The sequence below is a fragment of the Euleptes europaea genome, chromosome 1 (assembly GCF_029931775.1).
Source record: "Euleptes europaea isolate rEulEur1 chromosome 1, rEulEur1.hap1, whole genome shotgun sequence".
Taxonomy (NCBI): Eukaryota; Metazoa; Chordata; class Lepidosauria; order Squamata; family Sphaerodactylidae; genus Euleptes; species Euleptes europaea.
The window spans coordinates 160,385,745-160,495,120 of record NC_079312.1 but is presented as its reverse complement, the minus strand read 5'-3'; the positions used below and the strand labels follow the sequence as shown (position 1 = coordinate 160,495,120).

General features: G+C 45.6%; 2 protein-coding genes across 2 annotated transcripts; both read right to left on the bottom strand.

Moving 5' to 3' along the window:
- Positions 1–26,080: 26,080 nt before the first annotated feature.
- On the bottom strand, positions 26,081–49,260 carry LOC130477160 (keratin, type II cytoskeletal 1-like). The gene is made up of 10 exons (XM_056849230.1): positions 48,706–49,260; positions 44,835–45,046; positions 39,076–39,136; positions 37,071–37,166; positions 34,980–35,144; positions 34,149–34,274; positions 33,126–33,346; positions 30,263–30,291; positions 26,209–26,285; positions 26,081–26,092 (listed from the first exon to the last, which is right to left on the bottom strand). Exons 1-10 carry the CDS (start codon positions 49,180–49,182, stop codon positions 26,081–26,083), a joined length of 1,476 nt encoding a protein of 491 aa, XP_056705208.1. The 5' UTR covers positions 49,183–49,260.
- Positions 49,261–57,609: 8,349 nt separating this feature from the next.
- LOC130477155 (keratin, type II cytoskeletal 4-like) lies at positions 57,610–98,033 on the bottom strand. Its single transcript, XM_056849218.1, has 16 exons — positions 97,335–98,033; positions 94,163–94,374; positions 93,356–93,416; positions 92,107–92,202; positions 91,151–91,315; positions 90,882–91,007; positions 89,968–90,228; positions 75,874–76,194; positions 74,658–74,869; positions 70,666–70,726; positions 68,156–68,251; positions 65,008–65,175; positions 63,976–64,101; positions 62,504–62,724; positions 58,952–58,980; positions 57,610–57,668 (listed from the first exon to the last, which is right to left on the bottom strand). The coding sequence occupies exons 1-16, from the start codon at positions 97,983–97,985 to the stop codon at positions 57,610–57,612; spliced, it is 2,865 nt and encodes a 954-aa protein (XP_056705196.1). The 5' UTR covers positions 97,986–98,033.
- Between the last annotated feature and the right edge of the window lie 11,343 nt (positions 98,034–109,376).

Sequence of the window (109,376 nt, the reverse complement as noted above, 5' to 3'; positions counted from 1 at the left end):
TGCAGCCACGAAAATGGAAAAGGGGGAGAAGAAAAAGGGGTGGAGCCCATATCTCGGGGGGCCCTGACCCAATGTTTACAAAACTTGGGGGGTATCTTAAGAAGCCTTGTCTGATGCTCCGCTGAAAGTTTGGGGTCGGCACACCCAAAAATGCGCCCTCTGCAGCCATGGAAAGAAAAAGGGGGGGAGCCCATATCTCAGGACCCCCTGACCCAATGTTTACAAAACTTGGGTGGTCTCTTAAGAAAACCTGTCTGAATATCCCCTGAAAGTTTGGGGTCGGTACCCCAAAAAATGCGCCCCCTGCAGCCACGGAAAGGAGCGAATGTGCACAAGCACCCCCTCACACACACATGAGGATTTCCCTCTCTCTCTCTCTTTCCCCGGCCGGCCGCACATCAGCTGATTCCTCCAGTACTCAATCTTGACTGATTGGCCAGAAGAAGACCCAGCTTGGCCACCGATTGGCCGGGGGAGGAGAAGGCTGCTTACTGAAGGTTATGCTGCTTACTGACGGCCCCGAATTGGCCGAATTTATTCGCGAACTCCCGAACTCGCTGAATTCGGCCCCCCCGGTTGCCCGCCAGTTTTGAGTTCGGTTCCTCCCGAACTAAAAACCGCAGAATCAAGGGAAATTCGGCTGATTTTCAGTTCGGGCCGAACCAAATTGACAGCCCTACTCTTCACCACTGGCGAGAGGTTTTGTGGGCAGAGCTTGAGGAGGACAGGGTTTGGGGAGGGGAGAGTCTTCAATGCCATAGAGTCCAATTGCCAAAGTGGCTATTTTCTCCAGGTGATCTGATCTCTATTAGCTGGAGATCAGTTGTAATTGTAGGATATCTCCAGCTAGTACCTGGAGGTTGGCAACCCTAGTTGGGAAATACCTGGAGATTTTGGGGGTGGAGCCTGAGGAAGGCGGAGTTTGGAGATGGGAGGGACGTCAATGCCATAGAGTCCAATTGCCAAAGCGGCCATTTTCTCCAGGGGAACTGATCTCTATCTCCTGGGGATCAGTTGTAATAGCGAGAGATCTCCAGCCACCACCTGCAGGTTGGTAACCCTAAAAATAATGCAATACTAGAATCCTTTTTTAATGTGAATGGCTGGAAGCTACAGGGTGTCCCATGCGGTCATCTATATTGAAAAGACTAATTGGCTTCCTACTGCTTGGGCAAAGGGGATAGAGCACTTCAGGAACTTTTCAAATGCTAATTGAAAGAGCAGAAGAAATACTTGACATGTGTATTGTGATAATATATATTTTTTTTAAATCTCAGTTTTGTTGGTGTCAGCAACAACACCAAGGCAGTTCACTGAAAATGCAGGGAAAGGGGGCATTTACTTTCATTCAAACTTCCCTTCCCTTCTGGTCACATGAAAAAGATTGTCTGAACATCATCATGCATGGGTAGGGTTGCCAACCTCCAGGTACTAGCTGGAGATTCCCCGCTATTACAATTGATCTCCAGCCGATAGAGATCAGTTCACCTGGAGAAAATGGCCGCTTTGGCAATAGGACTCTATGGCATTGAAGTCCCTCCCCTCCCCAAACCCCGCCCTCCACAGGCTCCACCCCAAAAATTGTAGGGGGGAAAACCCAATCTCTTTTGTGGGGCAATATCCCAGCACTCACTTGGTGCAGGATATTCCACCTGCTTCAAGCAGCAGAGTTCAAAACAGCCAATATTATATATGTGGAAGAATATGAATAACACACGAATTAAAATGGGAGAACACTGTTTTTAATAAATGTCCATAAAGTATTTTAAAACAAACAACACTTTTAGAGGTTTCTGTAAGGTTGACCTCATGTTAACTGAAAAAGTGTGTCATCTTGAGAGTGTTACAGAGGCAGAGAGCTAACACAGGGCGAAAACGCACGGTCGCTTTAGCCTCCTTTCTTCCCTGTTCCAGGCAGGATTCAGCCAGGATCGAACGATCGATTTTGGCTGAATCCTGGCTGGAACAGGGAAGAAAGGAGGCTAAAGCAACCGTGCGGTTTCGCCCACAGAGTGACACTGAGAGATACTGGGCGAAAACGCATGGTCGCTTTAGCATGCGTTCGATCCTGGCTGGATCCTGATTGAAACAGAATAAAGGAGGGTAAAGCAATCATGCGTTTTCGTCCACTGACAGTTGGCAGCGTCAGTTGGTTACAAGTAACTGTAACCAGAAGGGAGGGGCTGATTTTAGAGGAGCACAGAGCCCACTGTCAATCAAATTAGGCTCCAGCGTTTAATCCAACAAAAATTTCCAGGTATTTCCCAACCTGGAGCTGGCAACCCTATGCAAGGGAAGATCAGTTTTTTCCCCCCCTAAGTTTAAAACAAGTGTTGTTTTTACTGGGGAAAACAGGCTATAAGATTCGTGCAGGAATAGAGGATGATGCCATATGGAAGCAAAATAATTAAAAAAAGGCATACAACTAGATTTGCTGAAATGGAGAAAAAGCTCTGTGCGGAATCATCCTGTTTGGCAGCAGCCCTCCAGAATCTACTACTGGCTCAGTAGTGGCCAATGGGGCTGCCGAGTCAGACCCTTAACCGTGCATGGCGATATGGTTTCTTTTGCCTGCGGTGGTTCTCCAAATGACCTTTTCCTGCTACTTGAGAATTTTAAAGTGGAGATGTGTGGGATTGGGACCTTTTGTAGGCAAGCATGTGTTCTGTCTAGGGTTGCCAGCTCCAGGATGGAAAATACTTGGAGATTTTGGGGGTGGAGCCTGGAGAGGGTGGGGTTTGGGGAGGGGAGGGGCTTCAATGGGGTATAATGTGATAGTCCACCTTCCAAAGCAGCCATTTTCTCCAGGTGAGCTGATCTCTATTGCCTGGAGATCAGATGTGCTAGCGGGAGATCTCCAGCCACTACCTGGAGGTTGGCAACCCTAGTTCTACCTGCAAATCACAGCAATTTCACATGGCTCAGGGACTCAATTGGCAGCTACTTTTGGGTTTGACTGACAAGATTAGATCAAAACCCTCTTCAAGCGAAGCACGTGACCATCAAGCAACGGGCCACCTCCAAAATATTCTTACAGTGTGAAGTTCAGAAAATAGCATTGGAAAGTTTGCTTTTAAAGAACCACATAATAACAGAGTTAGCAATTTTTTAGTGCCGGTCTCCTTGTGTTCAAAGCACTTTGCATACATTACCAATAAGCTTTATAACAGCCTTGTCAGATAGCCCAGAAATATTAGCACCATATTGCAGATGAGAAGCTGGGGGGAATGAGAACATAGTGGTTTGCCTGAAGCAGATCTATAGTGCCAAACTCAGCAGAGTTACACCCTTCTAAGCCCATTGAAGTCAACGGGCTTAAAAGGGCGTAACTCTGCTTAGGATGATAATATTAGTGAGTTTGTGGCTGAAATGAGAATGGAATCGGGGACAGAGTTTATATTCACTGTGAAGAAACAGGCTTCTGTTCCTGGGAGGTTTACAGGGAACCTTTTAACCATTTTTTTTCTGGGTTAGGAGGAAAATGGGAGGCAGGGCAAACAGTTCCTGCCCTACCTGAGCCACCTTCTTAGAAATGCAGATGGAGGTAGGGCTGTCAAAAAAAAAAAATTCGGTACAGTTCGGATTCGGCCGAATTTGGCCCTTGTGGGTTCGGTACGTGCCGAAGTCCGAACTCCCCCACTTCGGATCCGTTCAATTCGGCGGGAATTCAAAGTTCGGAAACAAATTCGGCCGAATAAAGCCATTAAAAACACAACCGCGCCTTTCCGCGGCTCTGGGGGGGGCATTTTTGGGCTTAGAGGTCCCAAACTTTTGGCAGAGCTTCAAAGGACGTTTATTGAAAGACTCCCCAAGTTTTGTAAAGATTGGGTCAGGGGGGGCTGAGATATGGGCCCTGAAAGGGGTCCCCCCACCCTTAATGTTGTGCATCTCTCAGCAGAGCTTGCCGCCCACGCACAAAGCTCCCAGCCCGACAACAGCGGAGAAATTAGCAAAACAACTGCAAACACAACCTTGTTAAACAACACCTTTGCAACACACAACTGAAACCTCCCCCCTCAAACCAGGGAGCGAGAGACTTGAGGGGGAACACACACCCCAGGCAGAACCGACGAAAGCCCCCTTTGGCTTCCCCCCCACCCACAGAAACTGCTCCCTCCCCACACACACACAGACTCTGCTTCCCCCCCCCACACACACACATACACAGGAGAAAAATTATAGATTAAAGCCCCCAAAGGGGTCTTACTGTGGCTGTCTTCTGTTCCATCAGGACGGGCTGTAATCCAAGATGATTCCAATTAGGCACGGAACGTTTTGCTCTGGAGAGATGCACACAGGATCGGATCGGCTGCCCCATTCATCCCAATAGGGGAAAGGGGAAAGCCCATATCTCGGGACCCCCTGACCCAATGTTCACAAAACTTGGGGGGTTCCTTAAGAAGCTTAATCTAAAGTTCCAGTGAAAGTTTTGTGTCTGCACCCCCAAAAATGCGCCCCCTGCAGCCATGGAAAGAGAAAAGGGGGGGAGGCGATATTTCTGCCCCCACTGAACCCATCTTTACAAAACTTGGGTAGTATCTTAAGAATAATTCACTGAAGCTATGATAAAAGTTTGGGGGCTATATCCCCAAAAAAGCGCCCCCTGCAGCCACATAAATGGAAAAGGGGGGGAGGGAAAAGGGGGAGAGCCCATATCTCGAGACCCCCTGACCCAATGTTTACAAAACTTGGGGGGTATCTTAAGAACACTTGTCTGAAACTCCGCTCAAAGTTTGGGATTTGTACCCCCAAAAATGCGCCCCCTGCAGCCATGGAAAGAAAAAGGGGGAGCCCATATCTCGGGACCCCCTGACCCAATGTTTACAAAACTTGGGGGGTACCTTAAGAAGCTTCATCTGAAGTTCCAGTGAAAGTTTTGTGTGTGCACCCCAAAAAATGCGCCCCCTGCAGCCACAGAAAGGAGCAAATGTGCACAAGCACCCCACACACACACACGAGGATTTCGCTCTCTCTCTCTCTCTCCCTGTCCGGGCCGCACATCAGCTGATTCCTCCAGTACTCAATCCTGACTGATTGGCCAGAAGAAGACCCAGCTTGCCCACCGATTGGCCAGGGGAGGAGAATGCTGCTTACTGACGGTTATGCTGCTTATTGACGGCCGAATTGGCCGAATTTATTCACGAACTCCCGAACTCGCTGAATTCGGCCCCCCCGGTTGCCCGCCAGTTTTGAGTTCGGATCTGTCCGAACAGAAAAGCAACGAATCAGGGGAAATTCGGTTGATTTTCAGTTCGGACCGAACCGAATTGACAGCCCTAGATGGAGGTATCAGGAGACAAAGAATTGGGTCAAGCCCCCCCCCCTTCTCCAAGCAGGGATCAGAGACCTGGAGGTTTTAAAATGCTAGAAGGGGCTTCAGGAAGAAAGTTTCTGGAGGCTCCAGGAAAAACTTCTTTGACCCAGGTTGTGGTTGCCAGGCCCCTCTTCTCCACTGGTGGGAGGTTTTTGGGGCGGAGCCTGAGAAGGGCGGGGTTTAGGGAGGGAAGGGACTTTAATGCCATAGACTCCAATTGCCAAAGTGGCCATTTTCTCCAGGTGAATTGATCTCTATCAGCTGGCGATCAGTTGTAATAGCAGGAGAGCTCCAGCTGGAGGTTGGCAACCCTCACCCAGGTTGACCTGGTCAGTGGGTGGAGAAAGGGAAGGATTAAAACTGCTGAGAGCCAGGAGAAAGCTCTCTTTTGGTTGGGACGCTCAAGGAAGACAGAACTCATCTGAGGCCCATGTGCTGGCCCCAGGTGCTGAAGAAGACTCCCAGGTAATGGAGACTCGGTAGAGACTTATAATAGCCTAAGCTGAAGAGCTTGCCCTATATTCCAACATCTAATAGGGCATGTATAGAGAGGGGTGAGGAATTGCATTTCTCCTCGTTCTTTTGAACCCCTTGCTGTGCTAAAATATGCTTGGAAACGTGTTACTTTTAATCAGTACTTTTTAACTTTGAATGCTGGCCATAATGCTCTGTACCACACGCTGTTGTAAAACAGGGGGTCCCTAGGAAGGGGGAAAGCTGGCAGTTGGCAAGCAGCTATTTCTCCAGCGGCAACCCCAGGCAGTATCTTGTCCCCGTGGTGCCCAAAAGTGGGGTCAGCGGGAGACGCTGAGGCAAAGCCTCAGGGTTTGAGAGGGATGCTGGGGGGGGGGATCCTGACCTCTGCCCCAGTGGGCAAGTGGCAGCAGTTACCTGAAAGGAGAGGCAACCCCTTCCAGGAGAGGTTGAGAATCTCTAGGAGAGGGCAGGAGTGGAATAAGGCCTGCGAGTCTGAGCAGGCCTGTTCCACCACAGTAATAATAATTCTTATATTTTGGTAGTCCTTCCATTAGGCCAGGGGTCGGCAAACTCATTAGCCCAAAGAGCCAAATATCAACAGTACAACGATTGAGATTTCTTTCGAGAGCCAAATTTCTTAAACTTAAATTAAAGTTTTAAGTCTCAATTAAACTATAGGTACACTGAATAAAACTTGATGTCATACTTAATAGTGTTGGTAGACCTGGCCTCCGGCTGAGTCCCATTGGGAGGCCAGGTCTACCCATTGGCTTTCTTGGCAGTAGACCTGGCCTCCAGAGGCCCATAGAAGCCAATGGGTAGACCTGGCCTCTGAAGGGGGACTTTTCCCCCAGGAGTCCAGGTCTACCGCCAAGAAAGCCAGTGGGTAGACATGGCCTCCCAATGGGACTCAGCCGGAGGCCAGGTCTACCAAAGGAAGCCCGCCCCGCCCAACAGCTGATAGGTGGGGGGGCCAGGAACCGCCGAGCCGCCTGTCCAGCAATCGCGCTGCTAGAGGGGAGGGGAGGCTTTAGCCTCCCAACCATTGAGGGCAAGGGAAAGGGGGACCCGGCCATTCTCCACAGCGGGGGGGGGGGGGGAGGAAGAGAGACAGCGCGCCTGCTCGCCCTCTCTCTCTCTCTCTCTCTCTCAGGCGCGCCGGCTCCACAGCCCGGCTGCCGGCGCGAGTGGGCACAAGAGCAGGGGCTCCGAACCAAGTTTGGAGAGCCGCACTCAACGGGCCAAAGAGCCACATGCGGCTCGGGAGCCGCAGTTTGCAGACCCCTGCATTAGGCATAGCCCTTCACATGTATTATCACAGAAATTCTTATAGCAGGTAGGGCGGCATCACTAAGAAGGCATTCCTGAGAGCAAGCTCCATTGAGTAGACTTGAGTAGGGCTGTGGCTTAGGATTGGTCTCTTGGTCTCAGTCCACAGGTCACATGAAACCACAGTTTGATTAAACTCTGTGTGGTTAGTGAGATCTTATGAACGCATTCCACTATCTATGGTTAGTTAGGGTACATCAAACCAGGTTCTGAAACCATGGTTTGAAATTGGTTTATTAACCACAGGGAGGGCTGGTCTAGATGATATGCCCTTGGAAAGGGCTGTGGCTCAGTGGTAGAGCATCTGCTTGGCATGCAGACGATCCCAGTTTGAGTCCCCAGAATCCCCAGTACAAAGGATCAGGTAGTACGTGATGCTCAAAGACCTCTGCCTCAGACCTGGGAAACTAGAAGACTATACTGATCTTGATGGACCAATGGCCTGATCCAACAGAAGGCAGTTTCATTTGTTTATTCATGATGTACTCGTCAAGGGAAGATTTTCATTTTCATGTGATGTATTTGCTTAGAAGAGCTACCATATGTATTTGACATGTTGAATAGATAGCGTGCCCACTCAAGAATCCACCTCAAAAACTCTGAGGAGTGCAAGTTCTATTTTTAGCATGCAGCATTCTGAACCTTTGAGTTATGCTCCTAGGAAATGATACATTCAGTATCTGCCAGCATGTTTCTGATGTAGACAGAATGGAGACTAGCTAGCTGTCTGTGTTCAATAGTTTTCCTTTGGAAGTACTGACTACTACAGCTTCCTGCAGGACATTTGCAATGACGTATGGGTCATGGAACCACTGAAACTCCAGGGAAAGTTTTTCAATAAATCCTTCTTCATCACAAAGCATAAAAAAGTGTCATTTCCCCCCATGTCTACAACGTACAGCACTGTTGGTATTCCCCCCCCCTCCAAACCATATTGGCACACTAATTAATTTCCTGGTATTCCAAACCACCTGTCTTTCTTTAATTAAACCAGATTGATCAAAGTATATATAATGTCCTATAATCTTATTCAATCTTTTTGCCATAACAGTCATTAAGATTTTATAAGCTGTATTTAACCAAGATATATGTCTATAGGAAGAAACCAGCTGTGGATCTGTATTAGATTTTGGGATAGTCACAGTTATCTTATCAGCCCAGCTTGGTAATATTAGGGTCTGAGATCTCATCTGTTCAAACAGTCTAACTAAAAAGGGTGTTAGTTCTATTTTATATGCCTAATTTTATAGGGAAACCAACTGGTCCTGGCATTTTCCCTTTTCTCATTTCTTTTAATGCTTCTTGGATTTCATTTGAATTTATTGGAGCCTCTAACGTCTGTTTATGTTCTACCATAAATTAGTGTAAAACTGTGTGTGTGTGTAAAGTGCCGACAAGTCGAAGCCGACTTATGGCGACCCCTTTTTGGGGTTCTCATGGCAAGAGACTAACAGAGGTGGTTTGCCAGTGCCTTCCTCTGCACAGCAACCCTGGTATTCCTTGGTGGTCTCCCATCCAAATACTAACCAGGACTGACCCTGCTTAGCTTCCAAGATCTGACGAGATCAGGCTAGCCTGGGCCATCCAGGTCAGGGCAGTGTAAAACTACCCTTAATAAAAGTTCATTTATTTTAGCCTCTTGCACTTGAGCCCCCTCTATAACTCAGTATAGTAGTTCTTAAATTCTCCCGCTACATCCTTATTTAAGTAACTTTATGGCCTGTATCTTTTTAAATGGCAGCAGAGAATAGGACTCGCAATAATGGGTTTAAATTACAGGCGGAAATTGTGGGGGGGGGATTTACAGTAAGAGTTGTTCAACAGTGGGATCGGCTGCCTAGGGAGGTAGTGAACTCTCCCTCACTGGCAATCTCCAAGCTGCGGTTGGATGAATACGGGTCAAGGATGCTTTAGGCTGATCCTGCATTGAGCAGGGAGTTGGACTAGATGGCCTGCATGGCCCCTTCCAGCTCTATGGTTTTATGATTCTATATTAGTGTTACATATTTTAAACCAGCTTTATCAGCCAGCAAATTAGCCAATGGCTTCCTGGCCTTGTTTCCTTTCTCAAAAAAGCTCTGTATGACATACATTAATAATCTTGCTGCTAAGTACGCATGAAATACTTTAAACTTTTCCTGGGCTGATGCATATTTCACTCTATCCAATTGATGATTTGTCCTTCTCGAATTTTTTCCCCTAGTACTTTAATCTCCTGCAACATGCCTGTTCTTATTTATTGCCTGTTTTGTAAAATATGCCTGTTTAGCAATGTCATAACCTCTCATATAGGCTTTGAAAGCTTAACAAACAAAAAGGAAATCCACTTCCATGTTACAGTTTGCCTCAAGAAACCTTAAATTTCCATTTTCAACTGTATCTATCTCCTCATTACTAAGGAAATAAGTATCCAGTTTCCATGATACTCTTAATACCCAGTATCAATCAGATTGATTTGTACAAATACTGGGACATGATCAGCATAAATCTTTGGGCAAATTTCAGCCACTTTTACTTCTTTCATCAATGACATAGATACTAATATGTAAGCTATCTGTTACCAGAATAGATTCTTATGCCTGGTGTGCTTTACTCCCAATTCTTACACCACCAGTTGGACTCTCAGAGATAGAGGAGGGGGGAAGATTTATAAAAATGATTGCTTTAAACAAATAAAGGTGAATTCAGGGCTTTAAGCACCAAAATTGCAGTGCACACACATCTTCTCTGGTCTTTTATACAACGTTCACACATGTTTATTAAATCCACCTACCTAGGGTTGCCAACCTCCAGGTACTAGCTGGCGATCTCCTGCTATTACAACTGATCTCCAGCCGACAGAGATCAGTTCACCTGGAGAAAATGGCCGCTTCGGCAATTGGACTCTATGGCATTGAAGTCCCTCCCCTTCCCAAACCCTGCCCTCCACAGGCTCCGCCCCCAAAACATCCCACCAGTGGCGAAGAGGGACCTGGCAACCCTCCACCTACCTTTTGCCCTTATTTGGCTATTATAAGCACACAGACACATCCTGATGATCATGGGCAGAGATCAGATGATTTTGGTCTAACAATAAGCAATTATGTGTGGTCCCCCCTCCTTTCAACCAGTTGCTTATACATTATGTATAAGGCAACAACATCATTTGGAGCTTGCTAGACTTTGATAAACCAGCACATTCTTTTTCTTGAAACAAAGAACAAAGTATTGAGGTTTCTCTAATTTAACCTTTAACCCCAAGATGCCTGTAGTTTGGCCTTTTCACCACTCTATCCTTGAATGCAGAAGAAGAATTGGTTTTTATACCCCAATTTTCTCTACCTTTAATTAGTCTCAAACCGGCTGGAAATTGCCTTCCCTACCTCTCCCCACAACAGGCACCTTGTGAGATAGGTGGGGCTGAGAGAGTTTGGAGAGAACTGTGACTAGCCCAAGGTCACCCAGCTGGCTTCATGTGTAGGAGTTGGGAAACCAACCCGGTTCACCAGATTAGAGTCTGCCGCTCATGTGGAGGGGCAGGGAATCAAACCCGGTTCTCCAGATTGGAGTCCACCACTCTTAACCACTAGACCATGCTGGTACTCCAAGAGGATATGAAAAAATGATATACTTCTTCTCTAAGTAAGTAAATAAAGGTCACTTGCGCAAGCACCGGGTCATTCCTGACCCATGGGGTAACGTCACATCCCGACGTTCACTAGGCAGACTTTGTTTACGGGGTGGTTTGCCAGTGCCTTCCCCAGTCATCTTCCCTTTACCCCCAGCAAGCTGGGTACTCATTTTACCGACCTCGGAAGGATGGACGGCTGAGTCAACCTTGAGCCGGCTACCTGAAACCAACTTCCGCCTAATGGGTGTTTATATCTGTAACTATCTACCATATTATATTCTTTGGGGCCAGAGAGTCCACCTTCCAAAGCAACCATTTTCTCTAAGTGAACTAATCTTTGTCACCTGGAGATCAGTTGTAATAGCAGATCTCCAGCCACCACCTAGAGGTTGGCAACCCTAGAAGACAGTCTTTCAGCTACCCCAAGCCATGTTGGTATTTAAATTTCACCACAGTGTCCCATGTGTGAGGCATATCCTCGGGCATGGCCCATCACAGACCCTCCACCCTGGCTCAAATGGGACCTTTATGAGTTTCAGCAGCCTCAGAATGGGCAGGAGTAACAAAAGCCACTTATCTCTGAGCCCTGGCTGGCAGGTTCTCTGTACCATAGACCCTCCGGAGCCCATCTCCTCCTTGGCTCTGGTCCTCATTTAAAGGGAAGTTGCTCCAACCCCTTTACCCCTATACCAATGGACCTACTCCTCCCATAATCCTCCTCTCTCCAGAGGAGGAGCTTCCACCTCCCTCGTCCAATCCCTTGCCATGCCTTAACTTTCTGTATTCCTTCCTCTGAGAAAAATGTTCCCCTGATGCCCCTTGGGGCTTGTCATGAGGAGTTCCTGCCCTCTTGCTCTGCTTTGGCTGGGGAAAATGTTCCCCTGATGCCCAATGGGGCTTCTTGTGTGGTACTCCAGTCCTCTTGCTCTGCTTTGGCCATGGGTTACTGGCAGTCTCCTGACATTTCCTCTCTGTCATCCTTGGAGGAAGTGCCTTGCCCGTTCCACCCATTGTCATTGCTGCTGAGAGAGACAGGCCCACAGAGTGTGGGGCCACCAAGGATTCGCCTGCCAGGGGCTTGGTGGAGGCACCCTAAGGTGAGCAAGGCACATTCAGCGCTGCTCCTGGAGAGGTCTGAGAGGCTTGTGCTTGGGGCTTCCCTGGACACCTTGGAAATTTATGTTCTTTAAAGAACTTCTTATTTTTCCCATTAATTCAGCATGCCTCCATAATTTTAACTTCACCGTCAAAATCCAAGCCTAACCAGCCAGTAAATAGTTCAATCAGAATGTATGGGCGTTGGTTCTAATTTTTGTAATTGGCTAATGTTCTCATGAGAGCCAGTGTGGTGTAGTGGTTAAGATGTTGACTAGGATCTGGAAAACCCAGGTTCAAATTCCCACTGCCATGGAAACTTGCTGGGTGACCTCGGGCCAGTCACACACTCTCAGCCTTAACCTTGGCAAGTATTTGGATGGGAGACCTCCAAGGAATACCAGGGGTGTGAGTGTGGGAATTGGGAAGGATTGAGGCGAGGCTTCAGTGTCAGTGTACAACAGAACTCCCTTGCAGAGAGCTGAGTTTATTTTATAGCAATTGTAATCAGCAGCAAAGCTGAGCAAGGCAGAAAGCAGCTAGATTCAGTGACTAGAACAGCTTGTACATTGCTAAGGCATATTGTTGCAATATAGGTTTCTGCAAGGAGCAGTTGCTAACCTAAAACAAAGGCAGCCTTTATGGGCGGTGGTGTGCCAGCCGGCCCCGGACTGCCTCCTCAAGGCCTGGGCGACGTAGTTTTCTACGTCACGTACTGGGTGGTGTGCCAGCAACCAGTTAGGCCAAAACCCTATACCCTATACCTTATAGGCCTAGACAGACCCTACATGTGAGGTGGAGGCAGGCAATGGCAAAACCACTTCTGACCGTCTCTTACCTTGAAAACCCTAAAGGAGGGTAACTCTATGTGTAAATTGGTTGAAATATTATTTAGATTTGGACAGGCCTCGGTATAAAATGAATACTCAAAAATCTATTTTGATTGGATTTAATTTAGGTTAACATCAAAGGAAAGAAATTTCTCAATTGACTGGCTCAGATTGGGCCATTAAACCTGTAATTAGTAGTTAAAGTAACAGGGAATTTGAAATAACTTCTGAAGATTAATTTGGAATTGCTTAATAAGCGAATGGAGATCTTAATTGATGGTCTAAGTTATGTATTTCAGACTTAGAAAATATTTTATTAATTAAAACAGATTTTCTCAAGGTATTTTTTCTTGTTTTCATTGCTATATAATGAGGAATTCCATCCAATATTAAGATGGGAGACGATAGTATATGGAGAAATATAAGTTTTGTGTGCAAAACCTATAGGTTTTTATTTTCAATAAAAATCATATACACATACTCATATGCATTCTATGATAAGGAAATGGAATAAAATTAGATTTTGAGGGGTATATTTTTAAGAAGTAGTGCTTTGGAATCCTGGGAAGAGATTAGTCAAAAAGTTGGGGTAAAAGAGTCCCCCCCCCCCCAAAAAAAAACACATGGTGGAGAAATATAATTTAAATAGGTCTTTAGTCAGATTTGGAAAGAATGTTGTATAACCAGTTGGGTTGGAAATGTACACCTGCAAAATTGTATTTGCTTTTACAGGAGAGTGAGATGATTACTGAAAAATATAATGAAAAATGAGAAAGCAATATAGGGTTGGAAATTACAGAGAGAGTTTGGAAATCAATTTCCCCCCCTATGGTACATTATTTTTGGTCCTGACCTGGATAGCACAGATTAGCCCGATCTCGTTGGATCTCAGAAGCTAGGCAGGGTCAACCCTGGTTAGTATTTGGATGAGAGACCACCAAGGAATACCAGGGTCGCCATGCAGAGGCAAGCAATGGCAAATCACTTCTGGACATCTCTTGCTTTGAAAGCCCTATGGATTTTAAAGATGTTTAAAAATGTGTCCAGCTGGCATCGAAAATGTGGGAAAGAAGATGGTACATTATACCATTTATTGTGGAATTGTCCACTAATCAGAAGATTCTGGGGAAATGTCAAAAAAGGAATTCATAAAATTACAGGGAAACATATATCTTTATCATTGCTACATTGCTTATTAGGATTTAATGTAGATATATCACCAAAATTGTATGGTATTTGGTACGGCAGTTACTAATAACAGCTAGAATGATGGTAGCAAAACACTGGACACTGACATGCTTACCAAATTTGGACTGTTGGTAGTGGTGAACATGGCTATAATGTTGATGGACAAAATATCTATGTGCTAGCAAGATGGAAAAGGTAAACAACAGGAGCAAAAAAATCTTCAGACAGCGATGGATGTTTTTTATTATTTTCTGGAACTTGAAATATTCCATAGAACCAATGAGGACTGAAATAATAAACTGCATATGAGCTGTAAGTATTTTATAATGTTGAGATGTGATAGAAATGTAGATATAGCTAAGTCAGATGTATACGATAGATAACGGTTAAGGCAATCGATAAATTGGAGTGTAAGTATTCTGTATTTTTGTAAAATGATAAATAAAAAGGAAAACAGAATGACAAAAGAAAAAAGAAAACAAAGAAAAAATAAATAAATCCTTTACACCAAACAATGGGGACTAACGTTAGCAGTGATCAATACTAGTGGTATCAAAGGTATGGTTGCCAGCTCTGGGTTGGGAAATACCTTGAGATCTTGGGGAGGGACCTCAGCAGAGTATAGTGCTATAGAGTCCATCCTCCAAAGCAGCCATTTTCTCCAGGGGAGCTGATCTTTGTCACCTGGAGAAAGTGTAATAGCAGAAGATATCCAGATGCCACCTGGAGGTTGGCAGTTTTAACTGAAGGAAAACATGATTTCCACAAACAGTGCTCATCTGGGAATGTTTCAAGTTGAGAAAATGGCACAGTGGGGAGGGGGAATCCCATTCTCCATGTGTACCATGGTCCTGATCCTAATTGGGCCCTGCACATGCAGGAATTGAAGAGACTGGATCCAAGCCAAACCTATATCTTGGATTGGTGTTGGATCCACTCAGCTGGCTCATCCAGCTCCACATGCTATGAGCTACAGGACAAGGGCCAAGAGCTCTTGGCCCTTTGACAGATGCCAAGAAGCTCATACCTCAGGCCATGCCCAGGCTTTTGTATCTGGAAAGGAAAAACAAATGCTCAGCTTGGATCAAATAGAGCAAGTAGACGTATTCCCAACCAGATTGGACTCCGCTCCCTTTGGAGCCAGAGTTATTTTGGATCCTGACATAGCCCTTGATAAAAGGAAGTTTGTCTATTTCCCTGTTCCCTCAACCAGTGTACATACCAGCCTGTGAGGCACCTGGGACTCTTGGGATGTAGCAAGAGACTCTGATGTGACATGAGGGAATACCAAGTGCCTGGAGAGAGAGGAGCAATAGCCAAACATGCTAAAGAATGATCCTTCTGGGGGGATTCCTAAAATGAGAGAATCAAGTGAACCAGAGCAATGCCGAGCTGGAGACCAGACGGCCTTCCTCCACCAGGCATATAGGAGACATGGTAGAGAGACGCAGGCAGGGAGGCAAAGGGTGCTCAAGGAAGGGGCCATAGCTCAAATGTAGAAGGTCCCAGGCTGACTAAAAGTGGAGAGCTAATGAGCACTCTAAATGGTATCTGTCAGCCCATTCCTGAGAATTGGGCCGAAACTCTATAGGAGACGGCGTGACCTCGCTGCCAGCGTAAGTATGTGCGATTGTGTGATGACACTTACGCTGGCAGCAAGGCCAGTCCCGGCAGCGGCCAAGCACTGCGGGACTGCGCCTCCCCCCTCCGCCGGTGCAGCCTCTCTGTGGCGCCGGCAACGGCGTGGAGAGGCCACGCCGACGCAGGGGAGCGTTCCTGGCCAGGCTGGGGGTCCTGATCCATAATAGTTGAGTAGGTTCATATAGAAGTAGGCGGTCCTTAAGGTATGCTCGTTCCAAGCTGTACATGGCTTTAAAGGTCAATCCAGCATCTTCAATTGGTCTGGAAGAAAACTGGAAACTACTGTAGATGGGAAAAGAATGGAATGATATGGTCCCTACAGCCAACTCTAGTCAGCACTGTGTCTGCAGCATTCTGTACTAATTGTAGCTTCTGGACACTCTTCAAGGGCAGTAGATGCAAAGCATGTTACAGTGATCTAATCTAGATGTTACCAGGGCATGGTCCAGGAAAGCTCATAGGTGACTCACCATCTAACCCTGGTGAGAAACACTCCTGGTTACTGCTGCCACCTACTTATTCAGCAAGAGGACCCAGTCCAGCAACACCCTCAAGTTGCAAACCTGCTCCCTAGGGGGAATGCAAACCCATCCAGAACAGGAGACACTTCAATACCTGGGTCAGTCCTTCTATAGCACCACTTCAGATTTTCTATAGCCTCCTTGAGACCTGCTGGAAGTGTGAGATAGAGCTAAGTGTCATCTGCATTTTGGCAACAACCCAGCCCTGAGTTCCAGATGACCTCATCCAGTGGTTTCATATACATGTTAAAAGGCATAGGTTTCCAGTGGTTTCATGTACATGTTAAAAGGCATGGGCGAACAAGGTGGAACCTTGTAGGACTCAGGCTAAGAAGCAGTCCCCTAGTACCATTTTCTGAGACCTACCTTTCAAGTAGGACCAAAACCACCACAAGACAGTTCCTCCCAGTCCCGGCCTTGGAAGTTGGACCAGAAGGAAACCATGATTTATGGTATGGTAAGCCACAAATAAATTCAGGAGAATTAGTGGGGTTATACTCCTTCTGTCTGTCTCCTAGTACAGTGGTCGGCAAACCGTGGCTCTCGAGCCGCAGGTGGCTCTTTGGCACCTTGAGTGCGGCTCCTCCGCATCCCCGCACCCAGCCAGGCAGAGGCGCCGCGCTCCCGCTGGGCTCCAGTGCGTCCTAGGCGGGAGGAGCCAGCAGGCGAGCGGGAGGTGGCTGTCTCATGCGCGACCACAGCGCCGCAACACACGCGCTGGGCTGGCAGCGAGCAGCGCCTGATCCTCCCGCAAGACTGGGCTGCTCTCCAGCCCCCACAGGGAATGGGCCAGGGGAGGTGGGGGCGCGGCCCTCGCGAAGCCCCCTCCCCGTACTCGGCTGCCGGAGGAGGAGGAGGAGGGGGGGCGGCGCCGTGCCTCTGCCAGGAGGGTCTGCCATGAGCAGCGCCCGCCCCTGGGCAAAGCCAGCCCGGCAGGAAGGGGCCGGACCGGCCGTTTGAACGCCGGGCGCGCAGGCGGGCTCCCAGAGCCGCGGAGAGGAAGGTGGGCGCGGTGGGGCGGCGGGCGAGCTCCCGGGCCAGTGCTTCCATGCGGCACAGTCGCCTCTACCCCACTGGGGCTGCGCCCCTGTGGGGGACTGAGGCTTGGGAGGGGTGGTTGGTCCAGCGGGCCCCTTGCCCCGTGGGGCGTGGGGGCTGGCGGGCAGGCAGGCCGGCGCAGGCCGGCCCCTTGCGGGGGGACCGACCCCCCGCTCCGAGCTGGCGCCGGTGCCTCGGGCCCCCCTGCACCATGATGGCCTCCCTCCTCATGTGGCCAGCCCTCCCCCGCGTCTGGCCCAGCCGCGAGGGTCCCGGTGCTTCCCGGCCTGGCCCTGAGCTCTGCCAACCCAGGCCCCGCGCTGGTGCTGCACGGGAGGGGGAGGGCGCCCTCCCGGTGAGGGTGGGCGGGGGGGAGGAAATAGGACGGTGGCTCTCAAAAGAAATCTTAGTCATTCTACTCTTGATATTTGGCTCTTTTGACTAATGAGTTTGCCGACCACTGTGACCTAGTACATCATTCACCAGGGTGACCAAAGCTATTACAGTCCCATTACAGATTGGAAACCATATAGGGAAGGATCCAAATAATCTGATTCATCCAGGAATCTCTGAAGTTGTCCAGCCACCAGTCTTTCAAATACCTTGCTCAAAAATGTCACATTTGAGACTGGACAATCCTAGGTGACCGTCAGGATGGCAAGCACATACTTTGTGTTCCTGAGGTTGCACATTCAAAGCCCGGCATCTCCAGTTAAAGAGTATCAGGTTCAGGTATTGGGTTACATTGAGTGTCTTGAGCACAGAAAGGGCTTTTTTGTTTTCTACCTGAAATCCTGTCAGTCAAAGCAAACAATATTGGGCAGGGTAACTGTTGATTGAACATGGTAGTTTTTGTGTTGGGGCCATGGTTCAGCTGTAGCATACATGCTTTGTATGCAGCAAGTTCTAAGTTCTATTCCTGGTATTTCCTGTATTGAAGAAAAGAATCAAATGTCTTTTATGCATGGGCACTTTGACTTACTTTCTCTGCTGGTCCGACTCGTTTTTTTGTTGGGGTTATGCATGAGTTTTCCATCCCTTAGAGATGACCTCGTGCCCAGCCCGTACAATGTCCAGGTCTTAACAATCCTGTTGTAACACCATTCTTCGATCTCCCATGCATAAGCCAAAACGTGGGAGAGGGGAGCTGGGGGTGGTGGTGATGTTTTTCTCACAGTAAGCACTACAGCCAATTACAGCGTTTTCAAGGGGCGGGGATTCAGACACTTCCAGATTTCTGCTGGTGATTCTGCAGTACTCCGGAAACCCCAGGACTTTCTCCAGGGCAAACAACTACATAGCATTTTTAGGATTCAGAACAGAAAAGTGTGGGTTAAGAGATTCCCGAACCCCAGGTTAAATACCCATGCATAAAAGACCATAGTCACAGGCAACAGAGCCTCTTTCTGTGTAAAACCTGAAGAACCTCTTCCAGACAAGACATGGCTAGTTGGACCTGTGGTCTAACTCAGTGTAAGGTAGATTCAGAAGCCCGAGGAGAGGGATTAGCTCAGATACAGAACATATGTGTAGTAAGTAGAAGGTCCCAGGCTCAATCTCTGGCATCTCCCATTAGGGCTGTTGAAAAAAAAATTCGGTACAGTTCGGCTTTGGCAAAATTCGGCCCTTTTAAATTCGGGCTGTGCCGAAGTCCGAACTGCCCCGCTTTGGATCCCTGAAATTTGGGTGAGATCCGGAATTCGGGGGGAAATTCGCCCCTCCCCGTGGGCCTTCAGAGGGCTTCCCTGAAGGTGCGCGGGGGGCCCTTTAAACAGATCTGCGCCTCCCAGCTGGGAGGCGCAGATCTGTTTAAAGCCCCCCCCCGCGCCTTCAGGGAAGCCCCCTGAAGGCTGCGGGGGGGGGGGGGAAATGTGCCTCCCGGCCGAGAGGCACAGATCTATTTAAAGGCCCCCCCGCGCGCCTTCAGGGGAGTCCCCTGAAGGCGCGCAGGGGGGCATGGAATAGATCTGTGCCTCTCGGCCGGGAGGCACAAATCTATTTAAAGGGCCACCACACACACCTTCAGGGAAGCCCGTAAAGGCGCGGGGGGGGGGACAGAGGGTGTAAAGATCTGCGCCCCTCTTTCCGGGACTCCCGGGAAGAGGGGGATGGGTTGTCAAGCCCCTCTGTGCTGTCTGCGCAGGCAGGGCAGAGGGGTTTAAAGACCCCCGCCCCTCTTCCCGGGACTTCAGGGAAGCTCCCTGAAGGCGCGCACGGGGGGGGGGGGACGGACAGATCTATTTAAAGGGCCCGAATTCGCTGAATTTATTCGGGAACACCCCAAACTCGCCGAATTCGGCTCCATGTTTTTCCCCCTTTTTTGAGTTCGGTTCAATCCAAACCGAAAAACTGCCAAATCTGGGGAAATGCGGCTGTTTTTTGGTTTGGGCCGAACCGAATCGACAGCCCTATCTCCGATTCAAAAGATCTCAGGTGGAATATAATGGGGAAAACCTGCTTACATGAGACTCCGGAGAACCTCTACCAGTCAGAGTAGACAATACTGAACTAGACCAAGAGTACAAGGCAGCTTCATATATTTATATGATTTTGCCCAAAGTAAAATTCAAAATGAACTTGGGGATTCTTCCTCAGGCAAAATATGTGAGAATTGCAAGTCAGCCAAGAGCTGATATCAGACTTTCACAATTTCTCATTATACATAACTAAGTATAATGTGTAGATTGGCCCTTATTTTGAATATACAACTAGATGGGTCATGCATTCTTCTTTAATTATGTTTTTGAATGTCTCATCTCTCACAATCAGAACAGTAATCATGGGTTGTCGTCCATCATCCCAAGTGCCTAAGTTTTTTAAAGATAAAAATCAATAACAAAAGGCCTCGAAGGAATTCCAAGTGCATTCCATTGGTGCTTCCTGACAACGTCATTACAAACAGGATTTAACATCAAGCAGCTACACAGAAGAAATAATTCACATTGTCCTTTATCTTAAGGCCAAAATTCCTACAACATTTCTGGTTTTGGAACTCTGGATGTGTAATTGGGCCCCCAAAACCAGCCATACGGTGGGGAGAACAAGGCTGGGAAGCTGGGCAGGTGGATTGAGCTTTCCTCTCTCCTTGCCACTTTTCCAGATTGAAAACATTCCCTTCTGCAAACCCTCTATGATAATCCTTTGTCAGTGAATGGAAATCCTCTTATCATTCTTAAGGATATCCCACGACACTTGATGATGAAGAGAAATATGTACAAAGAATTTACTGGGACATTGAAGAAGAATGGGATAAGATTCTCCTGGATCTTCCCACAGGGACTCACTTTTACCTACAAAGAGGTCAGATTTACTATCTCTTCACAGGAGGAGGTAAAAAACTTTTTTGAAGAATTATGAAAAAGATCTAGCTGGCCTTAACCAGGAGCCACAACATCAACAAGAAGAGGAGAAAAAGGAGTTGGCCTCGACATCTGGACAAAAAAGACAGGACATCAAAAATAACAGAAGTGTTGGAAAAACAAAAATTCACAGCAAGAACAAAACTAAAAGGAAACATGCAGTTTATGGTGATAGAGAGAAACAGAGGGCTAAACAGGGATTTAAATGATGACTAGGGAATTTTGAATTTACTGATCTAATCCTTTTACCTTAAGAACGGTTTTGAAATAAAATCTGTTACTATATATGAAATCAATAATAAACACGTACTAATTGTAAATGAATAATTTAGAATTAACTTAGTAATCAAGCTTGATGTATTTTTCTGGATTAGAACTTCTTTGCAAAAGAATAGATAAATTTATAGCAAGATGGAGGAAGGTGAGGAGGAAGTCTCTTATTTGAATATCTTTTCATTAATAGATGAATATGCTTTTCGATGACGCTGTTAAAGTTTTTTATTGTATGATTTATGAAATGAATGTGTTGTTGAAAAGTACCAGACAGTAAAATATTTTAAAAATAATAAAAATTTTATGAAAACATTCCCTTTTGTGTCTCCAACCAAAAATGGTTGTTATAATGCCCTCATAAAGAAAAAAAGACTGGTATTTGTAATAGGGCTGTTGAAATTTTTTTGGGTAAAGTTCAGTTTCGGCAAAATTTGGCCCTTTTTAATTAGGGACGTGCCGAAGTCCGAACTCCCCCGCTTCGGATCCGCAAAATTCGACGCGAGATCCAGAGTTTGGGGGGAAATTCGGCCCCGCGCGCCTTCACGGGGCTTCCATGAAGGCACGCAGGGGGCTCTTTAAACAGATCTGCGCCACGCAGATCTGTTTAAAGAGCCCCCCGCGCACCTTCATGGAAATTCGTGAAGGCGCGCGGGGGGGCGAACCCCGAATCTGCCGAATTTATTCACCGAACACCCTGAAGTCGGCAAATTCGGCTCCCCTGTTTCCCGCCTTTTTTTTGAGTTCGGTTCATCCCGAACTAAAAACCGCCGAATCGGGGGAAATTCGGCTGTTTTTCCGTTTGGGATGAACCAAATCGACAGCCCTAATTTGTAATGAGCCTGGCTTTACCCCTATTGGGGCTTAATTGAGAGACATGCAGCAGTAATAAGAAAAGGTTTTTATTAGACATATCTTCTTGTAACTCCAGAACTCACTCTCTCTCTCTCTCTCTCTCTCTCTCTCTCTCTCTCTCTCTCTCCCCCTCTCTCTCCCTCTCTCCCTCCCTCCCTCTCTCCCTCTCTCTCTCTCTGCTGAGTCTCTTCCTGTAGCTGTTTTCTCACATTCTTCCCCTGTGTCCCTGACTTATTTCCACAGATGCCAGGCCTCCTAGTTCATTGCCCAGGAAATGGGAGGGCCTGTGCTCTCATGTGTAGCATTTTTCAAAACTCTATGGCAAAACCATAGACATCTAAAGATATAATTTCTAATTTTTTACTGGGATTGACATCAGTGTGCTGGCATGACATGGGTGTGCCAGACCCTAACCCCAGTTTCTCCTAAGGGTTGCTGGCTGCGGCCTGGTAACCCTAGTTATTTCCCCTTCTACTTTCCTACCCCATTCACTTCCACATACATTGATACATCTTTTATAATGTTAACATAAATCTAATGTGACATGTAGCTCTATCACCAATTTTCTAACAGTGGCCTACATACACAGCTCCATCAATTGGATCATAGAATCATAGATATGGTTTCCAGGTACCTCTTCGCCATCAGCGGGAGGTTTTTAGGGCGGAGCCTGAGGAGGGTGGGGTTTGGGGAGGGGAGGGACTTCAATACCATAGAGTCTAATTGTCAAAGCAGCCATTTTATCCAGGTGAACTGATCTCTATCGCCTGGAGATCAGTTGTAATAGCTGGAGATCTTCTGCTATTACCTGGAAGTTGGCAACCCTAATCCTAGAGTTGGAAGGGGCCATACAGGCCATCTAGTCCAACCCCCTGCTCAATGCAAGATCAGCCTAGAGCATCCCTAACAAGTGTTCATCCAGCCGCTGCTTGAAGACTGCCAGAGAGGGGGAGCTCACCACCTCCCTAGTCAGCCAATTCCACTACTGAACTATTCTTACTGTAAAAAAAAAAAATTCCCTAATGTCCAGCCAATATCTTTCCTTAGATTCATCCACAGGATTTTTGTGGTTGCCAATTTCTACCTCCCACAGCAGACCTGATTCCCCTCTCATGCTGTTCTTGGTGGCTCTCTGCCCCTCCCCCAGAAGCAGAATATTGGTGTATAACATTCTGCTGATAGAAATCAGCAGTGGAAATTTCTGGGGAATTCTAATGGAAGCATTATATTGTATTGGTTGGTTGCAATAAAAGGTATGACCTGGATTTTGGTTTGGATCTTCCCTTGAACCAGCCTGCAAACCCTTGTTGCTTAGTGGAAGATATCCATTTCCCATACTCTCCAAATGACAGTTTTAAAATTTCAAAAGGATTTCAGCCTTTTTCTGAAGCCAACATTTGACTTGGGCTGGGGGGAGGTGTCTTCCAAAGTGAGATCTTCAAGCTTGGTTTTTCTTGTAAAGAAATCCAATTTATTTTTCATGGATGCTATCAGTTTTTGAGATGTTGGGGGGTGGGAACAAGTGATAACACTACTCAAATTTGGCAACTTGGCGTTTAACATTATTAAAATGAATCAGTTTTTAAAAGTCTACCCACAAAATTGAATATTCAAAAAGCAAAAAAAATCTGATTTTAAAAATCAGAACGTCAAATGCAAATTGTGATAGCTCAGCAAAGTTCAAAATTTGTGCAAAATGCCCTTTTGGATATAGCCTGGTTGTATGAAGACTTTGATTGGCCGCTTGTGGTTCCACAAGGCATTCTTTCTAAAATATCACTGACAAGAGTTTGATTCTTTATGCATTTTATTGTAGAGAAGAGCAGAAACGTGGATATTTTTGACAGCTGGCAAAGTGTAACGGAACGCTGTGACAGTTTTATGCACTGAGATGAGAAATACCCGTCAACCACAAACATGCCAGGTGGAGGTATACTACCTGGGACCATCAGCTGCATGGAAAAGTACAGAGCTTGCAATCGGATACAGAACCCACAGTGCCCCAAAACAAGCGAGATGAGGGTCATATGAAAACGCCACTTTGGTTACACAGTGAGCGCTGCTTATATGAAAAATGCTTATTGCTTGGGACACCACCTGCCGTAAATGACAGGCACTACTGCTGCAACATCTAAACAACTGCATGGTCAATCTAAACAAGTGCATGGTCGCCTGCCTGCCTGCCTGCTAGGTGGTGTAAAATCCAATAACACAAGCAAAATCACAGGAATATCAGTTCTAAGTTTCTATTCCCTTTAAAGAAGTAGGTCTCTAGCATTCATGGCAATGGGAAATATGTTTTTGTCTACCAATCAGCATCCAGAATTCTTTATTATGTGGTCAGTGCCCTTTTTTGACAGAATGGACATCTGAATCACACATCTTTCTCCCCAGACAAAAAGTCATCTTCCCCTCTGCCTTTGCATACCAATTAATCCCCAGTGTCTTTATGCTCATCGTTCCCTTCTTTCCCTACCAATAAATCCTCTATTCTTTACCCCACTCCGTTTGCATAATAAATGGATCAGGATTATGATGTAACGTTTGTTGGTTTTGCATGTTGTGGCTTCTGAAGATGCATTCTACTGGTAACATTTTGCTTTGTTGTACTAATACAGCTCGCCTATCAAGTTGTCTAAAACAAGTTTACTCCGAGCTCTGCCATTGTACAGTATAATTAATGCATAATATGGAAGAGGTTTTTTTTTAATGCTACAAGTATATTTGTAACAGCCACACAGGAATATCTCAATGAAAATGGTCACTTGAGTTTCTTGCAGTGTGATCCTAAACAGAGTTATACACTTCTAAGCCCAATGACCTCCGAGGCATAACTCTACTTAGGACCATGCTGTTAATGAATGTTGCAAAGGGAAACTTAAAAAAAAAACACTTCAGTGCATTCTCTGCTACAGAAGATTACAAATTTCTTCTATGCTTTGGAGATAATTAGTGGGAAAAATTAATAATCATCCAAAGGTTACGTTTTATGAAGGTACTACTGCCTCAGGGGACATCTGTGTGTGCATATATGTAGCACACAGGACTCAGTAGCACACACCTTGCTTGAAGGAAGTAATAAATGCACTGGAATGCAAATACAGAACAGCATTAATATTGTGAAAAAAACTATTTCATGATCCACGTCTGCATTCTTGTAGCCTTGGTGGGGGCTCTAATCGCTGCTGCTGTCATCAAGTCCTAATTGCTTCCAAGATGTTGGGTTGGTATAAAGATTTTACATTTCTGTATTCACGATGGGGCCTCCAACTCCAGGGTAGCATATACCTGCTGGGGATCCTAATATTCCAGGGTAACACACACCAAATGGAGATATTACTTCTACATAAGGTTCTCTCCCGATACCCCCCATGCCTACAGCTGGGATTCCAACTGGTGGCATTCCTACAGCTGGCACACATCCCATGTCTACACCTCCAACCACTCCAGGACCTCCCCCCACAATTACAGGGCCACCAACCATCCTGGGAACAAATCCTCCGCCTCCAAATGGGATGCCACATCCTGGTGGATAACCACCAGAAGTCCAGCCTCCATCTTGGCTACCATCTATTAAACCTCCAGAGATACGTTGCCTGCCTATGTTACTGGATGATCCTTGTGCACTTCCGGAGCTATATCTCCTTCCTGAGTACTCTGCATCTCCAGAGGCTTGACCCCCACTCATGCTGCTTTCTACAGTCCTTGGACGGAATTCACCACTTCTGGAGCTCCAGTTCCTACGCCCTCCACTATATTGTCCCCCCCACACCCCTCCACCGTACCCTCCACCAGAGCTTCCACCGTATCCTCTGCCAGAGCTTCCACCGTATCCTCTGCCAGAGCTTCCACCATTTCCTCCGCCAGAGCTTCCACCGTATCCTCCACCAGAGCTTCCACCATTTCCTCCGCCAGAGCTTCCACCGTATCCTCCACCAGAGCTTCCACCATTTCCTCCGCCAGAGCTTCCACCGTATCTTCTACCTCCACCCATTGCTCCTCCAGATCCTCCTCCGCATCCGCCACTCCAGCTCCGACGTCTTCCACCTCCTCCTTCATTTCCTCCTCCACGTCCTCCACTGTACCCTTCACTGTCATCCCCACCATATCCTCCTCCACCTCCACCACTGTATCCTCCGCCAGAGCTTCCACCAAATCTTCTACATCCACCCATTGCTCCTCCAGATCCTCCTCCACCTCCAGCACTGTATCCTCCACCAGAGCTTCCACCGTATCCTCTACCTCCACCCATTGCTCCTCCAGATCCTCCTCCACCTCCACCACTGTATCCTCCACCAGAGCTTCCACCATATCCTCTACCTCCACCCATTGCTCCTCCAGATCCTCCTCCACCTCCACCACTGTATCCTCCACCAGAGCTTCCACTGTATCCTCTACCTCCACCCATTGCTCCTCCAGATCCTCCTCCACCTCCACCACTGTAACCTCCGCCACAGCTTCCACCGTATCCTCTACTGTAGCCTCCACCCATTGTTCCTCCATATCCTCCTCCACAGATGCCACTCCAACTCCTACGTCTTCCATATTGTCCATCACTTCTTCCTCTACATCCTCCAATGTAGTCTCCACCATATCCTCCACTACCTCCACCACAGTAGCTTCGACGTCTTCTTCGTCCAAATCCTCTACAGAAGTCTGCACCATAGCCTATTCCACAGACTCCACCATATTCTCCACCAATAGCCCCATATCCAAATGGCGCTTGGTAGCCAATGGAGTTTTCAGGCTTGAGAACATCTACAAAGGAAAATACATATACATTTCAGTTTAAAAGTAGAGCTTTGCATTAAGAAACTCATGTAAAAAACGTAAGCATGAGGCTGCTGGATCAGACCAATGATCATCTAACCCAGCATTCTATTTTACCCAGTAGCCAACTTGATGTCGATGAAAGGTTTATAGTAGGAGTCCAAATTGAGCCCAGGAGCACCTTAGAGACCAACAAAAATTTCCAGGGTATAAATTTTCATGAGTCAAAGTTAATTTCATCAGAGACAGAGGTACTGGTGTACAGAGACCAAAGCCTTCCCTTGTAGTTGCTCCTTCCACCTGGGAATTGGCATTCTGCAGTATACTGCATCTGAACTTTGAGATTCCAATTAGCCATCATGGCTAACAGCCACTGATGGACCTGAATTTGTCCAATCCCCTCTTAATGCCATTACTCATCCCACAGCAATGAATTCCACTAGTTTACTTATACATTGCATTTCTTATATGCATCCTGAATCTGTGTGTGTAAAGTGTCTTCAAGTCACAGCCGACTTATGGCGACCCCTTTTGGGGTTTTCATGGCAAGAGACTAACAAAGGTGGTTTGCCAGTGCCTTCCTCTGCACAGCAACCCTGGTATTCCTTGGTGGTCTCCCATCCAAATACTAACCAGGGCTGACCCTGCTTAGCTTCTGAGATCTGACGAGATCAGGCTAGCCTGGGCCATCCTGGTCAGGGCATCCTGAATCTACAGCCCATCAACTTCACTGGGTGCCCCCTAGTGCTAGCATTATGGGACAGGGAGCAAAAGTTCTTTCTCGCCATTCCTCCATCTACACATAATTGCATAAACCTCTATCATGACCTATCCTAGCCACCTATTCCCTAAACTTGTTGCATTTTTATCCCACCCTTCCTTTCAGACGCTCAGTGGGACACACATCAACCCCCCTCCATTTTATCTTCACAACAAACCCTAGAAGAGTAAGGCGCCTTTCAGATTACCATTGTAAACCGGATGTCATCCATTGTTGACTTGTTTCCAAGTAAAGCAATACAGGGATGGACGTTTCATACTACTCATTTCAATCCATCTATGAGCACTCTCTAAAGTGCTCTGAAGAACTCTAGCCATTTAAAGCTGCACCACTTGAACCATGTTCAAGTATTTGAGGGGCTGTCATATAGAGGATGGTGCTGAGTTGTTTTCTGTTGCCCAAAAAGGCCAGACCAGAATCGACGGGTTGAAATTAAATCAAAAGAGTTTCTGTCTAGACACTAGGAAGAATTTTCTAACAGAGCGGTTCCTCAGTGGAACAGGCTTCCTTGGGAGGTGGTAAGCTCCCAAGATCTGTGCTGGCAGTGACAGACCAAGAAAGGGATCTTGGGGTGGTAGTGGATAGCTCAATGAAGATGTCAACCCGGTGTACGGCTGCTGTAAAAAAGGCAAATTCTATGCTGGCCATAATTAGGCGAGGAATAGAAAATAAAACTGCTGATATCATACTGCCCTTGTACAAATCTATGGTGAGACCACACCCACCACACCTAAAAAAGGATATTACAGAGCTTGAGAAGGTGCAGAAAAGAGCAACCAAAATGATTAGGGGACTAGAGCAACTGTCCTATGGGGAGCGGTTAGGACGCTTAGGGCTGTTTAGCTTGGAAAGAAGGCGGCTAAGGGGAGAGATTCAAAACAGATAAAAGGAAATATTTTTTCACACAGTGCATAGTTAAATTGTGGAACTCCCTGCCCCAGGATGTGGTGATGGCTGCCAGCTTGGAGGGCTTTAAGAGGGGAGTGGACATATTCATGGAGGAGAGGGGTATTCATGGCTATTAGTTAGAATGGATACTAGTCATGCTGCATACCTATTCTCTCTAGTATCAGAGGAATGCCTATTATCGTAGGTGCTGTGGAACACAGGCAGGATGCTGCTGCTGCACTTGTCTTGTTTGTGGCTTCCTAGAAGCACCTGGTTGGCCACTGTGTGAACAGACTGCTGGACTTGATGGGCCTTGGTCTGATCCAGCAGGGCCTTTCTTATGTTCTTATGTAAGCTCTCCTTCCATGGAGGTTTTTAAGAAGAGGTTAGATAGCCATCTGTCAGTAATGCTGATTCTGTGACCTTAGGCAGATGATGAGAGGGAGAGCATCTTGGCTATCTTCTGGTCACTAGGGGTGTGTGTGGGGGGAGGTAGTTGTGAATTTCCTGCATTGTGCAGGGGGTTAGACTTGATAATCTTGGTGTTCCCTTCCAACTCTATGATTCTATGATTCGCTTTTTCCCTTGCCTTTTTCCGTGGTGTGTTCTTTTTTGGCTTTTTTTTAACATTTTGAAATTTGCACTATAGCAATGCAATGCATCCCAATGCTGGTGATATATGTTTGTGGTTAGCACCATAGCAATGCAATAAATCCTAACGGTGGTGATATAGCACTTAATTGCTGCTATATCACTGCCATTGGGATGTATTGCATTGCTATGGTGCTATATTGCTAAAGCACAAATCTCAGAATGTTTTTTAAAAAGCCAAAAAAGAACGTGCTGCAGAATAAGTGGGGGGCGGGGGGGATGCAGTCCTTTCAGAAGCACTCCAGACGTTTTAAACAGCACACTGCAGTGATTCAGATGCACAAGGAAAAACTGAAAACAGGAAAAAGCATTTTTCATAAAAAATGGCTGAGCCCCAGGATATCCATGGGACACATGCAGGTTTGTCTGAAAAGTTAAAAAAAATCCATTAGCAGCTGGGAGCCAAAATGGTTGTGTCTGAAATGACACAAAAAATCTGTTAGCAACCGGCTGTTATAACGGATTATAAGGACAGTTTGAAAGGGTCCGAAGTTAGGCTGAGAGAAAGTGACCGGCCCAAGGGTACCATTGGCAGGTTCATTGGATTTGAACCTGGCTCTCCCAGATCCTAGTCTGACAATCTAACCACTGCACTACACTGACAATAGTGGGAAGAGATTTCCTCAGAGCCAGACTAAAGTGAACTACCAGCAAGAAGTTACCATTCACATAACCGGCAGTCAGTAGGGTTGCCAACCTCCAGGTAGTAGCTGGAGATCTCCAGCTATTACACCTGATCTCCAGCCAATAGAGATCAGTTCACCTAGAGAAAATGGCTGCTTTGGCAATTGGACTCTATGGCACTGAAGTCCCCCCCTTCCCAAACCCCTGCCCTCCTCAGGCTCCGCCCCAAAAACCTCCCGCCAGAGGCAAAGAGGGAACCCTACTTTTATCCCTCTGCTTCTATCATGGCTTCCCCCCATGTTGGAATAGGATCTGGGAGATGCAGGTTTGAATCCCCACTCTCCCATGGAAGTTTGCTGGGTGACCTTAGGCCAGTTACACTCTCTCAGCCGGACCTACCTCATAGGGTTGTCGTGAGGATAAGAAGAGTTGGTTTTTATATGCCGGCTTTCTCTGCCACTTAAGGGAGACTCAAACCGGCTTACAATCGCCTTCCCTTCCCCTCCCCACAACAGACACCCTGTGAGGTAGATGAGGCTGAGCAAGTGCGACTTGCCCAAGGTCACCCAGCTGGCTTTGTGTGAGGGAGTGGGGAAAGAAATCCAGTTCACCAGATTAGCCTCCGCCGCTCATGTGGAGGAGTGGGGAATCAAACCCGGTTCTCCAGATCAGACTCCACCGCTCCAAACCACAGCTCTTAACCACTACACCATGCTGGATAAAACAGAAGAGAGGAGAATACTATAACCTGATTTGGTTCTCCACTGTAGAGAAAGGCAGCTTATTAAATGAAGTAAATAGTAATAAATAATACAGTGAAAGTCTAAGGTAAAATCTCACATTCAGCACTTTGAATGTTAAGTATTTATTTTTAGTTTTAAAAATGATGATATTCATAATCTTGGTGAATTTTAATTTTATTTTTAAATACTTGTTTTTGCTCTGCTTCAGCTGAAAAGGAGGCAACAACAGCATTGCAAAATGGGTGAATCTAATACAACACAGCCTCATTTGTACTTACCGATGCTGACAAAATTGCCTGTGCAGATCCTATTCAGGAAAAAGAAAAGAGAATAATCATTGTTGCTGTCAGATTATGCTGACTGTATTTTGGGGAAGAATTTGTTAACTTCTGTGCAAGTCTCATTGCATTGCACTGGAAATGTAGAAAACGCATTCATAAAACTAGGAGGCTTATCGCACCCAGTCCAGGAAACGTGTGGAAAACACCTTAAAAGCGTTTGTCCTGGATGCGAGTTCCAATTCCCCCCCCCGCACTCCTGCCCGTTCTAACGTCTCTGAAACGTCTGCTTTCAGAGCGCACCTCCAATAAAATAGTGCGCACGCAAGAGAGAGGTGGGCGTGGAGGGAGCAACACATAACCGTGACGTTGCTTGGGTTCCCCTCTACCTCCCCCCCTTGGCATTTTGGATCGTCGTTGCAACAGGACGATAGGACAATGGCCTCACGTTTTCCCCTGACGCCTCTACTTCTCGCACGCACACAAACCACACACAGAACTCTCTAATCAGATTGCATTGTAACCAACTAGTGAAACTAATGGGGAGGGGGGGAAGGTACCCTAGAAGCTGGGTGGTTGGGAAAACAGAGGGGTCTTGCAAGCAATCGGGATCCAGAAGCAGAATAGGGAAAGACCTTCTGCCTAGAGATTTGGGGGGGGTGCACTAGAAGTTATCATGGTTTAAATAAAAGGGGGGGGGCTTGCAAGCGTACACTTTTATTTCTCCAATTACCAGAGGCGGCCTGGAATGCTTGCTGTGGTGCTTTGGAGGTTAAGAAAGGGTTTTTTTCCTCCAAAAACATGAAATTCCCGTTGAGGCTAGGTAGAGAGTGGACAATTCCCCAATGTGATGGGGGCAGGGGGGGGGGGAGAATGCTTGGCAATACAATCCAACTGCTCATGTTTAAGTGATGGTACAGTCCAAGCGCAAACCCATCAAAAGGAGCTCGTCCCATCTGGGATCCCGTAGCCTGCTCTCTTCCACCCCCTCCCCTTCGTCTCAACGAACAAGCCTCCCTTTGACCAATGATAGCAGAAGCAGACGGCGATTTAAAAAAATGGAGGACGCAAGCAAATAAAAGAGGGAAATGTTTGATTGGGACCCTGCGCAAATATAAATGGTTGATCTAATGTTCCAACGGTCCTGTGTTCCTTTGTAAGACCACAAGCACTTATGTGGGGGGCGGAATTAAGTAACAATAATGATTGGTGGATGCAAACGGGAGGGGAGGGGGAAGGTGGGATGGGAGGAGAAAGGCTTTTCATTGGGTGTTGCAAAAAGAGGGGAGGAGAACTGAATAGCGTATGTAACTGAACGCACCCCTTGGATTGCCGGTTTTGAAACAACATAACGAAATGCATCATGGTATAGGCGTTTTGGGGAAAAACAGATGTCTGGCGCTTCCAAAGCATTTCCAAGCCGAAATGGGAGGTCTGAGGTGCGATCTAACCTGGATGACACGTTTTTTTAAGCGTAGTATATACTGAGTGCGTTAGGCCCCTAGCATTGTACTGAATTTGTTTCAACGGGGCATGGACAAGAAGTACCATTGCCATTGCTCACTGGGGGTGGGAGATCTCCTGCCCCCAGAGAGCATTGCTTGCTGGCACTCCAGCAGCCAGCAGGAGAAAAAAAATTGCATCGGTGACAGTGTGACATCACTTCCAGGAAAAAACAGACGTATGGACCTCTCTGCTGGAAGTTGTATGCTAAAACCCAGAAGTGATATCAGTCTGCTCTAGGAATAGCTGAAAACTCAATGGTTTTACACAGAACACATGAAACTGCCTTCTACTGAATCAGACTCTTGATCCATCAAAGTCAGTATTGTCTACTCAGACTGACAGCGGCTCTCAAGAGTCTCAGGCAGAGGTTTTTCAAATCACCTACTTGCCTAGTCCCTTTAACTGGAGATGCCGGGGATTGAACTGGGGATTCTGCATGCCAAGCAGATGCTCTGCCACTGAGCCACAGCCCTTCTGGTCATTCTTAGAGAGGTGTGATGACATTTCTGGTTTCCCCAGGAGTGATGTCATGCCATTGCTTACAGCCATCCCTGCCATGTCCCCCCCACCCTTGTCTCCTGTTGGTTGCCAGGATGGGCCTGGCACCCTTAACAAGAAGTTACTATTGGCCTGATCTTTTTTTTTTATAAAGCAACACCCACAAGCTTAGTTCTGTAAAATCATAAATGTGCAGTGTTGATAGGGTTGCCAACCTCCAGGATCTAGCTGGAGATCTCCTACTATTACAACTGATCTCCAGACGATTGAGATGAGTTCCCCTGGAGAAAATGGCCACTTTGGCAATTTGACTCAATGGCATTGAAGTCTCTCCCCTCCCCAAACCCCGCGCTCCTCAGGCTCTTCCCCCAGAATCTCCAGGTATTTCTCATCCAGGAGTTGGCAACCTTATTCTACCCCCTTTCTAAAAACACTTGGTGGGCACCAGGGAAGGTATCTGAGCGTTCTGTGGTGGCAATGAGCACCATGTTGGGGATCACAGGTCTAGACTGACAGGCAAGTGGCTCTCCAGTGACCCAAGCAGAGATCTTTTATATCACCTACTACTGAGTCCTTTTTAAATGGAGATACGTGGAATTGAACCTGAGATGGTCAAATAAAGGATCTGAGAGAAGTTAAAAAGAATATCAGTAAGATAGATCACATTTCTCAAAGGTGGCCAATTCATTATTTTAGTTATAAATCCTAAATGGGTGTAGGATGAAACCTGACTCAAATTGGAAGGTCCTGCCCAGAAGAAATACCTGTGTGGATATCAAAGGAGGCTCAAATACTTGTAAGATTTGCAAAATTTCTGGGATGTTTGCGCATGCAAATCTTCAGAGCAATCCATCATTACCTGCTCTCTTCTCCCTCCAGTAGTGTTTTATAAGTAGCAATTTCAATATCCAGGGCCAGCTTGGTATTCAGAAGCTCATGGTAGTCCTTCAGCAAGTGAGCCAAGTCATCCTTGGCCTTCTGTAGTGCAGTTTGCAGCTCTGTGTGCTTATCCTGGGCATCTTTAAGAGCAATGTCACCACGCTGTTCAACATCGCAAATGGATGACTGCAAATTATCGACCTGCCCCCCAAAAACAAACAAAAAACCCACAACTGAGTTGATCGAAAGGGGAAATGGTACTGGTGCATAGGTAGGATTGCCAACTTCCAGGTGGTGGCTGGAGATCTCCCGCTATTACAATTGATCTCCAGCTGACAGAGAACAGTTCCCCTGGAGAAAATGGCTGCTTTGGCAATTGGACTCTATGGCATTGAAGTCCCTCCCCTCTCCAAACCCCGGCCTCCTCAGCTGATCTATCTTGCCTGGAGATCAGCTGTAATCCCAGGACATCTCCAGGTGGTGGCTAGCAATCTCCTGGGATTACAGCTGATCACCAGACAAGAGAGATCAGTTCACCTGGAGAAAATGGCCACTTTGGATGGTGGACTCTATGGCATTGTACCCCATTGAAGTCCTTCCCCTCCCCAAACCCCTCCCTACTCAGACTCTACCACCAAAATCTCCAGGTTTTTCCTGACCCGGAGCTGACAATCCTACTGCTATATGTTACCATGATAATAAGTGTAAAGCCATGACATCAGTGGATGTCAGCAAATAAATGCAGAACTTGATTTGGCTATATGGTGATGTCACTGAGAACTGAGAGCAAAACAGCATCTGGAAAACACAGGCAAAATGCACGGGGAGAGCAAGGCGATCTCTGATAGGCAGAAAAGGCATGCATAATCAAAAGGAAGCCCCGAAGCAGTCAGCGGGGGTGACCACGGGGAAACGTCCCTGCTTAAAAAGCCTCAGTCACATTGTACTAGGATATAGCCATTAGATCCGAAGAAGAAATACTATATGCCTTGGTCCCACCTACCTGCTTCTTCACCAAGTCATGTTCAGACTGCATCTTATTGAGCAACCGGGTCAGATCAGCAATCGCATGTTGGTTGATCTTCAGATTGTCAGAATATTTCCCTCTCTGCTCCTGAAGCTCTAGGAACTGAGACCCAGAGACAAGAAACAGGCCTGTCACTAACATTTTTGGCTTAAAGTGAAATTTGGGAGTACTTCCTCCCACGAAATACGTGAAGAATTTTTGATTAAAATCCACGAGTTTCAGTGAATCTAGCAAAATTTCTCAAGGTCGAGTTTCCATAGATACCTAGCTTGTCCCCAGGTTTCATCTGAAGCAAAGTCAGAAGTGAATTTAGACATTCCTTCTTAGGCAAAAGATCTAAGGGATTTTGAGAAAAGCCAATGAACTTTGGCAGTAAAAAGCCAACGAAATCCTTAAGGAATTAAGGATAGAGTTCCCATATACACCATAACTTTGTCAATTATTATGGCAAAGCACAAGGTCACAGCAGCTTCTGGAAATCCCAGTTCAGCAGCCAAAATGGGGAAATGGAAAACACCCCAGAAGAGTTAGGTATCACTTCCCCCATAATGTACCTGGGCTGTTCACAACAAGTAGCCAACTGTTCAGATTGTATAAACTAGAACCAGTTCATGCTGCCTAAACCACTACAAATATGTTGATTGTGTGCTGTGGCAGTGGATGGACTCGCTAGATGAGAACATCCACAAACACTCTTCAACAGAGTTACACCCTTCTAATCCCATTCACTTCAATTGATTTAGAAAAGTGTGACTCTGTTGAGGATGGCATTTCAAATAAGTGTAGTACAGCTGTGCTCTTTCCTACCCTGTTTTCATATAAAGCATTTGCTTCTTCTTTGCTCCTCTGGGCGACGTTTTGATACCAGGCTTCGACATTTTTGATAATGAGGTCAACATCTATGTTTCTGCTGTTGTCCATTTGCAAAAGGATGTTGGTGTCATAGATGTGACAGTCTAGCTGTGCTAGTTCCTGCAAGACAAAAAGCTGTGTAAGGATCATGTGTCCCAAAGAGTCCATTTCTTTTTATCTCTTCTGCAGTCAGTTTGCTAAAAGAGAAAATGGGCAGAAGCAACTTAGCCCTAAACTGGAAGCGGAGCCCTTTATGCCATATGAACAGAGGCTGCCTGCAGTTAATCAGCAGTAAATGGGAAATTACTTTGTACACGTTCCATGCTCTGCAGTCTTCCAGTGGTTCAAAAGTCCTACCCCATTGAGCCATGAGTCTCATGATAAAAATCCCATGGGCTGTCTCCTGCAGCGGTTATTCCATCTGATCATTGTGGGATAGTTGTGTAAATTGTTTAAGAGTTGGCATCCAAATGTGCTTGTTTTGATCTTCCCAATTTTCCTTGTTTATATTAAGTTGGATCCCTGCTAGAATACAGAACCATGAAATAGGAAGAGTACTGAATCTCTTTGAATGACTAATGGCCTCTAAAATTAGAAGTAAATGTTCACTTTCTAATTTTCGTAAAATAATAGCTACTGTTGTTTGGGGTTCAGGTTGATCATTTGTTAAAAAAGAAAGAAAGAAAAAAGCATAAGGCTCTGGGACAAGAACAGTACCCAGACTAGGCGCTTTTGTTTTTCAATTGGTTTAACTTTTCCCAGCCAGTTTTACTGAACATGAGAACATAATGAGATGATTCATCATCTCTCCTGTTAGGCTTGCAAAGATTTACAAGGTTGTACTTAGCAATTGTTCAATCAATCAACTGACCTTTAATGGCATATACTCAGAATTTATTCGCAAATGACGAATTTCATGCCGAATTCCATGGATCCGAATAGGGGGATTTCGGACTTCAGCATTTCCCGAATAAAAAAGGGGCCAAACTTTGCCGAATCTGAATTTTACCCAAAAAAATTTCCAACAGCCCTATTCTGTTAGAGATTTGTTGTGGGATCCAAGTCAGACTATGGGCAATTATTTTGATTTGTAAACCGCCTTCAACGCCATGACAGAAAGGCAGCATATAATGTATCAAAGAAACAAACATATAAATATATACTCAAAAAAGGGAAGGAACCCATGCTTACATTCCTTTTTGCTAATTTTGTGAAGCATATTCCATAACTTTCAACAGATATCATTCTTACAGCGCATTCCTGAGTCTCCAGGGCAAAAGCCCTTAGGAGGCCAGGAAGGAGTCATGCCGGTGTCCGGGGCCCCTTTACTGATGTCCGGGCAGCCAACACCGGTGTAAGCGGCCCAGACGCCAGTGGGAAGAACCGGAAGCCAGTCGCAGGCCACTCCCATGGCAGTGCCAGCCCAGGAATCTATGGAGCCTTTCGCCGGTGTCCGAACACCGGCAAAGGCTGTGCCGGCATCCCAGGCAGCGTTCCCGGGGCATTACAGCACCGTGCTGGGGGCGGGGTTGCCTTTAGGCAGCCTCCAAAGCTGTTTTGGCCTGGGAACGCTCCCCCTTTTTTTGCCTTTTAGGTGGTGTATCTCCTTTTAGGTGGCATATCTCCCATGCAACCTTATGAGGGTTGCACATATTTTTTGCAGCATTGCCTCCTAAGTCCAGCGCAGGCATTCCACTCAGGAATGCACTGTTACCTTCCTGTTATCAGAACTGACTCTGTTCCCATGATTGCTATGGGGCCCTGTAGAGATACTTCCAGCCCAGGTGAGAGGTGCAGTTCTGAGCGCCTTTCCTGTGCAATGGGACCCTGCCATATGGGTGGGGATGGGGGCAGAAGTGTGTGAGGAGAATTGTGGGGGCAGTGGTGGGGCAGTGAGGCAGGGCCATGGGGCAGTGAGGTGGGGTTGATGACCTCAGCAAAGTTCCCTGAGCCACCAGTGGGCACAGAGGGTCACCCTGACTCATATTTACACTCTTCTGAGCCTGAAAGTCTCTTTACCAGTGAATTTGTGGGGTTCAACCTTACCTCTGCATGGATGCAAGAACGGAATTCCAGCTCCCGACTCAACAGATCCGCTTTGCCCTCCAGTTCTGCCTTGCTCAGAAAGATGCCGTCTACATCCTAAAGGGGGGTTAAACAGCTAATGAACTCCCTACAGCAGCTAAGAGTGTCGTGACAGTCAGCTGAAGCTTGAAGAGATTCTAAACAAGCATCTCAATGACTTCATACGTTCAAGAAGCAAAGAGTTAACACGACACTGTACCAATAAATGTATGTATAAGCCACAAAGAAATGATATAACAAAGAAATTTGCTCCTGTGTCCCCAATTCCAAAAATTCTTTGTGAATGTGGATGGGAAATGTTCTCAAAGTGCATGAATGATATTTGGTGTTTGGCTGTGGCACTATTTGACAGGTGGCAGGCAGTCCAGGTCAATATTCATCAATAGCAGATGCCGCAATGTAGCAGAGTCACTGTACGGGAAGTTATACCCTTCTATGCCCTTTCAATGGACTTTGAAGGCTGTAATTCTGCTTAGGATGGTGTTGTTGGTCTCCGACACCATACATGAAATAAATAACCACTCTTTAATATGTGGAGGGCTGACATGCAACTGAATCTCGTAAAATGTTTGTTTATTCAATTTGCTAATCAAAACAGGCTAATCCTTCATTTCAAGGACGTCTTATCACAAAACTTGACGAATTTCAAAATTCCCCAGAATTTCAATACTGTTGAAACTGTCGCTTTCCATGGAGGGAGGAGGAATTAAAGAATCTCCAGGGAGATGAACACAAGCTCCCTACAAATGACATTAGGTTCATTGAAATCCGTGTGTGTTTAGTGGAGAGGGCAGAAGTGCCTATGTGTGATCACTGGCTTGTGAGCACAGAGTCTATGAGCGTAGGAAGTGTGTGTGCGTGGTTGGGAATGCTGCTTTTTCGAATCAAAGGAAGATAACTTATGTACATACAGTTTCTAATCTCACAGACTTCACACTTGTGTGTGATCACATATAGGACTTGCGGACTATATGTTTGTGCCTGCTCCCTCTAGCCATGTTGATTTCACAGGACATCATGTCATCCACAGAGGGCTACAGGGAGAGATCCTGAGAACATTGCCTAACAACCTGGAAATGCTAAGGCCGAAGGCTCGCATGAACATATGAAGCTGCCTCATACTGAATCAGACCCTTGGTCCTTCAAAGTCAGTATTGTCTGCTCAGACCAGCAGCAGCTCTCCATGGTCTCAAGTAGAGGTCATTCACATCACCTACTTGCCTTTAACTGGAGATGCCGGGGATTGAACCTGGGACCTTCTGCATGCCAAATAGATGCTCTACCACTGAGCCACAGCCCCTCCCTCTGGTAAGGAGAACTGGAGAAAGCCAGCTCTTGGGTGATCTTCTGTCTCATCATGACAAAAGAGACATGTAGTGGCAAAGGAACAAGCAGAGCATGACTTTTCCGTGCTCCTTTTAGCTCAGCAAAAAGTGCTTCCCAAGCAAGTGAAGGTAGGGTTGCCTGCTCTGGACTGGGAAATTCCTGGAAATTTGGGTGTGAAGCCTGGGAGGGTTGGGTCTGGGGAGGGGCCTCAGCAGAGTATAATGCCATAGATTCCACCTTCCAAAACTGCCACTTTTTCCAGGGGAGCTAATCTCTGTCATCTTGAGATGAGCTGTAATTCCTGGTGGTCTCCAGGCCCCACCTGTAGGTTGGCAATCCTAAGGGAAGGGTGCCGACCAAGTCAAAAGCAGTTTGTAAGGTGCCATTTCCTAGCTGACGTACACTACTCTGCATGGGAAAAGAAGGCCTGCCTGTCATTTCTTGTGTGCAGGAAACAAGTGGCCCCTTGCAAGCCAGAGGTGACATGGGGTGGGGGGTGAGGGAGAGGCACAGAAAATGTCATTGGGGACTGTGTATGGGCCTTCAGCAGTTTTCCTTAATTTGAACAAGTAATCCAATGAAGCAATTAATAAAGAGTGTTATGCTTCAGGTTTAAGGCAGCAAAACTTGACCTCCTTACCTTCTTGAGCAACACAAATTCATTCTCTGCTGTTGTACGCCTTTTGAGCTCCTCTTCGTAGCTGTTGAAACAGAGACGAAAAGCACTGTGCAACTCAACGTCATCTCACCACAGTCAGTAATGGAAGGTTACAGGGCTGCTTTTACCCAGAAGCCATTTAAACCAGGTAGCACATAGGACAGCTTTGGGCACTGTAGAGAAAAGCTAATGGTTGGATCCCTGTGGCCTCTAATAATTTTGTTTACTGTCGCACTATGTAGACTGCAGATTCTGTGCAGTCTTTAATCATAAATTTGGTGGTCCCTGCGTGGACAAAGAATGCAGTACAAAGGGGCCACCCACAGACAAAGCAGAGGTCTCAACATACTTGATGGGGGCTGTATAGGGGCTAGGGTTGCCAGGTCCCTCTTCACAACTGGCAGGAAGTTTTTGGGGTGGGGCCTGAGGAAGGTGGGGTTAGGGGAGGGAAAGGACTTCAATGCCATAGATTCCAGTTGCCAAAGTGGCCATTTTATCCAGGGGAACTGATCTCTATCGGCTGGAGATCAGTTGTAATGGTGGGAGACCTCCAGCTAGTTCCTGGATGTTGGCAAGCCTATGGATGCGATAATGGTGCTAACGGGTTTGGATTGGAGTAATTGGGGTAACAAACTATTTTACGCTGTGGTGTATCTCCTGTGGCACGGGTACCCGACTTTTTTCAGCCTGTGAACACCATTGAATTGTTACACAGAGTAGTGGGCATGACCACAAAATGGCTGCCTCAGGAGGTAGCACACAATGACACAGAGGAGGAAGCCCGAGTGCAGAGGAGGAGAGGGACAGCTTCAAAAATACACTGGGAAAGAGCAGTGAGAGAATAAAACCAACAGTGTGGTTTTAGCTCCCGCAGAAACAACATTATTTTAATCTGCACAGCCAGTCAGATCTCCAATGGCCAATCACAAACTGAGGGGAAAGCCTTAGAGCTCCACCTAGCCCCACCCACTTTCAAAAACACTTGGTGGGTGCTAGAAAAAGTGTTGGTGGGCTCCACAGTGCTCATGAGCACTGTGTTGACCCTGCCCTGTGGAAATCCCCCTCCCTGAAGTTTTTGATTTGCACTAGGGAAAAAAGTACATATACTTTATGTTCCCCTATTAGACATAATAGTAGCTCAGGAAACGGGAAGGGGTTTCTATTGGGGAAACAACACAGGGGGAGTTTAACCACTTCTCCCCAAGGTGCTAAAACCTTCACTTGCATTTTAATGTTAAAAATATTGGAGGATCCTCTTGTGTTTCTCCCATTTGATGTGATGCTTGGGTGTCAGATAGGGCTTCTGACAGCTCCGGTCCCAAACAAGATGGTTTCCCCGCAAACAAGATGGAGTTCTCCGTGCACTCCTCCCCCCCCCCCCGTTTTTCACACGAGCTCCGGCCAGGGATTTGCAATTGTATTGGGACCCGCCGGTGTCAATCTCCAATCTGATATCGGGTCCCGCTCACAAAGCCGAGAGCTCGGCCATCTCCTCCACTGATTGCTCTTAATTGTTTCTGTTTCAGTTTTACTTAAGTCGTTACCGGCAGGAAACGACTACATTGTCTCTTTGTTCCTGTAACCCTATTGTATCAGCCCTATAGATGTATCCTCTCCCCCCCAGTCATGTATTCCAACCTCGCGTGTCTCTTACTGAAATCACTGACTTCTGAAATAAATCTTTGAATCGCTGCTCTGCCTGGATTGAAGGTCTATTGCTGAAACGCTGTGCATTTGATGAAGTCTGACATTTTATTTTCTACTAGTTAGTTCTTGAGAAAGATGTTCCCCAGGTCGGCCCGATCCGCCGAACTGATCCGGCAGTACGAACGCCTCTGCCTGTCGGAACAGCAGGGAGTGGTCCTGCCCCGGGAAGAAGCAGCCCCGAAAGGAGCAGATCCAAGCCGGGAGGAAGTAACCCCAAGGAAGGAGCCCGCAGAATTTGCAGAGGGGGCACCTCAGATTGCCGGACAGTACGTCCACCAATCAACCACGGGGCCAAACTTCGATCACCTATATCGAGGCCCGCTGGAGGACCTATACTCCAGGGAGGAGGAACCGCTCCGAGGCCGAGCTGCAGTCACCTCTACCCCGTACCCCTAAGAGGAACGCCGTCTTCTGCAGGAGCAGAACCACGACCTGACTCGACAGAACCGGGAGCTTCAGGACCAGCTGGAGATCCTAAGGAGGGAGATGATGGTGTTAGCAGGGACGGTGCGAGGACTCCGATCGTCCATCAGCGCTGCGACTACCCTCCCCATTCATTCTCCACGCACAGTCGCCCGGGACCTGCAGATTTCCTTTGATGGGACCTGCGCCCAGTTACCCCACGTTCTACTGCAATTTTCTGGCTTTATGAACGATCAGGGTGAGACTTTTCCTTCCGAAGAAGCCTGGGTGCGGTACGCCATCGGGCTTCTAAAGAAGGAGGCAGTAGAGTGGGCGGTGGTAGTGACAGAGGTTAACCCTGGACTTTTGTGTTCCCTTGATGGTTTCCTGGAAGCCCTGCACCACCGGTTTGAGGACCCTCACTGGGCAGAGAGAGCCAAGATTGCTATGCGCAGATTGAGGCAGGGGTCCCGGTCTGTGCTAGAATATGCCCAGGAGTTCCAGTCCCTGACGTGCAAGGTGCGTGAGTGGAGCGAAGCCACCAAGGTCCAACACTTCCGTGAGGGACTGTGCTGGGAAGTGTTGGACGGCTGCCTGACTCTGGGAGACCCTGACACTGTGGAGGGCTGGATCTGGCTGGCAGGGCAAGTGGAACACCGCAAGCTGACCCTGCAGTTCGCCAAGGATCGCCTGGGGAAGGAACCCCCCTCTAGAGGCCCGACAAAGGGGAACACTGTGATGGAGGTACACTGAGGTGAAGGGAATCGAGGCTGTTTCCCGGACGAGAGAGCGCACCGCTTCAGAGAGGGTTCCTGTCTACGTTGCAGAAGGATGGGACACTTCGCCGCCAAGTGCACCAGCGGATCGCCCAGGCAGGTGACCGATAAGAAAGCTCTGACCGGCTGCCAAGTTCTGGACCTGAAGAGGATGGAGGGAACACCCACCCGGCGCGGGACGACGGCGTTAAGCGCGGACCTGGAGCCTGTCCCGTGTGAACATCGCTGCTGTTCCAGTGATGTCTCGCCACCCAAAAACGAAGAAAGCTTCCTGTGAGTGAACCGGCACAGGAGGCTACTTTGCAAGAGAACAAGCCGGTTCCGACCTGGGTGAGTAACCAGGGAGAGACTCTACCGGTACCAGTAGTGTTAAAGAATCCCTAGGGAGGGGATCCAATTGCAGTAGTGGGCATTTTAGACTCTGGCTGTTCCAGGACTTTAATAGACCAGGGGGTGTTTGAACGATTGCAGTTGGGGGCGGTGGAATTGGATCAACCCTTACGCTTCAGACAGATGGACGGAAGTGACCTCCAGGGGGAGCCCGTTCTTTTGCGCTCTGACCCGGTGTTGTTGGGGGTGGGGGATCACTGGGAGCAGATCAGCCTTACCATTGCTCCTGGGATCGCTTACCCAGTGGTTCTGGGAAGCAACTGGCTGGCGGGCCACAACCCCAGCATTAACTGGGCGCAGCGTCAAGTGGTTTTTGAGTCTCCACAATGCCGGTGGTATTGCCGGGAGGACATGCCCGATGGGGGGAGGGTGACTGCCGCGACAGCAACTCCCGTGATACTGCCCCCGGAATATCAGGACTTTGTGGATGTCTTTGAGGGGAAGGACTGTGACTTGCTACCCTCTCACCGCACTATGGACTGTGCCATTGAGCTCACTGCGAACATGAAGCCCTCTAAAGCCCGGGTTTACCCCATGAGCCCCCTGGAAAAGACTGTTGCGGGAGTTTCTGTACAAGAATCTGGATAGGGGGTTCATCTGTCCATCCAAGGCCGCATTCTCCTCACCCTGCTTCTTTGTAAAGAAGAAAGGGACTTCAGACCTCCGGTTGTGTGTGGACTATAGGGGTCTCAATGCAGTGACTGAAAAGAATGCATATCCCATCCCCCTTATCCCTGACCTTCTCAGTCAGTTGCAGGAAGGCAGGATATTTTCAGAACTGGACCTGGCGGAAGCCTATTTCTGGGTCTGGATTAAGGAGAGGGACGAGGCGAAGACAGCCTTCTCATGTTGCTTTGGACTTTTTGAGTTTAGCGTAATGCTGTTCGGGTTGTCTGGAGCTCCGTCCTGCTTCATGCAACTCATCAACGAAATATTACATGATTTACTGTTTCGGGGGGTTATCGTGTACCTAGATGACATTTTAATCTATTCTCGGGATCCGGAGGAACACCAGAAGTTGCTGCGGGAGGTACTGCGCTGACTGAGGGAGCACCACCTATACGCCAAGCTATCCAAGTGCGCCTTTAATCAGGTCAAGCTTGCTTTCCTTGGGTTTGTAGTGTCTCCCAACGGGTTAATCATGGACCCAAGAAGGTCCAAGTGGTTCGAGACTGGGAATCCCCCCGAACCCGCAAGCAGGTTCAGCAATTTCTGGGTTTTGCAAATTTCTATCAGGGATTCATCCCGGATTTTGCCAAGATAGCCCTCCCGATCACGGACCTCCTTAAGACCAAGGGGAGGGGTCAGGTGGCCACGGCCACTATCAGGTGGCGTGGGACGACTGCTGCCAGGCAGCGTTCGACTTGCTAAAGAGCCGGTTCACGTCAAAACCCGTTTTAGCTCTCCCTGATTGTTCTCGGCCTTTCGTCCTGCAAGTAGATGCTTCTGACAAGGCTATGGGGAGAGTGCTTCTGCAGAAGGACGCTCAGGGGAAGCTCAGACCCTGCACCTACTTTTCCAAGAAGTTCTCAGGGGCCGAGCTCAACTGGCCGATTGGGGAAAAGGAGGCCATGGCTATCAAACATGCCCTCACGGTTTGGCGCCAGTTCTTAGAAGGGGCGAAGGGGCCGTTTGAGGTTTGGACAGACCACCGAAACCTCAAGGCCATCTTGGGGCAGAGGAGGCTCTTGGCCAAACAGCTGAGGTGGGCAGACTTTTTCTCTAGATTCCGCTTCACCATTAAGCATGTTCCCGGGAGGGAGAATTGCCTGGCGGATGGTCTCTCCCGCATGCCGCAGTACGACTGTAGAGTCAAGTGGCCGCTTGGGTCCCTTTTCACCCCGGAACACCTGGGCTTGGACCTGGAGGGGGCAAGTGCGGGAGTTCTGACCCGAGCCCAAGCCCGGGCGGCGCCCCCCCACCTGCCCCAGTGCTTCCGCAAGACGGCCTGAGCAGTGCCACTCGTCCCCCAGGGGTTCGGACCTGGGCCCAGACGCGGGCGGCGGTTACCACGCCTGTACCAGACCTCCAGCAAGAGATGCACATTAAGGATCACCTGCTCCCATTCATTCCAATGGGTGGATGGGGGGACCCCTTCCAGACCCCATAACTCGGGACCCCCTGACCCAATCTTCAAAAAACTGGGGGGTTCTTGCAAGAAGGGTCCCCTTAAGCTACCCTGAAGGTTTGGGACCTCTATCTCCAGAAATGCCCTCCCCCTGGAGCCACGAAAAAGGTGCGAATGTGTTTTTAATGTCTTTAAATGGCCAAATTTATTCATGAACTCCGAATTTCATGCCGAAATCCATGGATCCGAATTGGGGGAGTTCAAACTTTGGCATTTCCTGAATAAAAACGGGCTGAATTTTGTTGGATCCGAATTTTACCGAATTTTTTTTAACAACCCTAGTTGGGCACATTCTGAACTTCTCATGTGAGGTGATGCTGATGTGCAAATGATCTTACCCAGTCTTGAATTCCTCCACCAGCTGCTGAATGGCAGCTTCTTCATGGACTAGTTGGTCCTTTTCACTTAATAAGCACTCAAGCTGTTTTTTCATGTTGCTGACGAAATTCTCATAGAACGGTGAGAGGTCCTTCTTTTCTGGCATGGCGCACTCTTGCAAGAGTCTCCACTTTGTGTCTAGAACTTTGTTCTGCTGCTCCAGGTATCGGACCTGTGGTTGTTTTTTAAAATTTATGATACAACAGGATCTTTGATTAGAAAATAATATTGACAGCACGTGTGCTTTCAAAACAGATATTTACACTTTTCTGGTTTTTCGGTCTGTTGTGCATCTCTGCAAGGAGTAGACATTGCACTGAGCTGCAACATGTATCTCCCAATGCATTACTGCATTTCTAGGAATAAAAAGGTTTCTTTTAAGCTCATAATAGAAAAACACCTATGATCAGCTGGGGGATATTAAAACCTAGCACGACTTAGTAACAATTTTTGTTTTGAGGTTAATTTATTAATCCAGCAGAAATTATTTTTAAGATGTGCATACAAATTTCTTATGTGCATCTGAATTGGGGGTCCCCATTAATTTCACAGGAAATAATTTGTACATGCTGAAATTAATGGGGAAATGGTACTAGGCAGGGGGGATCCATATGTAGAATGAAATTCCTGTAATCTGAATCGACTGGAATGTCAGCATACTTGGGTATGCCCATATCTGTTCTACTGTGCATCTGTATACACCACATGTACATACTGCATATCAAATTCTGTATATGCAGTAACCCCCGACCTTTGATTTTGCAGCAAGATGAACACTTACTTGTTCTTCATATGTGGCAGTATACACGTTTGGACAGTTTTCCTACACAATGATGAGTGACATGTGTGAAGCAGCTCTGGGATATATACAAATTTGTGAATTAAGAGAGCAATCCTAAACCGCTCTACTCAAAATCCTACTCAAGTTTAATCAATTGGGCTTGCTGCCAAGGAAGTGTTCTTAGGATTCCACTGCCAGTCCCTTAAATATCCAGCAAAGGATCAATGTGACCTATTCTTCATGAGTACAATTGGATTTGGAACAGATCTGCAATAATCATAGAATCATAGAGTTGGAAGGGACCACCAGGGTCATCTAGTCCAACCCCCTGCCCAATGCAGGAAATTAACAACTACCTCACCCCACATCCCCAGTGACCCCAACCCTCCCCCCACCATGCAGGATCCCACAGTCAAAGCACTCCCAACAGATGGCCATCCAGCCTCTGCTTAAAGACCTCCAAAGACAGGGACTCCACCATCCTCCGAGGCACTGCATTCCACCATCGAACAGCCTTTACCATCAGGAAGTTCTTCCTAATGTTTAGGTGGAATCGCTTTTCTATTAGTTTAAATCCATTACTCTGAGTCTTAGTCTCTGAAGCAACAGAGAACAAGCTAGTTCCCTCATCAACATGACATCCCTTCAAATATTTAAACATGGCTATCATGTCTCCCCTCAACCTTCTCTTCTCCAAACTAAACAAACCCAACTCCCTAAATCTCTCCTCATAGGGCATGGATTCCAGACCTTTAACCATTCTGGTCGCCCTCCTCTGGACACGCTCCAACTTGTCAACATCCTTCTTAAATTGTGTAGCCCAAAAGTGGACACAGTATTCCAAATGAGGTCTGGCCAATGCAGAATACAGTGGTAGTGTTACTTCCCTTGATCTAGACACAATACTCCTATTGATGCAGCCCAGAATTGCATTGGCCTTCTTAGCCACCATACCACACTGTTGACTCATGTTCAGTTTGTGGTTCACTAAGACTCCCAGATCTCTTTCACATGTACTGTTGTCAAGCCAACTCTCTCCCTGTACCTGTGCCTTATGTTGTTTCTGCCGAGGTGAAGTACCTTACACTTCTCCCTATTGAAGTCCATTTTATTACTTATGGCCTAGCTCTCTAGTCTAACAAGGTCATTTTGAACTCTGACCCTATCCTCCGGGGTATTAACTACCCCTCCTAACTTGGTGTCATCTGCAAATTTGATTAGCATGCTCCCATCATCCAAGTCATTTATAAAAATATTAAATAGTACCGGTCCCAGGACAGATCCCTGTGGCACCCCACTGGTCACACCTCTCCAGGATGAAGTTATGCCATTAATGAGCGGGAGGGCAACCCGGGGGTTGTATAAGCCGACCCTCGGTTTATACGCGGGTGCCTAATTTTCCCCCATTTTTGGGGTGAAATTAGGCACCTCGGCTGATACGCGGGTCGGCTTATATGTGAGTATATATGGTACTCCCTTCTCATTCAATATTCTCACCCACAAGATCACACCCAGTAGTTCCCTAAAAGTATTGAAATCAGCTTTCTTAAAGTCTAGAGTACATGTTTGACCTGAAATACAATAAATACAAACTATAAAAAGGTCTACAGCATGCAAAACAAACTAATGTAATGGCTTCTCCAGGTTTTTGTGCAGAAACCACCATACGCCATACTACTAATAAATAGTAGTTAAATGGTTTCATCTGTAAAGCAGTGCATTAAATAGAGTTGCCAATGAAGGTTCCTCCTAAAGCAAAATTAAACAAATTTGGCGAATTTCAAAGGTGAGCTCAAAAGATTTTGATAAAGCAAGGGACATTAAACAGGGAGGGGTCTATTCTACATAGCCCTAATTCAATTTTAAAAATGGTGCATATCATGTTAAAATGTTGATTTAAAAATAAAAATTGAAGAACATTTTTAAGCTTTACAATTTTGTTGGCATATTAACAATGCAAGACAACAATAAAACAGTCAAATTTTCAAATCTATCAAAGTACTCATTAACTTATCAGTTCAATGGATCCAGTCCCAATAAAATTAGACATGCTTAAATCCCACTGAAATGAGTAGGAAAAGTTACTGGCAATTAACTTTCCTCAGTTATTTCAGTTGGACTTTAAAGAATTATCATTATAATTATCATCATCAACATCTTTGTTTATAGTCCACTTTTCTCACTGAGACTCAAGGTGTATTACAAAACATGTAGAACACTTCAAGTCAAACAGCTAAGATCTCTACTAAACAAAACAATGCCGTGGGGCTAGGACTGAAGAACTGGAAAGCCATGCAAGACCACAATAAAACAGTCAAAGACAACAAAAATGTCATCCAAGGCAAAGAACTGTCTAAGACAACGAACTGTCTAAGATTTGATCTCCATATACAAGAAAGGGCTACAAAGGCAGAAGGCATTGCATTGAATTAGCTGCCTTGTTGGCCCTTGTGAGGACAGAAAGGCTACATATAAATTTTGTAACACAAAAATAAAATAAATTGCAGTATAAAGGGGGGACATGTACGATAAACACTGCAATATACAACAATACTTTCCCTTATAAAAACAACCTCCTGAGCTGATCCATTACACTACAGTTCTGATCCCTTTCTAAGAATGCCCTTCTGAACATTTCTGGACAGCAATCCTAAGCAGATCTACTCAGAATCCTACTCAGGTTTATTCAAAGGGGCTTTCTCCTAGAAAGGTGTTCTTCAGATTGCACTATAAATGTTCTTGAACCAGGAATATCTCTTTGTTCCTAAACACATCACTCTCCAATTTACAAGAATCCATCATGTAATGAATCTGAACATGCTTTATTAAAGTATTTTCAAGTAAATCTCAGCTGTAACATCTGGACATAATCCATGTGCAGAAGAAGAATGCAAAACAAATCCCATGGGTTGGTTGCATATTGAAGTTATGGTGCCAGTGGTAGCACAGGGATTTATATAAGAAACACGGGGTTTTTGTAGTAGACCTGGCCCACTTTTTAAATTTTCATTTCATGCTAAACAGATTTTTAGAAGTCTTTGCTTGCTCACCTTATCAATGAAGCATGCAAACTGGTCATTCAGGGTCTTCATCTCCTCCCTCTCGTGATTCCGTGCTTCTTGTTCTTGTGGGTCAATTCCCACATGGAGTGGTTTCAGGAGCTTCTCGTTGATTGTGACTCCTCGGATGCCATCACCCCTGAAGTAGGAGTGTCCTCCATTTCCAATATGACCCATCCTGCCACCAAACCCCAGAGTACCATAACCCATATGGCCATAGCCATAAGCACCATAGCCTCCATGAAATCCAGAAGCGTAACCACCATAGCCACCGTGAGAAATTCTTCTGCTTTCACCCAGATTGGAAAGACTTTGACTGCTGAAGCCACGGACCCCATATCCATTTCCGATTGGGTGGCCTACAGAGGCTGAGTAGGTTCTGTGCCCTCCTAGTCCACCTATAGCAGATGCAGAGCTGAATCCCCTTCCTCCAAAGAAGGGCCTCCCAGCAGACATTTGTTGTGCCATTGTGACCTGCCCAAAGTCAAAATAGGTTGTTCCAAGGAAGCAGGTGGCAGCAGAAACAAATGAGAGAGCAGCCCTCTGGCATGAAACTTCAGAGATGAGCCTTATATATCGTTGAAGAGCTGAGCTTGATAGGCTCATAGTTTTAATTTAGAGTTTTCCTGGGTTTGGCCAGCCTCAGGGCCATTATAGAGGCTTTTCAATGCGCAACACACCACAGTAAATATAAACTTATGAAATAATGAGAAATTTTAAGGAATTGCTTTGTTTGCACGCTTCGTTTGGCTGATGTTACACTTGAAATTTAGTCTCATGGCTTGCCTTAATTATAAAGTAGAAAGTTATTTAAGAGAGTCTTCCACTTTTGCTGGCCACCGTGGATATGCTGTGAGGGCACGCATGTTCTTTAGGAGCACAAGTTACAGCCCATTTTTGAAGCTACTTTGGAGCCAGCATGACCCCATGTCAGCGTAGGTGCCAGCTTATCTTGGAATAAAGTGGCATCTACACTAGTGCGGGGCAAACATGCCTTCTTTCCCAGAAGGGAAAGCCTGTGCCAGCATGGGGGGGGGGCATTCCCGGAGTGTTATTGGGGGTGGAGCTGCCTTTAGGCAGCTTCCATAGCCCTTTCACCCCGGGGACACCCCCTTGAGCTGTGGCAGGGCTGGCCACCTTTTTTGAATTCTCAGTTTTCTTTTTTCAATGGGGCATTTCTCCCATTTTTTTTTAAAAAATGCTTTTCCCCCCCTTCGTGGTGGCCAGGAAGCCTCTGAGAAGGCGACATGGCTCCGCTGCTCCCGGCCGCCATGGATCTAACACCCCTCCTTCAGGATTGCACTCTTAAAGCGGTGGCTTTAGGATCTTCTTTAAGCATCCCTTTCACTTCACCCAACTGATGAGGATCGTATTTGCTCCTTTTGTCCCCTCAATACCCCCAAACCCTGTCCTATGGTTGCCAACCTCCAGGTACTAGCTGGAGATCTCCCGCTATTACAACTGATCTCCAGCTGATAGAGATCAGTTCCCCTGGAGAAAATGGCCGCTTTGGCCATTGGACTCTACAGCACTGAAGTCCCCTCCCCAAACCCTGCCCTCCTCAGGCTCCGCCGCAAAAACCTCCCACCGGTGAAGAGGGACCTGGCAACCCTAACCTGACCTCCCCTTTAGGCTGTTCTCTCTTGTGGGCAGGGGTGGTGGGGTAAGAAAGATCCAATGATGCTTTTTTGGCCTCCATGTATTGTTGCCAGTTTTTTTGCAGGTTAACACCTCCCCCCAGAAAATACTGAAAAGGTATTTTTCAGGTTTTTTAAAAAATTTGGCACATTGATATACACACCTACAAACCTTTGTTAGTTTGTTAGTTTCTTGCCTTGAAAACCTGACTGGGTTGCCATAAGTCATGTCATGTCAAGTTTATTGTATAAGGCCATATGCCTTTACTATCTGAAACAATGTAACAAGGTAAAATATACAAAACCAGAATCATTAAAAGAATACAGAAATCAAGAAATTAAAATATTCCCATTCGACTCTATCAGAGATTTGCTTTGCCCTGATTTTCTTGGCCACCAGGCCATTTTCCGGAAAATATAAGGGTCCATATCTGATAACAAATAGATTAGCCTGTCAACATCAGATGATAATTGTGACGTTGAAAGAATGTTTGCCAAACACTTGTTCTGAGGCTCAGTGTATAAAGGACAGGACAGGACATAATGGGGGAGATCTTCTACTGAACCACTACATATACAAATGCGTTGAGCCAGAGAGCTCCGTGGGCATAGTTTGGAATCACAGTGATGTAAGGGCTGCTCTGAGGCTGGGACTTGACGGCACTTTACACACACATGCAAGTCGATGCAGGATGACCCTAGAGTTTCGGAACAGCTAGCTTGTGCTTCTTCGCAGCATACCAATCCTCAATTTGATGCCTGGCATAAGCTCTTCTTTTCATGAGGCATTTATTCGTTATTAGGGCACTTCCCAAAAGAATGTGTTGTGTGTGCAGCCACAGCAAACCCTCAGGAAACAAAGAAGTCATCAGCAAGAAGGGAAAATTGAAACATAAGGCATTTTCCCCCTTCTAGCTTGCTCTTTGGGATATTATTGCAGACGGTTTATGGGTGTGGATTTTGGATGGAGGGCAGCAGGTGGAAAAAAGGAAAAGGCATGACATGCTTTTGATGATGAAACGCAATATGAAAAGTATTATCATTTAGCCTAGAGGGAAAATACGATACCTTTTGGAGTACGGCTGTCCCACTTTGCTTTGATGGTGGGAATTTTGGCTTGAGTTGCTATAAACGTCGTTCTAATCTTACCTTTCCCACACAGACAGTGATGAAAAGCTAAACTTCCTGTCAGCATTACACACATTGACATTTAGTTAAATTATATTAAATTAGTTATCTAGCGTTCATGGATTGTAGGTGTCATGTGCCCATTGTCACCTATCCCTTCATCAGGAAGCAGAATTTCGCATGAGTTCAGCAGCATGTGCAACATCACTTGGCCAGATAAATCAGAGGCATTGGCCTTTTATGCATGGCTGTTTCACTCGCCATCACCCCTCCGACGATGTTGGGTCTTTGTGTTGATTATGCATGCCGTTTCCGACCGTCAGAGGTCGCCTCGCTCTCCCCCTGCATTTCTCTGGATTTTGCTCACGTTTTCAGAGACCTGTTTTATTTCGAATTTGAAAACGCGGACAAAACACAGAGAAAGCCAGGGGGAGAGGGAGGCGACCTCTGACGGTCAGAAACAGCATGCATAATCAACACAAAGACCTGAAGTTGTCAGGGGGTGACGGCGAGCGAAACAGCCATGCATAAAAGACCATGGCCAAAAGTGCATGGTGCCTTAACCCACTTAATTCCCCATTTCAGCCAGGATCAAATTGACCCGAGCTGGGGGGAAATGGTACGGATTACCTTGAAAAGCAGGGACGAAACTCTGTGCCAATCAATCCATGTAAACAGAAAATGTGGGAGACGTGCACAGTTCCTGTTTAGCTTGCAACAGCCCCGACCCGGTGATTGGTCATTTCTCGGGGCAGGGAAGGCCCTCATTGGTCAATTTGAAACGACCAATCACCGGGGTGGGGGTGTTGCAAGCTAAACAGGAACTGTGCACGTCTCCCGCATTTTCTGTTTACATGGATTGATTGGCACAGTTTCATCCCCACTTTTCAAGGTAATGTGTACAGTTTCCCCCCCAGCCCGGGTCAATTTGATCCTGGCTCAAACAGGGGATAAAATGGGTTAAGGTCCATGCGTTTTTGGCCCATAGATGTGGTTGGGAAAACAGTAAGAGATACCAAAAGAATGGATGAATAAACTCCCTTAATAGCTTTATGTCAAATCCATGTTAATAAACAAATTATGTTTGTTGTAGTCTGTAACCAGAGATGTAAAGAATGTTGCAATAAGGAGAAAAGGGAGATGAAAAAGACATATTACAAACGGTTTAACTAAATTAACTAGTAGCAGACAATTTTTTCTCCCCACACCTCAAAAGGAAGACTCAAGACACTAAATATTTGTTTGTTCATTTGTATTATTTCTAGTCTGCCATTTTCTCCAAAGGGACCCAAGCCGAATATGGGTTAGACTAGGTTTATTAATTGGCATAACATTTAGAATTTATTATACCACTAGTTACCATCAATTTCTTCTTTCTTTCTTTCTTTCTTTCTTTCTTTCTTTCTTTCTTTCTTTCTTTCTTTCTTTCTTTCTTTCTTTCTTTCTTTCTTTCTTTCTTTCTTTCTTTCTTTCTTTCTTTTCCCCCAATGGGGACCCAAACTGGTTTACAACTTTGCTCTCTGTGCCTATGTTCATGATCACAACAACTCTATGAGGTAGGTTATGCTCAGAGAAAGTGTCAGACCTGAAATCATCCAGCGAGCTTCCATGGCAAAGTAGGGATTCAAACCTGGATCTCTGAGATCCTACCCCTATAGCCACTGCACCATGGTGGTTCTCCATAACCATTCTAAAATGATACCTAGAGAAAGATGAAAGTAATCCATTTTGAAATGCCATAGGATAGGAAGCTGTGCAGACCATATGGAATCTGTAGTTGTATCGTTGAATTTATCTAGGGCAGAACCCACAGTATCTTACCTTGGATGCATCTTGGTAAGAGTGTTGGTAAGAGTGTTCAGGAATATGAGTGTCCTTAGGGGAATAAGGAGCCCTGTGGTGCAGAGTGGTAAGTTGCAGTACTACAGTCCAATAAGGAGCCCCATGACGCAGAGTGGTAAGCTGCAGTACTGCAGTCCGAGCTCTGCTCACAACCTGAGTTCGATCCCGATGGAAGTTGGTTTCAGGTAGCCGGCTCAAGGTTGACTCAGCCTTCCATCCTTCCGAGGTCGGTAAAATGAGTACCCAGCTTGCTGGGGGTAAAGGGAAGATGACTGGGGAAGGCACTGGCAAACCACCCCATAAACATAGTCTGCCTAGTAAACGTCAGGATGTGATGTCACCCCATGGGTCAGGAATGACCCGGTGCTTGCACAGGGGACCTTTATCTTTACACTATTCTAGTAGAACAAGAAGAGACCTGCATAGTTGTGTAGAGATATATAAGAGACAACCTACTTCAAGCACTGGAAAGCCACAGCCGTTTTAGTGGAGAGAGGTTTCAGGAGTGGTCTCATTCGCAACACTCTCTTCTTCTGTTTGACTGCTGGAACAACCAGGGCTTATATGAACAACTAATTGAATCCAAAACACCATCATTCACTCTCGTACCTGTCGTTGCTACCCCTTTTTAATCAATGTTCCAGTTAAGTAAAGCTGGGGCATGGTTGTCCTCTACCCCTCTGGGAAGTAGACTTCGAGACTCCGTGGTTATGAGTGAGCCATACAATTGGTGAAAGTCGAGGACCTGGAGTGTGCAGGCTTTCTGTGGCTGCTACCCCATCTGCCCATCTTAACATTATTACTGCAGGACTAACTGGTCATGTTAGAGATGAGCAGGAAATATTTGGGTCTCCTGCAGATTGGTACAGGACAGATCTTTTTTTTTTTTAACCTGGTTCTAAGTATTGGTAGAGGTAGGTTACCATTAGGGTTGCCAACATCCAGCACCTGGAGATTTCCTGGAATTACAACTGATCTTCAGACCACAGAGATTAGTTCCCTGGAAGAAAATGGCAGCTTTGGAGAATGGAATCAAATGCACGCTGAGCTTCATCCACTCCCAAAAATACCACCTTCCATAAACTCCACCGCCAAATCTCTATGGCATTGAAGTCCCCTGCCCTCCTCAGGCTCCACCCCAAAAACTCCCACCAGTGGTGAAGAGGAACCCAATTCCAGATGCCTACTGAGCACTGGTTCTTAATATTGCTCATGTTCTTGTGTGTATGCTTCAGAGAGAGAGTCACAAAAATGTCAACGAGGCCAATTCTTCATGCTGTTTATTGGGGACACAGCAGGCAAGACTGAGCTTTTAACAATAATCAAAGTACAGTTAGTGGTGGTGTGTTACGTTCAAAAATTATGCAGGTTTATAAAGCACAGGATCATCCACTACACATACTAAAGAGATAAGGTAGAATAGGGCACAAATTAGTGTGAAAACTGGTGATAAATATAGGTATGTTTATTTGATTGGTACAGACCCTTTTTATAGTTGATGGCCCTTCCCATTTGGCTGCTGTATTCAAGCTCACGACCCACGGTTGGGTTACAAACTGCTAGGTGAGGCCTGGAGTTCTCCTGGAATTACAACTAATCTCCTGACTACTGAGATCAGTTCCCCTGGGGGAGATGGCAGCAAGGAGGGCAGACTGCATAATATACCATAGAGCATATAATAAAGTCTAGGAGGAACGAAAGTCCTAGAATGATATCATATCTCTGCCGCGCTCCCTCTGCCTTTCCCAGGTACTGCCCCCAAATCACCAGGGATTTTCCAAGCTGGAGCTGGCAACCCTACTCCTCAGTGGTGTGGAACAGCACAACAGTGAAGTGGCTCTCACACACTTCATAGAATAATGATAGAATCATGTTAGAAAAGCTAGTCCAATGGACGGACACACACACACACACCATCCTTATATCCTAGATCAGGGGTATCAAACTCAATTGTTACGAGAGCCAGATATGACATAAATGCCACTTGGTCGGGCTGGGCCATGCCTCACCAGCCCAGATTGAGAGTGGGAGGGTGGCTGCCTTGGCTGGCTTGCAGGCCAGATAAGAGCTCTCAAGAGGCCAGATCCAGCCCGAGGGCCTTATGTTTGACACCCCTGCCCTAGATGCTTGCCCAACAAGCTCAAGACAATGTATTCAAGCTCAAGACAATGCATTCCCCTGGACCGAATAGAGACATGGGATTCATGTCTCATTACCAATGCTGATTTCTCCACGCCTACTACCCCTGTGCATATCACACCTAATCCAATCACGCCCGCTAATGTCATTTACCTGCTATTGACATTTACATGCTATTGCCATTGGGTGTCTGAATTCACTCTTCTCTACTTGCAGATAGATGGACTCACATTCTAGGTGTATCTGAAGAAGTGAGCTGTGACTCATGAAAGCCAGAAATTTTGTTAGCCTTTGAGGTGCTACTGGACTCTTGCTCTTTTCTACTGCTACAGGCAAACTAACACAGCAACCCATTGTGATCTGTGGTTGAAAGTGCATTTAACAAGCTCTTGTGAACAACCTCTGCCAGCGAAATTGACCACCTGCATAACAAAGGGATGGCTGTTGACACGGCATTAGCACACAGCTGAAACTCAGGAGCCTCAGTATCACTGGGTACAAATGATGCTGTGCCAGCATATTTGCAGATTGTGGTGTGCTTACAAAGCAAAGCTGCTCTCTGGAGTATGTGTCATCAACACAGAAACTCCCCTTGCAAAACACAGGCACAGCAGCACAGACAGTCATTTCACTGAACACAAATGGGTGGGAGGAAGTGTGTTGGGTAGGAGAGCGCCCACCTATTTATCACCATCAGAGTAAGATAGGGTTGCCGGCTCCGGGTTGGGAAACACCTGGAGGTTTGGGGGGTGGAGTATGAGGAGGGCGGGGTTTGGAGAGGGGAGGGATTTCAGTGCCATAGGGTCCAATTGCCAACGTGGCCATTTTCTCCAGGGGAACTGATTTCTATCACTTGGAGATCAGTTGTAATAGCAGGAGATCTCCAGCCACCACCTGGAGTATGGCAACCGTAGAGTAGCAACATAGCCCTACATGCCTTCTAGACTGTAGCAATGTGTTATAAAGGATTGTAATGGGCCAGCAGCATAGCCAGTCTGGCTAGGACTGCTGAGCTGCAGCTCTCCATTCTGATTTTCTGCATCTGACACTTCTTTTGATTTAGATTTTGGTAGGTGTGGGGATAGCCTTTTCAGAATCTGCTGCCTTTTCAGAATCATGCAATTTCAGAAGACTTCACACATAACATAAGAACATATGAAAAGCTGTGCTGGATCAGACCAAGGCCCATCAGTTTGTACACACAGTGGCCAACCAGGTGCCTCCAGGAAGCCCACAACATGACAACTGCAGCAGCATTATCCTGCCTGTGTTTCACAGCACCTAATATAGTAGGCATGCTCCTCTGATCCTGGAGAGAATAAGTATGCATCATGACTAGCATCCATTTTAACTAGTAGCCATGAATACCCCTCTCCTCCATGAACATGTCCACTCCCCTCTTAAAGCCTTCCAAGTTGGCAGCCATTACCACATCCTGGGGAAGAGTTCCACAATTTAACTATGTGTTGTGTGAAGAAATACTTCTTTTTATTAGTTTTGAATCTGTCACCCTCCAGCTTCAACAGATGGGCAAAAAAACCCAATTAACCTTCCAGCTTTTGGGTCTCATGGCTGGCAAAGACCTCTGCCTACGGACATGGAAAGGTATGGCCAGTTGGTATTATTTGTATTGAGATAGATGGGTCATTGGTCTGACTTACGGTAAAAATGGCTTCTGGGGTGAAGGGCATGTGATTCTCACTCCTGTCAAACAGTTCACACATGATTTTTTTTACCAAGCATCATGTGAATCTATCTTAAGATGGGCATTTAGTAGAACGTGAGTACAATCTACCGAGCACTTTTTTGGAACCATGATGGATGCACTGCACATAAAGACTTTAGATCACAAAAGCTGGTATCCCACCCCATTGGATAGCTCTTTGGATTAAGAAGAGAGAACATGGGTTTTGAATCCCACCATAACCATGGGTGTACTGAGGTAGACCTGGGAAAGTCACAACTTTGGATCATGCCTAGATTTCCACAGGATCATTTTTGCTGATTCTTCCTGTGGCAGGCCAAAACACACCCCAAATTTCTGCTCCTGGGGGGCGAGGACCCCCAGGAATAGTTTACGAGGAGAATCTGAGGTCTCCCACAGGATGGGAGAATAGTTAAAATCCCTCCCCCTTGGGCCACTGGAAATCTAAGTGGGATCCAAGCAATAATCTCTCAGGTTAAGCTCGCCATTGCCACAGATTTGCTCTGCAGGCAAAAAGATAATAAAGTTGCTGAGAAATAGCTTCAGGAAAGACTAAAGGTTCCCACCATCGTGGATAAATTGGTGTCCTCTGCAAACGTGGCCATTCATTGCTCATTCCTGATTCCAGAGCAAAAAGGTAATGATCGCCACACACTGTGCACTTTGAAAATGTAACCTAAAGCAATTAATAATCATAATCTTTCTTGTGCGGTAGTGGATAAAACGAGTTGGATCCCACAGGTCCATTCTGTTCGCAGTGGCTCTTTCTTTTGGTGCAAGAAAACTACCCATTGATGCAAGAGGTTCTTCCACCGAAAATTTATGCATTCCTGGAAGATTCCTTGTACTGAAGGAAAGAGCTTGGTGCTATCAAAGCATCACTATTTGCTGCTGGAAATATTATTTTTCTTTTATTTCTAATGCCATTTGGATTTGGCCTGGGGGTCCTTGTATTTTTTTTTAATATATGAAGAATTTACATGGATCTTGATTGATTTGAAGCATTTATAGCCTGCCTCCTGTGAAGCACAAGGCGCCAGAGTTGCATGAAAGTCCATGACGACAGCATGCACCAGCCACGTTACCAGTACTGGGGTGGACACCCTGACATCTAGTAATGGCATAGCTGGGACCTCTGAGCCTCTGGCCACTTCTGGAGGCACTGCCACCACTGGTGGAGTTGTACCCACCACTTCTGCTGCCCTCTTCACCTCCAGGGATGCACTGCTTACCCACATTCATAGAAGCACATCCCACTGGGTAGCAGTCTACATTTCCATGGGTTTTTCCCATCCCTGGACCTCCATATTTACATTTTCCATTTCTGTTGCTGAAACCGCCATACAGAGAGCCACATCCAGGTTCACTGCTACAGTCATCAGCTACTTTGCTTGAGGTAGGGACCACAGCTGCAACAAAGAACATGCCCAGTGATCTGAGTTCAGCAAACTAAAAATCCTGCAAGGAAATATTGTATTTTGAGGGATGGCTGAATGGACATTTTTCATAAATAAGGTTTATTTTCCAATATCTCCTAGAGAGTTTCTGGCATTAAATGCATACATAGAATAAGATGGCCCTGTGTATCATTTCAGGATGCCATTTTTGAATGTAACCCAATGAAAAAAAAATCCCTGCAAGTAGAAAACTAGGACAGCAGGGGAAAAGGTTCTAGCATTGTCCTCTTCGTTCTGCTTACTGTGTGCCCCCCATTCCAACATTATTCTGTTGCTTCACATGTTCATATATAAAGTATAATCTTTGGAGGTCCAAAGAGGAAACTTACCTATGCTCACAAGGTTCCCCGAAGTTAACCTGTTAGGGAAAATTAATTATGCTAAGTCATGTAACAGATTTTCTGTTAAAAGTGTAGATTGGATTAGATGACATTATAGACAGATGATAGGTAGCTAAATACAGATGATATTCGTGTTCTTAGGGGAAATATTTGTAATACTTATTTACAGTATTTATTCCTAAAATGAATATGCCACTTTTCTATTTAGAAAACGCACAAAGTGGTGAACAAATTGAAATGGCAAATAAAACAAGAGAAATAGGATAAAAACAACAATGGTCAGGCATTACATAAAATAGTATAGGGAACCCAAGGGTTGAGCTGAGAACTACAAATTATTTTGTAACGGTTTATACTTGTGATTTTATATGGAGCCTGCTGTCCAGGCCCAGTGTTTTTATCTATTTTATTGTGTACACCTAATACATATATAAATATATTGTTAAAGAATTTGTAGTTCTCAGCACCCTTAGGTTCCCTGTAATTTTTTTTTTGGTTGAGCTCTTTCCCCCCTTCTTTTTTTGGTTGTCTGATTACAGAAATTGTCAAGTTTACCAAATTTAGAGCAAAATTCAAGCGCATTTATTCTGAAGTAGGTTCCATTGGCTTGGATGCACTGAAGCTACTCCATGGCTGGAAGGATTTCATAGAATCATAGAATCATAGAGTTGGACGGTGCCACCAGGGTCATCTAGTCCAATCCCCTGCACAATGCAGGAAACTTACAACTACCTCCCCCCCCCCCACACACACACACAGTCACCAGAAGATGGCCAAGGTTCCTTCCCTCTCATTATCTGCCTAAGGTCACAGAATCAGCATTGCTGACAGATGGCCATCTAACCTCCTCTTCAAAACCTCTAGGGAAAGAGAGCTCACCACCTCCCGAGGAAGCCTGTTCAATTGAGGAACCGCTTTAACTGTTAGAAAATTCTTCCTAATGTCTAGATAGAAACTCTTTTGATTTAATTTCAACCCGTTGGTTCTGGTCTGACCTTCAGGGGCAACAGAAAACAACTCGGTACCATCCTCTATATGACAGCCCTTCAAGATTTCTACCTGTGAGGCTCAACCTTCTCACCACTCCCTCCCCCTGAGGCCCCCAATGCTCCCTGAACAGCATTTGGGGGGCATTTGGAGCTATAGCAGGAAGAATGTGAGAAAGTCAAGCTCCATGGGCTGAAATCTTTCTGATTGCAAAGCAGTAGCTATGTCATAGCAAAATAAAACAAGTCCAAAGGCATCTTAAAGACTGTGTGTGTGTAAAGCAAATCACAGTTGACTTATGACAATCGAGTAGGGCAGTGATAGTGAACCTTTTAGAGACCAAGTGCCCAAACTGCAACCCAAAACTCACTTATTTATTGCAAAGTGAAAACACAGCAATTTAACCTGAATACTGAGGTTTTAGTTTAGAAAAAACAACTCATACATTAACATCCCCACATCATCCCATGCTAGCGGAGTTGCTCTGCACAGGATCGCGCGCAAGACGCACATGAAGAGCTCCAGCTCAGCCAGCCCCTCGTCCGGTGCGGCGCCGGGGCCCGGCTCTCCAAAGGCCAGCTCCCCGAGCCAGGGCTCCCCCGGCACCTCGCTGCCACTGGCGGCACACTCCTGGTTGCAGTGCGCCTCACTGTTGAGCAGCAGGCGGTGGAGGCGCAGGCTGGCCTCCAGGGCGCGGATGCTCTCCTTCCAGCCCTCGCCCTCGTACTGCTCCAGTGCGTAGGTGTGCTGCAGTGGTGGCAGCTCGGCTGCGGGGAAGCCACAGAAGCTGTACTTCTCGTACTGCGTGCCGGCCAGGGCGGCCAGCAGCAGCGGCAGCCCCCGGCTTTGCCGCTCCATGCCCGCCCTGCCACCCTCCGCTGCTGCTGCTGCTGCTCCCGAGCCGCTCGGCCGCTTGGAGGCCCATTGGGAGGCTCCAGGAAGCAGGGGGGAAAGGAAGGCGGGAGGCTGGCCCAGGCGGATCCCGCAGGGTCTTAGAGTGGCCAACGGGCGAGGGGAGGGAGGTTTTGCCTTGGATTTGCTGGGTTGACGGCGCGCGTGCCCACAGAGAGGGCTCTGCGTGCCTCCTCTGGCACGTGTGCCATAGGTTCGCCATCACTGGAGTAGGGTTAAAATGAATCCTAGTTATATGGTGTGTATACATCCACATTCAGGAAGGAGAAGGTAGGAAGCAGGGTTACAATCTGCTTCCTGAATGTGGATGTATACACACCATTACACTATATACCATTACACACCATATAACTAGGATTCATTCTGACCCAGCAGGTTTTTCAAGGCAAGAGACTAACAGATTTTATGGTGCTTGTAGGTTATCCGGGCTGTGTGACCGTGGTCTTGGTATTTTCTTTCCTGACGTTTCGCCACCAGCTGTGGCAGGCATCTTCAGAGGAGTAACACTGAAGGACAGTGTTACTCCTCTGAAGATGCCGGCCACAGCTGCTTGCGAAACGTCAGGAATGAAATACCCAAGACCATGCTCACACAGCCCGGATAACCTACAAGAACCAATGAACTCTGACCGTGAAAGCCTTCAACAAGCTTTTATGGTGGTTTGCCATCGCCGTCCTCTGCATAGCGACCCTGGTATTGCTTGGTGGTCTCCCATCCTAGTACTAGCCAGGGCTGACCCTGCTTAGCCCCTGATGAGGTCAGGCTAGCCTGGGCCATCCAGGTCAGGGCATCTTAAAGACTAACAACGTTTATTTCAATATGAGCTTTCTTGGGTCACATCCCAGAGAAAATCTCCAGTATCCAAACCATAGGGCTAAACTAAACATTACAGTTTTTCAAGAGTTGGGTCTGTGCACAGATACTCCACATGGAGCAGTAAAACCAGAAATAACCCACCACCACCACCACCACCATACGTTTTGTGAGAGTAAACAGCTTGAGGGGGAGGCAGGAACATCCCCCCCCCCAGTTGAGCCATTACAGGCCTGTTTGGGCTCTCCTTTCTTTAAGAAGCTGTTCCCCACAGCAGCTGTGTGGCTGTAGAGAACATGAATAGGGTCCAGAGAATCTGGACTCAACTCTTGAAAAGCTGTAATATTTACTTCGGCCCACAACGTAAGGCAGCATTTGTTCCAGTGTAAGTGCAGCCGAAGAATCCCTGCAGACCAATACAATCTCAAAGCGACTTACAATCACCTTCCCTTCCTCTCCCCACAACAGACACCTTGTGAGGTAGGTGGGGCTGAGACAGTTCTGAGAGAACTGTGACTGGCCCAAGGTCACCCAGCAGGCTTCATGTGGAGGAGGGGGGAAACAAACATGGTTCACCAGATTAGAGTCCGTCGCTCTTAACCACTACACCAAGTTGCATGTGCAGCTTCCCATCGGGGTGAATAAGGCCTGCCCCCACAGCCCCCTAGTCATTTCACAGCAAAGCACAGGGGGAGGCAGGAGCTGCTATTTCCCCCCATGCCACTACCTGAAGTATAGCTGCAAGTCCCCCTGGCAGAATGTGTTAAAAAAAGAAGTAACGTCTAGTTTGGCTCTGAGTAGGAACCTTTAAAAGTAGACGATTGATACCTGCTTTCCTCTCCCTCCAGCAATGACTTGTACGTAGCTATTTCGATATCTAGAGCCAGCTTGTCATTGAGAAGCTCCTGGTAGTTCCGCAGCATGCCTGCCAGCTCATCCTTGGATTTATGCAGGGCACTGTGGAGTTCATCCCGTTTCTCCTGGGCATCCTTCAGAGTGCAATCGCCACGGTGCTCGGTGTCAAAAACGGCCGACTGAAAACAAGCGACCTGCCAGTGGATGAAGAGAAACCAAAACAAGCGCTGGCTCATCAAAACTGGTAGTCCATTCCTCTATTCTCTCAGGAGCAAATTCAAATGATGCTTGAGATGGCGAGGCGCCAACGCAAAATCGGAGCCGTCTGAGTGTGAGAATGTTTCTGCATCCCTATGTGAGAATTTGTGCTTTCTCCCTGCTTCTAATTAATTTCAGCACTAATTATGAAGGGACTGTGGCTGCTAGCGACCCAATTTTAACTAGAGGGGAACAGGGAATAGGAATATGCCAAGTCTTGTGTATTCTGTTTGTGTGTACACCTGTTGCCAAAGCAAGTAGATGACTTACAGCCCATTCCTGAAAGGGGGGGCCGAAACCTCTTAGGAAGCGGCATGACCCCACCGCCAGCATAAGTGCAGGTAAAACCGTGATTACACGCACTTACGCTGGCGGCGAGGCCAGTCCTGCTGGTGGCCGAGAGCCACGGGACCGCACCTTGCCCCTCCACTGGTGCGGCCTCTCCGTGGCGCAGGCCACGGCGTAGATAGGCCATGCCGGTGCAGGGGGGCGTTCTGGTAGTGGGCTGGGGACAGGAGCCGCCGGTCAGGCGGCTTCCTATCCCGGTTCGGCCAGTTATGCTGGCGCCAGGAACAGCGGTGCTGCACCTGCTTTTGAACAGGCACAGCCTCGCTGTTTTCAATGGGGCTTTTAGCCCTGGTAAAACAAAAAAAAAGCCCCGAAATGGCTTTTTTTGTTTTACGGTGTATGTGCATTGGTTTAGGAGGAGGTGCCGGTGCGCCTCTTCCCCGCCGACTCCGCACACCATCATTTCAGGAATGGGCTGTTAGGAGCTCTGTAATGCAAATCTAATTTTACTCTAACTTTCAGAGAACTTGGAACATCACGGTATACCTGAGGATGACATCAGGGCACCACAGGATTCTAGGTTCTGCCCCCACAATTCCCTTCTTCTGTGCTACACCATCTCCGCAACTATCTTCCTGATGGGAAGTTAGTGGTGATGGTAGAAAGCAGTTGAGGGGAGGGGAAATTCTATCAGCAACCCTCCATTCTTCTTCTGTTCTCCTTTTCTCTTCCTTATCCCTAGTTGTTGGGATAGATCGCATCCATAGCACATTCAAAGAGCTACATTTCCCAGAATGTAGCAGGCACTACAGATGCTATGTTGCTAACGGTACAAGACCATCACAACACACCCCCTCCCAATGTACTGAGTAATGCTGAGGAGTTTTGCCTCTCTTCACCTGCTTCTTGACTTTTTCCAGGTCACAGAGCAGTCTCTGCGTTATCCGGCTCAGTTCCGCAACTTCACGTTTGTTCTTCTTCAGATCATCGTTAATTTGATGTCTGCGGTTCTGAAGTTCCTGAAACTAAATGCTCATAAGAAGGGGGAGACCAATTATTATTAGTAGTATTAGGGTAGCCAACCTCCAGGTACTAGCTGGAGATCTCCTGCTATTACAACTGATCTCCAGCCAATAGAGATCAGTTCACCTGGAGAAAATGGCTGCTTTGGCAATTGGACTCTAAGGCATTGGACTCACTCCCCTCTCCAAACCCTACCTTCTTCAGGTTCAGCCCCCAAAATCTCCAGGTATTTCCCAACCTGGAGCTGTCAACCAGCAACCATTATTATTATTATTATTATTATTATTATTATTATTATTATTATTATTATTATTATTGCCAGTGCAGTGTGGTGGTTAAGAGTTTTGTACTAGTATCTGGGAGACCCGGGTTTGATTCCCCACTCGTGCCATGGAACCTTGCTGGGTGACCTTGGGCCAGTCACACACTCTCAGCCTAACCTACCTCAAAAAGTCGTTGTGAGGATAAAATGGAGGACAGGAGAATGCTGTTGCTGCTTTTGGCCCCCTACCCTTGGCGCCATCCAGCTGCCTGGCAGAGGTCTCACCAGGCTTAAAATTATGCCTAAACCTCGACAATGCCAGCACAATGATGTCACTTCTGGAATTGATGTCACTTCCGGAATTGATGTCATCATGTTGGTGATGTTGAGGGAGACGCTCTGGTATTTGGGCAAAACTCTGTGGTGAAAACAGCTTCTACTATAGAGTTTTTGTCCAAATACCAGAGTGTCTCCCTTGATGTTGCTGACATGATGACATCACTTTTGGAAGTTACATCAGTGTGTCAGCGCCAGCCTCCCTCCTCAGCTGGTAAGTCCCCCCCTCATCCCCCCCTCGGTTGCCAGAGGGGACCTGGCAACCGTATATGAGCCCTACTGAACACACGACATCTCTGTGATGACTCACTCTGCTTCGGTATAAAGCATTCACTTCTTCCTTGCTCCCCTGCACAATGCTTTGATACCAGGAGTCGACATTTTGAAGGATGTAGTTCATATCTAGACCTCGGCTATTGTCCATCTCTACGACGACTGACGTTGCACACTGAATCCACTGATCAAGGAATGAGAGTTCCTACAGTTTGAAGGAGATCTTAGTAAGCAGGTGAGTCCTTCTTACTAGCACAATACACACATAATTAAAAAATAAACATGGATTGTCATTATAGGAAGATAGATGGCCGATCCTCTGGCTTGCATGGTCCCACTCTGTTCCCTCCTGCCTCTTTCCTTTGCACACGGCTCAAAAATTAAAGCTTTGTGCTTTCAGAAGCAACCATCATTTGGGGCTAATCACAAACTACGGTTCTGTTCCGTTCAAACAAGGGTTCGAACTAAAAGCAAATTTCTAGCCCTTCTGGCTGGTTGCGGACTAGAGATCCGTGTGCAACTGCATTGTGTCCATAGTATTCAGCTGTCCCCACTCCTGCTTGTAAGTTTGTTTGGCATTGTACTTTTGACTTCATGTGATAAGTTAGGGCTTCACTCATAGGAGGACACATCAAATGAAAACTAATAATTTGCATGCAAAGCAAACATAACATTCTTCTAGCATCCCTTAATGGCAACTCCTATTGCCAGCAGCTCCTCTCTTCCAGCTAGGGAGAGTTGGGTCACCTCCAGGCTTCTACCTGCTGCCACTTGGTGGGGCGGTGGGAGGAAAATGGCTGGGGAATTCGGTAGCACCATCTCACTTCCAGCGAATAACCAGAAGTGAAGTCACCGCACCAGTGCAGAGCTCTAGGATTCACCCCCGAGTTTGGGGTGAGTTCTAGAGCCCCCTGTTGGCAGAGAGACATCACTTCTGGGTATACCCTCCATATCCACCCCTTCGCTCTCCCACTGATTGCTAGACAGCATGGATCCTCTAAAAAGTACCACCCTCCATATTCCTTATAAGTAGGCTTACCAGGTTGGTCCTCTGCTCTGGCGGGAGGTTTTTCAAATGGAGGTGAAGGCCTTTACCACTCAAACTGGGAGTTTGAGTGGTAAAAGGCCCATTGCGATGCTGCACTTCCGGGTGTAAAACGCATCGCAAGAGGCTGTTTACCACTCAGACTCCCAGGGTGAGTGGTAAAAGGCCCCTAGCGATGCATTTACACCCGGAAGTGCTGCATCGCAATGGGCCCTTTACCACTCAAACTGGGAGTCTGAGTGGTAAACGGCCCCTTGCAATGCGGCACTTCCGGTTTACAACTGGAAGTGTCATATTGCCTTGGGCAGGCGCACGTGCATGCTTTGCCCGCCGACCCTCAGTTGGTCGGCGGGCAGCCAGGGGGATTAGCGGGGGTTATCCCGCCACCACCTAGCACTTGGCAACCCTACTTATAAGCATATTTTGTTAAATTACAATCACTACAACCGACCGAAAAAGACTGGCTAAATAAGATGCTAGAATTGACAAAAATGGCAAAACTTACAGCTCTGATAAATCAGACTGATAACAAACAATTTTGGGGGGAATGGGAGGCGTGGAGAAGTTATTGTGAAAATCAATTTGTAATGGGTTCAATTAAAGGATATTCTTTGATTTAATCCTTTATATATACTTTCTATTATGATTATATTAAGGTATTTAACTAATACACTTTTACCAAGATAAGATACTTATATATTAATTAAATAATATAAGGATTAATTCTGTTAGCAAAAGTACATACAATTTATTTTTAGATGAAAGGGAGGGGGGAAGTAATTTTAAGATTAAAACACTAGGATTAATAGTTAGTTATTGTATTAACTTTTAGTAATAGATGATGATGATGATGATGTATATGTTAAAATGAAGAAAACAATAAAAAAATTAAAAAACAAAAACAAAACAATCACTATATTCATAATAAGACATCCTGTAGGTCAGAAGAAAGAAAGGGCTTCAACGGGGCTTAATTTGCGCCAGGACATTGCCTCTCGTCTCAGTGTAGGGGCCCCATAGTAGAACACGAGAAATGTAAATAAATGAAACTGCCCCTCAGCAAGTGCAGAATGCATTTCTCTCACCAATAAGTATTGGGATTGCCTAGAGATCAGGGATCTGGAAAATCAGAGAGTGGTGTTTGCAGATGGCTTTGAGGCCCGGCACATCCCTCTTTTAAAGAAATGATGCTGGTATCAGCGCTGTTGCCCCTTCTCACGACTCACAGAAACAGAAACAAAGAGATCCCAAATAATAATGTCAGAACGCATTTTGCCAAGGAAGGGAAATCATGCACGTTTGTTGAACATAATTTATACAAAGTCTCATAATAATTTGTCAGAGAAATTTGTGTGGATGTTTGTAGGTCATCTTTCAATGCACTCAGTCCTGGCCATGACCTCGGCTGTTTGTCTGAATATATGTTAGATAAGTTCAAAGGCAGTGTAGTGTAGTGGTCAGAATGTTGGAATACAATCTGGATTCAAATCTCCGCTCTGCCAGGAAGCTAGCTACATTATCTAGCCAGTTATTGTCTTTTAATGTAACCTACCTCACAAGGTTGTGAGGGTACAGTGGGGAAAGGGAGAACCATACATATTGCTTTGAGCTTCTTGGGACAAAAATTGTAATAGATAAATTATTTTAAAGGAAATTAATTCTTTGTGTACTATCATTTGATGGTTTGGGGTCTCAGGCTGTATATTTATTAGTTGCGGGCCGTTTTTAAAAAAATCATATTTTGATGATTTTATTATGCTGATTTGTGGTTTCAGTTTTTTGTAAGCTACCTCACGAATATTTTACTGAGAGATAGGATATATTTTAAATGAATATAGATAGGGATACCAACCTCCAGGTCCTAGCTGGAGATCTCCTGCTTTTACAACTCATCTCCAGCCGATTGAGATCAGTTTCCCTGGAGAAAATGGCCACTTTGGCAATTGGACTCTATGGCATTGAAGTCCCTCCCTTTCCCAAACCCCGCCCTCCTCAGGCTCCGCCCCAAAAATCTGCCAGTGGCAAAGAGGGACCTGGCAACCCTAAATATAGCCCACATGGTGAGGTGATCTTTGTGCAGCCCTTCAAGATACGCTAACAGGGATTATTTCCTTGGGAGAGCAATGAGACAAATCTTTACCTCCTCATAAATGCACCTCAGGGTTTCAATCTCCATTTTCAGGGCTGCCACTCGTGCCTCCAGCTCCCTCTTATTCATGAATGAACAGTCTACATCCTGGAAGAAGAAAATAGGACATTGCAAATTATTTTTGTTCAAACGCTGAATCAAACGCATTTGTAATATTCATTGGTCTGAGCCCCTGTTTTGTGAACTGTGGCTTTGGGAAAATGGCTTTTTAACCTGTATTTGAATTTATTTATCAAATAATATATATAATTTCCTTGGAGTTGTTTAGTTTATAAACAGCTGTTTAAAACAATATGGGTCAGATTTCTTGCTCAATCTTAAGAACAGAAGAATAGAAGAAAAGCTATGCTAGATCAAACCAAGGCCCATCAAATCCATCAGTCTGTTCACACAGTGGCCAACTAGGTGCTTGGCCAATTCCCCTCCTTATTACAGCCCCTGATCCACATTGCATTGGTCCATCCAGTTTCTATAACTTTCTGGAGGTCAAAGGAGACCACTTCCTCCCTTTTTCACCAGCGGAAAAACTGCTTGGCTCTAAAACTATTAATCCCATCCTCATGAAGTAGTATCCAGTATTAATGTAAAATTAGGGTTGCAAACTCTAGTGTGGGAAATTCCTGGAGATTTGGGGGATGGAGCCTGAGAAGGGTAGGGCTTGGGGAAGGGACGGACCTCAGTGGTATATAATGCCATAGAGTAGGGTTGTCGATTCGGTTCATCCCGAACCGAAAGACAGCCGAATTTCCCCTGATTCGGCGGTTTTTAGTTCGGATGGAACCGAACTCAAAAAAGGCGGGAAAACGGGGAGCGAATTCAGCGAGTTTGGGGTGTTCAGTGAATAAATTCGGCAAATTCGGGGTTCGGTGCAGCAGTATAACCATCAGTGAGTAAGCAGCATTTGCCCCCGGCCAATCAGTGGCCAACTGGGTCTTCTTCTGGCCAATCAGTCGCGATTGAGTGCATGAGCCCAGCTACTGCATGGCCCGGGCAGAGAAAGAAAGAGTATCTGTTTGTGTGAGAGAGAAATCCCCGTGGGGGGGGGGTGCTTGTGCACATTCTCTCCTTTCCGTGGCTGCAGGGGGCATATTTTGGAGGGTACAACCCCCAAACTTTCAGCGTAGCTTCAGAGGAGCCTTCTTGCAAGAATCCCCAAGTTTTGTAAAGATTGGATCAGCGGGGGCTGAGATATGGCCCCTGAAAGGGGTCTCCCCTTAATGTGCATTTTTATTCCATTTACAGCACACATTCGAGCCATTCCGTGGCTGCAGGGGGCGCATTTTTGGGGGTACAGCCCCCAAGTTTTGTAAAGATTGGATTAGCGGGGGCTGAGATATGCCCCCCTTTTCCCTATTGGGATGAATGGGATCAGCCAATCCTGTGTGCATCTCGACAGCGGCAAATCCAAGGCAAAACCTCCCGTGCTTAAATGGAACCATATTGGATTACCCAGTCCTCCAAGTCCCTCCTGATGGAACAGAAGACATCCACAGTAAGACCCCTTTTGGGGCTTTAATCTATATTTTTTCTCCTGTGTGTGTGTGGGGGGGGGAAGCAGAGTCTGTGTGTGTGTGGGGAGGGAGCAGTTTCTGTGGGTGGGGGGGAAGCCAAAGGGGGCTTTCGCCCATTCTGTCTGGGGTGTGTGTGCCCCCTGGAGTCTCTCTCTCCCTGGTTTGAGGGGGGGCTTCAGTTGTGTGTCCTCAGGTTTTCCCTCTCCAAACCCCGCCCTCCTCAGGCTCCACCCCAAAAACCTCCTGCCAGTAGCAAAGAGGGACCAGGCAACCCTCTGGGAGGTTTGGGCTCAGATGAGAATTAGATCAAAATTTTTGAAGTGAAACAAGTCTGTATGCCTCATTTGTAAGGTTGCCAGCTCCAGGTTGGGCAATACCTGGAGATTTTGGGGGTGGAGTGTGAGAAGGGCAGGGTTTGGAGAGAGGAGGGACAAATGTCATAGAGTCCAATTGCCAAAGTGGCCATTTTCTCCAGGGGAACTGTTGCCTACAAATCAGACGTTATAGGGGGATATCTCCAGCTAGTACCTGGAGGTTGGCAACCCTACTTACTTCCCAAATTCAGCAGTATCACTATGATCCCTGAACCTATGCTTGAATATGTGAGAGAGAGAGACGGAGAGAGAAAGAGAGCACATAATCAGGATTACTGAACAAAGTTTAGTCATCCTCACTTGCTGTGGCACAAAGAAAGAGGTTAAAGGGTTGCATTCACCTCCCCTAACCATTTCAAGCATGCTTGTGAAAGAAGCCGAAGTTTTCATTCATTTGTGACTGCAACTAAGGGCGGGTGAATCTTTTAAGTTAGGGGATAAAGCAAGTGTTTGCACAATGCGAACAGAAAAGAGGTTGCACGCTATGCTCCTAAATGAACGCAAATGTTCGTTTTGACATAACCGTTGACTCCCTCTTTTAATAATAATTATACTCCCGCACTCCCTTTTATGAGATGCCAACACAAATCACCCTTCAGCAACCTGAATGTCTCACCTTCTTAAGCAAAACAAAGTCATTCTCTGCTGCCACACGCCGGTTGATTACCTCTTCATACCTATTTGGATACGGTGGAGAAAGAGGATATGCAATGAATGAGCAGCCTGAACCCAGATCAGGAGGTACACGCATCCCTGGATATTTCGATATTACACTATTAACCAGGCAGTACATGATAATGACTGTGCAGCTCTGTATCCAACAACCTGTGGGATCCTACTTTACTTCAAAGGTGCACATGCACAGAGTGGATTGCTTGGGGCAGTGTCATTCTATCCATGTGGAATCTTGCTCAGCAGCTGGCATGGAAGGGGAGCAAACAGAAGACTGAGAAAGGAAGGAATTTCCCTTTAATGTCGCCAACTAGACAGGGAGGAAATGTCGACTGAATGTCATTTATAGAGGTTTAACAATTGGCAATGGGCAATTGAAGTCTTTCATGGCATAAATTTAAGCAACATCACCTGATAATTAGGGCCAGCAACAGGGGCCAGTTTAAAAGTGGGTAACGCTACTTTTACTTTATCAATTCACCAGCGTGGTTAACGTGTCACCAGCGTGGTTAAAGTTGGCAATCTCCTGCTATTACAACTGATCTCCAGCCAATAGAGATCAGTTCCCCTGGGGAAAATGGCCACTTTAGCAATTGGACTCTATGGCATTGAAGTCCCTCCCCAAACCCCACCCTCCTCTGGCTCCACCCCCAAAATCTTCAGGTATTTCCCAATATGGAGCTGGCAACCCTACCCATTGGGGAGAAATGCTGGGTGTAAATATCCAAATAAAATAAATGTTGGCCTCTGGATTGCAGCCCAGCAGTTTTACAACAAGCGAGAAAGCCTTGAGCATTTCCATGACTGCCAATAAGATTTTCTGGGCCTGGAAACAAATTTATACTTACTCCTTCTCCTCCTTCTCTTCATTTTTTCCCCAAGGCTGCACAGTCCTGCAGATGGATCTGCAACGTCTTTTAATTCACACATAAACACAGTGTGTGTGTTGCTGTTGCGAGGTAGCCCCTTGGCATGAACTCCTGCCCGGAAGGCTCTCTCTGCGGGCCCTGTGCACCCCATCCCCCACCTGCAGTCTGAAGCATTTCCAGATTGACTGTAATTATTATACTTAATAACTGTAGGTATGCAGTATATAATTATGCTGCAATTATACATTTATTATTCCCATGTACCACAGGAGGTAGGCTGAATGTGGACGAGCCGGTTTTCATGACAGCCAGCGTGGGGCAGTAGCTAGACTGTGAAGAACCTTGCTGTCCGAGGGCTATTGGGCTGAGGACTGAGATAAAGTAAGCTACTACTCATCTTTACTAAACATATAACAATTTTATTAACAAAGAACGGTATTTTTTATTGGAAAACATTTTTTGTATTGGAAAAACATGGCCACAACTAAGATTAATGGCAACATTGCTCTTAACGCATTGGCGAAGCATGGGAAGGCTGGATGGGGGCATCAGCCGGCCTGCTGAGAACTGAACTCCCAGCGGTCCCGCTGGGAGTAGCAGAGGATGACGGTATGTGGGATACGCCAGGGCTTGTGCCACTTGGTGTTCCCCCGTCACTCAGGTAGAGGTCAAACCTGCCGCCCCCTATGCGGCAACTCAACACCCTTGGCCTCCCCCAAAACCCCTTATTGGGGTCCCCCAGTTGGAGGAAGGGGCACGCAGGCCGCTTCCCCCCATCAAAATCCATCCATCCCCATGCGTAAACCGCCTGAGTTGTGACGACTATAGCATAGCATTCACACCTATAGCCCTTAGGGAGGGAGGGTGGTCCAAAGCCGGAGACAGACTGAGGCACCGGGCAAGGGCCGCTGGGCAATATGCACAGCAGTAGGGAGGGGCGAAGCAACAGCCTCCCGGCTCCACCCGATTGGCCGGGAGCAATTGGCACCCCCGCCAATCAGGCGGGACCCCGGGGCCGAGCCCGGGAGAGCAAGGTTGTTCGGCCGCTCTCACCCCCCGCCCTGGCACCAAAACTGGCTCCGGGTAAGTCCGGAACCGTTTGCTTATTCAAATCTCCACTCAACCAGGGAATTCGCTGGGTGATTTGGGGCCAGCCACTCTTAACGTAACCTACCTCTAGGGTTGCCAGCCTCACTCACCTCACATGGTGTCTGTTGTAGGGAGGGGAAGGCAAGGTGATTGCAAGCCGGTTTGAGTCTGCCTTAAGTGGTAGAGAAAGTCGGCAAATAAAAATCAGCTCTTCTTCTTCTTTGCCACTGGTGGGAGGTTTTTGAGGTGGAGCCTGAGGAGGGTGGGGTTTGGGGAGGGGAGGGACTTCAATGCCATAGAGTCCAATTACCAAAGCGGCCATTTTCTCCAGGTGAACTGATCTCTATCGGCTGGAGATCAGTTGTAATAGCTGGAGATCTCCAGCTAGTACCTGGAGGTTACAATACAAAATAGGCACCTCCGTGCCAGTACCAATGGTTAGAAAATCTACAACGGAGTCTTCAGTACAAAAGTAGCAAGAAATCTTATTGGTGCTTACACATATGACATCAGCAATACAAGAGTGAAAGATACATATAAGAACAGTCAAAGTTATATACAGTATGTACAATCTAAATAGGGTGCACTGAGACTGCACCCAATTTAGATTGTACATACTGTATATAACTTGACTGTTCTTATATGTATCTTTCACTCTTGTATTGTTGATATCATATGTGTAAGCACCAATAAGATTTCTTGCTACTTTTGTACTGAAGACTCCGTTGCAGTACCTGGAGGTTGGCAACCCTACCTCCCTCAGAGGACTGTTGTGAGGATTAAGTTGAGGGAATAAGCCACCCTCAGTTTTTCTGGAGGATAAGTGAGAGAAAAATGTACTACACATAGGGTTGCCAACCTCCAGATGGTGGCTGGAGATCTCCTGCTATTACAACTGATCTCCAGGCGACAGAGATCAATTCACTTGGAGAAAATGGCCACTTTGGTATGGCCGCTACACTATGGCATTGCACCTCATTGAACTCCCTCCCCTCCTCAAAGCCCGCCCTTCTTTGTTGTGGCCACTTTGATATGGCATTACAGTATACCTCATTGAAGTCCCTCCTCTCCCCTCCCCTCCTCAAACCCTGCCCTTCTCAGACTTCACCCCCAAAATCTCCAAGTATTTCCCAACCTGGAGATGGCAACCCAAAGTATGTGTGTGTGTGTGTATGTGCTTCTTTTACCTGTGCAACAGCCTTAGGCTTACCAGGTCTCATTGTTCGATTGGCGAGAGGTTTTCTGGGGTGTGCAGTGCAGGCACGGGCCTGGCTCAGTGCGCCCGCACGCCCGTGCACCGACGCACCTACATCACTTCCGGTTAAACCGGAAGTGATGTAGGTGCGTCGGTGCAGGGGCGTGTGGGCGCATCTATGGAGACCATAGAGTTTTGGCTGAATTTGCTAGAGCGTCCACATCACTTCAGGGTAAACCCTGAACTGACGTAGGCGCGTCACACGTGCGCACGTACACGGGGTGCCCGCCGGCTCTCAGCTGGTCTTCAGGCTGCCCGGTGGATTGGCGGTAGTTTACCCACCACCACCGGGCACTTGGCAACCCTAAACAGCCTGTTCTTCTAAATACTCAAACTGAATGAATTTGCTGCTTCAGAGAAGAGCCACAAGCAAAATGAAATGTCGCCATCAAGCATGGTTAATGCTTAGGGTAAAGGTAGTCCTCTGTGCAAGCACCAGGTCATTACTGACCACAGGGTGATGTCACATCCCGACGTTTACCAGGCAGATAAAGTTTTATGGGGTGGTTTGCCAGTGCCTTCCCCAGTCATCTTCCCTTTACCCCCAGCAAGCTGGATACTCATTTTACCGACCTCGAAAGGATGGAAAGCTGAGTCAACCTTGAGCCGGCTACCTGAAACTGACTCCCGTCAGGATCGAACTCAGGTCGCGAGCAGAGATTTTGACTGCAGTACTGCAGCTGACCACTCTGCGCCACGGGGCTCTTATTGGTTAATGCTTACTTGCATTTAAACTCCTCCACACACTGCTGAATATTCTGCAGCTGTGGTCCTGCCTGCCGCTTTTCGCTCAGCAAGGAATCCAGCTGCTTGCGTAGGCCCCTGATGGAATTTTCAAAGAGAGGTCCAAGATCTCTCTTAACTGGGGGCATCTGCTCCTGCAGGAGATCCCATTTGGTTACCAGCATCTTGTTCTTCTGCTCCAGGTTTCGGACCTGAAATCAAAGAAGAAGAAGAAAATAAAATAAAAAATATAGACACGATAACCGGGGATGGGATGGGGAGAGATGCATCACACACACAATGTCTAGTGTTGGGTTCTCAACCAACCGGTCTTACAAAGTTGTACTCCAAGGTGCTGCCAAACCTTTTCCATAGGACTCGCAACCTAGTTTTATCAAATAAGAGCCAGTAATGTCTGCAAGCCCTGACCTGGATAGCCCCAGGCTAGCCTAATCTCATCAGATCTGAGAAGCTAAGCAGGGTCGGCCCTGGTTAGTATTTGGATGGGCCACCTCCAAAGAACACTAGAGCCATGATGTGGAAGATGGCAATGGCAAACCACCTCTGAATGTCTCTTGCCTTGTAAACCCTATGGGGTTGCCATAAGTCAGCTGTACCTAACAGCAAAAAAGAATGTCTTCAACTTACTTCCATGTTTTGGATTTGGGGCTTAAAATTCACTTAAGTGTACTGCAGCACTGTGCTTACAGGGCATTCGCCCATCAGGAACATTCCCAAATAGTGAAAGGGTCAGTCTACCCTGGCAGATATGGTCTGGTCAGTGCCTAGATGAGAGAGCACCTGGGAACTCAGTCTACACAACCTTACACCCCATAGTGGAAGTAAAGCGGGACGGTAAAATGTGCAGGGAGTTTTTTTAAATGTCCCGAAGTATAAAGTGATGCAATAACCCCACCTGCATTCTAAAGTGGTACAAAAGCTTTCCACATTAGTAATGCGGGGGGAGGAGAAAAAGATACCAAGGAATGAATGGAACTGAAATTGGCATCATATTGTTCACGATTATCCCAGTTTCAAAATTCATGGTAGACACTGTCCAAGTTAAACCAAAATTAAGGAACAGTGGTCCACAGAAAGGAGACCCAGTCTGAAACAGTGAAGGAGAAGAATGGTGCGCAGATCCACTCATCCCTCCTTTGAGGTTTTTGCTGCCCCTTTGTAGGAGAGAAGAAAAACATAACATTCAAGCTCTAACCTTGTCGATGAAGCAGGCAAACTGGGTGTTGAGCGACTTCATTTGTTCCCGCTCCTGAATTCGTATTTTCTGGATCTCGGGGTCAACTCCTACAGAGAGCGGCTTTAAGAGGTGCTCGTTGATGCTGACTCCATGGAAGAGGTCATTTTGATAGCTGCCAGCATAATTTCGGACCTCAACGTAGTTCCTGGGACTGCCGTAATATATGTCACCATACCTCTGACCTCCGATCCAGCAGCTTCCACTAGATATTCTTCTGCTTCCACCCGTGCTTGAGAGGCTCTTGGTGCTATAGCCACCAACCCTGCTTCTCCCACCAAGCTGAGATACAGCAGGGGCCCTTGGTCTACATCTGTTTAGACCACATATATCTGAAGCAGAAGAGAAACGTCTTCGTCCATGGATGGAGTTTGCGGCATACAGTTGTCGGCTCATAGCAAAGCCAGGTGAGATAATACCGCTGTAAGCAGAAGAAAAAGAAAGGGTCCCCTCTGATATGACACCTCTGAGGTTCTGATTTATATCCCTTTGCAATATCTGGGCTTGGTTATTTCAGACAAAAAGGTAACACGAGGTCTTCTTTGGGGTTTGGTTTTGCCTGCTAGCAATAAATACCATTGCAAAACTGCAAAGTAAACATTTAAAAACCCAATGAAATGGGAATGGATTTATTTAAAAAATGCTTCGTTTGCAGACCCGGCAGAGCTGAAATTATACATTTGAAGAATTCTAACTCAAGTAATTATAGCTTAGCAAATTTATTCCAGAGTTTCCTATATGTCAAAAAAAGAAAAGAAAAATTGGGCAATGCTGATACTAATTGGAACTCCAATATTACGTGACTAGCAACTTAGTTCAAATGAGTGCACCATTTGAATTCCCTGTTTGAGAATTATGGATGTTCAGCACAATGTGACAAAGCTTATACTTTACTTGATTGCTTCTTTACATGTAGCCATCTCTCAATTATAATAGTCTTATAGCCCATTCTTGAATCCTGCAGCAGCTGGGTACGGCATGGCCGAGGCGCCGCCGCGCCACCTCCAAAGTGGTTCCCTGGCCACTGCAAGGCAAAAAAAAGCCTTTTAAAAACAAAATTTCAAAAATGGGGAAAATAGCCCCATTGAAAACAGTGATGTTGCACCAACAAAAAGCTGGCACAGCACCGCTGTTTCTGAAGGGGGCGTTCCTGGGCTGAAAAGGGTTAGGAGGCTGCCTACTGGCAGCCCCACCCCCCGCAACGCCCCGGGAATGCCTCCCAGGACGCCGGCCCGAGCACTTGCACCAGCAGGATGCCGGCGGGAGGCTGATCCAGCGTCCAAGGGTCATGCTGCTGCAGTAGTCCTGGGGCGCTGCCGCAAGTGGCACTATGCTGGTGTCCATGCCAGTTTACATTGTGCAAGTGGCACGGACACTGGCATTAGGAGCTGGTTGCCTCCTAAGCCCATTTGGCACTCTGGCTCAAGAATGGGCTGACAATTGCCCACGGTAACATATAATTATAATTTAATGACATATTTCCCCCTGCTCCACTAAATCATTGGGACCAATACAGTTACAGACAGGTGCTCCCATCCAGAAATTCATGCACATGTATAGAACGCCTGCCTATCCAGGTTTTTCTGTTTACTTGAATAGGAAGTGATGCTGTGCATGCATATCTCTTGGTGCTGTTAGAGTTGTTTTGGACACTGCTCCAAAGCTCTCATTGATGGAAGTAACTCCATCAATGGACAGGGATTAGGCTATGAGATGTCAAGGTACTTGCATCCAAGCTGAGGGGAGGGGCCATGGCTCAGTGGTACAGCATCTGCTTGGCATGCAGAAGGTCCCAGGTTCAATCCCAGGCATCTCCAGTTAAAGGGATGGCAAGTAGGTGATGTGAAAGACCTCTACCTGAGACGCTGGAGAGCTGCTGCCGGTCTGTGTAGACAGTACTGACTTCAATGGATCAACCGTCTGATTCAGTATAAGGCAGCTCATGTGTTCACACTGTGTTTTGGGGAAGGGCCGTGGCTCAGTGGTAAGCATCTGCTTGGCATGCAGAAGATCCTAGGTTCAGTCCCCAGCCTCTCTAGTTAAAGTGACTAGGCAAGTAGGTGATGTGAAAGACCTCAGCCTGAGACCCTGGAGAGCTGCTGCCGGTCTGAATAGACAATACTGACTTTGATGGACCAAGGGTCTGATTCAGTATAAGGCAGCTTCGTGTGTTCAAGATAATGGTCATATCCGATGACTTGGTGGGTGGGCTTTCTTCACCCTCAAGTTCTGACTGTTTACCAGGTTTAGGGCCAAGCAGGCTTTCTTCTTGAGTTCAGAGAGGGAGTTATCCTTTCCTTACCACCTCTGCCTTCAACCGAATCCATTTGTTCTGTAAGAGGCAACGTGTGACCTCCTGCCCTGCCCCCTGAAAATGTTGTTAGTTTCATTGCAACTCAAGAAACTGGGCAAGTTTCCCCAAAGTAGGCACCCTCAAACTCACTTTGAGTTTTACTGTGAGCAAAATTACAGAGGCATTACTCTTCTGTTTCTCTGCTTGTGGGATCTCTATATTTTATTTTATTTTAACCCTAGCTTTTCTAAGGGATTCAGGGTGGCATACATGATTTTCCTCTCTTTGTTAATCCCCCACAACCACCCTCTGAAGTATGTTAGGAGGAAAGACTGGTCCAATTCACCCAGCCATCTTCATTGACCAAGCAAAAGCTTTAGCCTGGGCCTCCCAGTTCTCAGTCCAATATTCAAACCACTATCCTCCACTGATATTTTATGATACTGTGGCCCCGATAGTGTGAAATGTATGTTGGAGTTGGGGATGGGACGGTCTCTTTCTAGTTTTCCCTCATCCCTGACCACCACCTGGAGTTCTATGCTTTTCTTAAAATGGGAAACCCTTCAAGAATATTAAGGACTTCGCTATCTTAACTCTGCTCTACCCAGACTACTTCTTTGTAATGCCAGCAAAGGAGTACTTACCGAATTTTTCTGTGTATAAGATGTTTTTTTCTTTTAAAAAATTAGAAAAAAACTAAACAATGCTAAGAAGAAATCAAAGAATTCTTTGTTCAAAACTCAACACCCGATGTGGAAGTGAATTCAGTTTGGAATGCAAGTAAAGCCTATGTGAGAGGAAGATTGATAGCTATAAACATCCAAAATAAAAAAGATCAAAAGCAACAACTAGATCAATTATATTTACAACTACAGCAATTAGAGGAAGACCACAAGAAATCAGGCAAAAAACAAACATTGGCAAAGATTCAAGAGACAAAGCATAAAATTGCTAGACTTGAAGTAGAGGAATTGCAGAAAAAATTAAAATTTGCTAAACAGAAATATTTTGAACAGTCAAATAAACCCAGAAGACTCTTATCAAACATATTAAAGAAAGAATTGGAGAAAAGAAGGATTTTGGCTCAGATGACGAACAAAGAAGATATCATGGACTATTACCAAAAGTTGTATCAGAATAATGACACAGAACAAATTGGCCTAGATATGTATTTACAATCAGCATGTTTAAATAAGTTTTCAGATGAAGACCGACACTCATTAAACCAGACTATTACTACTCAAGAGATTTCAGATGCCATTAGAAGATTGAAACCAGATAAAGCACCAGGCCCAGACGGACTTTCAGCTAACCATTACAAATTAATGGAACACATTTTGATTCCATATTTACAGAAAACATTTAATGAAGTGTTACAAGAAAGCAAATTACCAGAGTCATGGAAAGAAGCACACATTTCACTAATAACTAAAGATCAATGAGAACACCCCCAAGAGCTTATAGACCGATTTCCTTATTAAATGTGGATTACCAATTACTGGCGGCGATACTCACAGAAAGACTGAAAAGACATATCTCGAAAATAATACATCCTGATCAAACGGGATTTATGCCTAAAAGACAACTAAAGGACAATTTAAGAGTGGTTTTAGCAGCTATACATCATACCAAAACCAACGAAAAGAAAACTGTGATGTTATTCTTTGATGCAGAGAAAGCATTTGGCAATGTGTCATGGTCCTTTTTTAAGAATACGATGAAGCAATTGAACTGTGGAGAAAAGTTCCTGTATGCAGTAGATGCAATTTATTCTACACAAAAAGCCAGATTGCTCATAAATGGAATGTTCATGACACATTTTGATATTGAAAAAGACACAAGACAAGGCTGTCCTTTGTCACCTCTATTATTCAACCTTGTGATGGAAGTCTTGGCAAATAAAATTAGAATGGATCCAGAAATCCAAGGATTAAAATTCGAAGATCAGGAATATATAATCAGAAGTTATGCAGATGACGTAGTTCTAATCTGTCAACATCCTAAGAAGTCAGCAGAGAGAATCTTCTACCAAACCGACACCTTTAATTACTTTGCTGGATATAAACTAAACAAGCAAAAAACGAATCTAATAACGTTCAATTTGATGCCAGAAGAAAAAGAAGAAATTCAAAATATTTTCCAATGTGCTACCCCAAAGAAAAGCTTGAAATATTTGGGCATAAAAATACCTACAGGGCCGGATACACTGTTCGATTTAAATCATAAAGAACTCTGGAAAAATATAGAAGATGACTTTGAAAGATGGAACAGACTTCAAATATAATGGCTTGGAAGAATTGCGGTAATCAAAATGAACAAATTACCAAGAATGAATTTTATTTTCTTAACTTTACCACTAAGAAGACTATTGTTTCTTACCCCCTTTTCCCTTTCTTTATGTATTACCCAAAAACCCAATAAAATATTTTAAAAAATTAGAAAAAATTAGGGGTTGTCATACACATGGAAGAAAGGTCGCTGCTCTTTTCCCCGCCTGTCACATGACGGGTGGGGAAGAGAGCCAGCAGGAAGAGCCCGGTTGCCCTGCCTGGCGGGTGACCGGCCTTCTGAGAGTCCCCAGTCTCTTCCTCGCCTGTCAGCTGATGGGTGGGGAAGAGAGCAGCAGGGAAGAGCCCGGTCACCCTGGCCAGCCAGCGACCGGCCTTCTGATGGTCCCCGCTGTCTTCCCTGCCGGTATTTTTCCGTACGCCCCCATGTATAAGACGACCCCTGATTTCTTAATTTTGGGTTAAAAAATAGGTGTCATCTTATACATGGGAGTGTTGTATACACGGAAAAATACAGTATATCCAGAAGAAAGGCAGAATGACAGCCCTGTATAATTGTCAGGTACCTCTGGTGTCTATCACCTGTTCCTGCACACAAAATAAAGTATAACCAGCCCTGGAACCCATCTTAGAGATGCTGCCACAGCTGTTGGGCATCTCAACCTGTGGAACCAGATGCACATGTTTCTTTGATGCCAGAAATGGAACACAGCACCATGCACACAGATACATAAAAGTTGTGGATTCACTTTTCAATTTCAATTTCTTCTTTTTCTTTCAAGCCAGCATTTCCCACTATGGGATAGCCAGAAGCAAACATCCCTCCTCCAAAACCTATTGATGCATCAGATGTTAATCTTAGCAGTAGCATCCTATCCAACAGGTTCGTGAGCAAAAACCAGTTAGCAAAGGCTATAAAAGCTGAGAATTGTCTATCATAGCTCATGTGCATCAGGCATCAATCTACACTGGAAGGATGCTTCATAAGAAAGCCACCTTTCATAAATGCTGCCCCAGATACTTTTTAGAACATTGAGAAAAAGATTTCTCAACTTATTCTGTTTCTCCCAAAAACATACAAATAATACAGTTATTATTGTCGAAGGCTTTCACGATCAGAGTTCATTGGTTCTTGTAGGTTACCCGGGCTGTGTAACCGTGGTCTTGGTATTGGTCTTGGTATTTTCTTTCCTGATGTTTTCTTTCCTGACGTTTCGCCACAGCTGCTGGCGAAACGTCAGGAAAGAAAATACCTAGACCACGGTTACACGGCCCGGATAACCTACAAGAACCAATACAGTTATTCCTCAGAAGAAAGGGGGGGCAATTTTGGAGCAGATAACTCAAATTCAAACATGAACTTGACCTCCTCTATCCCAAGGTGTATATTTTGCAGTTTTTATTTTATTTTTCAAATTTTTCAAATTTATAGCCCGCCCTCCCCAGCAATGTTGAGTTGCAGCCCAACTCTTTGCTGCAGCTTCATTTTCCAATTTTGGATTAGAAATTCAGCTTCAAGAGATAGGTGTGTTGTCACTGTTGTTGTTGGGTTTTTTTTTTTTTAAGAGGCACAATCCAGTTCTTTGGGGGCACAGTGCCCCACCCTAAGTTAACCTGTGCTTACCACAGCAAACCAAACTAATACTAGCAACAGGAACTCAGGTAGGTGCCTTCTACTGAGTCAGACTCTTGTCTATCAAAGTCAGTGTTGTCTACTCTGACTGGCAGCAGGTCTCCAGGGTCTGAGATCTTTCACATCACCTACTCCATGATGCTTTTACCTGGAGATGCCAGGGATTGGATCTGTGATCTTCTACATGCCAAGCAAATGCTCTACCACTGAGCCACGGCTAGGGTTGTCCGCTCTGTGTCAGGAAATACCTGGAGATTTTGGGGATAGAGCCTGGGGGTGGTGTTTGGGGAGGGGAGGGAACTCAGCAGGGTATAATGCCATAGAGTTTACCCTCCGAAGCAGCCATTTTCTCCAGGGAGACTGATCTTGGTCAACTGGAGATCAATTGTAATAGCAGGATATCTTCAGATGCCACCTGGAGGTTGGCAACACTAACCATGGCCCCTCCCCAAAGAATAGGGCTTCTTTCCTGCATGTGAACACAGGAAGCTGCTTTGGTCTATCAGCAGGGTTTCCAGGTCCCTCTTCGCCACCGGTCGGAGGTTTTTGGGGTAGAGCCTGAGAAGGGTGGGGTTTGGGGTGGGGAGGGACTTCAATTCCATAGAGTCCGATTGCCAAAGTGGCCATTTTCTCCAGGTGAATTGATCTCGATCAGCTGGAGATCAGTTGTAATAGCAGGAGATCTCCAGCCAGTACCTGGAGGTTGGCAACCCTATCTATCAGCAGGATTGTCTACTGACTGGCAGTAACTTTCTAGGGTATGAGTTGTTTCACAACACCTACTATCTGATCCTTTTAAGCAAGGATGCCAGGGATTGGATCTGGGATATTCTGCATGCCTATGCTCTACTACTGAGTCATGACCCCTTCACATACCTCCTGTATCTTGAGGATCTTTTAATGGCAGAGCCTTCCCCCAGTGTAAGGTTGCCATCCTCCAGGTGGTGGCTGGAGATCTCGTGCTATTACAACTGATCTCCAGCCAATAGAGATCAGTTTGCCTGGAGAAAAAGGCTGCTTTGGCAATTTGTCTCTTTGGCATTGAAATCCCTCACCAAATCCCACCCTCCTCAGGCTCCGCCCCAAAAATCTCCTGCCAGTGAGGTGTTGCTGTGCCCATGGGGGCCAGATTTCCCACTCCTGGCAGGAGTGACATCATCATCTTGCACAACGTTCTATGAATTTCTCTGATCTCTATGTTTTTACCATAGAGTTTCAGGGAAATCCCAGAGGGTCACATCTCACAGTGACATCACTTGTGGTAATGCAGCTGGAAGTGATATCACAGTGTCCCGTGACCTTGTTTCACCAGGTCTCCGCACTCCAGTCTCCTCCTATTTGCCAACACTGGGCTGACAACCCCAGAGGAACAGATCCATGGGATCCAATTAGGGTATCCAGGTCCCCCTACACCACTGGCAGAAGATTTTTGGGGTGGAGCCTGAGGAGGGTGGGGTTTGGGAAGGGACTTCAATGCCGTAGAGTCCAATTGCCAAAGCGTCCATCTTCTCCAGGTGAGCTGATCTCTATTGGCTGGAGATTAGTTGTAATAGCGGGAGATCACCAGCCACCACCTAGAGGCTGGCAACCCTAGATCCAATCCAATATTTTTACATTGTCCCCCACCCCAGAAAATCCCTAAATAATAAAAAAAATCCATAACTTTGTAATGCTGAAAAAGAGAAAATAAATTCCAGTTCAAAGATATGTAATATGTAATATGGCACTTCTAGGGTGTGTACTTCTCCTTCACCACTAGATGGCGCTAGCCAAGGCATATTCTAGTTATTCCCTCATATTCCTGCTTCACTTTGTTGTTGTTGTTGTTGTTGTTGTTGTTGTTGTTGTTGTGTGTGCTTGTTTGTTGTATCTCGTATTTCTTGTGAAACGGCCCATTGTCATCTGTCCATTGGAAGAGCATTAACTGAATGGTGATCTTACAAGACATGTTGTTGGCAGCATCCAGCTGGCTACAGAATGCTGATTTAGGTGAACCCTTGGATTTATCCCGTGGGGCTCATTCTTATATTCTGATGACTCTTTTGGGGTGATTTGTTCACGGCCATCCTGTGAAAAATACACTTAACACAACCTAGCAATTATACCTATATGCAGAAAGGAAACCAGTACATAAATTAGAATGGATATTTATTTCAGAGAACTGTAGAATATGTAAGAACAAGCCATAGCACAACACCAGGTGTGGGATTAGATTGTTGGAACAAAGAATTTTCAAGCAAACAGTAGTATCCCATGCTTTTCCCCATCCCAATATTGCTTTGTTCTTCAGTGATAGCCAATTCCTTCAGTGATACAAGCCACTACAACTTCATTAAACTCACTTTGAACTGAACACTATACCCTGCAGCTTCTTGAACCATGTGACTGTTTCTCTATGTGAGACTAGGGTTGCCATGTTCATCTTCACCACTGGTGGGAGATTTTTGGGGTGGAGCCTGAGAAGGGCAGGGTTTGGGGAAGGGAGGGACTTCAATGCCATAGAGTCCAATTGCCAAAGCACCCATTTTCTCCAGGTGAACTGATCTCTATTGGCTGGAGATCAGTTGTAATAGTGGGCGATCTCCAGCTAGTACCCGGAGGTTGGCAACCCCATGTGAGACCTGTAATCCCTGGAATACACTTTCCCAAGGTCTGAAACAGCTGCTGTGGGGAGAGGACAGCTGGGAAGATTGGTGATCATCATTGTGTGCCAGGTGCCCTGCGCATTAGGTTCAGTGCATGGCTTTCTGTTCTTTATATAGAGCCAGTGTGATGCAGTGGTTAAAATGTCAGACTAGGATCTGGGAAACCCGGGTTCAAATTCCCTCTCTGCCACTGTACTGCTAGAGATGGGAAATACAACTGCGTCCTGAAATTTAGGCAGCAAGTGCGGTAACTTGGAATCCTCCTCACAGTTGGCGCCAAGCCCACTCACACTTCAAAAACGATTCTGTGACACAAGATTAATTCCAGCTATGATTTATTTGCAAGACCAAGGGGAGGGGAAGAAACATTTGACAAGTGATGGATATGCAAAGGGGGGGGGGGGAGGTTAATAATAACCACTTAAATATATAAAAATCAACCACCTTTCTTCCATGCATATTGAGCAGAAAAGCAGAGATAACATCAAATGCAAGTGCTTTGTTCAAGTGATCAGAAACCGATTTCGCTGTTGCAGCTCCTTTGGCTGAAGAAGGCAGGCGGCTACAGCAGAGAGACTGGAGGTGTATCTGCACTACAGAATTAACGCCAGTTTCATGAAACATTAATTGCCATGGTCACCTAAAGAATCCTGGGAAATCTGGTGACAATTAAATCCGTTTGAAGGAGTAGCATTCAAATCTCCAGTGAATGGGAGAAGGGTAGTGTATCTATGCTACGGAGTAAAATTGCTTAGCTGTGACAATGAAAAATGATACATGTTGGTAGTGTATATAAGCCCAGAGACATGAATTATGGAGTTGATTGGACTGAGATAAAAACAATTGTTCTCCATGTGCTTTAGATCTCTGTTCTCCTTCAACCCATACTTTTGTTGCTTTGCCTGTCTTTCCCCTTTAATTCTGCCATTTCACTATCCCCGCTGCATGCTCCCATTCTCCCCACATGCGGCCCATCACCACATAGCATCCCCTACAACAGCCCCTCCACCATGGCTTTTCTGATTCTCTCCTCTTCCCCATCTCCACCCTTCTTGTTCCCCTACCCATCACCTCATTATCCTTTCCCCCACAGCACCGCCACCTTCCCCTTTCCCCAGATTACCCCTTCCACCCTTCACACCCTTTCTATCACCCCCTGCCATCCCCATCCCCCTACAGAGCCCCCTATCCTCGTTTCCCCTCCTTTTAATTTCTCCCCTCCCCACTTAACACATCACAACTACCTCTAACACGCCCCTAAACTCATTCGATACTTCGATGGGGGAACTGAACACTTCACTAAGGCCTACCATGTCTGCTAGTAACCTCATTGGATGGGAAGGCGCCTACCTCATGTTTCTCTGTGGGGCCTATGTATGTGCAGCATATTCTTTTTGCAAGGAGGTTCCCCTAATATGGTGGTCATGGAGAAACTCCGTAGTGGGCTGCTTTCATTATCTGCTCTGGGGCCAGGGCTTTGTTATTAGACATAAAAATATGCCTCCTGCCTTTCTTCCATGGAATGCACAGCAGTATGCATCAGGTTTCCAGGTCGTCTCCCATCCAGATACTCACTAGACCTAGACCTGCTCAGCTTCAGCTAGGTTGCTGCATCATATGCCATAATCACAGGTCGCTGCCCCCCAAAATGATCAAATCCAGTTCCCGAAGCACTTCACAAAGCATAAGAACAGGAAGAACGCTACCAGGAGTGAAGTACTGGAATGCAAGTAACAGCCTGAGCCATCAGGCACTCAGACCCAAGGCCAGATAAGTATTCTGGAGACATGCAGGCAAGAATCAAGCCAGCTGAAGGCTTGGAGCCTGGTGGCAAAGAAGAAAGCCCAAGCTGCCTTGCTTAAGGGAAATCAGCAGATATCAGAGTCTATAGCAGCCAATAGCACCCGCTTGGTTCTCCTGCCCCACTTGGAAAAACTACATCCCCATAGTTCTGCATTCATTCATAATCACTAATATAGGTTCTAAAACTCCTGTGTCGCCCATTAGATTGCATTTTCCAATTCATTGATTTAGTTGTCAGTTCAGGGGGCTGGTTAAAGGGTGCTGATAGATAAATAAACTTCATAAAGATGATCTTGAGCAACTCGACCACAGTAAGTCCCATTGATTTCAGTGTTTGAATCAAGGGGTGTTAGGCAAAAGGATTCCTACTCCAGATCAGTATGCCTAAACAGGATGAGGAGAAGTAAAATCCCTCCTCTCCCCTCTCCCCCCACTGTATTTTGCTTCTGCAGAGTAAAAGTAAACCCTTTGAAATCAATGGGGCTTAAAACGAGTCTGCATATTGTGGTCATGGCGTGGGGAGCGGTACTGCTAAAAACGCCTCCAAAATAAATGATCGACTTCCATCCCCTGCCATAATATTTTCAAGCTCTTACCATGTGGAAAGGATCATCATGTTGGTGCGCATTCACCCATGTGCATGTCCTAGCCGCCTCCACTGATATGGAGTAGAGTCATGGATACTCTAATGCGATGCTGCCACATTTATGATAAGAGCTTGTAAATGTTACGGCTGAAAGTGGGGGAAGAGCCTATTTCGTGGCATCCTGGCAGCAACAACCATACCATGTAGATCATCTCTGATTTCCATTTTTGGAGGGGTGAAGATTCAGTCGGGGTGTTCTAGGTCAACGTATCTACTGACGTACAAAGATACTAAAGGCTGAAAGGAATTGAATGTACAGAGCTCTCGTTTATGGGTTTCCTAACCAATTGCACTGACGCATAATGGATAGTTGCTTTTTATCAGCCGGCAGAAGAACATGCCCCCCTCCCCAAACAACATTCTGGGCCTGAAGTTTATCTAATGATGGAGCAGTACCCTGCATGTGCTACCCCCCGGCTTCCACTCGCATCTCTGCGATCCACTCTGGCATCAGCAGATCTACTGGCACCAGAGGAATAGCCATGAATCCCACTTCTTGTGTGGTCAGCGGCCCTCGTATGGTCAGAAGGACGCCCTTCACGGGAAGAGCTGCGGCGGATTTCCCTGGAGGTGGTTGGAGAATCACCGGCAGAGGAAATGCGTGCCCTGTGTGGACCGTGACCCCCACTTCTGGAACTGTATCCCCTGCTCCTAGGACTATCACCACCACTGCTTCCTACACCAATACTGGTAGGCGAGTGCCCAAATCCAGAGCCAGCTGAGCTTCTAGAAGGAACTCCTCCACTTCTAGAACTGTAGCCAGTTCTGTGATGCCTGGGGTTTCTGGTACTGGGTATTCCTCCTGATGCTGAGCCATATTCTCCTCTCACTCCAAACCCTTCTCCACGAATTCTGCCATCATGTATAGGTCTGCCAGTTACAGCTGTAAGAGAAGAAATACAAATATTTTGTTACTCAGGCACACATATCTGAGGCCACAAACAGGGAAATACAGTATTGTGCATGCAGCCCTGTAGATACAGGGGTATTTGGGGGCATGGCCCCCTTAGAAATATGCTGTGCCCCCTCTGAATTTCTAGGGTTTAAAAAATAAGCTTTTAGTGCCTTTCCTTATTGAGATATCAGAGGAAAGAGGCATGTTTTTCCCACCCAATTGCCTCACAAGGGATGGGGGAGGTAGGGTTGGGAAATGCTGGGTTGGGAAATACCTGGAGATTTTGGGGGCGGAGCCTGAGGAGGGCAGGGTTTGGGGAGGGGAGGGACTTCAATGTCATAGAGTCCAATTGCCAAGGCAGCCATTTTCTCCAGGGTAACTGATCTCTATCGGCTGGAGATCAGTTGTAACAGCAGGAGATCTCCAGGTACAGCTGGTACCTGGAGGTTGATGACTCAAGGGGAGGGGAAGATGTCAGATGGCTGTAGAGCTCTGGTCCTGAGTCAGTCAACCCCTTACTAATCATATTTATGCTTAGGTTCTCCATGTCATAGCTTTTTATTGTCTGCCCTGTTCCTTCTTTGTTGTTTATCTTCATCAATGGCAGCAGCATTCAATTATGGATTTGGGAGATAGGGTTTGATAATGCTGTACTGGGCAGCCAGGTATAACCTCTCTGTTTGCAATGGGTCATTTGTCCATGGTCACTAGGGTTGCCAGGTCCCTCTTCCCCACCGGTTGGAGATTTTTGGGGCACAGCCTGAGAAGGGCGGGGTTTGGGGAGGGGAGGGACTTCAATGCCATAGAGTTCAATTGTCAAAGTGGCCATTTTTCTCCAGGTGATCTGATCTATATCGGCTGGAGATCAGTTGAATTAGCAGGAGATCTCCTGCTACTACCTGGCAGTTGGCAACCCTAGTGGTCACCCTAGAATCTAGGCCTAGAGGAGCATGAGGGCACCTGTTACTTGACTATTCCATTTAAATTAACTTTAAACAAATGGGACTTCGATTTGGAATTATACTTAATTTTTGGAATTTTGCAGTATCAAAATTACTTTATTTGTTCAGTAACTTTTAATCTGGCTTTCTCCCCAATGGGGGCCCCCATGCAGTCTCCCTCTCTCCATTTTATCCTAACAACCCTGTGAAGTAGGTTAAATTAAGAGTGTGCGACTGGCCCGAGGTCCCCCAACAAGCTTTCATGGCAGAACAGGGATTTGAACCTTGGTCTCCCAGATCCTGGTTGGACACTCTAACCACTACATCACACTGATCTTCACGCTTATGTGGCTTCACTGTAATGTTTCTGGTGATATGTCTCTATTTGTGACAATATAACATGGATTTTATGTCACCTAATCCTATGCAATTTTAATATGAGGCAAGACCCACCATGTTCAGTTTATTCCCAACTATGTGTACATAAGGTTGCAGCATAAGTTACTTACATATGTTAACAGAAGTAGAATTGCATAACCTGGAGGAGAAAGGAAAGGGATATTTGTTAATGTTCCAGAAATCCAGTCCTATGGAAATCTATAGCAATGGGGGGAAATGTAAAATTTGGTAATGTTTTGTAACATTCAAAGTTTTGCATTCCAGCTGTTTTCTAATATCACTTTGGAAATAAAACCTTGAGGGATGTTAATACATTTTAAGGCAATGCTGTCATGTATCGCCTTGTGTGGTTCAACAATCCTTGGCCATAATCCAGAGTTGATTAATAGTTAACAATAAATTTAGCAAGGTAGGTAGTTGATACCGTACTCCTTCATGGATTCTAAGTGCCAGCTAATTAATTCATCACCCCTTGATGAATGGATATTAACAATGGATATTAGCATTCCAACAGCAATGTTAGTAACATTGCAGTGTTTCTTTTTCACCCACCTGTTCTCCTCTCCCTCCAGCAGCGTCTTGTACATTGCAATCTCAATATCCAAAGCCATCTTGACATTCAGCAGTTCCTGGTAATCTCTTAGCAGGCGAGCAAGCTCGTCCTTCGCAGTCTGCATGGCATGCTCCACCTCAGCATGTTTATCTTTGGCATCTTTCAGGGCGCTCTCCCCTCGTTCCTCAGTTTCAGCAATAGATGCCTGTAATGCCTCAACCTTGACAGACAAAAAAAGAAGTTACCACAGGAGACCCATATTCAGTATCATTATTGAGGTGCTTACCTTCTAATTCTTCTAGATATGTAAACAGTCTGGATGGAGTATAGTTCAGGAACTTAATAGAAGAGCATAGGAATTGCCTTGCTGGATCAGAAGAAGGCTACCTATTCTAGCATAATGGTGTAGATCCTAACCCTATCCTACCACTGAGCAATGTCTGAAGCCTTCTTCCAGCCCAAGTATAGCCTTCCTCCAATGGAAGAGCCACTGAAGTTGGAGAAAGCCTTCTTAGGCTAAATGTTAGATCCACACTTTTGTTTCCAGTGGCTACCTCATACTGAATTTGGAGTGTGTGTGTGTGTAATCTATGCATAATCTGTACAATTTCCCTCACACCAACACTATCTCTTGTGAGTAAGTGAGGCTGAGAGAGTTCTCAATGAATTGTGACTGGCCCAAGGTCACCCAGCAGGCTTCATGTGAAAGAGTGGGGAATCAGATTAGAGTCCGCTGCTCTTAACTACTATACCATGCTAGCTCTCAATATTACAATTTAATTAACATTAATATTACAGTTTAAGTTATGAATGCCATTTTATTTCAGGTCTTCCTCCCATCCCTTACTTTTCTGCACAAACTTCATGTCTTACCTGTTTTTTTGCATTTTCCATATCAGCCTTGAGTCTCTTGATAAGGGCATTCAGGTCTTGGATCTCTTGACGGCTGCTAGTCACGTTGTTGCAGTGACGTCCCCAGGTGTCCTGCAGCTCTTGGTACTAAATTTTATGAGGAAATTGAGTGCTTTATTTTTTGTATTCATTCTGCCACCAACTTTTGACTACATTTCAACCATATCACTTCAGTGGCAATCAATGCAACTCACTTCCCTAGACCTCAGGTCATTCTACACACAGCTTACCTTGGATGCATACAGAATATTGACTTCATCCTTGCTCCTCTGCGCAATATCCTCATACTGATTTTTCACAGCAGCAATGATACCCTCCATGTCGAACTCTCGATTGTTGTCCATGGAAACAACAACACTGGTGTCATAAGTCATGGAATGCAAGATCTCCAGTTCCTGCAAAAATGAGACAAGACTTTCAGCAATTTCACTACTACTACTACTACTAATAATAATAATTTTATTGCAGTCATAAACCAGACAATATCAAGGTACAAATCTAATAACCTAAAACCTTATATTTTCAAAAATTACTAGGAAATAGATAAAATTAAGTGGTAAACTGTAGAACTGCAGTCAAAAGCTCTGCTCACGACCTGAGTTCAATCCCGATATAAGTCAGTTTCAGGTAGCCAGCTCAAGGTTGACTCAGCCTTCTGTCCTTCTGAGGTCGGTAAAATAAGTACCCAGCTTGCTGGGGGTAAAGTGTAGATGACTGGGGAAGGCAATGGCAAACCACCCCATAAAACATAGTCTGCCTATTAAACATCGAGATGTGACATCACCCCGTGAGTCAATAATGACTTGGTGCTTACACAGGGGACTACCTTTACCTTTTAACTTTATGTGCTGCATGGGCAATTGCAGAGAAAGATGGATTAATTGCCTGCCAATGTTTGAGGTTGCTGATGACCCTTTTCTACCCCAAAATTCAGAGTGAGATTAAGGGAGGGAAGAAGTTTGTGCCAAATTTCAGAGATGGCAGAAATCACAGTCTTTGCATTTTCCAGAGCCTAGCACAAAAGGAGACAACAACCCTCCCTTCCCTGCAGTCTTTTGGGGAGAAGTCGGGGTCTTTTCTGTCTTTTCACATTGGATGCACAGAAGGAAATAAGCACCTTCCTCCTCCCTAATTACTGCTTTTCAAAAGAGAAAGAAAGAATAATTTCGGCATAAAAATTATTTACTGTGTCATAGAAACATTTGAAGAATTCTAGGTCCTGTCTTAGGGTTTCCAGTTTCACCTCCAGCTCCACCTTAGAAGCGTATGCACCATCGACATCCTGAAAGAGAATAAATGCTTTTTGCAACTTTGAGCAAACAGTGGTTGGAAAAAATAGAGGGAGAGGGAAGCAATGTGTACAAAATTTTCCCGCAGTTCCCTTGAGACTTCCTCTCTGATGGCCCATTAAATCAACTGCATATTTTTTATATTAAAGCAGCAAATTCTTCTTATCCAAAGTAGAATTGGGATGAAGGAGACAAAGTCACAAAGACAGTGCCTCCGCTGGTCTGCAGCTACCTGATATGTATACCATAACATACAGTGAAATGTATGATCATGTAATTCCATGTTGATTCATTTGAAATGTGGTGTTGGAGCAGAGTTTGATGGATAGCATGGAGTGTCTCAAAAAGACAAATAGGTGGGTTCTAGATCAAATCAAGCCAGAACTCTTCCCCTGAAGCTAAAATGACTAAACTAAGGCTTTGGTCACATTGTGAGAAGACAAGAGTCACTGTAAAAGACAATAATGTTGAAGTTGAAAGCAGGAGGAAAAGAGGAAGACCCAACATGCGATGGGTAGACTTAATCAAGGAAATCACGGTACTCAGTTTACAAGGTCTGAGCAAGGCTGTTAACAATAGGAGATTTTGGAGGTCATTAATTCATAGGGTTGCCATAAGTCAGAAGTAACTTAACACACACATACACATTTTGTTAGATTTGTTTGGGTGGGGCACACTCTAAACCCTTCCTCCTAGAATGAGAGCTCTAACATTGAGGGCTAAGTGGGAAGGAACAAATGCCACTCTGTCTCATGTGCTGGAATTATGGGTGCTGGGTGGTGTATGCCTTCACCTCTTGCTCCCAGGACTAAAGATCTTTGGGAGCTAAGCAGGGGAAAGCCACGTGTTACTCTGCCTCAGATGTTGTTTCTTAGATTGCTATGGGGGTAACTCAATTTTTCTGGTCTCCACTGATATCAACCGGCAGGCGGCATATTCTTTGGGGAACTGTCTTACTCTATCCATCAGTGAAATGCAGATATCATGGGCCACTATCGCATAAAAACATAAGAATTGCCTAGTCTGATCTCATCAAAGGCCCTTGTAGACAATCATTCTGTTTCCTTTACAGGCCAGGCAAACCCTTCTGGAAGTTTATAATAGGATTGTGATGCCCGTTCCCCATCCTCCAATGCCTTGACTAACCTTTTTCAGCTCGACAAATTGGTTTTCCGAAGACATGCGTCGATTAATTTCCTCTTCATAGCTTTAAATGAAAAGAAAAAGAGAAAGGTCCCTGAGAGTTTGTACTGCCATATCTACATAACTGTAGTGCAAACAGGGAAAAGCAGGATGGATGGGGGACAGACAACATTGGGCTCATCCTACAGATTACATGTCATTGTGCGGGTTTTTCTAACATAAACCATCTACCAAGGCTGTGATTTAAAGGAGGAGACTTGAATCAGGGAAGAGGGGCTATTTAACAATTTCCCTTTCTACTACTTTCAAGTTCTCTCAAGCAGCTTTTGATTTAGGGTTGCCAGGTCCCTTTTTGCCACTGGTGGGAGGTTTTGGGGCGGAGCTTGAGGAGGGCGGGGTTTAGGGAGGAGAGGGACTTCAATGCTATAGAGTCCAATTACCAAAGTGGCCATTTTCTCCAGGTGAACTGATCTCTATCGGCAGGAGATCAGTTGAAATAGCAGATCTCCAGCTAGTACCTGGAGGTTGGCAATCACACCATTAATGCCAAAGGCAGGCAAATTGTCCAGATAGGGATCAACTTTTGCATGCAAGTTCTTTCACTGTCTCATGTATACTGTAGTCCTCTTTATGTCTGCTAGATTCTATTGCTGAAAAGTTTGTTTCACTAACATAAGAAGGGTCTAAGGACTAACTACAAGCATCATACATAGACACAGCTGGAAGTTAAGCATTTCCATGTCAGAGGAAACAAGGAGTAGACTGGACCTTGGAAATATGCAACTTCTTGCTACTTTTACACTCAGTTACCTGTTTTTGTATTCTTCAACCAGATCCTGAAATTTAGCTTGCTCCAACTGCAGCTGTTCCCGTTCGTTCAACAAAATCCCCAGCTGCCTATTCAGGGTGGCAATGTAGTTGTCAAACAGAGGTTCAATGTTTTTCTTTTGATCAGGTTCTGTTTGTTGGAGGCAGGTCCACTTAGTTTCCAAAAGTTTGTTCTGTTGTTCCAAGTGTCTAACCTGCAATAAAACAGGAGCCAAAGTGATACCATGCCATTACAAATTGTAAAGACACCTATTGCATAAAAAATCTTGAGTTCCTAAATCAAATTGGACTCCTCCTGCATTCCCATTTGATGCATTTACAAAACAGAGAAAAGAGTGGCCTAGAAAATAAAGAAATCATAACATTAAATCCCAAACAATCATTTGTTCCATATGTTATATGGCCTCATGTTATGGGATATAATCATTCCTTTCTTCTTTAATGCAAATGAGGCATTTCTTATAATGAAAATCCAAGGGGAAGCTTATTTCTAGGAAAGTTCATCACAGTTTGAAGAGCTTGGAACCTGAGTATAAAGAGATGTGGCTTACACTATACAATATTGTTATGGATAGCCATAAACATAAAGAAACGCTTTGCTAAGAAAATTGTCATAAAATATCCTTGCTGCTAAAGTATAGTTGGAGGGTGCATGATGCCACACCTTCTGATGGTTTTTCCATCTCCTGTGACAGCTAGAAAGGAGATGGGACATCCATGTTTTTAATTAAGCAAACAATGTTGTGAGATGAAAATGCAGGACACATCAAGAGGGAAATAGTATCCATTAACACAGCCCTAAAGTACAGCACACTATAACTATATGCTAACTAGAAAGAAATTGAATATTCATATAAAGAACTGCCCAGCTAAAGTCTGAAGGGTGTGGGGACAGGACAGTGAGATTATGTAGACATTCCAAGGTTCTTTAGTAATATTTAGTAATCAGCTCCATAATAAATACTTCCCTGAGAGTGAAACACACTCCTTGGGAGTGGGAGAAGCATGATACTCTAGCATTCGGCCTACTAATGTGGACAGCAGAAGCTGAATGCAGCATCTAGATATGTGAAATAGGCTGTGAAGTCTGGACTGTGTGATGGTTGGGAGAAAACCACACCAGCTTCTCAAAACAATGTGTGTCTATTAGAGTGGGCTTCAGACAGACATATCCAGCGATGATGAACTTCCAGGTTAAAATAAATCCAATTAGTATCTGATTTAGACAAGAAATCAACCCAACAAGTGCCACAGGTTTCTTACCAACAATCTATCTGGTGCATTTGATGTGTGAAAACAACCGAGATTCTAGCTCTAATTTCCAGTTAAAAGGAAAAGGTCCCCTGTGCAAGCACTGGGTCATTCCTGACCCATGGGATGACGTCACATCCCAACGTTTACTAGGCAGACTTTGTTTACGGGGTAAGGTTTGCCAGTGCCTTCCCCAGTCATCTTCCCTTTACGCCCAGCAAGCTGGGTATTCATTTTACTGACCTCGGAAGGATGGAAGGCTGAGTCAGCCTTGAGCCGGCTACCTGAAACCGACTTCTGTTGAGATCGAACTCAGGTTGTGAGCAGGAGAGGAGTATATAATTGGGAGCACAAACATATATCAGGGCTGTTGCTCAGTAAAGGGAATCATAGATCAATTGTGCGAGTTGAGAGTTGATTAATCTATAACATCTGCAAATAATTTCAGCTGAGAAAAGCAAATGGTTGTTGTAAGGGGAAGAAGCATTCTTGATGCATGAATTGAGAACATGCATCATCTGTTCAACTTTTTATGATACAGAAAGGGATTCCTCTTCTAAGATGGGCCCTGGCATCTGCAATATACACCAGGAATTACAAATGTATATATTTAAATACTTTAAACAAAAAGATTGAAAATTTATGTCATTACTCTGAATATTTTTTTTAGTTGATCAGTTTTTTTTTTAAATGGTTAAATCAATCCAATTAAGTAGGGTTGTTAAGAGAAATCCTCTTGATTCCTCTTTACCCAATTTCTCCCTGAAATTCAATAATCTCTGTCCCCCCCCCCTTTTAAAGAGTTTAGAGCATGTTTCTAATCAATTCTGTTGTGTTCAAAGAGCAATCTGAAGAGAGGAGGGGCAGGAAGAGAGCTCCTGCAGATTTTCAGAATTTTACTCTGTAGATGCTCAGAGGCAGGCAATGAAACTTTCCTAACTGAATTCATTTTGAAACCAGTTATCTTTTAACCTGCTCTCATTCCTTCCACATCATACCAAACAATTGGTGTCTTTAGAATAAACTTTGCAGAGCCAATTGATTTGAAAATGCTATATCGTAGAGACTTTTGAATTACTCCGCCAATGTTGTAGGGAAGCCATAGGATTATTATTTTTTTGTATTTTTGCACATTATTACTACTGTGGTGACCCAATGATGAGTGCAAGTTATGAGACTCTGCTGGTCTCCAACCCCTATTTGCTTCCATGGGACTGATGATCAAAACGTTTGATGGGTTGTAAAAATGTCCTCTGTATACTGAATTCTATCCAAATAAAACAAATGGCAGTTGTACATCAGCATTACTCATTAGGCTATTGCCTCCAAGAAACACAACAGAGTCTATCAAAGAATAACCTTACGTAAGAGTATTAGTTCCATAATACTTAGCTGACAGTTTGGGTGAAAGCTTGCTGAAAACTGTCAAATGTAAGTACTAAAGATTATCATTCTTAAGTTTTTTTTTCCATTCAGCAAAAATTGGTGTAGGAGAAGAAGAAGGGTTGGTTTTTATATGCCGACTTTCTCTACCACTTAAGGGAGATTCAAACCGGCTTACAATCACCTTCCCTCCCCCTCCCCACAACAGACACCCTGTGAGGTAGGTGGGGTTGAGAGAGCTCGAACAGAGCTGTAACTTGCCCAAGGTCACCCAGCTGGCTTTGTGTGTAGGAGTGGGGAAACAAATCCAGTTCACCAGATTAGCCTCCGCCACTCATGTGGAGGTGTGGGGAATCAAACCCGGTTCTCCAGATCAGAGTTTACTGCTCTAAACCACTGCTCTTAACCACTACACCATGCTGGCTCTCTTTGAGTTGATTTTTGTTCCTTTACTGCCCTTTAATAGGTCATATTAAAAAAAATACATTAAAATTAACAGAGAATAAGCATATATCCTCACCTTGTCAATGAAACCAGCAAACTGGTCATTGAGGGTTTTGATCTGATCTCTCTCCTCCTCTTTCACTCGAGAGATCTCCGGGTCCACCTGTATGCAGAGGGGCCGCAAGAGGCTCGCATTGACTCGGACCCCGTGGATCCCGCCACTCACCCCGTAGCGGCTGAGGGGCTCGTACAGTCCACTATCACCAGCAACCGCCCCTCTGCTATAGAAGCTGCTGCCCAGGCTTTGGCTCCCAAAGCCTGAAATCCTATAGCTTCTGCTATAACCACCACCAAGACTGCGACTGCTGAAGCCCCCGCGCCTGATGCCACTATTGTTAAAACCTCCAAGGCTTTGGCTGCTGTATCCTCCAATTCGACTGTGGCCTCCTGCACTCACGCTGCTAAAACCGCCAGACCTGCCACTTCCAGGACCCAAATCCAGAGCTAAGCTGCTATAATCCCTAAAGCCTGTACTATATCCGCCAGTGCTTCCTCCATATCCACTAAGACCTCCACCAGAAAGTTTCCTGTTTCGCCCAATATTATAGTGGCTTATGCTGGTGTAGCCGCCGCTTCTGATTCCATCCCTAAATCCAGTGCTGATGGCTGAGGGGGATGAGTAACTCCGTCTTCCATTAAAGGATCTGGAACTGTACTGCCGACTCATGATGGCCTCTTCAGAAGTGGGACCGAGATTGCAGAAGCAAACCAGGAGATGCCGGAAAAAAGGTTCCCAGAGAGGGAAAGAGAACAGAACCCCTTTGATATGACCATCCGAAATCCTTCTTTATATATGTTGGAAGACCTGGGCTTGGCTAAAAGATAACAATCAAATCAGCCCATGCTATCCACAGGATTGGTTTATGTGGAGGTACTGAATGGTAAATGTGTGTTTTTTTCAATGTGCAATCAAAAAAAGACATCAAAGAAAGCTACCTTTATGCAGATGAAGTAATCTGCAATTGAAAAAAGTTGCTTGCCTTGCAAGCCATCATGAAGATGATATTGTATTAACTAATTAGTCTGTTTTCCATAGAGCAATTAGGCTTGAGCGAAAAGATTTCAGAGAGGTCCTTTGCATTTTGCCTCCTATGGGTTTTACCATGTCACCATCCCGGCTTGTCTTTTTTACCATGCAAGAGAGAACATTTTGCAGACTTGCGACTTAGGTCTTCACGGGGCTAAGATATGCAAGCTAGGCCATACAACCTGGTGTGGCACCCAGAGCAAATAACCCGAAAGTGATGTAAACCCAACTAAACAAAAGCACAGGAAACATTAATGAATACCTCGGATGAGCGTAGCACTTCTCGATAATGCATTAACAATGGAATGACTACTGAACCTGGGGAATACATGAAAGGAAGCAGTCTTTTAAAATATCTGAATGTCATGTGGCAATCAGGCAATCATCCAGATGCAGCCACCGAAAATTATGTGGTAATTTTCTGGAGTTCGCTCCAGATGGTTATGTGGTCGCTAAGCATGTCTGGGCACACCTTCAGATGATTATGTGGCTATTAATTGAATCAGATGCCATTCCAGAAAATTATGTGGTTATTACATGAATCTGGACTCAACTTCAGGTGATTACGTGATCATCAAGTGTTTCTGGACATAGTCTCTGAGGATCATAATCTCTCTCATACTGCTTCTTATTAGTTTTAAGCAGTAGTTTTAAGCAGGTTGCTACAATATAAAAAACTAGACCACATCTGAACAAATAATAATATATGGTCATCGAGTTTATAGGGATGCCAGCCTCCAGGTGGGCACCCACAAGGAAAACCCAGCAACTATGGCCAAATCTAAGAGCCCCGTGGTGCAGAGTGGTAAAATGCAGTACTGCAGTCCAAGCTCTGCTTACAACCTGAGTTCGATCTCGATGGAAGTCGGTTTTAGGTAGCTAGCTCAAGGTTGACTTAGCCTTCCATCCTTCCGAGGTCGGTAAAGTGAGTACCCAGCTTGCTGGGGGTAAAGGAAATATGACTGGGGAAGGCACTGGCAAACCACCCCGTAAACAAAGTCTGCCTAGTAAACATCGGGATGTGGTGTCACCCCATGGGTCAGGAATGACCTGGTGCTTGCACAGGGGACCTTTACCTTTTTTATGGCCAAATCTAAATCACAATAACATGTAAATTTCATTAGTTCAACCACTATAAATAACATGTATGGTATACAAATTCTATATGTTTATTACTACACAATTAGATAACTAATAACACACTGTAGTACCAATAATAGCAATCAAATAACAACAATGTAAACAACGTGTATAAGATAGAAAGTCCAGTTTGTAAAGTCTGAGGCCAAAGTTGGAAAGTCACCACCTCCAAAATGCTGGACTTGCAAGTGAAACTCCGATGTATAACGGAAGGGGGAAGCATCCGAATGCCAATGGAAGGCAAAAAAGCCCATTTCAATTGAAAATGGAAAGCAGTGAAAAATGTCCAGAATCAGCCCCAAAGGGTGGAGTGGCAAGACACATTACTTTAATCAGTAGGTCCATTCACTCCTTCAGCACTTTGCTTCTCCAATGTCAGAGCCAAATCAATATCAACATATGCTTAACAGAGATCTATCAAATAATGAAAATATTATAATATACAATACACTTAAATACTTAGTGCATACCATACAAAATACATATGACTACATACCATTCTTTGGAGATGGGTATTAACACTCTTCCCCCAAAAAGCATCCTAATCATTCACGAATCACTGACTGAAGAGCTCATAATAAAGGTTTTAACTAGCAACAGGTGTGCCTTATTCATGGAACCCTTAAATTGTTTTGTTGTGTGGAAATACCAGCAGAAAAAATACGCAAGACAGAACATAGAAAAAATCTTGCAGCAACAAGAAGCAAGATTTATTTTGCTTTTGATTTGACTTGTTTTCTTGGATAGGTCTCTTTAGGTCACGAATCACTGGCTGAAAAAGTCATAATAAAGGTTTGAACTAGCAACAGGTGACCCCTATTCATGGAACCCTTAAATTTTTTGCCACGTGGAAATAACAGCAGAAAAAATACACAAGACAGAACATAAAAAAAAATCTTGCTGCAACAAGATTTGTGTATAATATTTTCATTATTTGATAGATCTCTGTTAAGCATATGTTGATATTGATTCGGCTCCGACACTGGAGGAGTGTTGAAGGAGTGAATGGGACCTATTGGAATGCAACTGATTAAAGTAATGTGCAATAGGATATACCTGTCCTGTCTTGCCACTCCGCCCTTTGGGGCTGATTTTGGTCATTTTTCACTGCTTTCCATTTTTGATTGAAGTGGGCTTTTTTGCCTTCCATTGGAGTTTGGATGCTTCCGCCAATTGGACTTTACCAATTGGACTTTCTATCTTATACAAGTTGTTTACATTGTTGTTATTTGATTGCTATTATTGGCACTACAGTGTTATTAGTTATCTAATTGTGTAGTAATAAACATACAGAATTTGTATACCATACATGTTATTTATAGTGGTTGAGCTAATGAAATTTACATGTCATTGTGATTTAGATTTGGCCATAGTTGCTGGGGTTTTTTCTTTTGAGCCTCCAGGTGGGAGCAGGGGATCTCCCAGAATTACAGCATATCTCCAGACTCCAGCAATCAATTCCCCTGGAGAAAATTGATGCTTTGGAGGGTGGTCTCTATGGCATTGTATCCCACTGAGGTGCCTGTCCTCTCCAAGCTCACTCCCCAAATCTCCAGGAGTTTCCCAACCTTGATCTGACAATCCTACTCTCCCTCCATCCCCTGCCGGTGGCCAGAGGGAACCTGGCAACTTTATTTTTGTCTAGACACAACTTCAGATGGTTATGAGGTCATTGAGTCTATCTGGACACTGCTTGGGAGGGTTGTGTAGTTATCAAGTTATCTGGACACAGCTTGATTCCCAAAGGAAGTAAGGACAGGAAGAAGCTGAGAGAGAAGCCTGAAACATGAACTTAGGTATCTACTAGGTCACTCTGTCTGTGTGGTCCTTGTTTTTTTTAATGAGATTATTAAATTATTCCAGGATGATCATCCATACATTCATCCTTGGTTATTGCTGAATGCAACAACACTAATTGGATAGCATCTGTCAGAAGGTGGAACAGATTTTGCATTCTCTTTCAAGGCTAGACTACCCATTCGTGTTTTTAAAGAGCTGGATCCAGTCACCCTGGACGCAACTCAGGTTCCCTGCAGCCACACAGCATCTATGGGGAATGGTTTTTGGGAAGAAAAAAAAAGGAAAGCCCAAACAGGCTTGGAATGCCACTGTATGGGGAGGGAGGGATCCTGCCTTCCCCCCCACCCAAGCCATTTTCCCACAATGAAGCAGCGCTTGTGATGAGTTATTTCTCCATTTTTGCTGTTCCACCTGCACAGAATACTCCACTCAACTCAATACGCCCAACTCTTTCAAAACACGTACATGTAGTTTGGCCCACAATTATAAGGGGTCTAGTCTACCCAGCAATAGACTGTGGACTCCTTAATGGGACTAACTTCTAAATACCAACAATGAAAGACATTACAGGTATTAAGATACAGCAGGATTTGAACCTCCACAGTATGATATGCTAGTATGATATGCTATCTATTCTTAGGGCACTTTCACACATGCTGAATAATGCACTTTCAATCCACTTTCAATGCACTTTGCAGCTGGATTTTACTGTGTGAAACACCAAAATCCATTTGCAAAATGCACTTGCAAAGTGCATTGAAAGTGGATTGAAAGTGCATTATTCAGTATGTGTGAAAGCACCCTTAATAACTTTTTGGGTGATTACTCTTTTTATATCTCTTGACAAATATAGCCAATGACACAGGTCAAAAGTGTTGCCATTTATATGCAAAGAAATCTGTACCTTTGGCAAACACAACTAGTACATAAGCCTATTTAATTGTTTCTAACGATAGGCATACGGTGTGCAGAGGAACCCAACTTCTGAACCTCAGACTCCCATGAACTTACAAAAATTCCCTGGGCGGTTTGCTATTCTCATAGTCAAAGTCTGCCATCTGTGATAAGGGGATAATACTGCTGGTCTAATTTATACAGCTATTGAAAGGTTGACTGAAATAATGTACCTGCGGTATTTTGAACTCTTGAAAAGTGCTCTGTAATGCTGAGCAATTCTATCATCAGCACCATGAATTCAGATGTCATTTTGGTTTCTGTGGTGTCGGTGATGTTCAGTGGCACAATTTCACACATGTAACAGGACATTAATAAAGGCCTCCAGTGGACTGGTTTGGTTTAGCAATAAGGCACACAAAATGGGAAAATGTGCTATTCAATGGGGCAAGTTTGGGTTAAAGTTAGGGTCTTTGTTTTCATTTCAAGAAAAAAGTATACTTTTAAAAATACTTTGGCCCTTCCACCCTACTTACCATGGTACATACATACCGACTGGGACAGGTGCTATAGCTGCTGCTGTTCTTGCTGGCCTGGCTGGGCAGGGGGCCAACGGGTCAAGGGACTAAGTAGGTGGGCAGGAGGAGAGTCTCTTTTACTCTTTCTTTTTTTCTCTGTCAGCAGTTTCTAAAGCATCCAAGGGAGTGCGATTTGGGGCACTGTGGGAAATGTAGTCCCCAGGGTACCGACTCTGGGTTGGGAAATTCCTGGAGATTTAGGGTATGGGCCCTGGGGAGAGTGGAGTTTGGGGGGATCTCAGCAGTGATGTGATGCCATAGAGTCCACTCTTCAAAGCTGCCATTTCCTCCAGGGGAACTGACCTCTGTAATCTGGAGATCAGTTGTAATTCTGGGAGATCTCCAGGACACCACCTGGTGGTTGGCAACCCTACTGCAAAGCAACGCCTGGTTCCTCCAAGGCCCTCTGCCCCCGCACAATTTAAAACCATTTTACCACCTTTTATGCACGATTTGCCATTTAAATGCCATGCACACCACTGACACAGAAGTAATATTGAAAAATGCATCCATTTTACTGAGAAAACATGCGAGGGAAGAGAAATTGATGCACAATTTGAGACTGATCAAGAAAAGCGAAGACAAAATGGGGATATTCAGATCAAAGCAGGCAACTTTCAAAACTGGGTCTCGATCTTATCCTGAGCATATAGCCATGCCACGTTTTCATGGATTCAGCTAATTTTCGGGTCTGGGACCTGGTGTCAATCTGTATAATGGGTATGAAGAAACCATCACGCTTAGGACCGAATGCATCAGTCGTTTGTTACCTTTAATGACAATTCAGTATGTCTTTCACAATCACAATCACCTTGCCCAACCCTAGAAAGATATGCTTTTGTGCACAGATTTAAAAAAAAAACACCTGGCAAACTGCAAACATTTGAGATGATAAGAGATAAATGTCAGGGAAATTGGCCTTCTATGCAGGGCCACCTCAAGCTCTTGCTGTCCTAGTCAAAAATTAGTTTAACCTCACCCCTCACGTATCTGATTGTATAAATAAATAAGTAATTGCATTTCCTCTTCCAGATGTTTCTCAGTTGAAGTTCCTATCCCCTGTCCCATACATATGAATAAACAAAGGACATTCACTTCATTCATTAGTACAGAAAGAGGGGAAAGGGGTATTAGCCTGAAGCCTACAGAATTTCACTGCCCCAGGCAGCTGCCTGTCCTGCCCATTGGATCGGGATGGCCGCGCTTATGTTACTACTGCAATGCACTCTACAAGGGGCTGCCTTGGCAGACCCTAAGGAATCTTCAGTTGTGTCTAGGGTTCCCAGCTCTGGCTTGGAAAATTCCTGAAGATTTGGAAGCAAAGCAGGGGGAGGGCAGAGTTTTGGAAGGATTGGGAGTTCAGCAAAGACGTGATGTCATTCTAGGACTTCTGCTTCTCCTAGACTCTGTGCTACACCATAGAGCATGAGGGCTCTTATCCGGCCCGCAAGCCAGCTGAGGAAGCTACCCACCCCAGCTCCCGATCTGGGTTGGCGAGTTGGCTTCAGGCTCTCCAGCCGAGGCAGCCACCTCCCCCAGCCCCAAGGTGTCAATGATCAAAGACTGATAAATGAAAGAAAATACTGTCAGAGTGTTATCGTTTCAAGCATGTTTGTATTTTAAGTAAAAATAATATCATTAATTGGCTTTGGCTGTGTCTTCTATAAAGTTTGTTATCTCCAGAACCTAGGATTAAAGTGTAGGGTACACATGGCCCAGCCCAACCAAGTGACATTTATGTCATATCCGGCCCTTGTAACATATGAGTTCGACACTCCTGCCATAGAGTCTGCCCTCTGTTGCTCTCATTCCCTCCAGGGGAACATCTCTGTACCACTGAGCTCAGTTGTAATTTGGGGAGACCTCCAGACCCCACCTTGAGGTTGGTAACCCTAGAACAGCAGCTAGGCTATTAACAGGTGCAAGTTATCAGGAACGTATCTCTCCAGTACTAGAAGAGCTACAGAGCACAGGTTTTTTTTGTTTTTGTTTCAATTTTAGAGCCCTGAACACTTTGGGGCCAGGGTACTTAAGGAACTTCTTACTCCCACATGTGCCTGCTTGATAAGTCAGATCTGCTGAGATCTCTGTGTGCCATCACCTAATGATGAAAAAGGCCTTCTCTGTACTGGTTCCTTGGATCTTGGAATACCTTTCTCTTGGTTCCTGATCTTCTCAGTTTCAGATCCCAAGACAAAGCATTTTTTAATACAGGCATTTTTTAATACAGGCTGGTTTATTTAGTTGTTTACATTCAAGTTAGATATTTATGTCCCGCTTGTCTTCCCAATGGGACCCCCAAGTAGTTTACCACATCATTCTCCACAGCTCTGTTTTATTCTCATAGCGACAATCTTGCGAAGTATGTTAGACTGAGAGAGAGAGAGAGAGAGAGAGAGAGAGAGAGAGAGAGAGAGAGAGAGAGAGAGAGAGAGAGAGAGAGAGCAGCCTATTGTCACCCAGTGACATTCGATGGCACAGAGTAGATACGAACTTGGGTCACTCAGATCCTAATCCAACACTCTGAACCAGTTTGCCATGCTCGGGGTGGGCGGGTTTCCTTTCCCCCATCTTTTCCCCACTTGAGTAATGGTTTGAATCTTGTTCTTGCTAGGTTTTGTGGCTGTTGGCTTTTTTAAAATGGATATTCTATATATTGAGCCTGCCCACAAATCACTTAAATAAATACACAAGCAAACTATTCTCTGGATAGCTGCTTGGAACCCATTGAGAAACATCACATTGAAATCTCTTCCCTCAAGCGCATTTTAAACTCCCGGTCTGTTTTTCCTTTAACGTGGTTTTGCTTTGGTGATGATGGCTATACCCTTTGGCGATCGTTCATCATTCTTCCCTGGGTGTCACTTTAAAAGACCACATCCTCCTCTGGAGCCATTAAGTCTGACAGCTGTGGGGCAACAGGAGGAAGACCTTCTGAGGTCCTGTTCCAAGGCACCCCAGTTCTCTTTCATTCGAAAGGAATGTCTGCCTTTCAGACCGCGCGGGCAGCATTCCTTGAGCACTGTGTCGGTGGCATTGTTAAAATAGGGTGATTTGCCTTGTTAATCCCTCACTTAGGCACTTGTAAATTTTATTGGGTTCCACGAGAAGTGCCAAGTTCACCATCTTCTAGAGGGAGGATCCACTCCACCTCGGAGGTAATTTATTACATTAAATATACGCTTCCTGTAATTTTACGACAGCTTGAAGCAATTAAACTTTTCAAGCTCTGGGTTTGTTTTTTCTCCCATCAATAGCATCTCTAAGAGGAGATACCTTGGCTGGCCAAAGAAAAGTCTTACGAGATAGCAGAATCATTCAGTCTCTGAAAATAAAGCCCAGGCAGCTGGACTCCTAGCTATATCAGACAGGCGTCTCCAACAGGGAACGCGCCAGCTGATGCAGAGTGGCTTGTGTGTCCTCAAGATCAAGAAGACCCAAGACAAGACTGCAAGAAATCTGCTCTAGGCTTTTTTTTAAAGCTTTTATTTCGTAGGAAATAAAATTTCCTAGGTAATCAGCTGCTTAGCTGATAGCTGCACTTCTGGTGCTTTCCCTAGTCCATATTTTGTTTCTGGGATAGAACAAAACTTGGTAAAGTGCTGGATGGGAGGAAGGTGGTTGATGCTGTTGTTGTTTTTTGCCATCAAGTCACAGCAGATTTATGGCCCTGGACTTCCTCTGTGGTCTCCTATCCAAGTATTAACCTGGGCTGACCCTGCCTACCTTCTGAGATCTGACAAGATTAGGCCAGCCAGGGCCATCCAGATCAGGGCTGGGGGGATGCAACATAGGATATTTTTTATTATTTTATTAGCTTGATGATCCTGATCCTGTTCTCACAAGCTCTCCTTGTGAAATCTTACTGCATTTTTCAACAGGTGCTTTACGGCAGGTGTGCAGCAGTCTCTCGCTTTTATATCAAGTGCTTGAAAAAATGCTCCAGAGTTTTTGAGTATTTGACAGGCATGCTTGAAAAGAATGGGTTTTTTTTTCCCATTGCAAACTTGGGATGGCAGGGGGAGAGTCATCCATCACTTATTGAGACTCACAAATTTTGCTACTCTTATTGAAAGCATTTGCCCTCAAGATTCCTTATCTTTTTCATCCAGGCTGGGAATTTCACTCACTCCCAAAAAATGTTCGAGGAATTGCTATGATAGAATCATAAAGTTGGAAGGGGCCATACAGGCCATCCCCTGCTTAATGCAGGATCAGCCTAGAGCATCCCTAACAAGTGTTCGTCCAGCCTCTGCTTAAAGACTGCCAGTGAGGGGGAGCTCACCACCTCCGTAGGTAGCTGATTCTACCGTCAAACAACTCTACTGTAAAAATAATTTTCTTAATATCCATCCGGTACCTTTCTGCTTGCAATTTAAACCCATTCTTGCAAGTCCTATCCTCTGCTTCCAACAGTACCAGCTCCCTACCCTTCTCTAAGTGACAGCCCTTCCAATACTTAAAGAGAGTAATGATGTTCCCCTCATCCTCCTATTTTCCAGACTGAACATTCCCAGCTCTCTCTGAAGATCATATGGTGAAATGATATCAGTAGTTTTGCTAGATGTACATCCAGGGATACATCTACATCAGTTCTGGTACAAAGTACACCAATAATGCCCAAGTTTATTCATTTGTTAAAATGTTTATACTCCACCTTCCCTTTGTGGTTCAAAGTGGCTTTAAGATCCAAAGTTAAAAGTCCCAAGTAACCCCCTCCCACTAAAATGCCTGCAACCTACACCCCATTAGAAGTCATAGTGAATAAAACAGACTTGCAGTCACCACATTTTGGACATTAGAGGTAATATATATTAATCTCTGCTTTCTCCCTGAAATATACAAAAAGCAGGATACGATCAGTTTCCTTTCAATACTTCAATGTTCTTTAAAAACAGTGGTGATTCATATGTGTGGTACGTATGCATTTTATTATATGAGAACTTTAAAAATTCTCAGGTATAAAATACATGCATACCATATGTACAAAATTAGGCATGTATGAATATGCAGAAATGGGTATACATTTTAATGGTAATTTCTATGGAATTTCATTAGTATGCTGGTGAACAGAGGAGACTGCACATTTTTCTCCAAGTAGGGAGAATCCATATCAGAAATTCATGTCAGAAATCAATGTAGACAGATGTATAGTGTACACATATAGCTCCCCCATGTAAGCCCACCTTCATTCACTTCAAAGGAAAGATGAAAATGTACCCCGTTGGTTCAATGTAATTTTCCTTAGGTTTTCCTCAAGGTGAGTGTTAAAATTTCCTAAAAGCAGATAAATTTCACTGGCACTTGATTAGAGAAACAGGCTCGATGGTGAATTAGATGTGACCATTTTCTTCTAGCAAAATGTTCACACTGTACCAGAGAAGAAGAAGAGTTGGTTTTTATATGCTGACTCTCTCTACCACTTAAGGGAGAATCAACCCGGCTTACAATCACCTTCCCTTCCTCTCCCCACAACAGACACCCTGTGAGGTAGGTGGGACTGAGAGAGTGTGACGAGCCCAAGGTCACCCAGCTGGCTTCATGTGGAGGAGTGGGGAAACAAATCCAGTTCACCAGGTTAGCCTCCACCGCTCATGTGGAGGAGTGGGGAATCAAACCCGGTTCTCCAGATCAGAGTCCACCACTCCAAACCACTGCCCTTAACCACTACACCATGCAGGCTTAACCAATAAAAACTATGTTCTCTAACTGCCCAAACATGCATTTTCTTTCAAATTCAAAAGAGTCCCCTCAGGATATTGTCGAAGGATTTCACGATCAGAGTTCATTGGTTCTTGTAGGTTATCCGGGCTCTGTGACCGTGGTCTTGGTTACCAAGACCACGGTCACACAGCCTGGATAACCTACAAGAACCAAAGTCCCCTCAGGATTTCTTCAAATTGTTTCTTTAAATAAATGGAGCTGGGCTTGCGGCATTCCAACCAGATGTACTGACTGTCAGTATTGGAATGAAGATCTTACTGTCAACAGAAAGGTAGAGACATTTCCTCATTGTATTCTGCCATCATTGGACTATTTGGTGGACAGTCTAATGGAATAAGCCCATACTTCTCCTGGGTTGTGTCCCCCATCAAATCCATATCTTCCACTACTAGAGCCATGTCTTCCATCTCCAGAGCTATATGTACCACTTCTGGAACAGTGCTCTTCATTAGAAGTGTATTCACCAACACTTGAGCTAGTCTTTCGACTCCTTACTTCCAGAGTTGTGTTTATTTTTCTCCTTTTCACAGCTATAGAGATCACTACTATAATCAGGAAGTGGGATTGACTCTTATCAACCATATTGGCATGCAGCTCTGCCTGGAGAGCCATAGCCATCAGCAACAGATTCAACTATTCCTCTGGAGTAATTTCTAGCAGCTCCAGAGTTACCCTAACCATGCCTATATTCCAGAACTATATCTCCCAGTTCCATCAACCCCTGGGCTAGACACCCCACCTTTAGGATTGCTCATAATTCTGGAGCCATATTCTTCATTTCTAGAGCCACTTGTACCTCCTGATGCACATGTAAGCCCAGAACCCTCAGAGCCACACATACCACTTCCAGAACCATTTCCTCTTCTCTCATAAGACCATGGATTGCTCCTTCCAC

Excerpts from the sequence above, each read along its gene's own strand:
- LOC130477160 (XM_056849230.1), bottom strand. The coding sequence starts at position 49,182 with ATGGCACAACAAATGTCTGCTGGGAGGCCCTTCTTTGGAGGAAGGGGA. Across the intron at positions 45,047-48,705 it reads TTGCATGCTTCATTGATAAG|GTCCGATACCTGGAGCAGCA; the intron begins GTGAGCAAGCAA and ends AAACAACCACAG. Across the intron at positions 35,145-37,070 it reads GTTCTTGCATCCATGCAGAG|GAACTAGCACAGCTAGACTG; the intron begins GTAAGGTTGAAC and ends TTTGTCTTGCAG.
- LOC130477155 (XM_056849218.1), bottom strand. The coding sequence starts at position 97,985 with ATGAGTCGGCAGTACAGTTCCAGATCCTTTAATGGAAGACGGAGTTAC. Across the intron at positions 91,008-91,150 it reads ATATTCTGTATGCATCCAAG|TACCAAGAGCTGCAGGACAC; the intron begins GTAAGCTGTGTG and ends CATAAAATTTAG. Across the intron at positions 76,195-89,967 it reads GCAATGTTACTAACATTGCT|CTTGGTGGGAGAAGCAGGGT; the intron begins GTTGGAATGCTA and ends GCTGTATCTCAG.